The sequence below is a fragment of the Eschscholzia californica genome, unplaced genomic scaffold (assembly GCF_041429995.1).
Source record: "Eschscholzia californica isolate CP2 unplaced genomic scaffold, dmEscCali1.0.p SCAF_1, whole genome shotgun sequence".
Taxonomy (NCBI): domain Eukaryota; kingdom Viridiplantae; phylum Streptophyta; class Magnoliopsida; order Ranunculales; family Papaveraceae; genus Eschscholzia; species Eschscholzia californica.
The window spans coordinates 75521047-75662684 of NW_028238198.1; the positions used below are offsets into that span (position 1 = coordinate 75521047).

General features: G+C 35.5%; 12 protein-coding genes, 2 long non-coding RNA genes and 1 other non-coding gene across 19 annotated transcripts; 7 read left to right on the forward strand and 8 right to left on the reverse strand.

Annotated features, from left to right (window-relative positions):
* Positions 1-8286: 8286 nt before the first annotated feature.
* On the forward strand, positions 8287-24252 carry LOC147569178 (uncharacterized). Its single transcript, XM_086662157.1, has 25 exons — positions 8287-8768; positions 8888-8951; positions 9717-9769; positions 12578-12653; positions 12750-12821; positions 14970-15057; positions 15200-15452; positions 15585-15700; positions 15999-16219; positions 16316-16534; positions 16610-16700; positions 16795-17043; positions 17630-17654; positions 18509-18706; positions 18829-18892; positions 19306-19358; positions 19987-20062; positions 20157-20228; positions 20611-20698; positions 20885-21143; positions 21373-21488; positions 23105-23325; positions 23428-23562; positions 23710-23800; positions 23897-24252. Exons 1-25 carry the CDS (start codon positions 8613-8615, stop codon positions 24141-24143), a joined length of 3303 nt encoding a protein of 1100 aa, XP_086518283.1. The 5' UTR covers positions 8287-8612; the 3' UTR covers positions 24144-24252.
* Positions 24253-25913: 1661 nt separating this feature from the next.
* LOC147569179 (cyanidin 3-O-glucoside 7-O-glucosyltransferase (acyl-glucose)-like) lies at positions 25914-31686 on the forward strand. Of its 3 annotated transcripts, XM_086655624.1 has the most exons (12): positions 25914-26477; positions 26546-26609; positions 26767-26825; positions 27423-27498; positions 27967-28038; positions 28130-28217; positions 29789-30053; positions 30297-30412; positions 30502-30722; positions 30826-30960; positions 31059-31149; positions 31234-31686. In XM_086655624.1, the coding sequence occupies exons 1-12, from the start codon at positions 26340-26342 to the stop codon at positions 31475-31477; spliced, it is 1569 nt and encodes a 522-aa protein (XP_086511750.1). In that variant the 5' UTR covers positions 25914-26339; the 3' UTR covers positions 31478-31686. The 3 variants fall into 3 exon arrangements, with proteins under 3 accessions (XP_086511750.1, XP_086511751.1, XP_086511752.1); XM_086655626.1 differs by lacking the exon at positions 26767-26825 and having other exon boundaries at positions 26279-26477; XM_086655625.1 differs by lacking the exons at positions 26767-26825; positions 27423-27498 and having other exon boundaries at positions 26264-26477.
* A 381-nt stretch (positions 31687-32067) lies between these two features.
* LOC147569180 (E3 ubiquitin-protein ligase IPI1-like) lies at positions 32068-38074 on the reverse strand. The gene is made up of 6 exons (XM_086655628.1): positions 37511-38074; positions 36557-36726; positions 35137-35195; positions 33821-33846; positions 33334-33727; positions 32068-32906 (listed from the first exon to the last, which is right to left on the reverse strand). Exons 1-6 carry the CDS (start codon positions 37665-37667, stop codon positions 32363-32365), a joined length of 1350 nt encoding a protein of 449 aa, XP_086511754.1. The 5' UTR covers positions 37668-38074; the 3' UTR covers positions 32068-32362.
* An 8370-nt stretch (positions 38075-46444) lies between these two features.
* On the reverse strand, positions 46445-49202 carry LOC147569181 (Adenine nucleotide alpha hydrolases-like superfamily protein). Its single transcript, XM_086655629.1, has 4 exons — positions 48630-49202; positions 48333-48427; positions 47649-47770; positions 46445-46800 (listed from the first exon to the last, which is right to left on the reverse strand). The coding sequence occupies exons 1-4, from the start codon at positions 48808-48810 to the stop codon at positions 46713-46715; spliced, it is 486 nt and encodes a 161-aa protein (XP_086511755.1). The 5' UTR covers positions 48811-49202; the 3' UTR covers positions 46445-46712.
* Positions 49203-51198: 1996 nt separating this feature from the next.
* Positions 51199-53665, forward strand: LOC147569182 (uncharacterized). Its single transcript, XM_086662169.1, has 5 exons — positions 51199-51207; positions 51682-52515; positions 52585-52722; positions 53419-53567; positions 53644-53665. The coding sequence occupies exons 1-5, from the start codon at positions 51199-51201 to the stop codon at positions 53663-53665; spliced, it is 1152 nt and encodes a 383-aa protein (XP_086518295.1).
* LOC147569183 (uncharacterized) lies at positions 53347-54456 on the forward strand. The gene is made up of 2 exons (XM_086662183.1): positions 53347-54133; positions 54239-54456. Exons 1-2 carry the CDS (start codon positions 53725-53727, stop codon positions 54454-54456), a joined length of 627 nt encoding a protein of 208 aa, XP_086518309.1. The 5' UTR covers positions 53347-53724.
* A 2613-nt stretch (positions 54457-57069) lies between these two features.
* On the reverse strand, positions 57070-58545 carry LOC147569184 (uncharacterized). Its single transcript, XM_086662193.1, has 3 exons — positions 58446-58545; positions 58246-58332; positions 57070-58109 (listed from the first exon to the last, which is right to left on the reverse strand). The coding sequence occupies exons 1-3, from the start codon at positions 58543-58545 to the stop codon at positions 57070-57072; spliced, it is 1227 nt and encodes a 408-aa protein (XP_086518319.1).
* A 5150-nt stretch (positions 58546-63695) lies between these two features.
* NLA (SPX (SYG1/Pho81/XPR1) domain-containing protein) lies at positions 63696-66338 on the forward strand. Its single transcript, XM_086655623.1, has 6 exons — positions 63696-64166; positions 64775-65019; positions 65108-65362; positions 65462-65599; positions 65736-65794; positions 65934-66338. The coding sequence occupies exons 1-6, from the start codon at positions 63950-63952 to the stop codon at positions 66037-66039; spliced, it is 1020 nt and encodes a 339-aa protein (XP_086511749.1). The 5' UTR covers positions 63696-63949; the 3' UTR covers positions 66040-66338.
* Positions 66339-67052: 714 nt separating this feature from the next.
* On the reverse strand, positions 67053-74392 carry LOC147569186 (GPI transamidase component PIG-S-like protein). Of its 2 annotated transcripts, none has more exons than XM_086655621.1 (14): positions 74131-74392; positions 72956-73323; positions 72198-72879; positions 71745-71829; positions 71573-71662; positions 71393-71466; positions 70682-70766; positions 70493-70582; positions 70009-70139; positions 69378-69459; positions 69237-69284; positions 68421-68493; positions 68199-68302; positions 67053-67536 (listed from the first exon to the last, which is right to left on the reverse strand). In XM_086655621.1, the coding sequence occupies exons 2-14, from the start codon at positions 73113-73115 to the stop codon at positions 67414-67416; spliced, it is 1827 nt and encodes a 608-aa protein (XP_086511747.1). In that variant the 5' UTR covers positions 73116-73323; positions 74131-74392; the 3' UTR covers positions 67053-67413. The 2 variants fall into 2 exon arrangements, with proteins under 2 accessions (XP_086511747.1, XP_086511748.1); XM_086655622.1 differs by lacking the exon at positions 74131-74392 and adding an exon at positions 73649-73829 and having other exon boundaries at positions 72956-73435.
* Positions 74393-75558: 1166 nt separating this feature from the next.
* On the reverse strand, positions 75559-85846 carry LOC147569187 (ABC transporter C family member 14-like). Its single transcript, XM_086655630.1, has 13 exons — positions 85713-85846; positions 83451-84920; positions 80442-81139; positions 79349-79669; positions 79147-79233; positions 78422-79057; positions 78180-78344; positions 77497-77791; positions 77171-77385; positions 76605-76910; positions 76361-76424; positions 76030-76269; positions 75559-75863 (listed from the first exon to the last, which is right to left on the reverse strand). The coding sequence occupies exons 2-13, from the start codon at positions 84862-84864 to the stop codon at positions 75763-75765; spliced, it is 4542 nt and encodes a 1513-aa protein (XP_086511756.1). The 5' UTR covers positions 84865-84920; positions 85713-85846; the 3' UTR covers positions 75559-75762.
* LOC147569188 (uncharacterized) lies at positions 81196-82985 on the reverse strand. Its single transcript, XR_015231210.1, has 2 exons — positions 82062-82985; positions 81196-81995 (listed from the first exon to the last, which is right to left on the reverse strand). It is a non-coding gene; the product is annotated as an uncharacterized LOC147569188 (long non-coding RNA).
* Positions 85847-102584: 16738 nt separating the features above from the next.
* Positions 102585-113858, reverse strand: LOC147569189 (uncharacterized). Its single transcript, XM_086662204.1, has 6 exons — positions 113688-113858; positions 104275-104403; positions 104110-104191; positions 103939-104030; positions 103023-103166; positions 102585-102867 (listed from the first exon to the last, which is right to left on the reverse strand). The coding sequence occupies exons 1-6, from the start codon at positions 113856-113858 to the stop codon at positions 102724-102726; spliced, it is 762 nt and encodes a 253-aa protein (XP_086518330.1). The 3' UTR covers positions 102585-102723.
* A 277-nt stretch (positions 113859-114135) lies between these two features.
* TRNAS-GCU (transfer RNA serine (anticodon GCU)) lies at positions 114136-114218 on the forward strand. Its single transcript has one exon. It is a non-coding gene; the product is annotated as a tRNA-Ser (tRNA).
* A 6685-nt stretch (positions 114219-120903) lies between these two features.
* Positions 120904-124860, forward strand: LOC147569191 (uncharacterized protein OsI_027940-like). Of its 2 annotated transcripts, none has more exons than XM_086655632.1 (6): positions 120904-121071; positions 123199-123385; positions 123694-123853; positions 123969-124000; positions 124087-124285; positions 124537-124860. In XM_086655632.1, exons 1-6 carry the CDS (start codon positions 121067-121069, stop codon positions 124614-124616), a joined length of 663 nt encoding a protein of 220 aa, XP_086511758.1. In that variant the 5' UTR covers positions 120904-121066; the 3' UTR covers positions 124617-124860. The 2 variants fall into 2 exon arrangements, with proteins under 2 accessions (XP_086511758.1, XP_086511757.1); XM_086655631.1 differs by having other exon boundaries at positions 120922-121258; positions 121397-123385.
* A 6293-nt stretch (positions 124861-131153) lies between these two features.
* On the reverse strand, positions 131154-131841 carry LOC147569192 (uncharacterized). The gene is made up of 3 exons (XR_015238595.1): positions 131747-131841; positions 131361-131541; positions 131154-131196 (listed from the first exon to the last, which is right to left on the reverse strand). It is a non-coding gene; the product is annotated as an uncharacterized LOC147569192 (long non-coding RNA).
* Between the last annotated feature and the right edge of the window lie 9797 nt (positions 131842-141638).

Consider the following 141638-nt stretch of genomic DNA (forward strand, 5'->3'; position numbering starts at 1 on the left):
AAAACAAATGATAAACTTATCCCTTTACTAGTCTTAGTAAGTTTGATCCCCAAGATTACTTATGCTTTTCCTAAATCTTTCATATCGAAATTCTTAGAAAGCATTTTCTTAGTAGTGTTGATGACATCTAAGTTATTTCCCATAATTAGCATGTCATCTACATATAGACACAGAATAACACACCCTTTATTTGTGTTCTTAATATAGACACATTTGTCACATTCATTTATTTGGAATCCATTTGATAATAATGTATTATCAAATTTAACATGCCATTGTTTTGGGGCCTGCTTCAACCCATGTAGTGATTTCACTAATCTACAAACTTTATTTTCTTGGCCAGGAACCACAAACCCTTCAGGCTGGTTCATATAGATTTCTTCTTTTAATTGCCCATTTAAAAAAGCTGTTTTCACATCCATCTGGTGAATTTCCAAATTATATAAGGATACTAACATTCTTATAGAGGTTATTCGACTCACCGGAGAGTAGGTATCGAAATAGTCCAATCCTTCTCGTTGTCGAAAACCTTTTGCCACAAGTCTTGCCTTGTATTTGTCAATGGATCCATCTGTTTTTAATTTCTTTTTAAAAATCCATTTGGAACCTAAAGGCTTACATCCAGGTGGAAGATCTACAATTTCCCATGTATGATTTTGCATAATGAAATCTATTTCACTATTTACAGCTTCTTTCCAGAATGGAGCTTCTGGGGTAGCCATTGCTTCCGTGAATGTCTGAGGCTCATTCTCAACCATATAGGTGAGAAAATCAGGACCAAAAGTCTTAGCTACCTTTATCCTTTTACTTTTTCGAGGTTCAACCTGATTTTCTTTTTCATCCATTCTATCTCTTTGAGATGTTTCTGGAATTTGGGTATCTTGTTCCCTATCACGTTTTCTGGTTTCAGAATATTTATCCAAATTTTGTTTATAAGGAAAGATGTGTTCAAAGAACCCAGCATCCCTTGATTCTAAAACAGTATTTGGATGAATGTCTGATATTTCTGATTTGTGTACTAAAACCTATAAGCACCACTATTCATAGCAGGTCCTATATATACACAATCTATTGTCTTTGGTCCTATCTTGACTCTTTTAGGAAGAGGGACTAATACCTTTGCAAGGCACCCCCACACTTTTGTGAATTTAAAAGAAGGTTTCCTTTCTTTCCATATTTCATATGGAATTTTTCCTGTTTTTCTATGGGGCAATCTATTTAATAGATGATTTGCTGTGAGTAAAGCCTCCTCCCACAAATTCTGTGGTAAACCAGAACTTAGTAATAAAGCATTCATCATCTCTTTTAAGGTTCTATTTTTACGCTCGGCTACACCATTTTGTTGAGGTGTGTATGGAGCTGTCGTTTGATGAATAATGCCATTTTTGGCACATAATTCCTTAAAGGGAGATTCATATTCTCCTCCTCTATCACTTCTTAGTGCTTTTATCTTTTTGTTAAGTTGATTTTCTACTTCATTTTTATAAAGTTCAAACTTCTCTACTGCTTCATCTTTACTTCTAAGTAAGTAAACATAACAGTAACGAGTAGAATCGTCAATGAAGGTAATAAAGTATTTCTTTCCACCTCTTGTTTGAACCAATTTTAAATCACATATGTCACTATGTATTAAATCTAGTGGTTCTGTATTTCTTTCTATGGAATGAAATGAGGTCTTTGTTGATTTAGACTCGACACATGTTTGACACTTTTCTTTAGTGTCGACTTCGAATCTTGGGATTAAATCCATATTCATTAACTTCTTTAATGAATGGTTATTTACATGGCCAAGTCTTTTATGCCATATACTACAAGAAACAACAACAACATAAGCAACATTATCTTTATTAATAAATTTTGGAGATACATTTATTACATTCATCTTGAATAACCCCCCACATAGATAACCCTTACCCACATACATACCACTCTTGCTTGATACAAAATTATTAGACTCAAATACTAGCTTGAACCCATTTTTTGAAAGCAAGGAACCAGATACCAAATTCTTACGAATATCTGGTGCATGAAATACATCGTTGAGGGTAACTTCTTTTCCTGATGTAAATTTCAGGACTACCTTCCCTTTTCCAACAACTTGAGTAGTAGAAGCATTTCCCATAAAGAGGCTTTCTCCTTCTGGAATTTTGGTATATGTAGAAAACAAGTTTTTGTCTCCACAAATATGTTTAGTGGCTTCTGTATCAACCCACCAATCACTTGGATTTCCACCAACCACGTTGACTTCAGAAACTACATTACATATATTAAGGTTCTGAAGGTCTTCTGTTACTTCTTCTATTTCTTCCTCCATTCCAGTAACCAAAGCACATAAGTTCTGGAGTTCTTCATCTTCCACAAGAGAGGCCTGATTTTTAGCCTTCTTGTTCTTATTGAATTTGTCGTTTTTAGTACGACAATCCCTAGCAAAATGACCCTTTTTGCCACAATTGTGACAAGTACCATCAAAGCGGTCATTATTTTTCTTTGATGGCTTACCTGGTTTCATCCTTTTTCTTTTCTGTTTGGGGTTTGGTTCACCCTCAACCATGTTGACTTTTGCAGAAGAAGACCCATTCTTTTCTATCTTCTTTTCTGCATTACGACTATCCTCTTCAATTCTTAACTTGAGGATAATTTCTTCAAGAGACATTTCTTTGTTCTTATGTCTCAAGTAGTTCTTAAAATCCTTCCAAGATGGAGGTAATTTTTCAATCATAGCCCTCACTTGGAATGATTCGTTTGCAACCATATTCTCAGACTTCAATTCTTGTAAGAGAAGTTGGAATTCCTGGACTTGAACCATTACTGGTTTAATATCAGTCATTTTAAAATCCAGAAATCTACCCACTATAAATTTCTTAACTCCTGCTGTTTCAGTTTTATATTTATTAGCCAAGGTCTCCCAGAGTTCCTTAGCCGTGTCTATACCATAATAGACATTGTATAAACCATTTTCCAGTGAGTTAAGAATGTAATTCTTACATAGAAAGTCTGAGTGCTTCCATGCTTCAATGGCAGATACATGCTGAACATCTCCATCCCTTTCAAGAGTCGGCTTCGGTTCAGATATGTACTTGACTAACCCTAAAGTAGTCAAATAGAACAACATCTTTTGTTGCCAACGCTTAAAGTCAACTCCAGAAAACTTCTCTGGTTTCTCAGTGTGAGTTGGACCAACTTGCTTAACAACGGATTCTGTGGTTGTTGCCATTTTCTGATAATCAAAATAACAGAACAAATTAATTTTTTGCTTCAACCATAAAAACAAAAAGATATTGTATCACTGTCTTAAGATTGTTGTTCTTCTGGTATTATGAAAAACCAAGAATCTGATCTTCCTGTCTTTTTTCAGTATTAAAACAGGGATACACTTTAGAGTGTCTTTCTGAAATAGATTCAGAGATAATTTTATTTCTAAAAAAAAAAAAATTGATATTGTATCTTAAACAGATTAAAAGGAAAACAATAATTTTTTAAAAACAAGGATTAAATAAAAGATTAGAGAGAGAAAGCCGAGTCGAGTTGTCTCTTTCCTTAAGACAGTGAACACCCTGGTATTAGTACTAAAACCAGTAAGATGTTTGTCTCCCAGGATACAACGGCTGTACCTTTCAGTATGACTGACGAGAGTACTTCGTTTTTCTGAAAGCGTGCGAACTTAGAACAAGCAGTAAGAACGACAGATGAATTGACTTCTTAAACTCTAAATGCTCTTAACTTTGAATGCTGAAAATATTAGTATATTGTTTGCTGGATTCTGTTTGGTATTTATAGAAATATTGGTGACACTTCAGACAGGTGCCTATAGACGAACGGATGCTTCCCAACAGTCATATTTGTCTGTTGGTTTTCGGGTGCCATGTTGACCGTCAGAAGTGCAAAGTGCGTGCGGGTGCCTCAAAAGCGCCCAATGCGCCCTAAACGCCCATTCGCCCACGCCGCGCGTGCGCGTGCGTGGTTTGCGTGGTGCAAACCACGTGAGTCACCTTTCTATTCTAAAGAACATACCATAAGTATATGGAAGGTTCTATAAAAGGAAATAAACCATTTCCTCTTTCATAAATGTGGTACTAACTCAAAATCCCGGTTTTGAGTTAATGGTACCCATACCAAATGAATTTTGTAATAACTCACTCATACGCAACCGGATTTGGAAAAAAATTGAGTCTAAATTCAAGAGCTCGACGAGACGAATCCAACGAGACGTCTTGCTCGAGATTCTAACGAATATAGGTACATCAAATTAACCAAAAACCGGTCCAGCTACTTTTGAACTAGGTACCGATTCCAACAAAAGTTTGGAGGAAGGTCTAATCTCCTTATGCCATTAAACTTTTTATCCAAAATTTTTCTTGTTTCCTCGAAACAAGGGAATCCTACGTAATCAAGATAGGTTCAGAACAGAATTATGAAATTGAAATGTTGACGTATTTTACCAGGGGGGATAAAGAAAAAAACTTATTTAATATTTAAATAATAAGTTCTATCTTTTCTTTTTTCGAAGACAACCCTTTCCCTATTTATTTTATTCAACGGTTAGATTTTAGGAATTCGGGCCAATCAATTAGATTTACAGCTCATAAAAGAAACTCGGTCTAGTTCTCACTCAAACCAGTTTCTAATATAAATCCAAGTCAAAACTCTCATCACGGGTTACAAATCAAGATCAAGCCCAGCAGAAAATCAAATATATTTTAACCCTTTTGAAAATATGTTCGGAAAACGTGTAACCCAAAATAGTTTTCATAAAGATAAAAACAAGTTGAATGCATGTAAATGAACAATTCACAGAAGAGACTGAATTTGGACAGAGTCTCCTCTACAGATTGAACATATCAAACCTGAAAAACCTGTCAAATATTCATACATGTTTTCATAAACTTCAACATATTAATAACATCAACTTAAAAGAGACAAGATGCATACTATTTACATGTGTACAATCACAAACAAGTGAGAGAATTATCCTAACTATTCTAGATGATACATATATAATATTAACGTTGTGATAAAATCATAAGTTGAAAATATAATAAAAATTATATTGAGCATACATAATGTGACCCATTGAAGTAAACAGTGTCACTCCGGGTCACCAATACCTGCAACTGAATAAAAACAAATAGGAATGAGATAACCCGAAGGTCAGGTCAGTAGGATACCTAGACATCCTACCCGCACCACACACATGAAAAGTTTGATATATCAATAGTTATAAGTGTTACATATATACAGAGATATTAATATGCACACCAAACAAGGCAATATAATAAGATAAGTCTTCTAGCTTACCAAGATCACGACTGAATACGTCCTCAGTCATGGTCACCTACTATTCGGGGAAGAACCCGTCGGCCTTTGTTAGTATGTAGGCAGGCGGCGCCTTATCGAACGTTTGACTACTGCAGTGTAAACATGGATCCACGTAATACGCCGGTAAGAGCTTCTGTAACTCTTTCTTCGTCACCATCGCCCATCGGGCTAGCTTGTAATCTCAATACACATCGAATAGTAAATCTCACCCAAGCAGTGATACGCTTAGAATATGTCATGACTTACCCAGACGACTATAAGAGCATCGCCGTATAGTAGAGCCATATACCCACGACAATACAACTATCCCGTCTTGAGATGCGTGTTATCTCCGACCAGATCTGAAGCTTCCTCGCAAGGTAAATCATTAACCATTCGAGGAATACCCAAACATATGCATGAACAGTGAACCTACAATAATATTAAATAATCTGAGTGACTCCAAAGCTATAAGAACAGAGCCCTCCTAACAGGTCCCATCAACCAAAGGAGAAGAACGTTTTTGTGTCCCAAAGTAGGGTAATTTTGTTTAAAGCCAAACTTTTATAAGTCTCCACTTTCAGGGATTAAGTATTTTCTTATTAAGAAAACTCGGGTAAACACCATCTTTCATTTCGGTGAAACCATTGTAAGTATCAATCATAACAGAATTCAAACCACACAAACTAGTGGCTTGGCAGAATAAATAACAAGCATGACATTGGGTCGATCCACTAATCACTCCAAGGGTCGGAATGCCCCAACTCCCATCCTCTCCCGACCCCATTTTGGGTAAACTGGAATGGTCGTTACCAAACGGCTGACCACGCACCGAATGTAATCCTTGACATAATTCATGACTAATCCATAACATAAAAATAAACAAGGGGGACCAACCAATACCTGTCGGAAAACAACCATTACACGTAACACATCTCAAGCGATTCCACCACCATGTTGTACTCGCAGCTCAAGCGATTCCGCCACTACATGTTACAATTCACACAAAATGACCACGCAGCTCAAGCGATTCCGCTACCACGTGATTATTTTTCAAAAAAAAAACAATTTGTTTTGTTAAGAGATACATCCATAACATAGAGCGCGCCACTTACATTCATATCATAATTTGAACTAGAGAACGATAAAAAGAAGATAATAACTAAATATATATAATGGTGAAACAGAGAATACCCGTGCTCCAAGTGAGATTCACAGGATCTTACCTCTTCTTGCGCCTCTAATGGTGCTCCTGACTAAGCTCCACCTCTACTCGAGCTCCCTATAGCAGTACAACAGTCCTACTGAAATATAAAAGGGCAAAACAATCATTTGACAGTTACATAACTATCAAGAGTTCTCTTGCAAAGCAAAAATGCATAAAATGAATGAAACTATACTAGGAATGTCCTATCGGCACTATATAGTTCACTAAGATGTTCCACCGAATACCTGAAATGTATACAAACCAACCAACCAACTTTCCACAAACTCTATTTCACATTTCAGAGTCTTTGCAAGTTGACAAATCATATAATAAACCCAATAATATGAATCTATAACTCAAACTGCCAATTCATGTGAAATATGACAACGTTCGGGTAACCATCTCTATTCCAATTCATTTCAAAACTAGTCCAGAGACAGAAATAGACCACACAAATAATTCGACAGCATCTCGTCTATATATGGATACCCCGAATTAGTCCACAATATCTGAAACATGATCCTGAACATAAATCATTTGAAGAAACTAAGGAATAACGACTTCAAATTATAAACCCAAAAGAAGTTAGACCCAACTATACAGTTATCAAAGTAACTATCACAAAACCATCAAATTTGGACGTAATAGAAAATTCCAAACTACTGGATATGTAGAAGGAGTCGGATAGAATTACCTGGAAGAAATTTCATAGAATTCTAAGCATCGAACACGAAGAAATCCGACCATCAAACCTCCCAAATACCTCACAGCCAAAACCCTTCTTATCATTTTCTTTTCCTTGTCAGGCCCGTGGATGGGCCAGTGCGGGTCAGGGCGCCCGCACTGGGCCCACCACCACTAGGGGCTCATTAGTGCTTTCTCTTTGTCTAATTAAGCGTATATAATAAGAGAAGACTGACTACAAAACACTAGACAAATCCCAGCTCAGTTGGTAAAGTTGATTGGTTTATGCAGACTAGGTCGTGGGTTTAACTCCCACAAGAAGCAATTTTTTAATTTTTTTCTTCAATCTATCTTTCTAAACCTTAATTTCAGATTCCGCGAAAAAGAAAAATCAAAATTCTGATCTTTAAAAATTTTATACAAATTAGAAGACTTTTATTTAGTTAGGACAATCACAGAGCACACCATTAATTTGGGTTCATCAATGATTTATTATAACGTGTTCAGGGCAAATTATTTATAATTTGTATTTATTACTTCGCGTGTAAACAAATTTTTTTACCTCGAATTTGTGTGAAATGACTTCGATTAAGTTTGGCACTGACCCCCAAGATTGTCAGCCACGGCCCTGTTCCTTGCTGGTCGTAGGAGGAAAATGAGGTTAGCACCTCGGTTCATTTTAAGCAAACCAAAGTGGGTTAGGATGCCACCACTAACCATGAAGAAAATATACCGTTCTTATTATCTCTCAAGATCTATTAATGGGTCGTCTGAAACATCTGAAATAAATATTCAAAACCAAATCCCAAACCATAATTCGACGCTCTAACTTGTCTGATTCTCCGACTCGAAGGTCTGGACGCTACAATTTGCATTCTACTTATTTTCTTGTTGAAATTGAAAGATGATATGAAGATTTCTTTTGTGTTTGTGGTTGTCATATTCAATTGTGCGAAAATATAGTGCAAATCTCGTATATTTGACAATTTTGATACAATAAAAAAGAATAATAAATCTAGACGTCTAACTCAAATGGAATCTGGTTGAAGAGTTCAAAATTGCTCGTAATTTATATATATATATCATGTTATTTGAAACCTAAATAATAAGGTTATACACTTCTACTGTATATAAACCTAAATAATTTATAAATATGCCCATTTTGCATTCCCGCAAAATACACCGACAGGGTATTTTTAAGTCATGGGCGGAGGGGATTAATTCTTTGCCTTCCTATCCTTCATTTCACCTTGTGTGGTCTCTCTCTCTCTCTCTCTCTCTCTCTCTCTCTCTCTCTCTCTCTCTCATTTTTGTAGATCTCTCTCTTACTAATCAACTTATAAATGAACAGGAGAGACATGAAGGAAATGTAAACAAGTAAGAATAGTTAGAGAGAGAGAAAAGGAGCATAAGATATACTACTACAATGTCTCTCTCATCCCACTTCTTGATTTTATTAGTAGTTATCTTCTTCTATTCAATACCATCAACAACAATTGGGTTGGGCAATTCACCACCAAAATATAGCAGAGATGATTTCCCATCTGATTTTGTTTTTGGTGCAGGCACCTCAGCTTATCAGGTTCACCATTTCTTGGTTCTTACAAATATTCAATTGTTTATCATTACTTCATACCTAATTAAACCATATTAATCATTTTCTCTCTCTTAAAATGAGATGGATAAATTTTCATGTTTTAGTATGAAGGAGCAGTGGCTGAGGATGGAAGGAAACCTTGTGGATGGGATATCTTAACTCATCAAGGTCATAACTGTCATTTGCTTTTTCAATTTTAGTTTTGGTCTGGAATTTCCAAATATGCATATGGTATTTACCCTGTCCTCAAAGCTTCACCAATGCAAAATTCGAAAAAAACTTAAATTGTAATATGTGTCAAGTCCCAACGGAAAATCTATTTCTTAGATGTCACATCGAGATTTCTGGTTCAAATGACATCTCCAATATAACACTCTAAAAACTTAAGAATTACGACAATGCGATTTGTTAGATGGGTAGTTTTGCTTTTAGAGCATGTCCAATGAAACACTCTAGGCAAACACTAAAGTCTAGTTGTTAAGTGTCAATGAAGATTCTCTTTCCTAAATGGGGATCTCTAGAATATCTCTAGTTAACTCCATTCCACTCTTCAATTCAATAGATAAAATTATTAAAAAGCAAGGGTTTTCATTGGTTAGAATTTTAAAGTGACACTTAGAGAGTCTCAAGGAGGCACTCTAATTTCAGAGTGTCTCTATTAATAAATGTTCAACATCATCGTAGAGTGTCCTATTAGAGAAGGTATTTTGACAAAACCTCTAAAAATCTTAAGTAGGCACTCAAAGTTTTAAAGTTTGAGTGCCACATTGGAGATGCTTTTCATATTGAGATTCTTCTTGACACATCTTAGAATTAAATGATGCTACATGATCTCAATTTTTTTTTGTTGAGATACATCACCTCTATTGAGAATCTATCTTTGTAGTTGAAATTTGTTTGGGTTATTGTTTGCATGGCTGGTTTCGTCGTCAGGTAAACTATTTGACACAGCAGATGTCGCCTCAGATGGATATCATAAATATAAGGTAAGTTTTTTTTCGTTGAAACAAAGTAAGTGTTTTTTGTTTGTTGAGAAACAAAGTAAGTGGTTGATTACTAGAAATTTGTAACTTTTTTGTGCAAGAAAATACATAATTTATAATTTTAACGTAGAAACTTCTCTTATGTGATTAGAAGCCCTAAACTGATTTCTGCGATAATGATCTTCATTATTATGTGTCACACAAATCTCAGACAATTTTTTTTCGAATTCGAAGATTTAAAGGAGTCTCTCAAAAGTGTTATTGGAAACGCTTTTCCTCACTCTCCTAGATAGTTTATCTTGACGGAGCACCAATAACACCTTCAGACGACGCCTTAAAATTTATTCATAGACTCAACAAGAAAGTGAAAATATAAAATTTACAAATAGAATTAGTTCATTAGACTATATAGTTTTGTAGTATTCATTTTTTATCTCACTTTCACCATATCTACGTGATATCATTTCATTGCAACAAAAAAATGAGTTATTTCCTATTTGACCCCCTACTTTGTGACCAGTTTCCTCTATGACTCCCTGTTTTTCGCAAATTTAAATATGATTTCCTTTTTAATGAAAATGTCATAACTACCCTTCCTATAAATATTTTTTCAAAATAAAATTAAATCGAAAATATAAAATAGGGGGCTACCTCATCTCTCTCTCTTTCTCCACCTCACCTTTCTCTCTCTTCACCTCTCCCTCTCCGTCTTTTCCGACAAGGTCGCCGGTCGGAAAAATTTCCGGACGACGACCTTGAAAGAAAAAAAAAAAATCTCTCCTCTCTCTCTAAAATTCCGGCGAAAGGAAATCCCTTCTCCGGAGTGTTTAAAGAGAGAGAGAGAGAGACGAGAGATGTTTTTTTTAATGGTTGAAGGTCGTCGACCGAAAAATTTATATTTTCCGCAAAGAAGAGAGAGGTTAGTTGCAGAGAAAGAGGTTGGTTGGAGAGAGAGAGGTTAGTTGGAGGGAGAGAGAGAGGTTAGTTGGAGAGAGAGAGAGAGGTGAGTTGGAGAGAGAGAGAGCGGTGAGTTGGAGAGAGAGGTGAGGTGGAGAGAGGTGAGGTAGAAGTGAGGTGGAAATTTATATTTTTTATTTAATTTTATTTTGAAAAAATATTTATAGGAATGGTAATTATGATATTTATATTAAAAAAGGGGGCATATTTGAATTTACGAAAAACATAAAGTCATATAAGGAAATAACTCAAAAACAATGACTCAAATAGGAGGCCAAATAGGAAATAACTCAAAAACAATACCCCATATCATTTTAAAGAATCATATATTTCTTTGCTCCACCAAAATGGGTAATCAGTAGGACCCATAAAGGAGTGAGAGAAGATGATGAATGAGACTTTTTTTCTTTTTAGTGGATCAATGAGATTCATGGTTGTCTTAAAGCTAAGACATCGCAAAATGTAAAAAAAGAAAGATATTTTTGTACTTGGCTCACAGAAATGTTGTGAAAAAGTAAAAAGTAGTATTAGTAGGTGGGTATGTTTCTAAAATTACACAATTATCATAATCTTATTAGTAATCTCTCCAAGAAAAATGTTTGTAATTAAAGAATTATTTATTTAATCAAATTACTTAGAGCATTTCCAATGTCACACTCAAATTTTAAATCTTAGAGTGTCATATAGGATTTTTCAGAATTTTTCTTCAAAATTCATCTCCAATGCAACACCTAATTTGGATCTCTAAAATGAGGTGACGGTAGTTATTTTAGAGATCCTTAAGAGCATCTCTAATGCAAGACGCAAGAAAACTCTAAAAATCTTATGTGTCAGGTGTGAAAAATGGATTTCTAAATACTCTCTTTCCTATTTAGCTATTTAGAAATACTCTATTGGAAAACGTTCTTCAATGCAACACTCAAGAAAAACTCTAAAAACAATAATTTTAGTGTAAAATTAATTGATTTGCTTATGTATCACTTAGAGATCCTCAAGAAGACACTCTAAATTTAAAGTGTCCTCTTAAGGATCTCTAAAAGAACTACCACCACCTCACTTTAGAGACCCAAATTAAGTTTGCAGTGGAGATGGATTTTGGAGAGAAACTCTAAAAAACCTATATGACACTCTAAGATTTAGAGTTTGAGTGTTGCATTGGAGATGCTCTAAGTCCTCTTGAGGATCTCTAAGTGCCACATAAGCAAATCAATTAGTTTTACACTAAACTATAAGTTTTTAAAGTTTCTCTTGAGTGTTGCATTGCAGATCTATTTTTCACACTTGACACTTAGGATTTTTAGAGTTTTTCTTGAGTCTCGCATTGGAGATGCTCTTAATATCTCGTTGAAAATATAACGAGATACTTGAGTAATGTGACGGATCGAGAAGACGAAGATTCGATTATCACCAAGAGTTGAAGGTATGTCAAGATAATATCTTTAATTCTTCTTGATTACCGGATCTTCGTCTTCTCGATCCGTTACGTTTTTCACGTATCTCAATAAAATAGAAAAGAGAAAAAAGAGAAGTGCATAAATTTGAAAATGAAAAATATACTCCACTTAACAACCTCTTAACATAATAAAAAAAGGGGCCAAACTAGACCACTAAACAATGTTAAAGACTAAACAGGTGAATTGGTCAGGGAGATGAACGGAAATTAACCTGTAAAATAGTCTTTATTTGTTATAACGGCAAAATGCCAAAAGGCCGTAGATCTTAATAATAGTTTTAATTTATAACAATTATTGATGAGCTTCCTGAATCGTAAATAAAAATCTGAAATCACTTTTTTTTTTTGTTAAGGAAAAAATCTGAAATCACTAATAATAGAATCTATTTGAGTATTGATAGGAAGATGTGAAGTTGATGAGTGAAATAGGACTCGAAGCTTATAGGTTCTCAATCTCTTGGTCAAGACTTATCCCAGGTAGTATATAATGTTATATATATAAGGCGCGTTTACGTGTGTTCGCATAAATGATTCTTTGAAAATTAATATATTTTGGTTGCTGTTAACTTTTAGATGGGAGAAGAGCCATTAATCAGAAAGGGCTCGAATATTACAATAATGTGATTAACGAATTAATCGACCATGGTATGATACTTTTCCTTCTTGTTTACAATTGGTTTACTCAGATGCGATTAGTTTACTCAGATGCAGGGACGGATACAAAATTTTCACTTAGGGGGTGCAGATTTATATACTTAAATATTTTTTTACAAGCACATTAATTAACAAAATATTTATATTCATTAATTATATTAATACATCAACAATTACAAACACAATTGTCCTCTATGGGAGTTCATATTTTGAAATGTTCGTATAATCGACTCATAATTTCATTAAAAACTTCTTTTTCAATAAAGACTACTAAACTAACATTCAACCACAGAACACTCATCTTGTTTCTTAAGGCAACTCCAATGTGGGGCTCGGGCTCCCAATTTTGGGAGCCCTTGAATTTTGGGAGCCCCGGGGCTTTGTCTCAATTCCAATGTCGGGCTCCCAACCGGGACTACCAAATCAAAATAATATACGTGTGCGAAGTACGTGTGCGAAATTTTGATTTTAAATTTCGACTATAGATTATTAGATTTCGATTATGAATTAAAATGTGATATTCTTCCGTCGAGATAAAAACAAAAAGATAAACACAAAAAATTAAAAAATTAAAAAAAATACTTAAAAAAAGAAGTACTTAAAATAATAACAAATAAAAAAAATCAATTTAAAAAAAAAATTAAAAAGAATTAAAAAAAATAAAACAAAGTGGGGTGGATTCCCTTTTAGGGAATCCACCCCAAATGTGACCGTTGGGAACACCCCAACGGTCACATTAGGGGCTCCCAGCCCCGGGGCTCCCGGGTTGGAGTGATGGGGCTTAGGGGATGGGGCTCCCAAATTTGAATTTGGGAGCCCCAGTCCCTATACATTGGAGTTGCTCTTAAGCGTGTTTTAACTATCTTCATAGCTGAAAAAATTCTTTCCAAGGAAGCAGTTGCAACCGGCAAAGTTAGTGCTAAAGTGAAGCAAATAAACTAAATGGAAATAGAGAAGGGAGCACCACCAAGATCACTAATTATCAACCTAATAGTTTCATATGCACATGTGTGAACAATATCTTTTTAAATATTAGGAGCAACCAACAACATTATCGAATGTAACTGCATCAGTTTCTGGACAATTTGGAGCAAGAAGCTTTAGTAGTTTAATGAAATTGTTTGTATTTTATGAAGTTTCATATTCATCATTTTCGCGAAACGTCAATCCTTGTTCCAATAGATACAGAGCAACCTCTATGGTAGCACTTAAATGGGTTGCTCGGAATGTCTATCTAATGTCGTTTATGACACATGAGTTGAAGTTTATAGGGTTTAGGGTAGATAAATTGAATTTTATAGTAAAGTAGTTGAATTGAATTTATAGGAACTAGGTGTCCACCGCGTCTATTTAAACTATATTAATTGAACAATTTCAATATATAAAAGTTAAAATACTTCAAATTGCTTATAGCGGGACTCAAACCAAAAATCTCATACTCCAACTCACGCACAACACAATGTCTTAACAACAAAGCCAAGCTTTTATTAATGTCATCTATACGCACGATCAGATATATATATGTATAGACACATAAATATCAAAAAATACTTAAAATGCTTGTAGTGGGAACTCATGTCCTCGTGGTCATACCCGCACTTCAACCCGCACTTTTATCACTAAACCAAGGACTTCTTTGTGTTAAATCAATACATCACAATATATATATATATATTATATACACCAATATATAAAAATTTTTACTATTACTGGTTCTTTTTTTCGGGAAGATCCAAGGGGTGCGACCGCACCCCCTCGCACCCCCATAGATCCGTCCGTGAGATGTCTAATATAATTTCATTTATTGAAACTTCAAGACCTCCAACAATTGTAACATCACTAATGTCTTGTAATCGTCTCAAGGCGTTTATACGTGTATTATGCATCTTCTTTTTTCTTGCTTTCTAAAAGAACAAGAACTATATTATTGTAAGGTGGTGATTTTTTTTCGTTGTCGGAATCAAAAGTACCCGAATCAGATAATTAGAAGAGACAAATATCATGACTTAGATGAAAACAAATATTTTGAAATCTTACTCAAGTCAATATAAACCTTGAATACATTTTTTTTATCATAACTTAGAGAAAAAATAAAAACAAACACTACCTAACATTTTATTATCTTGTGAGATGATGTAGGAATTGAACCACATGTTACTCTCTACCATTTGGATCTTCCTCAAATACTTGAAGATGAATATGGTGGATGGCTAAGCCCAAAAATTGTGTAAGTAATTTCACTACTTTATATATATATATATATATATATATATATATATATATATATATATATATATATATATATTGTGTATGAGTGTATGACATTTCATATAAAGTACATAACATTATTGATCTTGTTTTTGATACAGAGAGGATTTCACAGCTTATGCAGATGTATGCTTTAGAGAGTTTGGTGATAGAGTATCCCATTGGACTACCCTCAATGAGCCTAATATAGGAGCTATAGGATCATATGATTCTGGCTTATTTCCGCCTCAACGATGTTCATACCCTGTTGGTTCTTGTACGGTTGGTAACTCGTCTGTTGAACCGTACACCGCAGTTCACTATATGTTAATGTCTCATGCATCAGCTGCAGCATTGTACAAAGAAAAATATAAGGTTCGTGTTTAATTGTTGCTTAAAACTTCGTCCGATTCCAATATCAAACTCATCTGAAAATGCAATATATAATAGCCCCAACTTACACATATCTGACGCGGGCTAGAAAAATAAACTTTATATGTTTTATAGGTCAAGCAGAAGGGTTTTATAGGCTTGAATGTTTACTCTTTTTGGTGTACCCCTATGACAAACTCTATAGGGGATGTTAAGGCAGCTCAAAGAGCAATGGACTTCTTTGTTGGTTGGTAAGTGACAAGATACATATATTCATACATATAATCGTATACGATATGAAGGAGTTAAAGTGTTTAAGACTAATGTGCTAGTCCCATATTACTTGAAGGAGCATCCAGAGAACGGTCTATATATACAAGATCATTATTTACATGGGCTGGGGTTGAGTCATTAGGACTAAAAGCTTTTGAAGAGAACACTGAATCTTCGGTCAATTTCAATTCTGTATTTGTTGGGATTTCTACATATAATGTAGCTTTTGTCCATGATCATATAGTTTGATACATATGATGTGTTTGTACTCTGAAGGGTTCTTCATCCTCTGACTTTTGGAGATTACCCTGAAAGTATGAAGAGGAGAGCTGGCTCCAGGATCCCATCCTTCACCAAACATGAATCCAAACTCGTTAAAGGTTCAACAGACTTCATTGGGCTAAACCACTACTCAACAATATATGCACAAGACAACCCAAATAGTTCGAAAAACAGCCCTCGAGACTTCAATACGGATTTGGGTGTTAGTCTTAAAGGTCTAACTTACTTCCATGAAATTATATAACGTTTTTCCAGAGCGGACAAGCGAAATTTATAACTAATTAAGTTCTAATTGATGTAATTTATTGTAGTTTCGAAAGACAGTACATCCCACAGTCAGTTTGTTCCGGGTGGTTATCTGCCTGCAAATCCTTCTGGTTTACAGGGTGCTCTTGAGTACTTCAAAGATCACTATGGAAATCTTCCCGTCTATGTTCAAGAAAATGGTATTGTATCCTGTCTACATATATGTGTGTGTGTGCGCGCGCGTGTAGGAACCCTAGTGGCTAGTGCCCATGTTCAAGAAAATGGTTCATATCCTAGTAATTTGCTCTAAGAGCTTTGAGTAGTATTACTTCAGTGATCATATTATTTGACTATGTCAGGTTTTGGAGGGCCGAAAAACGAGTCACTTAATGACACAGCAAGGATTGATTACTTGAAAGAGTATATCGGGAGCATGCTTAAGGCGATCAGGTACGACTTAATTATTAATTAATTCTTGTAAATAGTAACCTTATAGATGACATTTAGAAATTTTCTGAAATTATGTTATGCTGGGTTTGTTCAGAAACGGAGCAAATACAAGAGGATACTTTGTTTGGGCACTCTTAGATGTTTTTGAAATACTAAATGGATATCAGAGTCGATATGGGCTCGTTCATGTCGATTTTGAAGATAAGGAGTTGAAGAGACAACCAAAATTATCAGCTAAGTGGTACTCAAATTTCTTAAAGAAGAAGAAGAAGGAGAATCAAGGCCTAGAAATGAAGAACATTTTGAAGTCTGGATCTCAAACTAAAAATACCCAATTTTTGCAGTAGTCTTCACTTTTTTTTTTTTCAATTTCCTCAATATATGGGAATTAGGAACGCACTCTTCCTTATTGGTGTTTTCGCCCACGCGTATTTATAAAATAAATCAACGTACGTTTCTGTTTGACAACACCAAGATTGTGGTTGACAAAATCATGAACTTCATTTTTCTTAAGTTAAGTCAATTAACTCTGACCACTTTGTAATGTGTTCGACGATATTTTCTGCTCTAACTTGGGTTAAAAAAATGTTTCAGCAAAACTTCAAACCTGTAACATGTCTAAGTAGAGATGAAAATTGATTCTGCCTGAGCCTCCAAACCTGCCTAAGCATGGTTTGGACTGGCCTGCCCTGCCTTGCTTCAATTGAGTGAGCCACGGGTCTTGCTGAACTGGACAACCTAAAAATAGCGTAGGTCACCCCAACACAAGACTGGCTTTTCATGAGTGATATAACAAAGAAATAAGCTAGCAATTGATGTGCATTATCTTATCCAATATCGATGGGCATCAGAGTTTGCGAAGTAGATAAGTCTTGTGCAATATGTACTTTGTGAATTACTTTTTTAAGTAACTCAATAGGTTCTAACAGATATAACGGAAAACTCTCAAATTTGGTTTCTCAATCTATGAGCTGACCTCTAACTCAATTATGTCTGATCAACCAAAAAAGGCGTCCAACTTTGATCACTGATTAAAACCTCTAAGATTGATGATGGTTGATGGTGGTGGCAATAGGTGAAGGGGAATGGTTGTCTGTGGTTGATGAAGTTGATTAATGAAAGAAAGAAGAAGGTACTGAGATGAAAATTAAAATGTAAATAAGGGCATTTTCCTCCTTATTCACATGTTTGATTCGCACAATTGATATTAAATTACTAGAAGTTAAAGCTTTCCGTCCACGAGGGGGTGTAAATCAACAATTTTAAAAACGAGGGTGTAGTCTTAATATCGATATAAAAATGAGGGTCAATGACCAAATCTTAAAAAGAAACATTTTTGTCTTGATTCACATTTGTGATTCGCACAACTAACGTTTAACTAGAAATTAACGTTTTCCTTCTACATGAGAATGTAAATCAAAAGTAAAAAAAAAAATAAGAACAGAAGTGTCGTCTAATATCCATATAAAAATGGTCAAAACTAACAACCATACTACTTAGACCTGATATTTTTGTCGAATCTATATCCATTTTTTTTTTATACTCGGACGGATGCTAATTATTAGTCAGATAGCGTTTTCCTAAAGATAGCATTGACTATTGATTTTTAAGTTAACGGCCAAACTTTGTTGGATACTACTAATTCATTGCCTTCCTATCCTTTACTAGACTTCATGTGGTCCATTCTCTCTCTAACTTGTAAGTAAAGAGGGATTTGCTTTCTCTCTCTCTCTCTCTCTTACTATTCCAACTTATAAATGAGGCACAGGAGAGACATGAAGGAAATGTAAACAAGTAAGAATAGTTAGAGAGAGAGAGAGAGAAAAAGGAGCATAAGATATACTACTACCATGTCTCTCTCAACCCACTTCTTGATTTTATTAGTAGTCATCTTCTTTTATTCAATACCATCAATAACAATTGGGTTGGGCAATTCACTACCAAAATATAGCAGAGATGATTTTCCATCTGATTTTGTTTTTGGTGCAGGCACCTCAGCTTATCAGGTTCACCATTTCTTGGTTCTTTTTTCTTCTTACAAATATTCAATTATTTATCCTACCTTAATTATACCTTATTCATCACTTTCTCTCTCTCAAAAATGAAATTGATAAATTTTTCTGTTTAGTATGAAGGAGCAGTGGCTGAGGATGGAAGGAAACCTTGTGGATGGGATATCTTAACTCATCAAGGTCATAACTCGCAGTAGCTTTTTTTTTTAATGACGGGGGACTTCCCTGTATACTCCCCCGCCACATACCTCATTGCGGAGGTGGCAAATAAGTCAAGAATATTCTAGTATTTTCACCGTGTGAAAAAGTCTAAAATACCACTTGTTCTATTAGGAGTACACCAGGGAGGGTACGAGGGAATCCCCCTATCAGCTCCGGGTTTTTTGAATGTATGGTATTTACTTATGCGGATTCTTAAGCGGGTAGAATCCAAACTAGTGTAGATAGACTAACACATGCATACATATGAGATTCATTTCACTCTTTAAATTTAGGCCGTTCACTTAAATCAGTTGAGATTCGGTTGGCATAAGATAGCTAGAATATTACTTTTGTTGTTAAAATTTATTTTTTGTAATTGGTTGAATCATCAGGAAAATTAGTTGACTCGGCAGATGTCGCTTCAGATGGATATCATAAATATAAGGTGTGTCTTTAATAACTAAAGGTCTATAACTCTTCTGTCACCTTCCATTAAAGACATAACCTTTCGAACGACCATAAATAATGTATATTTTAATATAGAAACTATTTGATCTAAGTGCTAATATCCCATTGGGAAATGCTTTCGACAAATTTTATTAAAAATCTCTCATTGAAAGCAAGAGCCTATGCTGTGACACTTACTTTCATATACGTATAGTATCTTATCTAACGAATCAATTATATAACTGTAATAATATGGATTAATCTCTAACTCTTAAAATGGGACCAACTCACTCCTTTAGCCTCTCTTCCTCCTTTTCCCTCTAATAAACTATTACAAGAATATCTGAAATCACCATTTAGGCCCCATTTAGGATTTCAAATCTTTGAAAGTAAGATATAGAAAAAAAAAGGATAAATTTGAAAATTGATTTTTTTTAGTTAACAACCTCTTAACAGAATCAAAAGGGGGCCAAACGAAAACACTAAAAATTGTTAGGGACTAAAGAGGTGAGTTAGTCACAGTTCTGGAGCTGAACGAAATATAACCCTTAAAATTAGTCGTTATTTGTTACAAGGGCAAAATCCGAAACCACCGATAATAGAATCATCTGTTTGGGCATTGATAGGAAGATGTGAAGCTGATGAGTGAAATAGGACTTGAAGCTTATAGGTTCTCAATATCTTGGTCAAGACTTATCCCAGGTATTGTATATAGTATTATATAATGCGTATTTACGTGTGTTCGCATAAATGATTCGATGAAAATTAATATATTTTGGTTGCTGTTAACTTTTAGATGGGAGAGGAGCCATCAATCCGAAAGGGCTCGAATATTACAATAATGTGATTAACGAATTAATCTACCATGGTATGATACCCATCCTTATTGTTTAGACTTTACTCCGATGTCTAGTATAATCTCATCTTCTGAAACTTAACTACCTCCAAATATTCTAACATCATAGTTGTCTTGTAATCGTCTTTAGGCTTTTCTAAGTTTATTCTTTATCTTTTCTATATGTTTTCTGCCTTCTAAAAGAACTATATATAGTGTAAGGTGGTGATTTTTCGCTGTCTGAATGTGATTCTGTCTGAATCAAATGTACCTGAATCAGACAATTAATCAAGTCAAATAAAAAAATATATTTTGAAATCTAACTCGAGTCTAGATAGACCTTAAATGAAATTTTTATCTGACTTGGGGAAAAAACATTCAAAGACTAACACTATTTTCTTGTGAGATGATGTAGGAATTGAACCACATGTTACTCTCTACCATTTGGATCTTCCCCAAATACTTGAAGATGAATATGGTGGATGGCTAAGCCCAAAAATTGTGTAAGTAATTTCACTACTTTCACACACACACACACACACACACACACACACACACACACACACACACACACACACACACACACACACATATATATATATATATATATATATATATATATATTGTGTATGAGTGTATGACATTTCATATGAAGTACACAACATTATTGATCTTGTTTTTGGATACAGAGAGGATTTCACAGCTTATGCAGATGTATGTTTTAGAGAGTTTGGTGATAGAGTATCCCATTGGACTACCCTGAATGAGCCTAATATAGTAGCTATAGCATCATATGATAGTGGCATATTTCCGCCTCAACGATGTTCATACCCGGGTGGTTTTATAAACTGTACGGTTGGTAACTCGTCTATTGAACCGTACATCTCAACTCACTATATGTTGCTGTCTCATGCATCAGCTGCAGCGTTGTACAGAGAAAAATATAAGGTTAGTGTTCATTGCTTAAAACTTCGTTATGTTAGTTCTTTCCGATATGAATATCCTAAGAAAAGACAAAATATAATACCCCCAACTTACCCATCTAACCCGGGCTAGAAAAATAAAATTTATGTTAGTAAGTTTCGTGAATGCTCGATTCCTTCATCTATGTAGACAAAAGATAGCTTCGATGGATGATTTCTAACACGACGGAACAAAATGGGATTGTGTTTTATAGGCCAAGCAGAAGGGATATGTAGGCTTAAATGTTTATTCTTTTTGGTGTGCCCCTATGACAAACTCTACAGCAGATGTTGAGGCAGCTCAAAGAACAATGGACTTCTATGTTGGTTGGTAAGTGCCTAAATATTTATATTCATACGTATAATCGTATAGTATATAAAGGAGTTAAAGTGTTTAAGGCTATAATGGTGGTAGTCCCATAGTACTTGGAGGAGCATTCAGAGACTGATCTATTATACAAGCTTGTTCTTGGTGTATATTCGAGGCCCTTTAGATGGGCTCAAATGAGCTCAGACCACAAATAAGAGTATGAGCCGATATCCCTGTTGGCTTGGACCTGTGTGGAAAAATCAGGGACAGTAGTCCAACATGAATATGGTTGGGGTTGAGCAGGGACGAAACCAGGACCATAAACAAAGGGGGGCCGATACTAAACCATATTTCTTAATACTCATGGAGTTATATGATAAACTGATGATCTAATTTTAAAGTACAAGTAATTCAGAAAGTGTTGGTCCAAGAAAGTGTAATCGCTGTAATGAACTATAATATATAATTTTTTTTTATTATATTTCAATTGTCTTTCCGAAAAACTTAAATAAAGCAAAATTTTGGGTCTAAGTTTTTACTTGAATCAAGAAAACATAATCGAAATGCGTCTTTATAAGAATTTTCATTTATCTTAGAATAGATTCATTAGATAAACTTAGTTAATTCCATCGATTAATAGAGAACTACATTAACGAAAAAAAAAAAAAGTTAACAAGAATTGTTTTTGTTGGGTGTTGAACCAAAAACTCTATGAAAGATTAGCAAAAAACTAAGCCTAACAAGACTCGAACTCGAGTCCCTCACGCTCACAGCTCCATTCACCACCATCTCATCCACCCAACACATCTGTATAATTTTGAATTGAAGATTATATATTTAGCTGACCAGGTGAGCAATCAGACATTCCTAAGAGCATCCCCAATGGCTCAGGAGATCACCAAATTCTGGTGATCTCCTGAGAAATCCTCACCCAACGGCACAGCAGATTGCCAATAATCTGCTGTGCCGTGAACAGTAACTGCCCAAATGTTCCCTCTCACCAAAATGGTGAGAGGTGGGCCAGGGGTATTTTCATCACTCTTTGGTCCCTTTTTGTTCTTTCATTTACTTTTTGAACCCATTTTATATTTTATTTTAATCCTGTAAGTGTTTTTTATTTTGTGTTTGGTCCGATAAAAATTTTAATTACTTAATTAAATTATAATAAAACCGAAGTCGCAGTTTTAATAAAATGTTGTATTAGTTTCCGTTTATAGTTTTAGTAAAATATCATATTCGTTTAGTTTGTAGGTTTAGTCTTATAATTTCAACTAGTTAAATTTATTTTATAAGAAATTAGTGTTAAAAATGGTATAAAAGAAATTAAGTGTGATGAATAGTGATTTGGTGGGACTTTTAGTGTTTTGTCTTTGGGTTCAACAATTTGAAAACACCAAAAAATTTGGTGAAGATTCCATTTTGGTGATATTTTTGGTGTCAACCATTGGGGATGCTCTAACGGATTTGCAGCCAGGCGAGGGGGGCCATGGCCCCTCTTGGCCTGGCTGTAGATCCGTCCCTGGGGTTGAGAATCTTTGGTCATTTCCAATTCTGTTTTTGTTTTTATTTATACGAATTATGTAGCTTTTGACGATGATCATACCGTTTAATACTTATAATGTGTTCGTACTCTGAAGGATTGTTCATCCGCTGGTGTTTGGAGATTACCCTGAAATTATGAAAAAGAGAGCTGGTTCCAGGATCCCATCCTTAACAAAACATGAATCCAAACTCGTTAAAGGTTCAACGGACTTCATTGGGCTAAACCACTACATAACATTATATGTACAAGACGACCCAAATAGTTCGAAAATCAGCCCTCGGGACTTTAATTTGGATCTGGGTGTTAGTATTGCAGGTCTCATTTACTTCCTTGAAATTACATAAAGTTTTTTTCAGATTGAACAAGAGAAATTTATAACTAAGTTCTAATCGATGTAATTTATGTGCTTCATTGTAGTTTCCAAAGACAATAAATCCGGCAGTCACTTTGTTCCAGGTGGTTCTATGCCTGCAAATCCTTCTGGTTTACAGAGTGCTCTTGAGTACTTCAAAGATCACTATGGAAATCTTCCTATCTATGTTCAAGAAAATGGTAATGTATCTTGTCTATGTATGTGTGCCTGTGTATTCGTTCGCGTTCACACGTCTGTAGGAACCCTAGTGCCCATGTGGCCATGTTCAAGAAAATGGTCCATATCCTAGTAATTTGATCAAATTATGTTGAATTGTGGTATGTCAGGTTTTGGAGGGCCGAAAAACGAGTCACTTAATGACACAGCAAGGGTCGAGTACTTGAAAGGGTACATCGGAAGCATGCTTAAGGCAATCAGGTGTGACTTATCGATTAATTCTTGTACATATATAGTAACCTTGTAGATGCCATTTAGAGTTTCATACAAAAAATTTCTTATATTGGGTTTGTTCAGAAATGGAGCAAATACAAGAGGATACTTTGTTTGGGCATTCTTAGATGTTTTTGAAGTACTAAATGGATATCAGAGTCGATATGGGCTCGTTCATGTCGATTTTGAAGATAAGGAGTTGAAGAGACAACCGAAGTTATCAGCTAACTGGTATTCAAATTTCCTAAAGAAGAAGGAGAATCAAGGGTTAGAAATGAAGAATATTTTGAAGTCTGGGTTTCTAACTGAAAAAACTCATTTTTCGCAGTAGTCTTCACTTTTTTTTTCCTCAACATATAGATATAAGGAAAAAACACTCCCCCTTACGGATGTTTTCACCCACGCGTATATATGAAATAAATCAGTAGTTGTGATGGAAAGCCTCTGTTTGACAACGCCAAGTTTGTGGTTGATAAAATCATGTACTTCATTAGTAAGAGCTCCGTTTTTGCCAAGTGAATGTCAATTAACTCTGACCAGTTTGGTTAAAAAAAGGGGTTTCAGCAAAACTTCGAAATTATAAACATGTCCAAGAAGAGATGAAAATTGATTCCGCCGCAACCTTCCAAACCTGCCTAAGCATCGCTTGGACTGGGCTTCCCTGCTTATGTTGAGTGAGCCACCGGTAATGCTAGACTGAACAGCCTAAAAATAGCATAGGTCACCCAACATGAGTCTGGCTTGGCATGAGTGATATAACAAAGAGATGAGCTAGCAATAATGTGCATTATCCAACATCGATGGGCATTAGAGTTTGTGAAATAGACAAGTCTTGTGCAAACTTTTCTTGGCGGATTACTTTTAAAGAGAAATTGTCCCAACCGGGGAAAACTGGTCACTTAAATAATGAATGACACAAATAATTGATCGAGAAGTTACGGAGGGTTGAGAGAGAGAGAGAGAGAGAGAGATTTTAGATGTGGGATCTTTAGACATAACTTCCGTAAAGAAATATATTTTTTTCAGTTGGAGGTCCCAATGTGCAACAATTTAGAAGAAGTAAAATCGAATATTATGAATAGGAAAGGTTTTGTCTCAAGGGGAGTTGTCATAAATTGTCATACTGAAAAATGAAGTAACTTAAAACATCAGGACCACATTGAAAAGTTCCAAAAACAACAAGGCCAATGAAAATGACAAAACCTAATTAAAGTAAAATTGGTGGTAATTGATGGAGGAGAAATCTCTCGGACTTCATGCACTTGTCGATGTTGCTTCCCGTTAGAAACCAGTAATCTTTGAATGCCATTATTGAGCGTCAATTCAACTAAAAAATAACATCTTATTTTCGGCAAAAGATTTTTTTTCATTTTAATCTAACTATATATTTTAAAATTTTGTACAGAAAGAGCATCTCAATAGAAAAATGTCATGTGATGAATTTATTTTCCTTTGTATTTAAAAAAAATTATCTAATTAAATACATTTAAGAAAGATATTAAAGATTTTGGTGGCAAATTTATTTAAAATTATCAAAGTATTTTAATTTGTCTATAAATTGTTTATGCACAGATAGGGAGTGATTCACAGCAGAGAATATTAGAACACTCTTAAAATCTGGGAGTTCTATTTCTTCCACCATCAAGGGAGGGGAGTCAAATTATCTAAGTCCAGAAAAATCTAGTTATACGACAAATCTATTATATTAAAACAGCTCAGTCGGTTATCCAGGGGATAAGTCTGACCGTCTATTTTTATTGGGATTTTCATAAAGATCACATCTAATGGCTGTTATAAAATCCCTTTTCGTGTAAATCCCTTCAAAATAGAAGGGTAATAATATAAAACGACCAAAAGTGGTTAGGATATCCCTACATAACTACCCACGTATTTCTCTCCCTCACCATTTAACTTCACACGTATTTCTCTCCCATTTAACTTCCCACCTATTTCTCTCTCTCACCAATTTCAGTCAGATTTACAACTGTTAGTTAATATCTCTCCCTATTTATTCTCCATTATCTTCTTTATTCTCTTTCCAAGAATGTTGTAATCTAAATTTATTTATTTTCTCAGGCATTAGCCAAGAGGGATCTTCCCCGTCCGTAGGACGGGGAGGAAACCTAGTTATATAAAAGAGAAAATTTCTTTTTTCTTTCAGAGACCGAAATCATATACATGTTCTCTACGGTAAAGACATCTACGTATTACTAATTAAACAAGGGAGAATTACTAATAAAAGTGGGGGTTTTCAGTAAAGGCATTATCAAAAATTTGTCACGAAATTTTGTGAACCCAGGATAATAAGTTCCACCACATGTCCACAAGAGACTATTGTAGATGTTTAAAAAAAAAAACTAACCCAATTCAACATGTCACTTTAATGGTACAAAGATGGGTGCATGCCACCTTAATTCAATAACTTGAAGATATTAAAGACTAGAGGAGTAGAGGGAGATAGAGAGAGGGGTGTGGATTGTAGTGTGTCATAAACTTAGACAGAGAGAGAGAGGGGGGAGAGAGAGAGATGTTCAATTGTCTTTCATTTCTCTTGCTTCTTCTTGTGTCATCATCAGCAGATGGATTTGAACAAGAGACTCCAAAACTCAGTAGAGATGACTTCCCATCTGACTTTGTATTTGGTGCTGGAACCTCAGCTTATCAGGTTCTCTCTCTAGTCCTCTCATCTTTTTCTCTCATTAGGAAAAATCTAAACATATATATTATATGCAGTATGAAGGAGCAGTGGCAGAAGATGGAAGGAAACCATGTGTATGGGACAACTTCACTCATGCTGGTAAGTTTCTTTCTTGGATTATATTGACATGCAGATTTGGATTTAGGGACAGAAAAGAAAGAAAAATGGAGATAAAAATAACTATGATTTCAGAAAGGGAGAGAGAGAAAGAATGAGGATAAAAAAATATCTTAGATTTTGGTCTGAATGTGTTTAGGTAAAGTACTTGATAAAAGCACAGGAGATATAGCCGCGGATGGATATCACAAGTACAAGGTAATACAGATTAAATGTGACTTGCTTTCTCAGAAAATGTCTCTATGCGCTATCTGTAAGAATAGTCCCACATGGGAGAATGGGTAACTAGCAACCAAGAATATAAAGTATAGGTCATCTCAACTCAAAACCAATTTGTGGTCATCTGACCAGCCACATACCCCAACTGAGGTTCGGCCGGGCAGAGCATCATGATTGTTCTTTCTCTAAGTTGTACTATAATAAATGACGTATATGTACTATAATTTGCCATTTCATTATGTTCAACATTTTGAGGTGGTATAATAGACAAAAGGCGGTCTTAATAGTGCAATTTGAGTATTTGAATGCTACAATCACTTAAAGTCCTACCTGAAATCTTACTCGGTGTAGTAGTGACACAATATGTATTTTACTGTACAATGTAAAACAAAAAATTAATAGTAGATAGAGAAGAGGATGACACGTAAGCTTTTGAGTCAAACTACGATTAAAAATATAGAATGCCTCTTTGGATGTGTGTCAAATATGGCATTGTGAAAGAAAAAGAAGTGAGGCACCCCTACTCATAAGTTTTTCACAGGCCAACTAAATGTTTGGAAATCATTTGGTTGATAGGAAGATGTGAAGCTGATGAGTGAAATAGGACTTGAAGCTTACAGATTCTCAATCTCTTGGCCAAGGATTCTCCCAGGTATTATGTTATAACCCAAATTGCTCGAATAGCTCTTGACTCTTGAGTATTGGGTCGAGTTGCAAACCTAACTCAGGCCAAGGTCTTTGAGTGGGCTCCTGTAAGAACAAAGTTGTGTACCCTTGACGTTGAGGTTTACGCGGAAAAAAAAATTAGGGACAACGTTGGTGTTCCGAATGCCAATGAACTTGGGTCATGACACATGGTATCAGAGCAGAAGAAATTGTCTTTTAAAAGTGATGGGATGTGAAAGTTCGACCTGATATAGGAAGTGCCCGAGTCCTGGAGAGACCCGACGAGTTCAATCTCAACTCGTGCCAAAACCTTTATGAGAACTTACACAAAAAACAAAACTCTGTACCTGTTAAACGTAGGCATGAGAGAATAATATATTTACTTACTTTGATAGGTAAAGAGATAACTTGGAATAATTAACACAAATTATCCATTTTGTTTACTAATGTGTAGATGGGAGAGGAGCCCTTAATGCCAAAGGAGTTGAGTATTACAACAAACTCATAGATGAACTGATTAGTCATGGTACATAAAATGCAGTTTACATGTAAATCTTTTGAGTATTTCAGATTTTGGTACGATTGTCTTACTTTTCTTTCATTATGAGATGATATAGGAATCGAACCACATGTTACTCTCTACCACTTGGATCTCCCTCAAACACTTGAAGATGAATATGGTGGATGGCTAAGTCCTAATATTATGCAAGTATTTCTGTCCTTATTTGTGTCCTAAAATTTGATTGATATTACCCCGCTTTTGACACCCATGCTCAAGCCCAATTGCTACGAGATTTCTTCCTGGCTTAAGGCTTCACGAGCCCTGCACATGATAGGTCTAATAATCACATGTGCTATACATTAGACACGCAAAGAATACCACATGTTAGGAAGCTTGTGAGGATAGCCCCACATGGGCAAGAAATTCTCACGACCAACTAAATAATATCTAAGCTCGATTGCTCGATTACTCGCTGCTGATTGGTTTTGTATTGAACTTAATACTTGTTATGGTCTTGTGTTATGAAAATGGTCTTAAGATACTCACAAAAAAACATTTTCTAGGATGCATAAAGCCCCTAAAACGAGCTCGGTTAGCAGTTCTAACATAGTAACATTTAAGCTTATCCCTAATTTTAGAAGATAGATCAATCTTTACCTCATCCTGGTAAGAAGCAATTAGGCTGCGTGGACGTGACGAACGTCTCAATGCTTCAGGACTTGTTGGGATCGTCCTTGATCTGGATTTGACTTGATTTTTCTACAAAATTAAATTTTTCAATACAAATAAAAAGGACAAGAATCAAATCAAACTCAACCAAATAGATACTCTAATGTTAAAGACAAGTAATAATTTAAATCGAATTAAGTATATGTCCTTAATTCCAACTTATAGTGGACCATAATATATATAACTCCGAGTACGGCGTTTTCAAGAGTTAGAATTGTTAGGAAAAATAACCTAATTAACTTGTTCAGGAATATGAAGATAAACGATGTGAAAGTAAAAGCAGAGACACCAAGATTATTTAACGTGGCAAAAAACCCCTCCACACTAGAAAGTAAAAAACCACGGGACCTAGTCCAGAAATCTTCCACTATAATTAAATAATGGGTTACACAACTCTTCACCAAAACTATGGTGGATAAACTGAACAAAGAAACAAAGAAATAGATATTTCCTACTCCTTAGGATTTGAACAAATCCTAGATTACCAAAGGTTGAAGAAGATAACCACAAACTAAATTGCTTCACAAGATTAATAATCTTCTTTTCTTCAAACCAATATTCTGCTCTTTCAATCTCTCTTGAAAGAACCACTTCAGAAATCTCTCTTTCTCTGGCTTCTCTTTGTTCTGGAAGTTGTTTCATCTCTCTTATCTCTCTCTAACCTGAGAAGATATATCTGAGAGGATTCTCTACTAACTCTCCCAACTGGGAGCTCCCAACCGGGAGGATACTCTCTATCGTGAAAGTATGATACTCTCTAACCTGAAAGTATGAATAATTTCTTCCCTCTCATTCCCTATTTATAATGATAAATAAGGAGGTATTCTACTAGAAATAAGATTCCTTTTTAGGCTAGAAATAGAAACTTCTATTTCTCCCTAAATAAGGAATAAGGGAAATCCTATTCTAACTAGGAATCCTTTTTATATAAGGAGGGACCCCAACAAGAATTTGTAAAACAAAATCTCAAATTTTATTCGGGTTAGTATGAACTTGAGTTAGATTTCAGACCTAAGCTCAAATTGGTTGTCTTTTGTTGTTATAGTGAGGACTTCACAAACTTTTCAGATGTTTGCTTTAGAGAGTTTGGTGATAGAGTCTCATACTGGACCACCCTCAATGAACCAAATATACTGGCTCCAGCATCTTACGATATCGGATTTTTTCCACCTCAACGATGTTCTTATTCCATCTTTCCGGGCTTCATCGACTGCACGGGTGGCAACTCTTCAGTAGAACCGTACATCGTAATGCACCATTTCTTGCTAGCCCATGCTTCAGTTGCTGCCTTATACAAACAAAAATACAAAGTGAGTCTTTACCCCACATAGTTTCTAATTTGAAGACTATTTCATCCGAGTCCGGCCCCTAAAGAAGAAAAAAATCTGCACGGTGAATCGAGTTAGCCCTTCTCGACCTTCTAAACCTGATGGACTGCCTCGGACTCGATCTTATAGGTCTGGTATCGAGCTATAGGATCATTTCTGCCACGCCTATTCTATGCATTATGTAGAAATCTGACTCGTATGATATGAATACGGGACCTGTTTCAGGCCAGGCAAAATGGCTTCATAGGCTTGAATGTCAATGGCTTCTGGTTTCTTCCTTTCACAAACTCTACTGCAGACGTTCTTGCAACCCAAAGAGCTGCTGATTTCTATATTGGATGGTAAGTGTATATATATAGAGGCATATGAATAGGTTTTTGCATATTATACGTACCTATAGTGATTGATGATCTTATTGTTTGATATAAAGGGCTATAGATCCACTGGTATTTGGAGACTATCCTGAAATAATGAAAAATAGAGTTGGCTCAAGGCTTCCGTCTTTCACGAAACAAGAATCAGAACTCATTAAAGGGTCAACCGATTTCATCGGTTTGAACCATTACTATACAGTTTACGTTCGAGACAACTTGGGTAGCCTGAAAGCTAGCTACCATGACTACTATATTGATATGAATGTCATGATTTCAGGTCTCATTTCATTCCTTTAACTTCGTAGTCCATTCTCCAAGTATAAAATACATACTTATACATATATATGCGTAAGTTAACGTAGTATGGCGTTGAATTATAGTTACCCGAGATGATACACCGACTGGTCAATTTGTACCAACTGCTTCTCTACCCGGGAATCCTGCTGGTTTACAGGGTTTGCTTGAATACTTCAAGAACCATTACGGAAACCCTCCTCTCTTTATTCATGAAAATGGTAAGTTTTTCTTACAAACTTCAAATCAATCACTAAATTCTGCTTCGGTTTTCTTGGGATGAAGTCCATGATCGAAATGATTTTTAATTTTTTATCAGGATATGGGGGGCCAAGCAACGAAACACTTAATGATACAAAAAGAATTGATTACATAAAAGGGTATATCGAGAGCACACTCAAAGCAATCAGGTATTGTAATTAAAGACACCAAAGCTTAAATCTGCTGAAAATTCTGCTATTTTTCGAGTAATGAATTATTTTTGTTGTGTTCAGAAATGGAGCAAATACAAGAGCATATTTTGTGTGGTCATTCTTAGATGTTTTTGAGGTTCTTTTTGGATATCAAACAAGATATGGACTTGTTCATGTGGATTTTAAACATCTTTCACTCAAGAGAGAACTCAAATCATCAGCTCAATGGTATTCAAATTTTCTCAAGAAGAAAAGAACGGAAACTTTGAACATAAATGGTGGTGGTTTGAATATCCGTAACGAGACGTCCCACTTTTCACAGTAGTTACTGTAGCCTTACAAAAGACTAAGATTATATTCCATCGCATCTTGTAGATTTAGGTGAATTCGTAGTTCCATTTTATAAAAATATTTTCGTAATAACTTACTTTTAAATCTGTAAGCAACACAACCAAGATTTGTGTATGGTGTATGGTCCTGGTAGAATACTTTTTTATTATTGCCTTAAGTGGTATTGTATGAATCTAGCTCATCAGCCAAAATGGCGAAGAATTATGATCAAACAAAAACAAACATTCTAATATCGAATTTGAATCAGTCACACCCTTAGAAAAAAGAAGACACATACCAAGCAAGCTAGCATTGTCTCCCAAGGTTAGACCAATAAAAAGTTAACAGGAATCTTAGATTTCAATCGGGCAATTGTTAAATAAAAATTAAGACTCCCAACTACTATAAAACTTATTTTGATGAATTTATGGCAAAGATCACATGAATGGAAAATCAAACTTCCTGAGGAAAACTGCCAAGAATTTAGTAATAGATTGTCCTACTATTATCATCTTCATGAAGATCTCACATGATACAATAGCAGTTTACGTCAAAGATCACATGAAAGTAAATATCAAGTTCAACAAAGAAGAAACTAGTTCATTTCGCCATTAAAGAGAGAACAGATGATGTTTTTATATATATCCTCAAAGGCCAAGAAAATCACAGGAAGCCAAATTCATCACACAGATGGTCATGTGACATGACAGGAGATTGTTTTTAGGTTTAGGTTTTCAAGCCACAAAGACCACAACCATAAAGAGAGAGAGAGTCTGAGAAAAAATCTACAGACTCAGTTTAGCACCATTAGAGCACTTTCTCATACATAATAACTTCTGTTTTAGGTTCATTCGAAGAGTATTTCTTTTATTTATTTTCTTCAAATGAAAGGATGCATCCTCCCAGAGGGGTGGTGAAGTGGATGATAATGGGAGCTCTCTGGCCGACTTTGTGACGACATCCTCTCAGATCCATACCTGTGCCAATAGTTTGCGGCTGCGTCGCTGGTATCTGACCCACTTGAAGCTTGGTGCACTGGACCCCACCAGTTATTTTCTCTCTCTACTGAGATCAAAGGGAATGGTGCAAATCGATCTCGTTCCCATGCATAGAAGCGATTTCTAAGAGGGTTTTCTCTCTCTTGGAGATTCCGACTAGAAGAACCTGTTTGGGGAACAACAAAGTACCCGTTGGGATGATCAGAAGACGAGGCCACTGGGACTGCAGGAGCAGCTAAACCCCTCGGCCCATTGGATCTTCGCATGTTGGGGGGCATGGGTGCTCGTACACCAGCTGAATTGGATTGTTGTTGTTGATGATATGCATAGATCCCCTGGATCATCCGTTCATGGGCCCGAGAATTGCTGCTTGGATAAGGTGGAACCATCGACGAGATAACAGAGGTTCCTGCTCTAGAACCAGACCTGTGTAACAATGTCAGATGAGTTCACTTGCAAAGTTAACAGATTTGGCAAGCACCAACAGCAAATTATTGTTCACTTTCTCATACAAAATTCAATTAGTTGTATTCAGTTACTGACCCATAGGCTCCTTATTAAGAGAGACCTCGAGAGTTGTAAAATTCAGTTCAGAGCACTGAGGGGTTTGATATTCTAAAATACGTATTTTGGAACTTAGATTAGAAACAAAAGATGTAGCACGGTGATATATAACTTTAAAGTTGGGACTTCCAATTTTGAAATGCATGCCCAGTATTTTGTTCTGTATCTGGAAGGGTAATATACTTTTGGGAAATGAAATGATGTCCTAAACCAATCAATCGGTATCTAGATACTCTAAATTTGAAGGCAAATAATCAAAATATTATATCAAAGTATTCACAAAACTTACCCATTACCAAGAAGAACTGGGCGCATAAGGGAACCAGATCTTACTAGACCATCCGAATCTGCCCTTGCAGGTCTTAATGGTGCCGGTGGAATTGGAGCTTGGTCGGCGCTGCTGACATGGCTGCTAGTTGTAGAGAAAGGGGGAGGAGGAGAATGATGGTCCCAGCCAGGATAATGTAGATCACTAGCTGAAAAGGCATGGGAAGTCGAGATGTCGTTGAGGCCTGACATGCCATTCCAATGATGATTGAAGTTAAGACCATCAGCAACACTCTCGTTGGAGTTTGAAGATGAGTGAAATGGGTTGAAGTAGGGAAAATAGGGGCATGAATGAGCAACTGGTGATGCAGCTGTATGATCAGCAAAGACGGCATGGTGCCCCAGTAACTCATGATCTGCAGTTAAAAATATCAATACCATTATTGCTGATCATTTGTCCTCGGAATAAGATCTAAGCAAATAAATATAAGTCCCGGGCAAAAACTCACATGCATTTGGTGGTGAATCCCCTTCCCTACAAAAATTGCAACGATTAGGCGTAGGAAATTTGAAATACACGACTTGTAAGAGCATATTTTTTTAATATTGAACTAGAGGCTTTCTTATGCACTAAAAGGTTCAGAACATTTCCAGTAGAAATTTAGAATTCATCTCAAGGACATCTTTCCATCACCACTTCATGGTAACCATGTGATTCTCTAAAGTAGTTGCCTGAGGGGAATAAAAAGTGAGTAGGAACAAAATCTTCAAGTTTCCCCTTACTCATTAGTGACATACTAAGTCACTTCTACAAGCTAATAAAGTAAAATCATACCTCTTCTTTAAAGTCTCCAAGAATTTAAAGAACATCCTCTAATTGTAGGCGGAAGTACGACCCCGCGATCAAAGTATAAAAAAAGAGAAAGTTGAGATACGGGTAAGACCTTGAAGCTTCCGTGTCTTCACTGAACACACAAGGTTGGTAGAAAGATACAGAAATATGATATGCATTAAGCAATCAGTACTCCAATTCCATCAGCTGGTTCAAAGTAGATATGAATGGGACCCTTCCACATAGGGAAGCTTAGGGAGTACAGACTACAGACCAGCCATGTTCAGGGAACCCATGGATCTTGTTAATGGTCAGCTCAAGTTTCCAAGCATGGCCCAAGTAATTCTTCTGGTTGTTTAGCTCTCTTTAGATTAAGTGCATTTTCATACTCAGTATTTGAATCAACTCAAGTACTTTCACACTATTGCAAAACCTCAGTTAAGCAAAATAACCTTGTTTTGTTACTTCACTAAAGAAGACTATAGTTTTAGACTTTTAGTTTTCTCCATCAGAGCTTTGTTTAACGAGAACTTTTGAATCGCAAATTTTGTTCAAGTAGTAAGAATTTTCTAATCAAATTAAGAAGTAAATGGAGTATAAGTAATAGCTAAATAAATTTAATAAGATTACGAAAATGCAGATCTATGTTCCTTGTTTGGACAAGCTGGACCCGGTGCTTGCCCTGAGTTCAAATTTGGGTTTGCAGAACCTTGGTTACACATGCCAACACCCTGTGCTTGACCAAGTCAGGTTGGGTTAACCACACCTGACTCCCACCACTGTCCCATGATGATAATGTAAAGGTTATCAATAACCAAGCAAGATCTAGTAAAAATTATGAGACTACAGGGAATAAGAGATACTTGCCCATCCAACTAAAATAAAGGAACAAACTATTAGGACATGCAAATGTGAAGTTTGCGAAACTTCCAACTAAGAAATTAAAGCACAAGAACTCTAGCGTATAGGTCGTGATTAGATGATCATGCTTACTCAAATGACGAAGGAACCCTGGTCATTCCACTGAACGGGCACCACTGAACACCAAATGACTGATAAAGAAAAGATACAAATATAATTAGAGATATTGCCATGCACATGTTAAGGAAAATAGAAAGGCTGCAACTCAAAGAAAATACATATGCAAGAAGGAAACTAGCATATAACATCTAGATGATCTAGTATAAAAATATCAAGTGTTCAAACTTCAAACAATAATTCAATCCAACAACCATACGCCGACAGAAACCCAAGAATTAGAAGACATGGTTATGGTTAACTTGTAATAACTAACAAATAGCGGTATATATTCCTTAACAACAAGTAGTGATTTAAGAGATGATAATATTTCTAAGAAAATGTTTCCTTTGAGTTATATTTTAACAATTCAATGTGGGCACTGATAATTAAGTTTTGTTTCAGTATGTACTTAAAATTTGATGATCGGAAACAAATACTACACGAACAGCCATGTTTATTTGTACAACAATAAATTTTGGTGGTTCTTTTATCAAAATGTGTAACTGATTACAGCAGCAATTTCCAGTCACCTGCTTTGTATAGATGATAGAAGTACATCCGGTGTTTTAAAATACATTTGTACGCCTCACGGCGGTTTGCTTCCACAAGGCCAGGCGGCCCCTCGAGGCGTACGTCTCGATGCGTAAAATGTGCAAACTGTTTTTTGTGAAGAAAATGAGGTGAATTATGCAAAAAAGCTAACATAGTTTTCAACGTTACAGCGTTACTACCATAATATATAGTCTTAAGTGTTTAATGAACAAAACACTAATGTTTTTATGGCCTTCATCAACTCAAAAATAACAGGTGACTTAATATACACACGTTTAATTCTCAGGTTCAAATACATATGGCTTGAAACTTTCTAAAACACTGGGTACATTTACCACTATTGTGCCTCCTACTTGCATCAAAATCATTTTAGAATATTACCCCTTTTAAACAACTGAACCTTCATTTTTATAATTCATATCAATCCGTTATTTTGTAATACGTTCAAATTTTACTTTACTATTAAGTTTTGAATTATGGTCATTGACAATTGTTTCAAAGTTGAAAACTATATAAAATATAATAGTGTTTCACTACTTATTGCACAACTCTCTAATGCCTTAGACCACCATGAAGCTTGAATCACACAGTATAATCTATTATTGGGGTGTTATAGGATTATATAAAGAATAGTTTCCACATTTGAAGAAGCAGTGGGAACTAACTATAGCTACACAAGAATCATGAACTACTTTCAGTGACAAATGACTCACCAAAAAATAACAAAAAGAAAAAAAGAAGTTGAAATAGTGCACAATGAACTTTGCAACAGAACTATTCAAGAAACTACAACTGGAAATAGTGGAACTGGAACTATTAAAAATAATAATTATCTTTTTACCATCTCAGTATAACTTAGATCATAAAGATCCTCATCATGAGTCAAGTCCTCCATGCTGAATTCGGGACATGAACGATAACCATTTGAAAAAAGCCATTGACCTTTTTCAATTTTTCTGCAATTTGGGCACTGCATTATCCCCTTTGAATTGAATGCTGATCCAATACAATCTGAAAAGGAAAATCACGATGCAAATCAATAGTTTAGAGCAATAACCACAAGTCTAAAGTCGGAATATGTTCAAGTTCTCGAAAGATAGTAGTTTATCGGTTCTTATACAGCAAAAGGAATCAGTACATAACGAAGTGAATGCAGATCGAAGTCGAACAGGTTCAGGGGAATACAAAACTACGACGTTAAGAGTATAAGAAAGAAGAATTAATCCAAATACATAAAATCAAACGGAATCATATTATACATAAAATCTATATCTGAACTCTTAAAACATCATTCCACATGGAAGGAGCTTCAAATGAGGGTTACAAGTCCACGAAATAGTAACGGCTATTATGAGATTCTCGTGGAGGAAACTACTGTCAGATGATAATATCACAACCCCATCACTTCCTAATTTTGCTGAATTGAAACGGAGTCTAGTCCCTAGTCCCTACATGGGCTCTTAATTATGGAATTTCAGAAAGTTATGATTCACTAATATGAGGTTTCAATCAAGGCCCTCGAACATCTATACTTTTCGACAATGAATAATTTGTGTCAACCCCTTAAAAGGCATCAAGCTGCAAAGAGAACTCCAAATTATAAAACACAGAAAACTACACAACCCACACTTCAATTTTGACTATATAGTATACAACCCAAAACCTAAATTAGAAATCAAATTCCAAATAAGACTTAAAAGGTAGACAAAATTATAACCATAGATCGTAATAACTCAAAATTTGCAAACAAAACTCATCAATTAAACAAAGGATAAATCTTAATTTGTAAGCTCACCGAGGTGAAATTCATGCCCACAGTACAGTTTTGCCCTAGATCTCTCCCCATTATCAGTGACGACCTCAAAACAAATTGAGCACTGAATCAACGACCCATCAGGCGCACTTCCTCCACCACCTTCATCTTCCAGAAGATTGGGATTTCCTGATCCCATAACTGAAACCCTAAATGATCGATTATTTCCAGATCGTTGTCAAAATTCACTCCATCGCCTTTCCAAATTCCTTAATTTTGATAATTGATGTAATAACTTAGAAGATAATACTAGAAAATTTTTACAAAATCCTGATTATTGATCGAAGGATTCGCGTTATCACATAAATCCACTTTCTCTCTCTAAAATCAGGAAGACGATATCTCGGGTTTGTCCGAAAATCCCTAGTCTTGAAAAAGAAGTCTTCTCGGGGTCAATAAGATATACTAGTACTAAACGTTATTTTGTAAATTTGATTCTTTTTTTGTTGAACTATTGTAAATTTGATTCGGCGGAGAAATGAAACGAAACGTTATGTTTACCTGAATTTGGGGTTAGGAATATTCCTGTATTCCATAACGTGAAATACCTGTCATTTAATTGAACGTAATAAACTTGATTCAATGGATCTAGACAAAAAAAAAAAAAAGAGAAAAACGAAAAAAGAAAAAAATTATGTAATACACATGAATTTTTTATTGAAAAACCCAAAAAATGAGGTCAAATACTAAATGAGGCCCACCATAGATTAATAATGCCCTACAAAACCCATTTTTTAAAAAATAAACCAATATCAAACCCAATTTCGGATCCCTAGGTACATTTTCCCATCTCTAGGAACCCATTACTTTAGGTAATCCCTATTCTACCCTTTATATATAACTCCCAGATTAGAGATTTTCTTCCCCTCATTATTTCCATTATAAACTCAGTTTTTCTTTCCTTCTCCAAAACTTTCCTTCATCTGCTCTCTCCTCTTTAACAACAAAAAAACTTTCCTCCATTATTCCCTCTCTCCTCTCTCTGCCCTCTCTCTCTCCTTAACAGCAACGAAATATTAGTCGAAAATGTTGTTTGATTTGGGAAAGATTTTGGTCATCTTCAAGCTTCATCTTCTTCAACAAAATCATCATCTTCTTCAACAAAATCGTCATCATCTTCTTCAACTCATTTGCAATAACAGTCAAGGTATGTCCATCTCCATCTTTAATCTTTTATTGCAACTTAATGAATGATTACTTGTTGTTTCATCTTCCTCATTTCTTCAAACTAAAACATATTTTCTCAATTTCATCTTCACTTCTTGTTTTCTTTAAACTTTCTCTCTCTATTCATCTTCATTGCATCTTCATTTCATATTAAGAATCTCCCTCTCTCTCTGTTCATCTTCATTTAATGAGGTTTTTCTTGATGTTTTAGAGAAAAAAATCCAGATCTAAAGATTTTAAACACCATTAATGAGGTTTTTCTTGATGTTTCTAGAAATTTCATATCTGAGTATTACTTCCTCATTAATTAATTTCTTAACATGGTGAACAGCTTTTACAGATTTTTTTGTTTAAGAACTGAAAAAGTACAAACTTAGATCTATTTTTCGGTTTCTCTCTCTAGAAATTACGTTTTAGTAGATATTGATGTTTAACAGACAAATTGACAAGTATTGTAAGCATTTTAGAATATGTTGTTAGCACGATGTTAATACAACGAGCAAACTGAAAAATGTTTTCTGTATTTTTATAGTTGTTACCATCAAAATCCAGATTTTGTGTCTTACAAAAATTGATTGGTGTTTTAAGCATTTTAAATATGTTGTAGAAACAATGTTGATTCAGGGACCAAACTCGAAAATGCTTGCTCCAAAAAAACTCGTTCACATTTTGATCTTCCGTACATGTTTCTCTCTCCTATGTTTTTTTTCTACATATTCACTTAGTGATTGTGTTTTTTAACTTGTATAAATATTTTCGGCAATGATGATTTTTTGGTTGCAGTTCCTTGGTTGATGTTTGCAATTCCTAACTTGCTATCAACATCTTCTTAGATGTTTATGTTTTTGCAATTATGCTTTGAGCACGAAACTATTATTAGCAATAAAGATTTAATTACTTCATTTGTCATCCTTCTCTCTGCAAGTACATTAATGTTCCAAACAATTTCAAATATGTTTTAGTTATACCAAGGGTTTGGTTTCTTTTATTAAGTTGCTCTCTGATAGCTTTTATTTGTTTGGGACATATTTTAAAATGTTACTGCGCGTTTTCAGAATAATAATCAAATTGTGAAATGTTGACAACATTTATGTTTGTGTCCAAGTTAGCATGCTATATGTTTTCGGAAAATTTCTGAAGCTGATAACAATGTTATAATTGTCCTATGCAAGGAACCATTTGCTGCCATAAAGCGGAAAGAAAAGGGAAAAATGAAAGGAAACAAAGGTGGTTGAAGGAGTGGGGAAAAACATCCTTGGGATAAAAAAGTTGTCCAGATTAAATGTACCTTAAAGTCGGGCTAGAAGAAACTTGCACAAAGAAAACGGGCAGAATTGACAACTTTAACGAAGATTGGAAAATTAATGAAAATAATTGTTTTCGTGTCAACAAAACTCAAAATGTTTTGGATTCTTAGAGTGGGATTTCTGCTGTAACTACATGTTTATATAGGTTGGATTTTGTTGTGAGGAAATTTGCAGATGCTTTTGCAATAAGCTTCTTTTGTTTATTGCAAAACCGAAAAAACAAGAGCAAATTTGTTTTCGCTTTGAACAAACTGAGATGTGTCAGAAGTATTTTGATGTGTTGTATTTGTCAATATGATTTGTTCGATAATAGTGTTCTGTTTTATTTTATTTTTTTTGTTTGCAAAAAAATGGATGTTATCTTCGAACAAAATCGGAAATGTCGATAAAACTGACTAAATAAATCAAACATTTTCGAGTTTGCTCGTTGCATGAACATTGTTTCTAAAACAAATTTAAAATGTTTAAAACATCAATCAATTTTTTTTGAGGCACAAAATCTGGATTTTGGTGGTAACATCTATAAATATAAATAAAATATTTTTAAGTTTGCTCGTTGTATAAATCGTACTAACGACATATTTTAAAATGTTTTAGTATTTCTTGGTGGCTTTTAATGTTTATAAATTTTCATAACATTGATGGATATTCGAGTGCATATTTTGCTCGTTGTATAAATTTTCAGATGTTGTGAACATAATTAAAAATGTTCAGTATTTCATGGTGGCTCTTAATGTTGTTAACTTTTGACAACATTGAGGCTTATTTGGTTGCATATTTTGAGTTGTTTTCATCACTTGTTATTATTTGTTCGCATATTTGTGATTGCTCTAAGTTATTTGGTATTTGTTGTAAACATTTAGTTAAAAATACTAGTAGTATGCTCAATGTAATAAGAGATTTGATTATGCTTAAGCAAATGCAAAATTGTTCTAAGATAGGATTTTTATGTTACTTACAAACTAGAAAACAAAAGAGCAATTTATATGTTGCTTAGAGCAATGTGATATTTGTCGGAATTAATCCGGTATGTGTTGTATATAATCATTATTTACAACTTTTGGAAGAATTTGAATATATGAATACAAAAACGATGTTTCTCATAGCATTTTATTTAATGTTTTGTGGAACTTCGATAATGTTGAAACCATTATGAGATGAGTAAACAACAAAATTTCAAGTATTAATAACAAAAAATTTGTAACAAAAATGTTTACAAAGTTCTCCAATCTCCTTTAAATCCTATTATCTTCAAGGATCAAGAATGACATTTCTGTCTTTTTTTTCTGGGTCACTTCTTTCTTTTATGATTTCAACTCCCCACCTTCTTTCTTTTATAATTTCTTTCTCAGACTTCAATCTCCTTATCATCTGACTTTCCTTTTCCATTGTTCACAGTATACACACCTTTGCATAGGACATTTAAAATTATGTTAGTATCACAATCAGAAAGGACATCGACATTCTAATATCTATTCCAAACATATATTAATTTGTGAAAGCAATGAAATCATTTTCAACCAATTTTTGACATGCAAACACAATTATATTAAAAGTCTAAACATTTACTAAAATGTTCACATCATATATAGAATGACACAGAGCACTCATAAATGTTGTGAAAAGTTATTAACATTAAAAGCCATTATGAAATACTTAAACATTTTTAAATATGTTGACAACAAAATGTAAAAAGACTAATACCAACAAAAAAAAAAAAAAAACCAGGTTAGTCTAAAACATATGAAAAAATGTTTACTACTAAACACCAAATTAGAGCAATCACAAATATGTAAACAAATAATGCTAAATGTTGAAAACACATCTCACATAAAATGCAAAAGTTTTTTCGAAACATTTTCATAAATGTTCACAAGCACTCAAATTTCGAAAGAACCATAATTATCCATGTTGTAAACACCCACGTCAAAAATCCACCCTTTGTACTAAAATATTTATGAATAATGTTCATTAAACCAATGTCTTTGCAACTAACAGATAGAAAAGTGTCACCATGTTTCTGAATCGTCTGCAGACGAAGAAATGTTAAAGACATATCTTTAAGAATCAAAACAAATTTTGACATGTAAACAAATCGAACCGAAAAGTTGAAAAAGGAGACAAACTTTCATGGTGAATTCTTCAAAAAAAAAATTTGTGAAAACACTTATATTTTTCGGAAGATCTCTTCAATATTTCTCAAACGCCAAATTTTTTTAACAATAAAGAAGAACATGAACAACTATTTTTTTCCAAAATATCTCATGATTCAACAACAAACCTATTGTTAAGATCAAAACCCAACTCTTAAGAACAAAAATTCTATATATTAGAAAACCTAGCTTCTTGAAGACTATGAATGAAACAATGCTAATTAATCTCTTTATGAAGAGGGTTACTCAAGAAATGTAGAAAGAGAAGAAGAAGATGCAAGAGTCTAGTATTAAAATGTAGAAAGATAAGAAGAAGATGTAGGTTTATTTTGGAAAAGAATGAAGAGAGAGAAAGTAAAAAAACTTGGGTTATATGGGGACGATTTTGGTCTTTTAATTTTTGGGAAAGTAAAGAGAATGAAGAAAGAGAAAGTAAAAAAGAAATCTTGGTTTTTGTAAAAAGAAGACTGACCAAATTAAATTGGATGAGAAAGTGGGTGGGATTTTATGGGGACGATTTTGTGTAACAAAAGGTAATGTGGTACTTTTACAGAGTGGGTTTTTTTCTCATTAATATTTAAGATCGGGCCTCTTTTCTATTATCCCTCATATTTTGGGCCTTAGAATAACGGGCCCGATGTTAGATTGGAAGGACAAGGTTGGGTTTTTTTTTTAAATTTTATCGGGATATTTAAGATTTTTTTTCAAACATTGAGCAATAAATTCTTTGTTGTCACATGTGTAGTCGCTTTTTTATTCACACAACCAAAAGTTCAGCAATCTGTTTTGTATGAAAATTTGCCAACGGTATAAGATTTGAAGTATGTTAGAAGAAAATACATATTAAAATTTCTCTGGATCTATATAAAGTCAATGGGTTCTACTTTTTTTTATCGATTTTATTCTTGATGAACTTTCTCACTCTTCATTAACGCTAACTCCTATTACATATATGGTAGGTCTATTTTTATAGCGTTTTCTATCATTTTTTTTAAATTTTGTTTGTGATTTTCTGTCTCAAACTCAGTAGACAAACGAAACTTTCTAAATGTCGAAATTGAAAACTTCCAAAACATGCTTTACCATGTCTCATAAGTAATGTACAGCAGGGTCGGCCCTGAGCCCAAAGCGAACAAAGCGTCGCTTTGGGCCCCAAAATCTGAGGGCCACATTTAGGAGGAGTTTAACTGGAGGTGCTTATATATTTTCACTAGGCCACAACCTGTTAAAGAGAAAAAGGGCCACAATAATCGTGAGTTCGGCATATTTGGGCCCAAAACAAGGTGAGTTGAACTTACACGGGGCCCACAACAAAGTAAACAAAGTCATTAATACCCTGTGGGTCTCTCATCCTCTCCTATGTTTCTTCTTTTGACTTTTTATCCTTGATTTCTTCTGTATATACAGTATACTTAGTTTTATTATTGTTCTCACTATCATCCTAGTAACATATCACTATTGATACTATTGTAAACATAAAATTTTATGTTACAATTTTAATACTAACAAATTCAAAGTAGTTATATACTATTAAATTAATATGACAGGGCTATTGATACAAATACAATAGTTTCATTAAGAGTCACAATTTTTTTTTTTTTCAATTTGACACCATTGATTCATTGGGTTAAACGACAACCCATCTTAAAGATTATTTATTTATTGATAGTATCTTTTGTATCTGTGGTGTTCATCTAATTCACTACCATCATTATCTCACTCTTACATTCATCAAGTTTTTTCTTTCTTAATTGCTCAACTTTTGTGTTCGACTACCTCCCTCTCTTCCTCACACACACAGGGGCAGACAGAAAATAGTGTTAGAGAGGGCAAAGGTGAAGTCTAATAGATAGGATCATACGTAAAAAATTTGTGGGAGTCAAGTGCCCTTACCATTAATTCTTTATTAACCCAATTCTAGAGAGGGCCGTTGCCCTCTCCAACCACCCCCTAGTTCCGCCCCTGCACACACATCTAGTTGCTAGAAAAATCAGAGACCGAGATAAACAGATAGAGAGACGTTATATTCAATTTATCAGTGATGGTCGGTGATCATGTTGATGGTAGTCAAGGCCGGCCCTGGCCCAAAGCGAGCAAAGCCTCGCTTTGGGCCACCAAATATTGGGGGCCACATTCGGATTGGGTGCCTGTAAAATTTCTTACAAGTTAAATCTTCCGAGATCCACTTAACAAATCAACTTGCTGGGCCTTTTTACGTTCTCATTGTTTGGAACATGTGGCCCCCACCTTCTTCTAACTAATTGAGTAATTAATTCCACTACAGTACAGCATCACCAAAACTTCTTGTACCTTTTACGTTTCTTTCTCTGTTATCTCTCTCAGCAATCAAGTCTACCGCATTGTTGAACATTTGTTTTATATGTCCATTACATTTGTTAGTTATTATATATTTTTTTTTTTGTTGAAAGTTATTATATTTTAGGTTTATATAAAAATAAGTTATTTAACATATATCTTTACATTTTTTTTGACTTCATCATTTAATTCATTTCGTTTGTTTATTATTACAATTATTGTTATGGTTATAGTTAGCATAAGTTTGATTTTCAACTTCCATCTCAACTTTAAATTATAATTAAATCAAGTCTCATTGATTTTTTGGTTTTTGTCAATATTGTTTTGCGAAATTATGTATTAGAGAAGAAAAAAAGAAAAGAGGAATAAAACCATATAATTTGGTTGTTGTACATGTAATTGAAATTTGTATATCTGTATATAAGTAGAGGCGACCCAAAAATTTAGGTAAAGACTCGTTGAAACTTTACATACAAAAATATTTCTTTGTGTTAAAAGCCGAAGAAAAAAGTCTCGTAAATAATATCTTAATTAATTTTAGGGTTTTTTGGGCTTACCCCCTCAAAACTAATCATTAATTGAGTTTACCCCCTTCAGTAATTAGTAATTGAGGTTACCTCCTTGAATTTAGTGTTTTTAGCAAAACTGCTAAGGACATGTTTGGTATGGGACGATAAAATCGCAAATTACAACCAAAATCAATCTTTACAAATCTTATTACCGACCAAATCAAACAATAAAAGTAAGGTGGAATAACTACAAGGAATCATATTGAAGGATAATTGTTCTTGGTAGTCATATTTATTTCACGTACGCCAAACACAACCTTTGTGTTTTTGTCAAAAATAGTAAACCTAAGGGGGTAAACTCAATTTCCCATTATTGAAGGGGGTAAACTCAATTACCAATTACTGATGAGGGGGTAAGTTAAAAAAACCCTTAATTTTAACTCATTATAGTTAATTTATGCACTTAAGTCGTATCATGCATATCAGAAGAGATTTATATAGAAAACCTAAAATTTTTGTTTAGCTAAAATTACAAGGTGTTAATTTACATCCGAATTTCCAGCGTATTTTGTAATTGTAATATAAGTAGGCGTATATCTATTTTTGTTCTAAAATATAATTTAGCACATTTTTCGCATTATTGGTAATAGTTATGGTGAGGAAAAAAAAATTGAAGCCGTCATTTGAAGGAAAAAAATTGTCGAAAGAGGAAATAAAAAAATGTGAGAGGAATTAAGACTCTTGAAATAGTCATAAAACTTCTGTTAGAATATTATTTAAAATGAGTATATTTACAAAATCACAGGTGGGTGGAATCATGTTACAGCATGAGCCAGCTCACCGGTGGGGTCCCTTTGAAATATACTTATAAGTAAGAGTTAGGGCCACATTTGTCGTGTCCGCTTCGGGCCACCGAAAAATCAGGGCCGGCCCTGATGGTAGTGAAGAAGATACAGACGAAGATAAGAAGGGATGCTTCTAACAAAAATAATTATTTTACAAGATAAGATGAAGATGAATATAAAATGAGTGGGTCTTCTTTAAAATTTTGAAATATTTCAAACAGAGAACACATAATATATTGTCACAAATTATTTTAGAAGACATCATATGTGAAATTAAGGGCCACATTCAAAAATTTCGCTTCGGGCCACAAAAATGTCAGGACCGGCCCTGATGTACAGACCTCCCAGGCAAGGTGTATGAACTATTTTTTAGGTGTTGGTCAACAACTCTTGGCTGGAGTACGCATGCTCTTCAAATTTTGGATTGGGCCATTAGTTGTTGAACATGTCCATTTGACAAATTTCGGATTGGGCCATTAGGTGTTGAACCTGGCCATTTGGACCCAATAATAAATTGAAGAAACGGTAACATCTGAGAGTTGAACGCACGACCTTTATGTATAATGGGATAACCTAATACCTCTCAACCAGTTAAAGGTCCTATAAGGAATCAACATTCTACACTTAAAATTTATCTTTTAATTATTCACAACTCACTAATAGCGTACATCACATAGCAAACACATATAACAGTCTTAAATCACAAGTAATACGAAAGTAGAATCAACAACAATGATTAAAATGGCTTATTTTGATCGATTCAGAAACTTTATTTGGGTAGATATAATGCTAGAGATATCGAACATTTAAGCATTCGAAAATTCATAGCAAGAATATCGGGAACGCTTTCTAATGGAAACATTATCGATGTAAATTTGAGGAAATACTCAGTGTTTGATCTTGGGCTTCTTCACTATCATCACAGTGCAGTGAGCATGGTGAGCACAGTAATCACTTACACTACCAAGTACAGCCCTGTAACAAAGATCAAACAATGTGTTAAATTCGTCATTTTTGTCGATAACCTAATGGAAAGTAGTACAAATATCTTCACAAAATTCATTTCAAAGAATCGAGTAGAATATATCTAAAAGATTACAAAGTTAAGACAAGTCAGTAACTAGAGCTAGATGTTGTAACTCATCGTTAGCTTTTCTCAGAATAGGAGGCTTCAAGGACCTCAACTCTTGTGTATGTGTGTGTATGTGTTCGCCTGTGTTTGCGGGTATTTGTGTGTGTGTGTAGCGCGTGTGAAAGTGATCAAAGGAGATACCTAAAAGCATCTCATATTCGAAATGTAAGCAAAGGCAATGCAATGTCGCGTTCCCCTATTTGCGGGTTTGACTAAAAAAATCACATAGCATGCAACTACTCCACTTCCTCAGGAGGTGTTTTCTTCTCATTGTCCAAATCTAACTCATCTGACGTGTCTAAATTTGAATAGTCTAACTCAAATGTACCGATAATCAACACAAATCAGCCAATTAAACGAGTCAGCCAAAAACAAACATTCTGAAATCTAACTTGAGTCAATTTAGACATTGAACCAGATTCAATCCGATGAATTGGCATCCTAAAGGGAGCTACCAATAACAAGACTACTGAAACTTGTGGCAACCACATAAAGATCGATAACTAGGTTGGTGGTGGATCTAAGGGTCACAAATTGCCCTTCGCCTAAACTGAGTGTCTGAGCATTCCTTTTGCTTTGAAGGAAAGAAGAACCAAAAAAGATATAAACAAGAAAAACCAAAAAGATATAAACAAGAAAAGAAGAAGCGAAATATTGAGATATCGTAAATTCGTAATAGCAAGACCTTTACCTTTTAATAGCACCATAACCATGACTACCGACAACCAACATGGTTGCCTGGTGTTTCTCTACAGCTTCGCACATAACACTCCTAGCATCGCCTTCCACCACTTCAAATAGTACATCGCTCACCTATTTAACAAAATCACTCATGTAAACACATTACCTCATTGAATCCAAAAATATAGGTGATATATCAGCTATGCGATAACATTTGCACATCTCATCAAACGTGATCCCTAACGAATCAAAGTACATTGCTATAACAACCACATATTAAACTTAAAGTGAGTTTGAATAAATAATTCAACATTCACTTTCTTATCTCAAACTCTTATATTACAATTTCAGTACGAGCTAATCTATCATAAATGCTCACAAAATATAGTAAAATAATTCTCCATCCAATTGTATCATGTGAAAAATTACGGTAATTACTTAGGATTTAAGTCATAGTTGTAAAAGAAGTTGCAAGTCAAAGTCTACTCCAGACCTATAAGAAATCAACTGTCACTATTTTTGAGGCGGCTCTCTTCTCTCGATGGTCTTTTTCACTCTCGATGGACGATTAATTTCTACTCCAGGTTTGGAGTACCTCTACTTTTGTGACCTCTTCTATCTATAAAATTGCTTTTCGTAATATACTAGTAGTAATAACATTAACAATTCATCTAAAAAATTTGTGTTGACTTACAGATTTACTAATACAGATCTCTTTGGCTTTCTCCAAAATTCTAATTGCTATCTTCTTCAGATCTACCTCAACAATCGGCAACACATCCGCAGCACCTAATAAAAACCCAAATTAATTTAAGATAAAACCTAGACCAACAATTTCCCCCAAATTAATCTCAAAAAATGAAGTCTAAATGAAAACAGTTTTAGTAACAGAAGTTCAATTAAAAGAAAACCCCATTTTTTCATGAATCAAGAAAAACAAAATTAAACAGAAGAAAGAAAACCCTAGAAATTGATAAAGGAGTTAACTTACCAGGTCCAGCCATGCCAATAACATGAGAAGGAGAGGGTTTTGCATGAACAATTACAAGTTTAAAAGTAGGATTTGAAGCAAAAGGAACAAAGAAATGATTTAATGTCCATTCAAGAGCGTAATAACTGTGTTCACTATCGTCAATTCCGACCACCATAACTGATTTTTCTGATGTCGCCATTAAAATTCTCTGTTTTCAGTTCTCAAAACTTCTTGACCTAATTGTCAGAGTCGAATTTTCTTCTCCTTCTTTTTCTTCTGTTTAAATCAGTGGAATTGGGAATAAGAATAATAACTGAAAACGTCATGGCTAACGTTAAGAAAATACGATTGTGCCCGACATTGAGACCGATCGATTTTTGGTCAAAGTTTGATCTGACGGCGTGTAGTTCGAAGTTTTTTCGAGATATGACAGATGGGAGAACTATACGGCTACAAATAAGTTTTCGGGATCTTTGTTCTGGTCGAGTAGGAATAGCTCACGTGGAAAACACAAAGAGTTGGGGTTCCAATAATAACCACAACTTTAAGGGGGTGAGATGTGATGATCACAATCTTTAGACAAAATAATGTGTTAGGAGGAGAGAGGTCCAAAGAGGACCAATAATTCTCTAGCCCATGGTTTGGATTAATGATTGAATCAACAATTTGGTACAAAACCTTCTAAAATTCAAGAAATCATGACTAATATTCTCCGTATAAATGAGATTCCTAGATATCTAATACCCCCTTCGTCCCAAATTGAATGATCAAATATCAATTTTGAGTTGTCTTGTTTTAGTGTCTTATTTCTGAAATAAAGAAAATAAGTTTTTTACTCTTTTCAATAATATCCATTTTCATACATTTAATGACAACTTTTCTTAAATATAGGTTAAACTTTTTCATTATAAATTAAAAAAAGTTAGAGTTAATTCCTATTTGGCCCCCTATTTTGTGATCAGCTTCAAATATGACTCCTAAAATTCTGTAAATTCAAATATGGCCCCCTAATTTCATACAAATGTCATAACTACCCCTCCTATTAATGTATTTTCAAAATAAAATAAAATAAAAAACCTAAATTCCACCTCACTTCCCTCTCCACCACTCATCTCTCTCCACGTCACCTCTCTCACCAACTCACCTCTTTCTCTCTCTCTCTCTCTCCAACTCATCACTCTCTTCTCCGATGAAGATCGCCAGCCGGAAAATTTTCCGGGCGGCGACCTTCAAACTAAAAAAAAAAAAAAAGTTTTTTTCACTCATCTGTTGAAGAACATACCAGATTCCGGCGAAGGGAAACCCCCTTCGCCGGAATTTTGAGAGAGAGAGAGAAATGAGTGAAGAAAAAAACTTTTTTTTTTTAAAGTTTGAAGGTCGCAAATTAAAAAATACTCAAAAAGCTGAAAACTAAAAAAATCGACTGATTTTTTCGGGTTAATTCCATTTTGGCCCCCTAAAGATGATCAACTCATTACTAGTTAGACATTAATCTTTTTTTCCAAATCAAAATATTTATTAGGGAATTTTGACCAAATAGAATTAACCCATTTTGGTCAGTCGGTCATCTTTAGGGGGGCAAAATAGAATTAACCTATTTTTCTTTTATAAAATCAAAATATATAGAGGGAGCTTGACCAAATTTTCTAACCACTTCAATATATTTAGCATGCATTATTTTAAAGTCATATTATAAAGAGGGATTGGGCTGGACGTCCAAAAGGAGGCCCAAAATGGGCTGGGCGTCCACGGTTGCCCATAAATAAACGAGAGGTCCAAAATGTCAGGTCGGGACTTAAAATGACGGAAACAGCCCCCAAGTTCATCGAATTTATGCCCCGTGCCATTGAAAATTAACCGGGATTTGGCGAATTTTTTGGCGCGATTTTTGACTGATTCTAGGGACGGAAGTGACGTTTCCTGCAAACGGTCACTTCCACATTAACTTCTTCCCACGCCGAGTCCCTATTCCCAGGTAACTTTGCTCCTTCTCAAGAAATTTCTTTCTCCAACTTTTACTTCATCCTTCATCTTCCTCCTTCAACTTTTACTTCTGAAGTGATTCAAGTTTTTTTGAAGAAAAGGAAGGGATTCAAGTCTGTTTGGAGAAAGAATCTACAAGTTTGTGAAGGGATTCAAGTAGGTTTTACTTCTATCTCATCCCCCTAAACTTGTTTGATAAAAGATTCTTTGATAAAAGTTTTTTGAAACCCTAAAATTTGTGAAAACCTTATCTTTCTGACGCAGATATGGTGATTGATCTGTCTTTTTGGACGCAAGATTTTAGAAACCATAAAAGTTTATTGAAATGATCTCTTATTGTTTGTTTGAAACCCTAGAAGATTTTAGAAACCCTAGAAGTTTTTAGAAACCATAAAATTTGTGTATAATCTTTCATTTCTTTGACGCAGATATGGTGAAAAGTAAAGATACAAACAAGAAATCAAAGGGTGTGACTATCATAGAACCAACTTCTAGTAGAGATATATCAGTAAAGGAAAGACCTATAGCAGAAATTCTGGCTAGAAGAACTAGTCCAAGAAAGAAGAAGGTATGAAACTGAAAAAAAAATCATTTGTTCTTGAAAATGTTTCTGGTAAATGTTTTTTATTCTGGTAAATGTTCCATATTCTGGTAATAAATTTTTTGTTGTTGAAAATATTCCTGGTAAATAAATGAAATTCTGGTAAATGTTTTTTATTCTTGAAAATATTTTGTTTTACTGTGATTTGGATTTGTCTAGTGTTCATGGGAATAATATTTTGCACTGTAAATTGTTTTATTCCTGGTAAATAATTTTGTTTACTGTAAAATGTTTTGTTCCTTGAAAATATTTTATTGTACTGGAATTATTTTGTTCCAAGTGATATGGATTTCTTCGTGGGAATAATGTTTTGTTCAGTAAATTGTTTTATTCTTGGTAAATCATTTTGTATACGGTCAATATCCATTGTAAATGTTTTGTTCCTTGAAAATTTTTTTTGGTTCCTGGTAAAGATGACCATGCATTTCAAGTGTTTGTTGTAATGTGTGACACAACAGTCTTTCCTGGTTGTTAAATTTTTTACAGGTAGAAAGTACTGGGAGCATTGAAGTAAAAGACAATGCAAAAGGCAAGAGAAAAGCTGCACCAGAGAGAGAAGAAAGCAGCAAAAAAAAGAAAGGAAAAAAAACAAAAACAGAAGTTGGAAACTCAACGGGTGAACGGAAAAATAGACCACCCAACCTTGCAGCACTGGTGCCGAAGGCTTACAAGTATGCCCTTCGAAATACGTGGAGACAAATGAATAACACATATCCAAAGATGTCGACTAGACAGAAAGAGTTGTTAGCCGCTACTCCATTTAAAAATTTGGTGATGGCTTTTGTTGAGGACAAAATAGATTGGGATAACATAAACAAACCCAACAAGGCTATCTTTGAAATTCTCTGCCTCTATTCTAGTTCGACAGAAAGGTTTACGTTGGCGGGGAAAGAAATGCAACTGAAACCTGAAGATGTGGCCCTAATTCTAGGTATGCCATTGTCGAGAGAGGTGAGAGAAGTCTTCCCTAAAAATAGACCAGTAAAGCAGCTTGAAATAGATTTTTGTATGAAGTACTTCGGTGAAATCCCTGGAATGGTATCATGCATACAAATATCCAATGCACTGAGAATTGCTGTCAACGGAGAGGTAGATGACATGGATGTGATCAGGCTGATCATCATGTATATTTCTGCAAGTGTTTTATTTGCTCCGCTAACAGGTTACAAGGTTCCAATGCGTATTCTCTTCAACTTGCATACAATGGAATCAATTCAAACTCTGTGTTGGCCAACAGCAGTGCACTCATTCCTAATTGATCATATCAATAAGTACCCCAACGACCCACTGAAAGCTTCAGGGTGCCTTGTATTACTTCCTGTGAGTATGTTTTTTATCATTTAAATTCAAACTTAACTTCATGTGTCTCATACTCTATGTTTTTTATAGCTGTGGTTTTGCGAGCATACTACATGTTTTGATCGAGAAGAGAGGTTTAGGGATGAGGTGCCTAGGATCGTGAGGTGGTCTTTGACCAATATAGATGATACATTTGACCAGAAACTTGCAAATCTTACTGCAGAACAGGTATACATTTGATCAGTGTTAATTAGGGGTGTACTCGAGTCGAGCCGAGCCGAGTAGTAAGATGTTCAAGCTCGTTTCGTGTATTTGACTGTCGAGCTCGAGCTCGTTCGAGTAATTGTCCACTTGTTCAAGCTCGGTTCGTATAAGTTTGAAAGGGTTCGAGCTCGAACTCGAGCTCGCATTGTTTTAAGCTCGTTTATCAAAATACTTCAAATTAAGACTTTCTAAATCATCAAAATACTTCAATGATCATTTGTCACATACAATAATAATGATCAATGATTCATATTTCGATAATTTTTTAATGGTTGATATTTCATGTACAAGTTTCAATACTAATACGTAATTATGTACTATACTATTATAAGAGTATGTTAAACGAGCTGTTCACGAGTAGCTCGTGATACACTAAAGAATGTTCAAGCTCGGCTCGTTTATGTAAACGAGCTTGATTTTGAGCTCGTGTTAAGCTCGTGCTCGTTAATATTCGAGTCGAGCAAGAGCAATAGTCGAGCCGAGCTCGAGCAGCTCGTTAAGAGCTCGGCTCTTGTACACCCCTAGTGTTAATGGGAAACTGTTTTGTTCTGGTAAATAGAAAATGAACCATTAAATTGTTTTGTTCTTGGTAAATAAAATTATTTCCTAGTAAATGTTTAGTTCCTGGTAAATAATTTGGTTTATTGTACATTAAATCAGGTCAGTGAATCATTTGTGTACCCACCAAATGATCAAGAAAAAGAGTTGCTGTCAGCCCCAAAGAACACAGAAGTGGTAGATGAATTGCTTCTAAGGATTAAACAGCTACAAAAGGAAAATGCTGAACTTAAAGAAAAACTGCGAGAAGCGTGCGTGGATAGGGATGATTCTTACAAAACATATGAGGCACTCCTTCAAACCTTTTTAGTTCCTGTAGAAGAACAGGTTAGAGGAGAAGATGGCCTGATCAAGGTTGCGGATAATGTGGAGGAGCTACACGCACAGAGGCGTAAGGGAAAAAGTAAGATGGAAGATCCAAAAGATGGGGAGAAAGAGAAAGAAGAGAAACAGAAGATAGAGGAGAAAGGGAAGACAGAGGAGAAAGAGAAAGACAAGAAAGATGAGGGGGAAAAGGGTGTAGAAAAAGATGATGAAGAGGGTGAAGAAGATGATGAAGGAGAAGAAAGTGATGATGAGGGTAGAGAAAAAGATGATGAGGAAGATGATGAGAAAGATGATGAGAAAGATGATAATGAGGAACAAGATGATGACAGTGACGAAGATGAAAAGGAGAAAGATGGAAGCGAGGATGGAAGTGGCAAAGAGGAAAATGAGAAAGAGGAGAAAGATGAAAGGAAGGACAAGAAAAATGATCGGAGTAATAAGTATCAACTTAAAGACAGTGACGAAGATGATAGCGATGGCAATGAAGATGGTTATGAAATAGTTTCTATTTTATTTTATATTCTCAGTAAATATTATTCTTTTTCAGTTTTTTTTTTTTTCTGAGAAAGTATAATAAGCATGCTAAATGATGAAGGCGATGAGGGAGAGGAAGAAAAGAAAGGCAAGCTGAATGATGAAGGCGATGCTGAGATGGATGATGAGGATGAGGTTCGAATCAATTTGTCAAGTGGGGAGCCAGGGTGGGTGGATGATACTTATGAAAAAGAGAAGCCTTACAAGAGAGGTAATGTTGGCAAATTATGTGGTGAAATAATTAAAGTTTTCGAGTTTGTTAAAAATTTATTTTTCTGAATATACATTATTTGACAGAGAGTATGAAGGATGATACCAATTAATTCCCAAGTTTTGATCTTAACTTTGGGACGCAAATTGTTGTATGGACTCCACCACCACAGCCGGACATGGAGAAAAAGGGAGATGAGGTTTGTAAAACAGCTGAAGAGAATTTCTCCGATATTGCAGAAATGGGGAGAGCATCGGTGGAAGAAGTATCCAAAAACTTGGATCATGTTGGAACAAGTAGAAAAATTACATCACCACACGTCAGCCCCCCAAAACGAGTAGTATCGAAGACACAAAAAGGGTCAATTACTAAACCAACATCTCTTATCAAAAGGGTAAAGGATAATCCCAGAACATGAAAACAAACATCCAAAGGAGCAGCTGCAATTAAATTCCCTGTAATTGATATAGAGTCGATAACAATGAAGAAACAAGTGAAAAAACCAATAAGTAACTGGAGAAAGGGAGGGTTATGGCCCTACGTCCAAGAGAAAGAGAAATCACTAATGCTAGAATTCATGACATACTGGTGGACAAGGTAAATAACTCAGTAACTGGTAAATAATTAAATGTCTGGTAAACAAAAAAATGTATTGTAAACAAATTGTGTAGAAAATTTATATCTTTCTGGAAAGTAATTGTGTGGCTGGATTGAATTCTATGTACAACCTCAAAGTGTGGAACAAGGACAAAGAACATTGCCTGAAAGCGAAAGATTTGGATGAACTTATGATGAATCGGGGATGTGACTCGCAAATCATAGACTGGTTTGAGGACCACCTGGCACAGGACGCCAGAGACGTGAACAAAGAAGTTATTTTCCTATCTTCATTGCTTTTTGTAAGTTTCCTTGTCAAACATATAATTCATTTTTAAATGGTGTTGAGTAAATAGTAGTCTAAAATATATAACAATTTGCAGACCTTGATCAAACAAGAGCGGAGTCAGGCAAGTATAGAGGCCAATTTAAATCAGCGGCTGGAAGCACAATACATCAAAGATCATACTACAACGTTGTGTGCGCCACTGAATACGCTGTACACAGATGACTCATTCGAGGGTCATCATTGGACTCTGCTTGTCTATGAATTCGAAGAAAATGAATGGAAGCACTACAACTCTTTGCAGCATGACACTAACCTGGCTAACCAATGCAACAATAATGCAAAGAAATTTGCATCGCAGCTGGCAGAAACATTGATAAAGATGAAGTGCACACGCAAACGAAGTGGGCAATACGCTAAAGAAAGGATGACGAAAAAGATATCCTATGTAAAGGAGGTTGACTGCCCTCAGCAAGGGGATAGGTGAGTCTAAAATTAGATTCCTTACTTTAGTAGTTATTAAGTTTCTTTAAACTCACATTTTATTTTTCAATCAAACAGTCCAGACTGTGGACTCTACGTAATGCTCCAGTTGGAGGATATCTTCAACATAAGCAACCAGTCCAATTTCCCGGGGTCCTGCTCGCAGCTGGAAACTTATGCAGACAAAGCAAGAAGAAAGAGGGTAGAAGTAACTTTCAAAATTTTGGAGGAATCAAAGGAGGTATGGAGAAGGATGATAAATGAAGGGTCATAAATAGTTGTTTATGTGAAAATTATGTTTGTGTTTTTTAACTGTTACTAAGTACTGGAAAAAAACTTGGAAAGTTTTGTTATTGTGAAAATTTTTAAGTTTTACCAAGTACTGGAAAAAAATATGTTTTCACTGGAAAAAACTTGTTAATTTTCCATAAAATATGCCGGGAAAACAAAGAATTTCCGGTAAACAAAAATATGTACTTGACATAACTTAGGAAAAAATATTCTAAAATCCGGGAAATATTTAACTTTCCGGTAAATAAAAATATGTACTCAACCAAACTTAGAAATTTTTCCGAAAAAATCCAGGGGAAACAAATTATTTCTGGTAAATAAAAAAATTTACTAGACACAACTTAAAACAAATTGTACTGAATATATTTATGAGTAAAAATATATTCAGTACATATTTTTACTCAAAACATAACATGTTGAAGCTTGGGCAGAAGATTGTTTTTCCCAAAAACTTAGAATTTTTTCCCAAAAAAACTTAGAAATTTTACGGAAAATCCACATGTACTGGACAAAACTTAGAAATTTTGTCCCAAAAAAACTCGGGAACCAAAATAATTTCCGGTAAATAAAAAAATGTTCTAAACAAAACTTAGAAAAAATCCCTTCGAGAAAATATATTCTCAAAACATAAAATAATTTTCGGTAAATAAAAATATGTACTCGACTTGACTTAGAAAAAATATATTCTGAACACTGGAAAAACTTAAACTTTCCGGTAAATAAAAAAAATTACTGGACAAAACTTAAACTTTCTGGTAAATAGAAAAATGTACTGGACAAAACTAAAAGTTTCATATAATGCATTATGTTCAGGCACAATACACACTAACAAAATATAAGATAATACATTGACTTTAAACACAAATACATTAAGTTCGACAAAAGATACAAAAAAAATCAAAGCAGCACAAGGCTAAAATATGACTCTCTTCAAAAATTTGAAAAGCTCCCAACACTGTAAATGCTTTTCAAAGTTGTAGAGTGCCCCTAGTTTTTGCTGCTGATATAAAAACGATTTCAATCACTAAATCGCTTCGTTGCACGAAGCACGGTTGTGATAAGAGAGCTTTTTACACCTACCGCATATCCGCTGTCTCTTTCTAAAGTTTCCAGAACATTCAATTCTTACAGAACGTGGTCTGCCCGGACGTTTCTTGGTTAAAGGAGGAAGTATCTTGTTGGCTTCCTCAAACGTTGTTGGTTGATCGAAAGATGGGACAGGGTTTATGGAATGACTATAAGTCTTACAGTATGCATCCGTTGTAACAGCGGGATCAAAAAAGGATGATGAATCACCTCCATGCACTTTAATACATAATATGGCATGCTCACAAGGGATACCTTGGACTTGCCACTTACGACATGTGCATGTAAGAGCCCCAAGGTCCACAGAGTGACTCGGCATGGACATTACTTCATACACAAATTTACCTGATTGTATGCACTTCCAGCTACAGGCAACGTTGAATCTAGACTGCATTTTTTCGTTGACCTTAGGGCACAAGAAAGACTCCCAAGTTGCTGACTCAGTTCTTCTGGCATTCATCATGTTCATAATTTTGATCCTCAACATATCTAGCATTACGGTTATTGGAAGAACTCTCTCATCCCTTATCCACGAATTGAAGGATTCCGAGAGCGAAGAACATATTAAACCGTACCTTTTTCCTGGATAGAAAACATCAGCCCAATGTTCCGGATTTACAGAGTGAAGAAATGCATCCACGGCATTGCCACCCATGACTACGAGTTCAGAAGTGTACTTCAGAAAATCCGATATAGTAAGGGCTCTAGCCGCCTTAAACATGAGGGATTGGAAATAGTCCGACTTCTTCGCACCATTCTTTACACGTACATTCAAATTGTTTCTTAGATGCCAAACGCAGAATGAATGGTGCGCGGTTGGGAAAATGTTCGAAACTGCATTTATAATACCATTATGCCTGTCCGACATAAAAGTCAAAGACTCACTAATATCAACCATTTTCGCCAAGTTACAAAAAAACCAGGTCCAGTTTTGATCATTTTCTACATCAACGACAACATAGGCGAGAACAAAAAAACCTGCAAAGTATATATTGCAGTAGGAAGAACAGGAAATTAATTAATATTTTAGCCTAAATCTTTAGGTTAGGAAATAAAAAAAAAAGCCAGTAAATAAAATTGTGTATCGGACGGAAAATATTGGTAAAATACTTACCATCATTGCCATTCTTCGCTACAGCTGCAAGAATGCACCCATTGTATTTCGTTTTCGCAAATATCAATGGGCGACAGTGCTTGAAACCTTAGACGCATGCTCCAAGAGCAATAAATATTCGAACAAAACGGTGGGAATCTTTATCAACTTGAAGATCAATTACACTATTAGGGTTAGAACGTGATAGGGCATCAACATACCAGTTGAGTTTGGCATAAGAATCAGCTTCCTCCCCATAGGCCAAAGAAATACTCCTATTTCGAGCCTTATATGAATAGTAGTAGCTGAGTTGAATTCCATAGTCTTTCTTGAAAGATCTGACAATGTCTTTAGTATTTTTGGTCGGATTCTCCCTAATGTCATCGACTATTAATAAGCTAACAGTTTCGGTTGATAATCTTGGCTTATTCTCTGACATTATAAAGTCTTGACATGTGTGCACAGGGTTGTAAGCTTTTAGAACAAACATTGACCTTGACTTCAGAGGAGCCACAACGTGAATGGTCCAAGAACATTTTGGGGATTTGCATACGCAAGTAATACGATCAAGATCATTCTTCAAATAATTAAAATTGTACCCGTGCTTTATTAAATATCGTCCAAGTGCATTTCGAAAGGCGTTGGCGCCTCCAGGGAATTCCTGCCCCAAATGTGTAAACACCTCAGGCCAGCTAGCAGACCTTAGAGGTTCAGCCCTGACAATAGCAGTACATGCATCCTCAACCAAGAGAGAGGAATTTCTTGAAAAATCCCGTGGGAGACTGCACAAAACAAAACTCTTTACTCAGAAAAAAATTATTTTCGGATAAATCAGAACAGGAAAAACATATCATTGGCAGGAGAAAATTTAATTTAGGTAAGGAAACAGTTTTGTTTTCGGTAAACATAAATATTTACTAACCATATTCTTGTTCACGGTAAACATAAATATGTACTCACCAAAATTTTAAGTATTCATGTATAATGAACCAGAAAACTTTTTTATTTACCGTAAAGTAAGAGATGGTTATAAGTACACAACAAACAACAATATGTAATGACTTCCACACATACTTATTAGACATTTGTTACCGATTCATATAAATGGCACAGGTAAATTATTATTAGGTAAGGAAACAGTTTTGTTCCTGGTAAATGAAAATATGTACTCACCAGAGTTTGGATTCCGGTAAATTAAAATGTGTACTCACCAAATTATAATTTTAAGTAAAACAATAACGAAACAGTAAAGTTCAAATTAGTTCCAAACTTACTTATTAGATACGTGATTGTGGTTCATCATTTCAGATGATGTTGCAGCAGAAGTAGATGAAGTATAGCCGAAAAAATCACGCTCCAACCTGGATAGAGAGAGAAAATAAAGAAGGTATGAAACGATAATTTAAAGAAAAGAAAAAAAAATTCAATATCCATTGTATACTGTTACAACTAAGTTGAAGTTTGTTTCACCAGAGAGGACGTCGTGCAACAATGTCCCCAGAAAGCATTCCTTCAATATCCATTGTATACTGTAGGGAAAAGAAAAATAAAGAAGGTATGAAAAGATAATGTACAGAAACGAAAAAAAAACTTTCACTTTGTCTGTCATTTTGGAATGTCAAAGTTTCAACATAGATTTAGATGAGTACTTGTTCATTTACAAAAGGCATTATCATCTTCCTTAAAAGAACAAATGGAATATTCAGCTTCCTTAAAGTCTATCATTGAAGACAAATAGGATTTGCTCATTTAAGAGGCATTACCTGAAAAGGTTGGAAGACAAGAGCAGATTCTGGTTGGAAGATATTAAGACAGTGGGTGGTATAAATAGGTTGGAAGATATTAAGACAGTGGGTGGTATAAATAGGTTGGAAGATGAAATTTGAAAACTTTTCAAAGATTTTGAAAGTGATCAATAAAGAAAAAGCGGGATCCCAAAAATTTCGCCAAAAAATTTGGCAAAATGGGGGGAAAACTCAGGATTAATGGAGGATAATTTAGAGAGAGAAAGAAAAGGAAAGAAGGAAGAAGCAGTTGGCGCGAAATGGAAGGGAGGAAGGATGTGATTGCCTGTGAGATAGGGACGGGTATTTAATGATCCTTCAAAAAACATGGGAGAGAGAAGGGCTGGGTCAAGTCGAGGGGCAAGAAAGGAAGAAAAAAAAATGGTAAACAAATATTCTCCCTGACATTAGGACCTGCACCTCATTTTTAGGCAACTTAGGATTTTTTTTCATTTTACCCCCCACTTTTTGGACCCCTGGCTCAAAAATCCTATTATAAAGTGTTCTGCATCACTTTTTTTTTTTTTTGTTAAGGATAAATATATTAAGAACTAAGCATTCAGAGTGGCATTACAATACATATGTAAAAGAAAATAGGGAATACAACTCCACATTTTTTATCTCTCCTTCCTTCGAGCCCATTTAGCGAGTTTGTCCGCATGAGAATTTGCATTTCTATTTGTGTGACTAAATTTAACCTGTTGGATATCACGCTTGATGTTTCTTATACTGCGAATATGCGCCAAAGATTGCCATTGCACTTGATGCCTGGGGTTGTTAAGGTGTTTGATCAAGTTGATGTTGGCGCTTTCAATTATGACCTGCATGTGGTTATTTTCTTTTATCCAAATAAGTACTGTTGAGAATGGCTAATGCCTCACTTTCTTCACTGTTCCTGGCTCTAGCCGTATGCACGCTAGCAAATACAAATTTCGATTGAGAGTCATGTACTATGAAACTGGTACCGATGAGTTGTTCAACATTCACAAAAGATGCATCAACGTTTATTTTAATGAAAGGATGGGGAGGGGGTTGCCATCTGGCTACAGTCGCAGGTCGAGCCTTTAACTGAGCAGGATTAATCCTGGGAAAAGTTTTAATAAGATCTAAAATATTGTTAACATTGTATAAGGTTTGCTGAAAGCAGTGATCACACCTAGTTTTCCATATGTGCCATAAAATTGTAACAAAATGTATATTATCCGCGGTACAACTAAGTTGATTCGGATTCTGCCACGAAAGTATCCATTCAGATAGAGAGGGGATATTAGTCGAGATAATGTTAAAATGAAACCAAATATTTTTCGCAAGGGGGCAGTACAAGAGAGCATGTTCAATAGTTTCTATTTCTAAACAGTTTGGACAATTAAACATATCACCAATATACTTACCTATCCGCTGACGAACTGGAAGCGCTTTAGTGCAAATTTTCCAAATAAAGAGCTGAATGCGAGGGATGGTGGGAATAGACAAATAAAATTCCAGTTCACTTCCTCAGGAGGAGTAGACTGGTTAATCGAACTCAGGTGCTGATACATTGATCGGACAGAGTGATTTCCTGATTTAGTTAGATTCCATTTCATTTTATCAGTTCCTTCAGGCTGAATAGGAATAGCTTTGATGAGGTTGCTGATGGTTGCATTGAAATTTTGTCTAAGAATGCTATCATCCCACATGTTATTACTTATAAGTTGAGACACAGTAGTTAGGGTAGAATTGTTTATATTTTGAATTTGCTCGTTAACTCCTGGGATCCAATTGTCTTTCCAAATGTTAATGTTTTCCCCCGTCTGCACCTCCCAAGTGATATGACTATTAATAAGATGATAGTGTTCTGCATCACTTCCTGAATAAAATTTAAATCAGCTTGTATGTGTGATGGAGAGACTTTTGTCGAGCTCTGTGAAAGAATAAGAGACACTCTGCCCCCACACATGAGACAAGAGTCACAAGATGCTTTGTTGAGCATCACTATTGCCTCAAAAAAACCTAGCTATCATATACTATATATCTTTTTTGTTGAAAAGTTGTCATATACTATATCTTTCAACAAAAAAAATCATATACTATATGTTAGTAATAAGAAAACAAAGTTAAAATATTAAGCACTTGCTACATTATACTAATTTTTTGCAAAGTCAATTCTAACCTTTATTTCTAGTTTTATGATTTTTATCAGTGACCCCAACTTTAGCTTCATTAGACCAATTAAGATGTATTTACATATGTATACTATTTGCCTTGGGCAAGTGTCACAACTCACAACCGACTATTTAAACTTTTATCAGGAGAAGGAAATGGTGAGGGATGGATGTGTTTTCCTAATCTTTCTCTCAACTTAATTATTCAAATGAATTTTCACAAGTAACCTTATTTAGTGTTAATGATTTGCTTCATTTGTACTTTATTTGCAAACCGCTAATAGGTGTGTTTAGGATCATTATAATATTATATACATCTTTTTTTATCATATCTCTACTTGGTATATTTATAACAAGCATATTCGAAGATAACAATAGTCATTTTTTCTAATTAGAAAGGTTTTAATACCCTCACTTCAACATATTTATCACTCATTCTCAATCAAACAACAATTTAATTAGTTTTTTTATTGAGTTTCAAAGAACATTATTGCAGTTAACGCCTTAATGATATTGTTAAGGTCGCTAGAATTCCCAACATCATACTTGCAAATATACAGAGGCTCATTGTACAAATGACAGACACTAAGGTGTTAAACTCTTAACGCCATAGTACCCATTATCAAATTCACTATCCTAATAAATACTTTAAAAAAGTTTAAAAAACTAACTTTGAACGACAAGTAATAAATGTGTTGGGCGAGGATCCTGTGACACATAATTACTCCATGACACCTATAAATGCTCTTTAAAGTCTTTTTTATTTTACCGTCGTCTCAACATTAACTGGTAATTGAGTTTATTATCTTCAATAATTGATGATTTAATTTACTGTCTAAAATTTGTTATTATTTGCCGAAAATACCAATGTCATGGTTGATATGTAAAGAAAAAGTGATTGTGAGAAACAACAATGCTTTAATCTTCTAACAACTTTTATACTCTATGGAATTATTTGGTTTGGTCATAACTTGAATTAATAAAGATCTGTATTGTTTGTGAGCGACTTAATTTGTGATATTATTCTCACATGCTAATTATGACTATAGTAGTTTTTTAAAGTGGTAAATTTAATTTCCAATTACAGAAAGAGGTATACTACACCAAATAGTGTTAAAATGCTAAGGTCAAAAAAGTGGTAAATTTACCAATTCAGCGTAAAAATGTTATTTTCCGTTCTTTGAAACGAATATTTTGCGCAACAGCAAAGTAAACCTTATCTGTTTCAACAAAAAAAAAAAAAGCAAAGTAAACCTTTTAATAAGAAGGATAAAATAAGGAGAATGTCAAAATCGTCTTCGAAGGGTGCTTCTAAAGACACCTCCTGTTCTTTTGATAGTAATCTATGTCCTTGTTGTTCGAACATAGCACGCATTACCTAAGTTTATTCAAACTGTCCTCGTACTACATACCCATGATTAAAGAGGAAGGGAGGCCCAAGAGTGTAAAGAAGGGGCGCCTATAGACGTATCCGTCATAGATACCATCGATTCTGCTGTACTATTGAATTTAGTATAAAATCTTAATGATAGTATCTACTGAAGGAAACACTCTTTGCATCTGAGATGTACAAAACATTTTCGTCTACATTAAGTAAAAACCACTGACTTTCCTCGAGATGGTAACAACTTACTAGTTCAACGGTAGATATAGATGAAGAACTGGTCATCCAGGTATGTATGCTATCACTCCATCTGAAACTACTACTACAAAACAAAACCCCAAGATCTGTTTTAATTAGAGAAAAACAGAGAGAGAGAGAGAGAGAGAGAGAGTAGAAAAAAAAAAAGGGGGATTAAGATGAAATTCTGCAAGAAATATGAAAAGTATATGAAAGAACAGAAGAAAGAATTACCAGGGGTTCAATTCAAGAAGCTTAAAAAGATATTAAAAAAGTGTAGAAAAAAACAATTTCAATCTCAAAATTTAGATAGCAGAGAAGAAGAAACTAATCTTAATCTTAATACTACTATTACCTCTTCTTCTTCCTCTTCCACTTGCCCTCACCACTGTTCAGGTGAATTTTTCTTTTCATCTTTCTTATATTTTAATCTGGGTTTTTTTTTCTCTTTTAATTATTCATGATTCTAACTTTGTGGGGTTGTTTTAATTATTTTGAAATTGAATCTCTTCATTTCTTCTAATAATAGTGTTTGTTGATTATATCTCATTAATGATTAGATGAAATCTCATAATTTTTCACTTGATTTCTAACTGAAATTGTGATTTGAAATTGATTAATTTTTAAGGATCATTTGATGATTTATCAGGTAATAGATTAATTTACCTAATCTCTCTCTCTCTCTATTTCTCTCATTTTGTTTCTTTCTATGAAACTATCTTGTCACTTCCAATTGATTTGACAACAAAGAATATGTTAATTTTAGATAATCATGGTAATCTTAGTCTGTCTTTATGCAATTCATGATTTCTTCATCCAAACACACCATTAATCAAAAACTACTGAAGTATAAACGTACTTGGGTTCAAGAGTTAGACCGTCCCGGAAGAAATCAAACTCACAACCAAACAATCATAAATGCAAATACTTATCGAAAATGTTTTTTTTCTCAAATAAATAGTATATGACTTCTAAGTGATTTTTATTATTGATTTGAATTGTAGTTTGTGATGGGACCTTCTTTCCGTCTCTTCTTGATGAGATGTCTGCAATTGTGGGTTCCTTTAATAATCGCGCACAAAAGTTGCTTGAGCTACATTTGGCTTCGGGGTTTAAAAAGTGTTTCATATGGTTTAAAAGCAAGTTACAAAGGAATCATGTTGCTTTGATTCAAGAAGGCAAGGATTTAGTTACTTATGCTATGATCAATGCCCTCGCCATTCGAAAAATTCTAAAGAAATATGACAAGGTATGTGAAATTTAATAGAAAACGTACACGAAAGTGGCTTATTAACAAAGAAGTTTTAACATTTTTTTGCTTTTCGGTTTGCATTTAGATTCATTACTCGAAGCAAGGGCAAGTGTTCAAGTCACAAGCTCAAAGTATGCATATCGAAATCCTTCAATCTCCATGGCTATGTGAGCTAATAGCATTTCATATTAACTTGAGAGAATCTAAGGAAGAAACAAGAATGGTCCATGGACTATTTCAAGATTGTTCAGTCACGTTCGATGATGGAAAACCATCACTCTCATTTGCGTTGTTTGATTCTGTCAAGCTTGATATTAACTTGACATGTTCAATATGCTTGGTAAGTTCATATACAATAGTATATAGTTATCAATACTTGTGATTACTTTTTCATAAATTTGTGTCTTATTGACTTCATCAAAATGGTTAATCGCATTAGGAAACGGTATTCGACACGGTTTCTCTCACTTGTAGTCATATCTTTTGCTACATGTGTGCTTGTTCAGCTGCGTCAGTTAGTATTGTGGATGGACTAAAGGCAGCAGACTCTAACGCCAAATGCCCTCTATGTCGAGAGGTAAGCTATCTTAGCCGTCTAACACCGACAGGCCCAGTCACTCACCTGGCTCAGTCACGCCCGAGTCTTGAACCCAACTACTTAATTTATGATTATGAGAAACAATATATGATACAAATTTTGAATCTGATTTCAGAGAGGAGTGTATGAAGGTGCTGTTCATTTGGATGAGCTTAATATGTTATTAAGCCGAAGGTAATTTTCGTATAAAGACTAAAACTAATGAGTATAATATTACTCAACAACACCGAAACTCTGCATATTTCGCTTAAAGTCTAGTAGTATAGTTATTTCTAACTTACTGTCTTTATATGTTTTATTTCTTTTCTTGAAGTTGTCCTGATTACTGGAAGGAGCGACTTCAGACGGAAAGAGTAGAAAGAGTTCGATTAGCGAAGGAGCACTGGGAGTCTCATTGTCGAGCACTGATGGGTATTTGATATATTCTTTCGTTCTACCCTATGAACATACATTTCTCTCCTAGAATAAACTTCAAGTGAGAACCATATAGACATTTCCTAGATAATTCTTTGCTTTTCTAGGGTTTTCATTTGCTTGGTCTATCAATTTGATGTTGTTTTTGTGGTGTTGGTGAGGTTATTTAACGAAAAAAAAAATCCTTTTACATGTTGATGAGGTATGATTGTTTCTTAATGGAATTGAAAGGTTTAAGAAATTTGAACAAGTTTTGTATGAACCTAAACAATGTTTTAGAAATAGTAATTGTGGTGGTTTGTGACGATCACGCAAGTATCTTTTTTTATCTTTTCCTTTTCTTTATGACGACATCTTAACCTTGTAATCTACATCCAACGTAGTAAAAAAGGATAGTAATCCAATGAGTTGACTATTTATCCATCGTGTGAGACGTGTCAGAGTCGATATGAGAATGACTGAATGCGTCCATTAAGAGTTGTTAAAGGACAAAAAAAGAGAAACAGAAAATCATCCTCACAAGTTTTTGGTTGGATCAAAATTGAAGGAAAAAAATCAATAATTTAAAATCTAACTCGACCCAAGTTGATCTTCTTTTATTTGAAATTGCACAAGATAACTAAATGAAAAGTTTATCTTAAACTTGGTGGTAGCTAATTGAATAGTCAATATTTTAAAGAAGTTTTTGGGAAGAAGATACCATCTTGGATAAATTAAACATAAACAGTATTTTACACTTATCAATTCAACCTTCTTTGATGATTACTGTGTAAAAAATCCTATGTTGATCCTGTTATATTCCATAAAATTATTTTTGTTATTTTCACTTGAAGGCGGCCAATCCCTAGTTCTATTGAGTAAAATCGTTGTTTGACAGTTGAGCTCGAACCTACTAATTTAACCAAGAAAATGCAACTAAACGGTAGTTCTAACTTCTAAACGAGCAAACCGTGGTTATGTCCCTTTTTTTTCTGAGTGGCGAAAAAAAATAAGAGTAAGAGCAAGGAAAAGAACGGGATAACTATGACAGACGGGTTTAAATGTTTAATGAATGAACAAAAGAATTAGAGGGTTGGAGTTTAGATTGAAAACACATCAGAATTTAGAGAGAACCAAGAAAAGAAAAGAGATCAAATGACATTAGGAAACACAGAATTGCAGGGACAAAACTACAAGACAGTGAGACACATGACAATACTCCAAGAACAAATTTGATTCATTTTGTTAAATCATGGCAAACCATTAGAAAGGGCATGTTGGACCATAAACAGCAGCAATGACCGAGTACGTACAATTTCCCCCAAGAAGCTTTTTGAAATCTTATCAATCTACAGACCTTTTTTTCCCACCATGGAACCTGGGTAATCAGCAAGTCGCGGCTAAGGTAGTTTCACCTTTGTTCTGGAGGTCCACGCCAAATACTTAGCACGCTCTTGTTTATATCGTCTCCATTCTTTTGAAGCTGCAAGTAGGATGTGGAGAGTAACAGGTAGAAAGAATGGCTGCCAAATTCAACCACAGAAAATAAATATATTAGAGTACTGGAATTCTCTGCCCAACCATGAATAAAATTAGTAAAACAACGCTGGCAGCAGAGGAAGGGATTTTCGTTCGAGGCTGTTTGCATTTAGCGGCTAATTGATGTTCTAAACCTCGTCATATTGTTTCAACAGTGGGAAATGAATTAAACAGCATAATGGGGAGTGTATATAAATAAGCATTGAAACAAAGATTCATTAAAGTTTTTCTACAAACAGTTCATAGTTAGTGGCATGATTTGGGTGACTGATGAGATATGTCAGAGCTCACTCAGCCAAAATAATCGTGGGCGACTGGAAAAAACTGAAGTACTTTAAGCAAGATGACACTTTTTACTCTCTGCACAATTCTTCTATAAGTATGAGTGTGTCAAGGAGTGGTGTGATACTGTTGGGAATTTTTTGTGAGCTACTTCCGACATTGTTTTCTTTTTAAAAGAAAATAACACAGCTATTTTGAAGTATCCTTCGAATTGCTTTTATTATCTGCTTTAAAAAACAACTGCTTATGAAAGAGTAAGTTTCTCATTTACCAAACAATTTCCAAAACCTTTTTTGACGAAAGAAGATACTTTTATTCATAATAAAAAGATTTGGAATTTTGGTTTAATAAAGTTTGTGACTACCGTGTAAATGGCAAAGCAGTGCTCAAATGTGTAGTAGCTGATTGACATGATGGATGGATGAAAAAATGCATCCTCTGCTAGAGCCCTCGCTTGCCTCGAGGACGCTGAAAAAGTAAACCAGCAAAATTAGCTGCTTATTACTTCGCCGTTAGAGGAAGAAAAATTGGTGCCACAGAAGCAGAGAATCCAACTTCAAGATTTAGAGTAACAGAAAGGAAGTACCAGCTGAAGCTTCAAAATTTCCAAGAGAAGCATTTGTTTGAGCCAAACTAGCAGCTTCAAGTGACAGCTTAACCTGCGAAATTTGAGAGAATTAAAAAATGAGATAATGGACCCAAGTGAACAAAATAGAAATCAAGCTAAACTGAAAACTAATTTGTTTCTCGAAAAGACTGCAATTAAGTAGGCTCTAAACTGAAAACTAATTTGTTACTATCATACTCAGTAGCTATCAACACGTATCTCTTTGTTGGGTTACGTGAACACATGTGGCCGTTGAGCCTTTCATGTGTACCCTAGCTCCAATACCATGTTAAGTTCGTGGTCATCCAACTCAAAACCAATTGGTCATGAGCGTATAGGACCTAAAGATTGTATTCTTAGTTACCATAGTATCATCTTCCTATGTGGACCTCAAGATTGTATAACTAAAGTTTTCCAAATAGATCCCTAAATTCTTTTGTTTGTCATTTGTGCCCATCTCTCTTCACTATTATCATGTAAATGTAATAGGGATATCCGTAAGCAGGTCCGCCCGAGTATGGATGACAAGCCCATGTCTCACCCATCAAATGTTGAGCACTCGTGCTGACAGGTGGTGATATCTGATATAACTTTTTAGTTATTCCTGATAGTTGAAGAAAAAGAACAAGAAAGAGTTCACATCATTTTATTTATAAAGAAGCACAGATGTGCTAATTAATTCTCGAACACAACACTGCAACTGGGTAGTCGTATTTATATAACCACTACAATTGTTGGTTTTTTGCTCTACCATATACACAGATAAAACAATCTGATAACTTTTTTAAGACTAACCTCTTTCCCAATTTCATCCTTAATTATCATCCGTGGAAGTGATTGAACCTGCAAGTTAAGTTTTGTCAGAAATGGACTATAAAATGTGAAATAACGTGATGGACGCCTTGTCTAGATTCAAATTTTGGATTAAGAACCTACCAACTTGGAAAGAGATCCAAGAGTTGCAGCACTTGAAAGAAGATTAAAACATGTATGCTGCCGAGATAACGCATCCAGTTCCCTATATAAAAAGAACGCATTAAGAACAAATTGATAGGAAACTCGAAAGCATCTTCACATAAATAGAATGTCAAGAACAACGACATTGTAGTTTAGCTAACTTCAACTACTGTTGCTGCTCAAAGTTCAGAAAAACTAACAACCTGAAAATTTCTGAAGTAACCAAATATACTATTTCAAAATATTAGGACTACCAGAACTGTTTAACTTTTTCTTAGCGAAGAGATCATTCACGACAAATAGGAACTCAAGATGCTCTATGGAATGGAATCTCTAAATATTGTTAGAAAGGTATGTATGTATAATATGCGAAACAGGAGTAATTCAGTGCTCTAAGACACAGAATTATCGAATCCTTATCTAAATAAAACCACTTTCTTACTAAAAACTAACATCGACAATATGCAGCAATTTGCAATACGTACATTCTAATATAACATTTTAGTAGGTAACGTGGTAAAGATAAGAATACAATCTTCAATGTGGCACTTCCCATTATCAAGCATAAAAGTTTGTTAGGTTATAAAATAAATGGATGCATTTCTCTCACCATTCTGTAAATCCTCTTTCACTAGACACGAAGTTAAAGATTTCTGATTCAGCGACGTAAGCGTTGTCAGAGTTCAGCCCAAAGAGTTGTCGAAGCTGCCCCATGAAAACCTCGAAAAGTTTCTCAACATCCTGCTTCAGATTACGCCAAAGTAAGTCCTAAGAAAATGAATCTTATGCGTACCAATATATTGTATTGTGAGGATGAATTTATGAACTACTTTAGTATCTCATTTTAAGTCAAGAAATTATAGGTACACTTTGGAACTTCAAATGTAGAGGTACCGGGAAGAATAAATGGTACTGCAAGGAAGCTTGCATTCAAAAAGTAAGAAGTGAACACAGATATACTATAAGAGAACACCATATAAAGGAACACTGGTAAACAGATATAATGGTGGACTATTTTAGAATGGAGTAAATAAATATTGAAATATACTCAAAAGTGATAGTCAAATTGACCAACGAATGGTTAGATAACTGACCGCGGGAGACAATGTATGCTTTACGGGATGACTACTTTCTGAACTCCTTAAGCAACTTGGAGGATTCCAAACAATAACACCTCCCCACATCTGCAGAGGCACATGATAGATTTCAAGTCATAAATGCAACTTCACAATACATTAAGTTAGAATCGTTCTAGTCTGAGAAGCTGAAAGCATGAAACTCACTGGCGATATAAATCCATTAGTCGTGGAAATTTCTCCAGACGGGAGTTGTAAAAGAAGAGGGCACTCTTTTGCCGAAGGTACATATCTGGTGAAAATGGAAAATTTGTGCTTAGCAGAATCATCCATTCGACCAGTTCATTAGCAATATGTTTGAAGATTCAACTAGAAGATAATAACTTTAAATTAATCCTTGAGAAAATGAACACGACCATGAAAGACTGATTTAACATCCACTGAAGGACATGCGGTAGAATAGACCGTTCTCAAGATGTGAATCCCTGGTGGATTGGAATAACATTATTCACTGATGTTTTGCACTTTTGGATAGGTGAAATACCTTATGTGCTATAGGTTTTCCGAGCAAACAAGCAAGCAATTACACCCCATCCTTAATCATTCCCTTTCCGAACCAATGTGATATGATTTCCTAGTTTTACATGACAAACTCTACAACCTCGCTAGTCAAATAATGACCGGATTTCAAACCCTAAAAAATCCCAAGCTCACCTCTAGAAATGAATGGTTGAAGTGTTGTAATATAAGAGAGTTTTTCAATCAATGTCAATATTGGAGCTTGAGGAGTCTAGAATAATTCTCGTTTTAACTTCACAAACTAGATGTTAATCAAACACAACCATCGTAGCAATATTAACTGTGCAAAGATAATTAAATGGAGAAAGATAAAGTTGAAGAACGAGTGAAAGAATATACACCACAAATTGCAAAACTTTTGACCGTCCACCAGCTGCAATAGAAGTATCTAAGTGCCATTCGTTTGAGTTTACCTGTTAATTTTATTTGAACAGAATTAATATACTAAGATGTTGTTATGAAGAGATAATATCACTTGACTTTCATACCCAAGAGAAAATATAGGTTATAGAAGCATACAAAAAAAGGAAGGTCCTTCGTACTAAAGATATAACTGGATAATTTCGCATCCCAGTGAGAAAATGATGACTTGGGGGTATGATATAAAACCTGAACAATAATAATAACCAACGTAAGATACACTCCATTATACGATGAAATTAAGCACTAGTAAGCAAAGACAGTCTTTTACCTGACTTTCCACACTTAGGTTTGCAATAGGTGCCAATGCCTCAACTACAGGAGCCAACAACTCCTCATCTATGTTTTGGAAATCCCTAAAATATAAAGCAAGTTTGAATTGGTAGAAACATTCACTAGAGCACTTGCACAACCCAATAGATGAAACATTAACTTAAAGTTTGTCAAGCCAACATTTCCACAACCAAGTTAGGATGAGACAGCTCCCCCCAGTTCACATTTAAAGCTTAACCTTTTCAATGCATAAGCAATCTGGTACTAAAGTTGTTTCTTATGATTTACACGGTAAAGGGGTTCCATAGGATATATTGCTCGACATCACAAAATGAGGTTTAGATAAACCGACAAGGAAAGACAACAAACTTATAGTAGATCCTTTAATCGTGAATACAACGATAACAATAAAATCAATAATTTCAGAAAAGAATAAGAGATTACTTCATACCAGTCATAAATCCAATCTTGTGGATTAGCATTGAGAAGACTGAACGAAAGAACAATCCTTCCATCTGCACCAACGGGCATGAATTCCGGTTTGGATAACCCTTCTTCCTTCCCACCATTTATAAAGAACTTCACAAAAGTATTGGCAATTGTCGAAACTGCATTCACCTCTGAAACTTTTCCCAGCAACCAAGCATGTCGATATTTCCCAACCACAACCCTACTCCCATCAGCCTCTTCCTTATTCATCACCACAAAAGTGTAAATCTTTCCGCCAGAATCCGAACAACCCCCATCACTCTTCAAAACAGAGTTTAACTTATCATCAATAACCTCATCATCACCATCACTAAAACTACCCATCAATCCAGATAAATCCGAAATTCCACAATAAGAAATTTCAGAGCTCGTACTGAATTCATTAATCACAGAGACCGTGTGATTTTTTCCACAACCACCACAAATTGGATCCTTTCCAATTAATTTCAACATCTCCTCTAAAATCATAGACTCTAGTTGCTTTACATCTAAACTTCCTCTCTTCTCAAAACCTAAAAATACTGCCTGGAATCGACAAGGAAGGTACAGTGAATTCGATTGAACACTGTTGGATAAAGCATCAATTTCACGAAATGGGAGAGGGGAACGATAAATCTCGATAGATTTTAGCAGAAATGGGAGTCCTACATAGAAGATGAACACGAATTACTCATAAAAAAGACACATTTAGAGAGAGATGGAGAGAAGATAAAAACTTACCTAATATGAAAGACACAAGAACTGTTAGAATCATGATCAAACGTTTGAGTCCTGGCTTCGTTTTCCGCATAGTTTTTGGATCGAATTCAGCAATTTCATTTCCTGGTTTAGAAATTGATGGCGTTTCAGATTGTTCAGTAGTTTCTGAGATTTCTGCCATATTGTTTGAAGTCTCGTCAAGTGAACAAATGAATCAACAAAAGGGTTAGAGAAACCCTAGCTATTTTGTGAGCTTCAGTGGAAAGTGGGAAAATATGATCTGATGAGAAGATTAATGAACCACAGTCCTGTTTCTTACTAAAAAACTGTGACAGAAAGTGTGGTTTTTAAATACGACCGTATAATACACTTTCGCCATAAAATCACTTCTATGTTGTAGGATGGTGCGGACCAGCCTTCCGGGCTGCTAGTGATACTGACCGCTTATGCACACCAGGGCTTCACAGTTTTAAAAGGCCTCACGAGGGAAAGGTGCTTAACCTCTTAAGAGGAACACCACACTCCTGTCTCCCACCAATGTGAGATTGCTTTACAACACACCCTCCCAAGACCACATCATAGTAAAGCGAATCGTGCTGATAACGTGTTATAGGATGGTGAGGACCAGCCTTCCGGGCTGCTAGTGATATTGTCCGCTTTGGCACACTTGGGCCTCACGGTTTTAAAAGGCCTCGCTAGGGAAGGGTGCTTAACCTCTTAAGAGGAGCACCACACTCCTGTCTCCCACCAATGTGAGATTGCTTTACAACACACCCTCCCAAGACCACATCATAGTAGAGCGAATCGTGCTGATAACGTGTTATAGGATGGTGAGGACCAGCCTTCCGGGCTGCTAGTGATATTGTCCGCTTTGGCACACTTGGGCCTCACGGTTTTAAAAGGCCTCGCTAGGGAAGGGTGCTTAACCTCTTAAGAGGAGCACCACACTCCTGTCTCCCACCAATGTGAGATTGCTTTACAACACACCCTCCCAAGACCACATCATAGTAGAGCGAATCGTGCTGATAACGTGTTATAGGATGGTGAGGACCAGCCTTCCGGGCTGCTAGTGATATTGTCCGCTTTGGCACACTTGGGCCTCACGGTTTTAAAAGGCCTCGCTAGGGAAGGGTGCTTAACCTCTTAAGAGGAGCACCACACTCCTGTCTCCCACCAATGCGGGATTGTTTTACAACATTCTACAAAAGAGTGGAAATAAATCAATTTTCCAGGAGACAGCTTAACATAAACACAAGGCTCTCCATAACCGTCTATACCAGAGAGAGAAAGAGAGATCGTGTTCGTGTTTTCCGGAGATCTCCCTTCGCCGGATCTTCCTCTTATGCTTTCATTTTTTCGTTTTCTTTCCCTTTTTCTCTCTTTAATTGCTGATTGACCGGGCTATGGTGGTGGCTTGAGAGGGGGTTTAGGCCTCAGATGTGGTGGTGCTTTAGAGGCAGGGGTGATGGGGTTTGGATGGTGGTCAGGGGCAGTTCCTGTTTGTAGGTGGAGATGGTTGTGTGGAGAAGTGAAGGAGATATCAGTATTTTAATGGGGATGGTGGTAGAGTCGTATTTCTGTGGTGGTGGTGGTTGTAGTGTGGGGTATTGGAACAAAGAGGGTTTTAATGGTGGTGGCGGTGGGTTATTTGATCTTTGTGGGGGTTATGGTGGTTTAGTCATGGTGGTGTGTTATTATGGAGGGCTCGGGGCAGTGGTGGTGGTGGTGGTGGTCCGGCAAGAGGAAGATTATTTAGTTTTTCAGTATACTTTGGTAATTGGACGACGACGGTTTTTCCGGTGATGGTGGCGGTTTTCCGGTGGCGAAGGCGGTTCTCCGATGACGGAGGCGGTTCTCCGGTGACGACGACGATTTTCCGATGATAGCGGCGGTGGTTCTTTTATTATTATTATAGTATTTGTCAGACCTTTAGGGTCTCTTTTCAGGATCTTTTTGTCGACCTTTAGGGTCTTTTTTTCGATCTTTAGGATCAATGTGTCTGTGTCTAGTCCAATTTCTTTCCCTTCATGAGATACTTTGCATTTAAAGGTATGTAACTCACATGAAGTTTTCAGAGGAGAGAAATAAGAATTATCGTCCATGTAAAATCGTGATTTTATCACTTATGAATGGAAATGTTTCCCTTGACTTCAAAAAGAAAAAAAAAATCAATTTTCCCACTATGCATTTAGTTGCTATCAAACGAAACCTAACTAAAGTTCGATAGTGAAAGAGATAGGTTGTAAATAAGAAAATTGAGTATCACCATGAGCGTTAATGTGTTATATTATGTTTTTCTCGTTTATATACTTGTTAGTTTTGAGGTCACTTACGAGTTACAGGTGTAGAATATGTAATGATGTTTAATCATTGACTAATCAAACGACCGTTAGACCGGTGCTTTTAAATTTTGCTACTGAAAAACTGATACGTCAATCGCTATATGTACAAGTTAAATAGTTGATTTCAACTTAGTTACGATGCTGTAACTAATTTATGCGGCCTTTTCAATAGCACTCTCACTCGTAGCATTTTATGGTTGTACATGGTAACTTTTAAATTCGAAAGTAGGTCGAACTCTTGCAAAATCAACTACTACAAAACTTCATGACAGTATTACAAAGTGTTCTCAGAGTGCACTTCATTTGATAAGCGTAGCTACATTCATCTACTATATTTGACCAAAACAAATTATGTGGTCCAGGAAACAAAAATTAGTACAAGTGCTTTTTGACAACAGCGTATTCGATTCGATTTTTCAGCTCTCAAAAGGTTAACATGTCTCATTTGCTTCAAGTTTTATCAGGAGAAACCTATAACTATATTTCCTATAAACCAGAAGAGCGATTAGCGTACTCTTGAACTAATGCCCCAAAAAGAGAATGTCGTCCGAGTAAGCGGGCGGGTGAGTCAAATTCTTTTGCATAACCTGGCAAAGAAAATAATCAAATGTTAGAAAAACAAACATCTGCTTGGTTCAGTAGACACTACTAGGCAAAGTCAATTCAGATTTCGACTCAGATTTCGTACATGACTTTGACAAACTTAAATACCACCTAAAAGCAGAATAAATGAACGATAAATTGAGTACATACCTGCATCGATTACTAGTACTCTGTCGCAGTCCATGACAGTGGGTATTCTATGAGCAATGCTTATAATAGTACAAGCCTCAAAGTCTTCTCTAATGATCCTTTGAATTACACCATCAGTTTGTGAATCAACAGAGGCAGTTGCTTCATCCATGAACAAAATTCTGCTTTTCTTTAACATAACCCTTCCAAGACAGAGTAACTGTCTCTGTCCCACACTCCAATTATCTCCACTATCAGCCACTAAGAAGTCGAAAACACCGAAAAAATAAGTAACATTTTGATATCGAGGCGAGTAAACAAGACAATGTATTTTAATGACAAAAGAAAATACCTAAAGAATCGAGTTTATCAGGTTTGCCTGCCACTACATCTTTCAGTTGGCACCGTTCGAGGCTCTGGTGGAAGGTGAAAAACAAGGGTTAGCCTTAACCAAGTGAAAAAAGGCCTCTCTCGCCCCAAGAGCTAGCTCGTTGGTGAGAGATTCCCAAAACCACCGAACACTGGTCCATTGAAGTACGAACAAATGTGCAAGGGGAAGCTTATATGAATTACAAAACATTAAACAATGCAGTTACCTTCCATATTTCGTCATCTGAATATAATCCAATTGGGTCGATGTTACTTCTTACTGTTCCTTCAAACAAGACAGGTTCTTGAGGAATGATTCCATATCGCGATCTAAGATCATGAAGGCCCAACTTCGAAATATTGATTCCATCAATAATGATTGCCCCTCCTGAAGGTTCCATCACTCTAAAGAAAGCTTGGATCAAAGTTGATTTTCCACTTCCTGTTCGGCCAACTACACCAATCTTCTCTCCTCCTTGAATGTTAAGACTAATGCCTTTGAGAATCAAAGGAGTGTTTGGCCGGTATCTTACCTGCTCGACAAACAACACAAAATGTCATGTAAATACGTAATATCAGAATGTGCTCTAAGCTAGTAACCCGTTGTACAGGCCTCTCTGTGGGAGGCCCGGTATGTCAAAATTGAGAGAAACTCTATTCCTCTCATTCATTTTCCACCCCCATGTCACTATTACACGAGAGGGAAATGAGGACGTAAAAAGACAGGATTCAATTGACTCGTTCGGACCAAAGATATTGAGCTCTATATTGCATTTTTAAGAAATTGAGTTACCTGTAAGCTCTTCAGCTCTATATTGCCACGGTTAGGCCAACCTACAGGAGGAAGTGAATCTTCGATAACCCATGGTGCTTCAGATGGTATGTTTATGAACTGTCTCATCCTCTCTACCGAAACCATTTTATTTTCCACGAAGCAACTCATAAATACAGCCCAGAATAAAACAGCATTGAGAGACAATCCGTACGAGAGAGACAACCCCACATACTCTACATTATACAAGATCGTAAAGGACTAAAAGTTAGATCCCAAGTACAAATGAATCAACTTGATCCATATATATATATATATATATATTAGGCAGAAAGATTCACACATACCGGGCTTGATAACATTGCTAGGCAGTAAGACCATGAACAAGGCAGAAAGGCACAAGACTAAACTTCCAATCAATTCTAGACGAAAACCCAACCATTCATTTGAGCCGTTATTGTGAAAATCCATACGTAAATTAGCATTCACTCTATCAATATTTTCTTGACAAAACCTTGTTTGCTTATTGAAACATCGAATCGTCATGACACCAGAGACACTTTCCGAGAAATGCTGAATAACAGGAGCTTTTGTAATGGAGTCAAGTCGAGTTAACTCACGAGACGAAGCAAGATAGTATCCCTAGATAACCGAATCATCTGTCAGATCAGATATATAACAAAACCAAATAGGCTATTCTAAGGTAGTCTATGTGTTCTTCTCTCATTGTTTGAGTCTGACTTATCTGGGTCTAATTCGCCTAACTCTGAATTGTTTGAATCTGACTTGTCTTAGTCAGAGGCACAAGTCATTTTCACTTATTTCAGACAATGGCCTCTTAATTCAGACATATTTTATCTTCAAGTGACATGGACCCATAATCAGCGCTAGACAACCACTCAAACGAGTCCACGTCGAGTCGGAAACACACATTTTGAATTCGACTCAAGTTAATTCAGATCTAGTGTCAGAAGTCAAATCTGACTTAAAGGAAAAAAAAACACAAGATAGAAAAAGAATTTAAGCGTACCCGATACCAATAGTTGAACCAGCCAAGAGGAATTATAAGGAAGATAGTTGGCCAAGCAACTTGACATATTATAACTATGATGCTTAGAACTGTAATGTACATTGAAACAGTTAAGCTCACAAAGAAGGGAAGGAAGAGATCAATGTTGGTTTGATCAGTAGATGCCTGCAAAACATAACAAAACAAGAATCAAGAAATGCTTTAAGGAGAAAGGGAGAGAGAGAGAGAGAGAGAGATCTTACCCGACTCAAGATTCGTCCAGACGGAGTAGTATCGAAGAAAGACATTGGAGCATGTAAAATACTATGAAGAATTTGTGAGAAGAAACTTTGAGCAGTCTTAAGACCAATGAAAGTAACATAAAGAGACCTAATCAAAACCAACACACATGAAACAGCAGCAATGATTGCATAAACACGAATAAACAACGAAGGATCGAAAGAAGCTGCCCGATCTGAACCCGTCTCATAAGCAAGCCAATAATCACTAGCCATTAAAGAAGATTGCCATAACAATGAAATAAGCAACACTAACAAAGCACCCCACCATCCATAAGCTTTTGTGCAGTAAATCTTATAAACCTCTAAACCAACTTGCCCTGTTTCTCTTTCTTCATCTTCTATAAGTTTAGATGATTTCTTCTGTGATTTTGTTTGATCATTAATCGACCCGTTTTCACCATTGGTTTCCCTTGGAGAAGGAATAGTTGGTTGACTAGATACTTCTAATTGAGGGTCATTGTTTGAATTAGCATTGTTGCTTTTCTCTACTAACTCCATTGATGTTTCATGAGCAGCAACCAAAGCACCAAAATCTAAACCAGACCTTAGAAGCTCATCATATTTCCCTGATTGTACTACCATCCCATCTCTCATTACCTGTTGTTTCATTTCATTAATTCTACTATAAGATAAAGTATAATTCATGTATATAAGGTAAATTGATTCGACGAAAATAAAATACTTACAAATATGTGATCGGCATTGTGCAAGAAATCGACTTGGTGAGTTACTAGCAAAATAGTTTTGTTTTTCAGAGCTCCCCTTACACATTCCTGCACAATTACATATCTCAAGCTCGACGATATAATCTTACAAAGTATAGTACCTAAAAATAATGTTTCAAAAAGGTTTAAACGTTATTTTTAGTGAAGATTATAGATTGGGTACCCTGAAAATATCGGATCCTGTATGAGCATCGACAGCACTAAAGATATCGTCAAGAAGGTAAATATCGGAGTCTTGATAAACGGCTCGAGCAAGTTGAATTCTTTGTTTTTGACCACCACTTAGATTTATACCACGCTCACCAATTTCGGTCTGATCACCAAACTCCATCATCTCTAAATCTTTCTCCAAGCAACAAACTTTTATAACTTCTTTGTATTTGTGGTTGTTCATTGGCAATCCAAATAAAATGTTTTCTTTGATTGTTCCATTCTGAATCCATGATGTTTGTGCCACGTATGCAGTGGACCCACATACTCTCACCTGTAAAGGACCCACAAGATTATCAAATTATATTGGGTTAGCCAGTTGGGGTTGGATTTGGGCCGCAATGGCCCAGCACGGGGTGGAAAGAGAGCTCGAAAGCTCAATGCTAGTCAGGTTCGTCCGAGTCCAAATGGGCACGTAGAAGCCCAAAACCTAAATACAGGACCAACCTATCTGGCCTCTAAGTTGTTGGCATGGTACCGGTCTACCCAAAAAAATATAGCTTAGTTAGGCGCTTTTTCTTCTTTTTTCGTTAAAAAAATTGAACTTTGTTTTTTTCTTGGGGGGCAAGAAAGTTTCAAATAGTAATAAAAGATGTCTTCTCTATCAAATATTTAAAAAGAAAATTATTAAAATTGATATAGAATCTGTTGGATAAATGAATCTATATAATAAGACCAAGATAGGTGGTCTCTTTCAAACTTTTGAATAGTTCAACAATAATTAAACTGAAATCTATGAACCTATGATATTAGCCATTTAAATATAGACATTATAATAATTTTTATAAAATAACTTTAAAAATTATAGTATAATGTCACATATAATAATAACTAGGACGCAATCATATTGTTTACTCTATAAAAAGACATTGATGCTACAAAGATCTTAAATATTTGTGTTTTGTCTAGTTGATCCTTGATACGTTATTTCAATTTGTAATTCGACGAAAGGTAATAGAGATGTATGAGACATATTTAGGCACTTTAAGTGTTAAATTTCCAAGTTTGCTTAGGTTTTTGAATAAGCTAAAGATTAGTAAAAGTACCTTTCCGGAAATCTTATGCATTTCGCCAAGAACAGAACCCAGTAACGAAGATTTTCCCGAACCAACAGTTCCAACAATAGCAGCAAGTTCTCCTTTCTTGACCTTCAAATTCAAATCTTTCAAAACAACTTGATCATCTTCATCATCCCACCCAAATTTTCCATCTTCAACCTCAACTGCAATACTACCATTACAACCTTCTTCCCTCTCTACAACTCCATTACCCAATTCTCTACTCATCATAAACCCATCTAATCTCCCTAATGAAACCATAGCTTGTGAAATTGAAATCAAAGCTTGAGGAAAATTCCTTAATGGTTCTTGTAAAATCTTGAATATTGAAGTTGCTGTGAAAACAGTTCCAGCATTAAATTCAAACCCTAACCAAATTGCTGACCCAAATGTTAGTCCTGCAACAATCACTGGTGCACTCCATAACACTATTATATTACCAGAGATGGAATACATAAACTTTGTCAACCATGAAAACTCTGAATCTCTAAATTCTTGAATCCTTTTCTTGAAATGTTCTTCCCAAGCTTGAAACTTTATTACTCTCATATAATTCAACATTTCATTAGTTGCTTTCATTCTTGAATCTCTTTTAGTCATCAAACTGAATTGATATCGATTGTTTCGTTTAGTACCCAAAACTACGAAGATCAAAACACCAACAATTCCGATTAATGCAGAAAGGGAAGAAAGTGTTAAGACAAAAAACAATAATCATAGAGAAGAAGGAAGAGGAGAAACATTGTGGAGGCTATGAATCTCATTCTTATTAAACTAGGGTTACAACTTAACAAATATATACTAATGATAAAAGACTAAAAGGCCCTTACAGGGCAAATTACTAAACAACCCCTAACTATTACATATATTATTCTAACACCCTCCCTCAAACTCACGATGCGATTTTGAAAAGTATCGAGAGTTTGCTAACTAAGCAACGAAAGAGTGGAACCGAGTGTGACTTGGTGAACAAGTCACTGCTAAACCAAATACTGCAAATACTACAAAACCGTTAAACCAAAATCCAATACTTGCAACCAAAATCGAAAATCCAATATTGCCCACCAAAATCCAATATCCGATACTACCAACCAAAATCCAAAATCCAATGTTGCCAACCAAAATCCAAAATCCGATGTTGCCAACCAAAATTCAATATCCAATACTGCAAACCAAAATCCAGTACTGCTAAACTGCAAAAGGAGAAGAGGAGGAAGAAGATGCAAATGCAATATTACCCAAAAGAGGAGGAATAAGATCCAAGTGCAATATTTCTCAAAGAGGAGGAGAAGATGCAAATGCAATATTGCCCAAACGAGGAGGAAGAAGATTCAAATGCAATATTGCCCAAAGAGGAGAAGAAGATGCAAATGCAATATTGCCCAAAAGAGGAGGAAGAAGATTCAAATGCAATATTGTCCAAAGGAGGAGGAAGAAGATGCAAATGCAATATTGCCAACATTCAAATGCAATATTGCCCACAATCCAAATGCAATATTGCCAACATTCAAATGCAGTACTGCTCAAAATTCAAATGTCATACTACCCAGAATCCAAATGCAATACTGCCAATATTCAAATGCAAATCAAAACCGCCAACAAATTCACTACCAACAAGATCAATGACAAATCCAAAAACCACTTTCAAATTTTTCACTAACACCACCTCCTCCAAGTTCCAAAACCACCTTATCGAAAAACCACTCAAATCAAATCTCAGCCAAAACTACCATTCAATACCTTCTAAACCATTCAATTTTAATACCGCCAACAATTTTAAACCGCCGAAGCCACTAATATTACCGTTCCACTTTACATTCAAAAATCCCATGAAGACACGAAACTAATACCCAAACAAAAACATTTTTTTACCCCCAAAAACCAAGACAACACCAAACAAACTAGCTAAAGAAATACGAAAAAGAAGTGCAAAATAAATAACAATACCAGATAGCCAAACTGTCCCTTAAAGAAAATCTTTTTTTTCCGCGTCCGCCAAACAGCCCCTTGAGTAGAAGAGTTTTCCAGCCAAGAAACCACCAAACAGCACCCTTCTTCTCCAACAACCCACAAGCCACAACAACCCTCTTTAATTCACACCAAAACAGCCTTTCAATTCCAACCAAAACCAGCCTTTAAACTAACTAAAACCACCCTTAAATTCCCACAAATAAAACCTCCCAACTCCAAAACTTTAAATTCCCACAAATAAAACCTCCCAACTCCAAAACTTTAAATTCCCACAAATAAAACCTCCCAACTCCAAAACTTCCCAAATCATAAACCACTCAAATCATAGACCACTTAAATCTTTTGCTAAACTACCCCCCACTCAAACAACCTTTCATAAAGCGCCAATGAAAATCCAACAAAACTGCTTATTTAAATCCCATAAAAAAAACGCCTATTTAACTATTTGCTCTTCACGCCAAGAAACTCGCCAAGCACTAAACCACCCTCCAGCCAAACCGCCCTCTAAAATCTATTCCAAATTCAAAAAACTCTCAACAAATCAAATCCAAAACCACCAACAAACCTTCAAATCCAAACCAAAATAAATCAAAACTACTCTTCAGTAAATCACTATACCACCCAAATACTACCCCTTTCTTTCCATAAAATCTCATTAAGTAACCACTATACCACCCAAATATACAAACCATTATACCAAAACAAAACTAAACCACCTTTCCAACTCGTGAAAAACACCAACAAATCCGAAACCAGAACCTCTTTTCTTTAATTCCAAAAACCAACTCACAAATTCTCTAAACCAAAAAAAGAAACAATCAAGTCCTAATGCTCTGATACCATGTTAAGACAAAAAACAATAATCATAGAGAAGAAGGAAGAGGAGAAACATTGTGGAGGCTATGAATCTCATTCTTATTAAACTAGGGTTACAACTTAACAAATATATACTAATGATAAAAGACTAAAAGGCCCTTACAGGGCAAATTACTAAACAACCCCTAACTATTACATATATTATTCTAACAGAAAGACCGAACGAGTTATAGAGAAGTAAGAGTGCAGCTCCAACTTGTAAGGGCATTAGCCAAATATAATGTAATTGAAGGATCATATCGGAAAGTTGTTGAGCATCGACTGCCATGTAATTTACGATTTGACCTACACCATGAGCTTGTCGACTCGAACAAGTTAATCTTAATCCTTTCTTGTATAAAGAAGTGATTAAAGTTGATCTAATTAACATTCCAATCTTTTGAGATTGAAAATTGTATTGATGAGAACAAAGTACTTCAATGAATTTTGCAGTTAATAAGATCAAAACTAGATAATAACCTTCATATGGTGAAGATTGAATTCCAGAAGTGAAATCTACAAATTTTTGAAGAAGAATTGGACCTAAATACATTACACAGAGTTTAGCGATTGCGAGAAATGCAGTGAAAGCTAATTCTCTCCAAAAACATCGGAACAATGCGGTTCGAACAGGATGCTTTGATTTCTCTTCTGGGTTTGGAAGATTTGTTGTAAAAATTTCAGACATTTTTTCTGCTTGATGTTCTGGTGCTAATGAAGGAATTTCATCAAGCTTTAATGGTGATTTATACCCTTTCGATAGTAAAGGGTTCATCCAATACCATGTTGCTCTTGACAATATTGAAGCTGATGCATAACCAGTTGGAATTGATTTACTCAAAAGTGGTTCTTTTAAGTTCGATTCGGATTCTGATACAGAGTTCTCTGTTCTTGTTAGTTTGATCCCAGTCGATCCATTAATGGCTACAACTAGAAGAAGTAGAGAAAATGGTAGACTAATCAAGGAGAAAATATCATCAGTTTTTAAATCAGAATTATGAATTTGATTAGCATATGTGAATCTGATGATAGAAGAAATTGAAAACAGAGAAATGATAATGAAGTTTAAGATCCAGTAAACTCGAATCGATTTCGGATGAGTAATTGCTTGAAATTTCTTTTCGTGCGCAATTAAAATCGCTATCAATAAATGGGTTATCGCTTGAACTAATCGAAACAAAGGTTCGAGTAAATTCCATGGAGATTTAGATTGGGGATTTGAAATGAACCCTAATATGAAAAGAACAGTATAAGAGATTGAGAACAGAAATGAGAGAATCAAAGTGAACTTGAACCAGAAATTTGTAGATATTTGAGGTTTTATACTGTTTCTAGTTATGGGTTTTGATTGGTTTTTCAATCTAGAAAAGATTTTCTGGATTGCAAAAACAAGTAAGATGAACAAGAAAATAAGATCTATTGATGAAAACAGAGCTCTTTGAGGACATGGAGATAAGAATATAAATCTTACCCATTGAAAGATTGTAGAGAGAGAAAATCCATTATCAAATGAAGATTGAATAACAGAACTTGAACAAGAAAGGGAAGTTAACCATAAACCAGAAGAATCAGAAGAAGAAGACATATTTCACCACTTTTCTTCTCTCTCTTTGCTTTCTCTCTCTAGCTCTCTCTGTACTTCTGCAAAAAGAACAAGAAAATAAGTTAGAGTGATGAATAAATGAAGGATCTGAGAGATTATCTATAATGGGTTGAAATCATTAAACTCTTATCAATACTGAAACTGAATTGAAGAACAAAACAAAACATAATTAAATCAAAATGAAGAAAAAATCAAACATTAGTCAGAAGAATTTCATGAACAATAAATGTTAAAATGATAAATACAAAAAAGAAATTAAGAATCAATGAATCAATACCCAAGTATAAAATATTAAGAATAATCAAAGTAAAAACTCACAATAGTGATTTTCTGAAAAAAAAAAAACATTTATCTTTTGAGTGGTTGAAAACAGAGAAATTAAAAGGTAAAATTTGCTGCCATTAGAACAGATAAGGAGAAAAGGTAGAGAGAGGAAGACATTAGAAGAGCTAAAGAAGGAAGAAACCAAGTAATAGGAAGATAAATGGGAATAATTAATAAGGCAAGTAAAACCTGGCTAATTAGTTGACAAAAAATACTTCTAGAGAGGGAAACAAAGAAAGAATGACTTGTTATTAGAAGGTTAATTTTGGTGTAAGTATTACCCATTGATTTCAATTAATTTGAATTAATCTGGCTTAGAAGTTCACATGATTTTAGAGAAAAAACATGGAGTATATTTTAGATCTCCATTTTTCTTGGATTTTACACTTGTAAGAAACTTTGAAGTTTGAACCAATCAAAGATTTGATATGAAGAAGAATAGTATAATATTAGTGTAAGAAACAAGAACTAGTATCTAGTAAGAGAGATGGGTTTTTAGTTTTTACCTCTTGGTAAGAGAAGAACAGATATGAGCTTGTGTGAATGAAACTTGAACCAGAGAGAGATGGGCCAAATTTTAATCAATATAGAGAGAAAATCGGTCAAATGAAGGAGAGAGAAAGAAATGAAACGTTTGAGTGATGGGTGCTTCTAAAAGCACCGGGCCAAAAAGCTGTTAGCATCCAAAAATTTTGTTGACTCGGGTCAATGACCATTGACCCGAAGTCTCTATAAGCACCGATTTTTAATGTGGGTGACGTTCACCTTCATTTGCTTCTTCCATCTTCTTCTTTCAAAACAAAAGGAATCCCAATCAAAATTCATACATGTCAATAATTGAAACAAATTTCAAAATTAATTTTTACAGATGATCAGTGAGGTATAACTAAGATTAATTAAGAAAGAGCATTAGTCTGTACCAAAGAGTTGTCCTTGCAAGTTTTCTTGCATGGTATCATTGTTGCAGACAAAGATATAACCACCCACACTTTCATTTTTAGAAGTGATTCTGATGGTGGAAGAGTTTTAAATCTCTAATCAACAACAATATTATTGTTATTATTACTACTAATGGTGGAAGTTGGTTTTTTTTCCAGCTGATGAAACCTTTCCTTCATGATGATGAACTACAACTTCATTTTTTTTTTTTTTTATTGTTGTTGTCGGTGATGGTGGTATTGATCATGTTGATGTTGTTGTTTTCAAGATTGGAATAAAATCTTCCTTTGCTAAAACCACCTCCTCCATTAATGTTAACATTATTAGTGAGATTCTTCTGATTGGCAGTGTTGTTACCAATCTCCAAAAGTGGTTCCAATCTTCCACCCATCATTGAATCCATTAAGATAATCAGGCCCGCCACCAGTATGTTTGCCGTTGATGTTGTTGTTGTTCCAGCTGGTTAGGTCACGGATTACCTGATCCGTGACCAGGAAGACTCGGACGGACTGGTCCAATCCGTCCGAGTCGTTCCAGCAACCATTATGCTAATTTAGGGCAATCTCATAGTGCATCAAACACTCAGATGGCTTTAAATTTGTTCGAAATTATATAATACAAAATTCTAAACATGTTACAACACACTATTAGCATCCCAATCAATCTAACAACAAATTTATTCAAAAGAATTATAAAAGTTAGGGTTTTTGAGCCAACCTTGAATGAGAAATTGTAACTTGATTTCAACTTCGTCTCCACCAAATGATGCTTGATTCTAACACTTAGAGAGTGAAAAGACTTATTCCTAGCAAAATTTGAGATAGATTCGTGAGATTAGGTGCGATTTGGTGAATAAAGTTCGGTTTGCTTAGAGAAAAAAAGTTTGAAATTGGGATTTCTGGTTGGTTTTGTGAAAGATGGATGGAGGGGTTAAGGTTAACTGAGGAGGGACTGGTGCCTACATAGTTGGTTGGTGCTAATAGAGAAAGGAGCGGTTAGGAGTGGTGCTAACAGAGATGGATGCTAACAGCCTTTTGGCCTGGTGCCTTTAGAAGCACCCTTGAGTGATATATATAGATGAGAGACTGTGCAGTTTAAGCAGACTAGACACTTACGGAAGTCAAAAAACGTGGAGCAGGGGTAGCCACCCTTACCCTTGTTCAGTGCAAAACTAGAGAGAGAAAATACCAAGAAATGAGGAAAAGTTTGACTTGTATACTACCTACAATTTTTGTAAGAAAGAAACCTCATTATTAGGAAAAAAACAATTGATATTAGGAAGAAAACAATTAATTATTTCAACAAAAGAAATAAAAAGTTAATTCCTATTTGGCCCCTACTTTGTGACCAGCTTCCTTTATGGCCCCCTATTTTTCATAAATTCAAATATGACCCCCTATTTTAGTATAAATGTCATAAGTACCCTTTCTATATATACTTTTTCAAAATAAAATTAGTTATAATACAAGAAATTCCACCGCACATCCACCTCACCTCTCTGTCTCTCTCCACCTCACCTCTCTCTCTCTCCACCTCACCTCTCTCTCTCTCTCCACCTCACCCCTCTCTCTCTCTCTCCACCTCACCCCTCACTCTCTCTCCACCTCACCTCTCTCTCACTCTCTCTCCACCTCACCTCTCTCTCTCTCTCTCTCCAACTCACTTCCTCTTATCCGACAAGGTCGTCGGTCGGAAAATTTTCCGGTCGACGACCTTGTCGAAGAAGAGGAAGTGAGTTGGAGAGAGAGAGGTGAGTTGAAGAGTGATGTGAGGTGGAGAGAAAGAGGTGAGTTGAAGAGAGAGGTGAAGTTGGTCACAAAGTAAGGGGCCAAGTAGGAATTAACTCAAAATATTTTTTTTTTCAAAAACTATTTTTCCATACAAAATGATTTTCGAAAACTTTTTTTCCCCGAAACTATTCTTTTTCCCAAAAATTGTTTTTTCTCCGAAAACCAATTTTTTCCCCAAAATAGTTTTTCACGAAAACTATTATTTTCCCTGAAAACCTGTTTTTTATACCGAAAATTCTTTTTCCCCAAAACTGTTTCTCGCAAATTTCTTATCCCCAAAATTATTTTTTTCCCTTTAATCGAAATCTCTTGAAAGTTGTTTTTTAATGAAAACTGTTTTTCGATAAAAGAAATTTCTTGATTTTTTTTTCATGAATACCGTTTTCCCCAAAGATTTTTTTTAAGGAAAACACGGTTTCAGGAAAAAGCAGTTTTCGAGAAAAAGAAAATCAACAATTTTCGTGAAAAACAGTTTTCAGGAAATTTCGGTTATCGCAATAAGCGGTTTTCGGAAAGAAAATGTTTTATGAGGAAAAGTTTTTTTTTCAGAAAAAAATTGTTTACCAAAAAAAGAACAATTCCCAAAAAAAAAAATAGAAAAACGGTTTTCGAGAAAAGAAAATTATGAAGGATTAACTTTCGAAGAAAACGAGATTTCAAAAAAAATTAAACAGTTTTGAGAAAATGATTTCGTCAAAAAAAAATTAAATAAGCGTTTTAAAACAGAACTTTTGGGCTTACAGTCCAAAAAACTTAGTTCTCTCTAATCCTATAAAGAGTTTCTAAACTAAAATATTAATGTTTATGGATATCTAGTCCATTTGTATACATCTAGAGAGAAAATATAAATCCCAAGAATACATATGAAATCATAATACCTCAACTAACCTTCCTTATATATAAAAATTGATTACCTTCAAAATCCCCAAATATCTTTTACCATTTTTATCTCTCACCTTCTCTCTCCAATCTTGTTTTCATTCAAAGTAACCATTATCTTCATTATCTTCTATAATGGAAATCTGTTTCTTTTCTCTCTCTAAAACCGAACCATCTAATCAACCTCCATTTTTTAGTCTCAAAAATCTTCTTCATTTTCATTAGAGCACCTGAAACCTCCATCGTTTATTTCGATTTCCATCATCAAAGATTCAGGTTCGAACCATTGTTAAGATCAACAGTTGTTTTTGAGGTTAAAGTAACAAGTTTAATCTTTCTTTTTAATGTTTTTCATCATTATCTTTAAAGATATTAATGATTTTCATTATAATCGATTTCATCTCTGTATCATCTTCTCAAATATTCATCATTATTCATGATTTTCTCTCTCTAAGATCTTCATAACCGATTTACAATGTTAATGTTAAATCCTTGTTTAGTAATTCATTATCTTCGATTATGTTATGTTTGTATCCACGTGTTATTTTATTTTTCATTAGATTTAGGTTACAGATCTTGATGTTTAAAACATCTCTTGATATCAGATCCAGTAACGATACCATTTTTTATCCAGAGAAGATTACATACGTTTTTTGTAATAGAATGTAAACGATGTGTAATTTATACGAAATTATGTGTACTTTACTGAACATCACAACTTTGTACCAGAGAAGATTTCGTACGTTTTTTTGTAACAGAATGTAAACGATGTGTAAAATTTACATGAAAGTATGTGCATTTATTGAACATCACACGTTTGTACCATAGAAGATTCCGTACGATGTTATTGTAACAAAATGTAAACAATGTGTATTGTGCAAAAAATTATATGTACTTTATTGCGCTTTACACATTTGAACCGCTGAAGATTTCGTACAATTATACTGTAACAGAATGTAAACATTGTGTAATTTTCTATAAATTATATGTAATTTATTGCACATTATACATATTTTTTCACATAACAGTGACCTTGTGATTCAAACTAAAGTTCTGTTTGTCTCCCAACTCATTATGATGTTTAACAAATTGTATACATAATTTACTCCATTATACATGTCGTTTCTAGTAAATTATATGTTTTGTTGACAAATGTATATGTTTTTTTTTTTGTAGTTTTGTTGTTACCTATGGAATTTCCTACAGAATCATCCAATTAAGTAAGACCACAAAACTAAAATCTGATGGCTGGGATAAAATATTTATTGAAATTGATCAGTTGTTTCCTGGTGGTGCAAAAGCATTTCGATATGCTCATCGACAATATAGTATAAACACAGGGCATGATTTCAAATTCATCAAAAATGATTTAAAACGTGTAACTGTTGTTTGTCCTGTTCAAGACTGCAAATGGAGAGTACATGGATGAGCACCATTTCTGAAGCAGATAAGATTTTGTACGTTTTTTTTGTAACAGAATGTAAACGATGTGTAATTTAATAAAAATCATTTGTAATTTATTGAACATGACGCATATACATTTAATAAATTACGTTGTATACATGACAAATGATGGTTGCCTCGTCATAAATAACACATAATTTACGAACATGTTTCATAATTTTGTGTTCGATGTGTGGTTATGTATGAGTGAAAACGAAAACAAATGCTGCTGTAATGTTCTCAGAAAAATATACTTTTTTCCAAATCTGAAAGTTAAGTGAGAGAAAGTGATATATACGTTTTGTATATTAACCCCCAAATCACGCTTAGTTGATCCCGAAAAATATTCTCTTTCCAAATCTGAAAGTTAAGTGAGAGAAAATTGATTTTAATCGAGAAAAAAAAAAAGAGAAAACTGATTTGGTTTCCAAATCTGTAAAGATAGAAAATTGATTTGGTTTCCAAATCTGTAAAAAGAGAGAAAATTGATTTAAAAATACCCGCTATTTCCTATTTAATTTCCCCCAATCATGCAAATTGATTTCGTTTCCTAAACAGATTCGATGAGAGAAAAAATCGATGATTTCGTTTCCTTTTCTAAACCAAAAATCACGGTACAAAATGTCGTTTAAAATTTCGTCTGACCCCACATTAAAAAAATCGCGAGAATTCAGTTTGGGACAAGGGCGGTATATTGTTTAATATACTAAGGGTTTTTGGTCCAAAGTGCAAAAGGACTAAAAACCTATTTTCTGAGAAGATTGAACCATAAACCTTTTTTGAATATTATTTTGGGCTATATACCCATGGACCCTTTAAAAAACTCAAATAGTAATAAATCTTAGGATTTTTATTAGTTACCAAACAAACCAAAAAAATTACTTGGACTCGTGAATCCGAATGACTCACAAATCCACGAATTAAATGATTCCGTCATCTTAACACACCATTAGTTCATATCTATGAAAAATACAATAAATTTAAATTAAGATATAATTATCTGAAGTCGGTCACAATTACACTCGAGTTAAGCTGGATTGTATTTATCAACAAAGGAAATAGAAATTGGTTAAGTTGGATTGTATGTTAGGGATATTTAACATTGACCCCCAGTTATTTAGAGATATTAGGACTACGACCCTAAAATGCAAATATATACGACGTTGACCCCCATTCTCGTTTTTTCCGTTAAATATTAGTTAAGTGGTGCATGTGGCAACCACGTGCGTGACTTATGACAAAGATACCCTTCAAGAAATGTTTAGGTTATTTAGATATTGACCCCTAACTATTTACTGATATTAGGACTACCCCCCCCCCCCCCCGAAACAAAAATATGCTTAAGGTTGACTCTCGAATTTTTTTTGTTAAATACCAATTAAGTTGTTCGTAGGCATTATCAGAAATAGTTTCCTGATAGAAAATTCATCCTAATATGACAACATATGAATCTAGGTCAGAATTATTAATGAAAATAGGTTACCTGGAGTCCGAGACAGGTGTGATCCACATCTGGCTAGAGATGTTAGATAGGCTACAGATAGGAAATATAAAAGAAGGCTTACCTTAGTATCTAGTTGTCCAACAAATCTGGTTGATTAGAGAGATTAGAAAAGGTCTAAGATATATAATTGTTAGATACGAAGTTAAGTACTTAGTTAGTTTTAGACTTGTTACTTACAATATAAAAAAACTTATGCATGTGATATGCAGGCAACCGACTTTACTGATGTTTGGCTGAAAAATTGAAAACGGGAGTCAACCCCAGACATACTTTGGTTCCGGAGGTGTAATCCTAAAGTAGTTAAACAACCGGCAACAAATGTCTAAATAAACTTAAATATTCTGTTAAGAGTATTTTTGTTATAAGTCACACATGTGGTCGACACGTGAACCACTTAACTGATATTTAACAGAATATTTAAGAATGAAAATCAACATCATATATATTTTCATTTTGAGAGTGTAATATTGTTAATTAATTGGGGGACAATATCTAAATAACCCTTATATTTATCAACAAAAGAAGTAGAAATTAGTGTTGGCAAATACTAGTGAAATAGGAGGTTTGATTTTGTTGTGAAAATGCCAAGCCAATTTCTATTTTTGTGTTTATTTTATTAATGTGTAAGGTTGTCTGTTGTCTACCTGTTAATGTTTTGATGTGCCAAATATGGGATGGATATGTGACATCATGGGTGACGTCCATAAGTCATTTTCTTTGGACGACAATATCTTCACTTGTTGCTCCAAGTCTTCTGGTTTGGACAACAATATCTTCACTTGTTGCTCCAAGTCTTCTGGTTCTCTTGTTTGATAATGAAGTTTTTTTTTTCTTTTGTTAAAAGGTTTGATAATGAAGTTATCACATGAATACATGAGTTACCAAAAAAACATGTTATAATAATAGTTATAGCATCCTATTAGAAATAGGGTTTTTTTAGGCCAAGACCCCAGTTTATTTAGTTCTATTTATTTAGTTATATTAGGGGACACCCTAAAAACATTTTTGTTTAGGCGTTAACTCCCAAAACTCATTTTCCGTTCAAATAGCTGTGAAGTAGTGGTCGTGCGAATCACATGCTCGCCTACTGACCAAAATACTCACGTTCTAATTTTTAGTATATGGCCCCCATTTATTTAGCTATATTAGGACTACGCCCCCAACCAAAATACCACTTAGAGCTTCACAACCACCTATTTCTCAAGTATCTTCTTCCTCTCAACCATCAATTTCACATCCTGTAGTATCTTCTTCTTCTTTTGGAATAAGTGATGCTTCCAATATTAAAATTTTCACCATAAAATCTGGATTTTTCTTCAGTTTGTGGATCTGTTGAATCTAAGTAAATGAGTTCTGGAGTTCACCAATTTCTTGTTTTTGCTCTTCTTCATTGTCAACTTGGATTCTGTTTTTTGCTCTGAATCTTGGTTAGTTGTTGAAGGGCAATCTGAAAACCGATTTAACATGGATGAATTTCTTCCTCGATTTCTTTTTCTTTGATTACTTCTCCTTCTTCTTCAATTTCTTCTACTTCTATTCTAGATTCCAATTCTTCTCTAGCAAAATCTTCTAAGCTTTCATATTTTCTTTGAAACTCATGTATAAGAAATGGATACCAACTCCTTAAAACATGACTAGAAGATTCAAGATCAGATTTTTGTGAGAAACAATTATAAAATAGAGACTTTTGAAACCAATTACACCATTTTTGGGTACAACTACTACTAGTTGTTCTTCCATTCTTTTTGTTTTGTGGATATTATAACTTGAACTTGACCCATACAAGTAACTTTTGGGTACAACTACCTCGGACTGGTAAAGACACGATCCACCCTATCATCAGAGTACAAGTGACACCTCAGCCAGAGTCACTCGCTGATTGGCTCTAGCTCGGGGAGAGTATGCCCCAATCTATAGCCGAACCTCAGACTTATGAGACAGAGAACGTAACAAGGGTGAACCAACCGGAGTCACCCGTGGATTGGATCTAGCTCTAGCCTCTGGCTAGGGGTGAGCATGACCCAGTCTATGGGCGCACCTCGGAGTTAGTGGTTCGACATGTAACTAGGGTGATTCAACCGATCGTAAGATGGGAAGGTATTGGCTCGGGATAAACTATTCGAATGGACAACGTATTTTGGTTGGGGGTGTAGTCCTAATATAGCTCAATAAATGAGGGTCACTTAAAATTAGGACGGGGGTATTTTGGTCAGTAGGCGAGCATGTGATTCGCACGACCGCTACTTCACGGCTATTTGAACGAAAAACGAGCTTTGGGGGTTAACGCCTAAACGAAAATGTTTTTAGGGGTGCCCCCTAATATAGCTAAACAAATGGGGGTCATTCTCTAAAAAACCCTTAGAAATACTTCACATTTAATTGTTGTGGTACATCGAAGATTTCAGAAATGTTACCTAGCAAAATTTAGACAAATTGGGTATTGATTTCGAAGCCCGTTCGAAAGATTTTTTTTTATTGTGCTATTTGTACTTATAAATTAGATCGGGTGTGTTTTTGAGGATTTAGTTAACCCATTCTCACTATTTTCCATGAGAAAGGACTTCTTTTGGGAAAATCCGATATATGTGGATTCGCATGTGTGAACTTCTGTGTATGACTTCCTTAAAATACGGTAAAGTCTTTTAAAATAAGGGGGGGGGGGGGGGGGGTTGTGGATTGAGACTTTCATAGACAAAATGTCCCGTAGACATTTCAGATGACTTATTATAGACAACATGTCTTCATAGACATTTTCAAGACATTGAGTTTGTAGACAAAATGTCTTTATAGGCATTTCAAGACTTTTGATCCATAGACAAAATGTCCTGGGGACATTTCAAGATCTTGAGTCCATTGACAAAATGTGTAATGCATATTATATTTGTACTAATCAAAAATATATTTTTCGACTTTCATAGACATCTGTGAATATTTGTGGACATTGGTGGACATTTGGTAGACATTTATTATTTTAATATTATTATTATTGTTTAATCACATGAAATAATATATTTATACTAACATTTCAAAAATATATTTTTCGACTTTCGTAGACATCTATGAATATTTGTGGACATTTGGTAGACATTTATTATTTTAATAATATTATTGTTGTTTAATCACATGAAATAATATATTTATAATAACATTTCAAATATATATTTTTCGACTTTCGTAGACATCTGTGAATATTTGTGGACATTGATGGACATTTGGTAGATATTTATTATTTTAATATTATTATTGTTTAATCACATTAAATAATATATTTGTATGAACATTTCAAATATATATTTTTCGACTTTCGTAGACATGTGTGAATATTTGTGGACATTGATGGACATTTGGTGGATATTTATTATTATCATTATTGTTTAATCACATGGAATAATATATTTGTATGAACATTTCAAAATATATTTTTCGACTTTCATAGACATCTTGTGAATATTTGTGGACATTGATGGACATTTGGTGGTCATTTATTATTTTAATATTATTATTGTTGTCTAATCACATGATGGACTCCAAATGTCTCTTGTTTTTGTAAAGACATTTTGGGCTCCAAATTTGTCCTAAATTCTTCACAAAATCCATCAAACTATGAAGTCTACCAAAGTCTGGGACATTTTGTCTATAATCGAATGCCTCAGACTTTCATAGACTCTCAAATGTTGAAATTTGAATGCCTCGGACTTTCGAGGACTTTCAAATGTCTGGATTTTAATGTCTCGGACTTTCTTAGCTCTCAAATATCCGGATTTGAATGCCTCGAACTTTCGCGGACACTCAAATGTCCACGAAAGACCCAATCCACTAAGGTAAAGTCATATGATTATCTAATACGATTTAGTATGATTTTAGGTAAATGAATGTTTTGGAGTACATGGGTGTAGATTATCATGTGGTTTTTAATTTGACGAGGAACTAAATTAAAAATAAAAGAGATAGGTAAATTATTTATGGAGGTCGTGGTCCTTATTTAGGTTTTTTTCTCAATCTCTCCAACTTCCGAATTGGGTGTGACTCTCTTAACTACAGGAGAGATTCTTTTTTTTTTTGTTGAACTCACAGGAGAGATTCTAAGGAGAAGAAGAAATACAAGATCACACCGTTCCAATCAGGTCAATTACATGACGGTATCAATCAATAGATACCCTCCCACTTTTTTCGTTTAATCTATTGAAGTTTTATTCCTATATGCAATCTTATTCGGATTTTCATAATCATCTCACTATATTGATTAATTGTAATTGTAGAGTTAAATTTACTTACAACAGCTACTTCCTTCTAGTTTTAGGGTTCGCAGTTAGCTCAAAAAAAGAGTTTTGATAAGTTTCCATGTAATAGGTGGATCATAACCGGACTAATAATACAATTGTGATGACCACAATAAAATGTTTTTTTTGTTGAAGGACCACAACAAAAAATGTTGATATATAAACTTCGATTAATAACAAAAATATACAATAAGAAGCAACCTACACGTTCTTGATGTCGTGCCAATAGGTAAGTTACTTCCATTTATTCACGAAATTGATAAAATTATTGGTTGCCGAAACTGAACCCATCACCTCTTGGATTTTATCGGAGATGCATTACCATTAAATATAGAATTTTGTACTTTCGTCTTTTATATATATATATATATATATATATATATATATATATATATATATATATATATTGGATGATATCGTATTTTAATGAGTTCTTAGTACTGCTATATAACTAAAATCTATTTCATCAAAAAAAAAAAAAAAAAAACTAAAATCTAGGGTTATATGTTTTTAAATGCATAAGAATTTCTATGTGCATAATTTGCCTTTTTAAAACCCAAATAATATGGCTGAAAATATATTGGATTGACAAAAACTGCAATTTAGTTTTGACCTACTTTAGGTTTTTTTTTTTGTTGAACTACTTTAGGTTGTTAGGGTATCAACACACTAAAATCAATGTCCTTTATCCGTTCATAACTTTAAATTTCATGTTCCTTGTGGATTTAGGTGACATGAATAAATGTATTTGCATATTTGATGAGTTATACACTTTTTTTTAATCATAAAACATACACCTTCCTACCTATTTTTTATAAATAGAATTCGAGCAGGGCCGGCCCTGACTTTTGTGAGGCCCGAAGCGGATTATCTAAATGTGGTCCTATATTTATATATACTGCAAAATTACTTTGGCCAAAAAAAATTTTCATTAAAGATTGATTAATCATTTAGCATGAATTTTGTATATAAATTTGGATGAATTTGCAGAAGTCATGTTTATGCAAGATTTACACGCACATTTGCACACGTTAACACATAGTTGTATAGCTTGACAAATAGTTGAAGTTTGAAAAGTGTTCACAAGATTTTTAACCAGTACCAATAGAAAAATCGACTCAATTTAATGTATGTATATATATATACAAAAAATTATTGATCAAACATGCATTATAAATCCTATTGAAAAAATCTTAAGAGCCTCGCCAAGGAATTAATCCATAAATTTTCGAGAATGAAAGAAAAAGTGGGAGGAGAGAGACATAAAGTGGAGATGGATAAGTCATAAGAGAGAAAAAAGAAAGAAAAAGAGAGGTGAGAGCAATGTGTGTTCGTGAGACACACCTACAAATGACCGACTTACACTTCTCTACAACACGAGTCATGTTTTAAACATTAATATAGTTTTGAACATAGAAATATTAATGAGGAAAATACTTTGAAAAGAAAGAGTAAAAAACGAAAAGAAAAAGACCTAATCAGTGAAATTATAATTTTGGGGTAAATTTGAGTATTAGATTACATATGGGGGAAATTCTATAGTTGGCTACATTTTTGGCCCAAAGTGTAAGTAACATTCCTAAAAGGAATGGAACACGCCCCGTGAAACTCAAATGCGGAAGAAAAGTGGGCCTGTGTGGGATTTAAGAATGGGTTTTAGTTGGTTAATTCGTTTTACAGGCACCCCTCATTTCTTAAGGTTGAAAATAAAAATGTGGCCCCCAAAATTTTGTGGCCCAAAGCGAGGCTTTGCTCGCTTTGGGCCAGGGCCGGCCATGAATTCGAGCCAATGAGAGTGTTTTTTCTAATTTTTGGGTTTTCATATCCATGCTTGGTACAGTAGTTGAACACTTACTCTGTATATCGAAGGCCAAAGTAAAAAATGACAATCAATTGGTTTTTTGCATTCGAGTATAAATAAGATAGATGTATAAATAAATGGACTTTCATACATTGTAGGGTTGTCTCGAGGGTCTTTAAAACAAAAAATATCTTTAAAATGATAGTTATTAAATTTATAATTAAATATATCAGGAAATTGGACCGAAGATCCAATTTTTACTTTTTGTAGTTGAAAAGACAAGTTATTTTTTTATTGTTAAAAACCAAAAATTTGTATTTTTTTTGTTAAAAACATAAATTTTTTGTATTTTGTTTGGTTCAAAACTTAATATTTTTTTTCAAAACTGTCGCAAGACGGTTGCAAAACTATAGCAAAGCTTTAGATATTAAAAATGTAATGAGGGAGTTGAAGACTAAGAAAAATTAATTGGTCATTTTCACTAAATAAAAAAATTTATAAGTCATTTCGACTAAATTTTTCTTAATATATTCATTGAAAAGTTTATAGATCCCTCCCATAATTGTTGCAGGCGCCTCATTTCCTTACAAACTCCTCAAAATTGCCTTCAGATAGGCGCCTTTGTTTCTTAGAGGAAATGCCTTTAAAATTTTCATATATACATTAAGTAATCATTTACCAATGTAATATCTTTCCCAAAAATAAAATAAATAAAATAACTTCTCAGACAATATCAAAAGAAAAAAGAAAACCTATGAAGGTCTGACTTGGGTGGTTTTGATTGGACATAAACAAAGACAAACCCTACCTGCTATTGCTATAGCCTATAGGTATAGATTTTGCAAGTAAAAGTGCTCAAAGCAAATTTATTTGAAGTTGACCCCAATGAAAATTACAGCCTTATTTTGTATACACGATGAGGTCATTAATGACGATTCACTGCTCACTATCACTATATATATTGTTTGAGTTAATTCCTATATGGCCCCCTACTTTGTGACCAGCTTCTTTTATGGCCCCATTTTTTTCGTAAATTCAAATATGGCCCCCTATTTTTAGATAAATCTCATTACTACCCTTCTTAATTCTAAATTTAAAACAATACAAAAAATTATTTCCACCTCACCCCTCTCTCTCTCCACCTCATCTCTCCCTACACCTCATCTCTCCCTACACCTCACCCCTCTCTCTCTCTCCAATTCACCTCTCTCTCTCTCCAACTCTCCTCTCTCTCTCTCCTACTCACCCCTTTATTCTCCGGCAAGGTGGCCGGCCGGAAAATTTTCCGGCCGGCCACCTTCAAACTTAAAAAAAAAAAAAAAAATTCTCTCTCCTCTCTCTCTCTAAATTTTTTTTAAAAAAAAAAAATCTCTCCACTCTCTCTCTCTCTAAAACTCCGGCGGCGAAGGGAACCCTTCGCCGGAGATCTGTTCACGAACAGATTTTCGTGAACAGAAGCTTCAATATAGACAAGACTAAACCTGTATGTTCACTGGTAAAACTGTATTATGTTTGAGGTGTTCTTTCTCAACTGAGTTCTTTGATCTCCAATAAGCTTCAATTTCTTCTTTCATCAATGACTTGCTTCTCTGATATTTCACTGCGAAAACTCCCTCACTTGTCAGATACTAACTATCATTAAGAAGACACAAAAAGAACAAAAACAGGAAAAGATGAAGCAAATTTAGATGGAATTACCAGATTTAGGATCATGAACAGGTGAATCCCAACCTGCCATAAGAGAACCCATTTCTAATCCAATATCAACTTTCAACTTTGAATCACAATCTTCAGAGTTTTACTAAAATCTGGTGCCTTCTTTAGTCTTTAAATAGGATAAAGTAAGTTGGTGGATCTTTAGCTAGCTTTATTCTTATCTCCAAACAAAACCCATAAACAAAAATAGTATTAAAGAAATCAAGAAAAGACAGAAGTTGTTAGTGCCACTTACTATTTATCTGCACATAAAGGATCTTGAGAGTGTCTGTTATGATACAAACATGGGAGCATGACAAACCAAAATAGTATTAAGATAAATCCATTGATTCCTTGTATTTATCATCTATGAATAGCCATGCTGTCTCTTCTACACATGACATGTGTTCGTGAACAGATCTCCGGCGAAGGGAAACCCCCTTCGCCGGAGTTTTAGAGAGAGAGAGAGTGGAAAGATTTTTTTTTTTAAAAAAAAATTTAGAGAGAGAGAGGAGAGAGAAATTTTTTTTTTTTTTAAAAGTTTGAAGGTGGCCGGCCGGAAAATTTTCCGGCCGGTCACCTTGCCGGAGAAGAAAGGAGTGAGTAGGAGAGAGAGAGAGGAGAGTTGGAGAGAGAGAGAGAGGTGAATTGGAGAGAGAGAGAGGGGTGAGGTGTAGGGAGAGATGAGGTGGAGAGAGAGAGGGGTGAGGTGGAAATAATTTTTTTTATTGTTTTAAATTTAGAATTAAGAAGGGTAGTAATGACATTTATCTAAAAATAGGGGGCCATATTTGAATTTACGAAAAAAAAGGGGGTCATAAAGGAAGCTGGTCACAAAGTAGGGGGCCATATAGGAATTAACTCATATTGTTTTTGTTGAAAGTACTCTATCACTATATAATCAGTACAAAATTTTAGCTTACATGTGACTTTAAAATACATTTATTTAGATCTGTCAATATCTATGCATGTGTAAATAGAATGGAAGAAACAATAGGTTTTATGATCTAATTAAAGTTAAATAGATTCCATACTCATAAAATGAAAGGTAAGAACCATTGTCATTATAGCTATCAATTGGAAAAAAACGAAAAACAAAACATCAAAAGAAATAATGAAGAGTTTTTTTTTTTCTTGTAAAATGAAAATTACTCCATAATTTCAAATCAACTAATTCAACCACATGTACGCCAAAATGAGCATATTTAGAATAGAATTCAACCACATGTATGTCAAGATGATTATTTTCAACTTCATCAAAAAAAAAAAATGATTATTTTCAAACCAACCAATTCAACCGCATGTATACAAGATGATCATATTTTTATATGAAGTCTACGGACGTATCTTATTCACCTATCTTATTCAAGGATGTTAAGTAATCTCGTTCCTTGAAGTTTGGGATTCTTAGCATTGTCATAATCTTTTTTTATAATGAAATTGAATTTTAATTATAAAACATGGTTACTAACTATAAAAAGGTCCCTTTTTTTTGCAATCTGGTTTGATTATAGTATTTCGAATCATTAGATCTTAGTTTTCTTTTTTTGCTCGGTTTAAACAACACATATATCTTCAATTATATAGTCCACTATTAAAGGATGGTGCGGACCAATCTTCTGGACAGCTAGTGATATTGTCCGCTACATATATTCTAAAGTCTGCCCATATAGATTTGTTGGTATGGACCTAAAAGGCAGGACAACACACATCCTAATAAAATATAACACTAGATTAGATGTGAGGTTAGATTCCAAGAAGACTATAATTTGGTACAATTTAATAGAAAAACAGAACAAACAAAATTCTTCTGAGGGACCATTGAAAAGTTGGGATTATTTAGACTTTAGGTCCCAAATTATTGTAGTAAAGAAAACAACATTTACCATTATTAACAACTCTTCTTCTTTGTCTTGATTCTCTTCTTATTTTCAATGATACAAAGAATTTGGGGTTGAAGAGGACGACCAAATTTATGAATCAATAAATTCATGACCACTTCTTTATACCAATTTCCCTTTTAAAACAGACGTATAATACATTTTTCATTTGACATGTCAAAATAACCTAAAAAAACAGATTAATCAATGACACTTGTCAAGCAATAAATAGAAGTGAATTTTCACCCACACATGTCACACCACATAATTCAACTAACCTATTAAAGGATCGCGTAATTGCAATTTTTGGACCATATAGTTTACTACTACTTGTTAGAGGCAGTAGCTAGAGTTTGATAGTTCAGTTGGACATTAAATTTTGATTTGAACATCATTCTAGGCAGCATAAATGACCCACTTGTGTATATATCTAGACCGTATAAATGTTTTTTTTTGTTGAAATGACCATATAAATGTTGGACGAAAATGTGCATTCAATTTGGCTACGGTTTTAAAATGGTTGAATCGCCAAACATTGGTAGCCCAGTTGGTCAGTGCATCTACTTCGCAAAACGGAGATCCTAAATTCGATCACATGGAAGTACAAATCAGGAAATATTGAACTTCGGTATAAACGAAGTAGTTTAAGTAGTTTTTTTTTTGGAAAATAATTTGATAGTTATTATCACATTGTATCGATGTATCAATGCATTTGTAATGACCATGTCAGTCAATATTAAAAAAAAAAAAGGTTAAATCTTCCTCCTGACCGGGCAACGAGAGATTACAACTTAACAAGATACTAAGAAAATAGTTATGCAATGGTTCCAATGTTCTATATATCTTCTTTGTTATGAGATAAAACGATTATCTCACACAAAAGTTGATTATGATTTAAAGAAGAGCAAGAAACCGCACATCGAAGATTTTTTAGGGTAATTATTTAGATTAATCGTTCGCATAGGTTGCACCTAAAAGTTACACGAAAATTCCTTATGAATCGCGAATATTTAAATAGTTAATGGTACAGTATTTTTTTCAATGAACAACAAACAAACTTAGATACCCAAGCTTGTTCTTTCTTCTTCTTCTATACAGAATAAAAATCAATGGAAACCATGAAAATCAGCTTCAATGGTGGAAAGAACCACTAATTTCTACAAGAAGTTGAACCACATAAACTGTCTTTTTTTACTGCAGGAATGAAGAATGCATACAAGGTTGTATCTGAAAATTTATTTTACAATGACTATGAAGTGAAATCAAGGCCATTCTGCTCTGAGAAGAACCTGACATGCATGAACAGCTAAAGCTTCCAATAAATACCCAATCGATGTAAAATGCCTGAAACAAGGCCCCAAAATAATATTTCGGCGAAAATAACGTAAAGAACGCCTACCCGTTTTGAATGCCATACTCCAATGAATATGTGTTTTTGTATCCAATATATCTGCCAGGAAAAAGAAAACGATTCACATTATTAATGAGCAAGGTAGCAATTTGTTCTCCTATTGATTGGTTTGATTAGGATTTAGACTTGTAATTATTTCATTAGTATATGATGTTTTGGTCATTGAGGCCTTGAGAGAAGGTATGAATGTGTACCATTGTATTATGAGGATCTTCATAGTACCATCCATTAATGAATCCTGCAAATATTCCCTCGGCTGCTAGAACAAACACGAGCATAGCGTTCATGCCAATCCATTCCAATGGCAAAAACAGATAACGAAAACCCAAGATGTCAACCTAGTAAAAAGATGTGCAAAGTTCAGGCAAGTAATTGCTCAAGGTTGACTAAGAAAAATCAGTATATGGTTCATGTATCGATGTTATGAGGAACATTATGTGGGAAAGATAGCGTATTATCATATTGTCTAATCTGTGGCTTTTGGAGAGGCCGCAAGAAAAGAGAATTCTGATCAATCCTGGTTGAGATTCAATCTAATGGCTTGATGGGCTTCTGTATATCTCGGTCACTAAAACCAAGTACTAAGAGCCGCCAAACTAGACATCCCGAGTCGAAGCATGGGTTCATTTGGTCCCACTATATTTATTGTTTCTATTCAAACAAAAAGTAGAAGAGGTAGAAGGGCAGCGAAAAGAAACGTATGTTAGAAAATTAAATTCTAATTAAATGCGGAAGTTACATACCTTCAGCCATTGTTGATTAAGTGATAATCTGGAATCCAAAGATAATCACAGAATACTGAAGTTCTTCTAACCCCAATCCTCTCCGTAAGTTTGTTGTTGTATTGTGATGGAGAGACACAAGCATTAATATAGGAGGGGTTAGGGACCTTCAGTTATGAAACTACTCCCACTTCTTTTCCATCGAAGAAGGGGGTAGTGGGTTGGTTATTGTAACCAACTTTATCTCCCAAATATTCCTAATACCCACGTAGGCAAGCATTTACTGAATTCAAATCAGTAAATTGGTCAAAGCCAAGATAGAGGGAAATTAGGAATGTGGGCCACCCTTAGTCTCTAACAAGAGACGTGTCCAACAACGTAATCATACCAGAACGTAGAAGGCCGAGAATATCAAGGCTGCTGCACCTGCTGTAAGACAAACATAGCTGAAGCTGTATAGTTGTTTGTTCAATGGAACAACTGCAACAAAGAGAGAGTTACATAATTTAATAATAGTAATAAGAATATTAATATCGATTCTAGGCTTATCAACACCCACCATTTGTGAAATGAAGAACGACTCCAACTACGAGAAGAAAAAGGCCCATTACAACCCAATGTTTTAGTCTATCATAGTGGCCCTGCATTTTGAACGGGAACAGATGGATGTGGAAATGGATTTCTTCCTGAATGAAGAAAATGGACAGAGTAATACAAAACCAACCTTCAAGTGTACAAGAATATGCCCACAATGAATGCCGATAATTGTTGTGGAATAGCTGAAATTGAGCTGTATGATCACAGATCGATTTATAGTAGAACAAAAATCGAGTTCCAAAGTTAAATGTTGTTTCTATATCAGAAGGTGTTCCTGATTGCTATAGTAATTGGAGCCGATTTAGGACAGATATTGATATCCTCTATGGAAACTAAGCATACAAAGTTACAAGCATTGTCCCTCTTATCTGAAGTACTCTAGCATGTTCACTTTTGATAGTTCCAAATAACTTTGGGCTAACATTTGGTGTCCGGGATGGCCCACCATCTCTATGACCCATCACGCGCTCAATACATATAGCCACGCCAAACCCACCATTTGTATAAAAAATACCACACGTCCCATGTGAGTCTACGACCAAAAGTCTCATATGACTAAACGTCCATACCCCTTCAGTTTCTATAAACCACCCTTCCCACTCCATTTCTACTCTCATTCCCATCATTTTCTTTGTTCTACTTATCCTCTATCCCTATAATACTTTGACTACATGTCTAGAAGTTGGGTGGGTGTAACCAAGTATTCTTTTTCTTTTTGGGTGTAACCTAGTTGGATTGTATTCAAAGTTAAAACCCACAAACTGTAGTTGTACAAAGCAATTGCATACTATGTCAAACACTTGGTTGGCCAAGTGGTTGATAATGTTGACATAAACTCCAAAATCGTTGCGATCCAAGGTTCGATTCTCAAAGGACGTGGATGAAGGAGTTGAAGGAGATGTCCTTCGACCAAGGTGACAATGCGAACAATTTGTCGGATAGGACAATTGATGTGGAAGATCATCAAGTCCGATTGATTTAGGGATCGTAGAGTTGTAGCTAGAGACCAACTACGATCGTCGAATTACGAAGTAATTCGCGGCTAACTTCGATCGGATCCTACAACGGGTTACACATAAGAGTGACAAATTGATCTAGGATATGACTAGTGGGAGTGAGATATAATCATGGGAGTGTCCCATAAACATATCTCATAGGCCTAAAAAGGAATTAGGCAAAGATAGTACAAAAAGGCCAAAAACAGGGTTTTTGGGCCTAGACCGGTTCGGGTACTTCTAGGACTCGGATTGGGCTGAATTTTGGAGGGTTAGTTGCTGATATAATAAACATTATATCTGCCAATTTTCGTGGTGTTTGGACACCTCCTCCTTAGGGAATTGAGAAAATACCAATAGTTGCTATTTTCGACTATTTCCCTAAATCTTATTCTAAATGGTGTTTTAGGAAACCTAAAAGGAGGTGGATTCTTATTAGGGTTCTATATAAATACTCTTAGGGCAGAGAATAAGGTGTGGAATCTCTCTCTAAGCTTTCTTACTCTACCACATCAAGTAGAGAGGAGAAAGTGAGCTAATTCCCATTAACTATCAATCTCGTCAAAGAAGAAGGTGTTCTTCTTTTCCAACCACCATTGGTGTGCTAGCTATACAACAAGGTGGGAGATCAAATTGATTGCTCGTGTCCCAAGTAGAGGAGCTACACTTGAAGCTCTTGGTCTTCTTCAATCAATTCAACTAGTTCGAGGGAAAAGCGATTAAGGTAATCTACTATCTCCATTAGATTAATTACTAGTTTTGCATGTGATCCTGGGAATACTAGTGTAGACATTAGATGTCATATTTCCGCTATAAACACTAGTAGAAGGGTGTAAATCCCAACAGTGGCGTCAGAGCCTCTTGCTATTAACTAGTTTTTGCTAAGAATCGAACTAATTCATATGCTTGATAGTTTGAAAATTGAGTTTATAAAAGTATTTAAAAGGTGTTTTAAAAGGTATTTTTAACTCATAATTTGATAGGATTCAATAAATTTTCAAATTGAGAATCACATTGATGATTAAAAGTGTTTTAAAAGTCTCAATTTGATTGAATTTCAAACTAATCCATGCTTGATTAAATTGATAGTTATGTTTAAAAAGATTTTAAAACATAAAATTTGATTAATTTTGAATTGGATTCAAAGATTTTTCAAAATTGATTTCAAAATTGTTCTTTGAAAAATTTCAAAAACCTAGATTTTGATCCAAAATTGGTTTGATTAAGAGTTGTTTTTAAGTTTTGGAAACTTTTGAAAAACAAAATTTTGGAATTTTAGAATTTTAGAAGTGTTCTAAAAGGAGTAGTTTTGACTTTAGGAAGCTCTCAAAACAAATTTGGAAAAATTTAAAAGTTTCTAAAAGTTTTAAAATTTTTTTTAGAAGTGTTCTAAAAGGAATTTCAAAAAAAAAAAATTTAAGAAAAGTGTTAAAATTGGAAAATAGCAACTTAGAGTTGCATAAGAAAATTTTTTTTTTTTTTTTTTTTCTTTTTGGAAACTAGGGTTTTGAAAAACCCTAATGTCCGGCCAGGAAGCTTCCTGGCCGGACCAGAAGCTCCTGGATGCGTCCTCTGGACGCGTCTTGAAGACGCGACCAGCAGCTGCGACAGAAGCTTCTGGACGCGTCTTTGAGACGCGTCCAGAGCAGCTACTAAGGACGCGTCTTGAAGACGCGTCCAGGTCGCGTCTAAGACGCGTCCAGGTCGCGTCTAAGACGCGACCAGCAGCTGCGAAGGAGCTTCCTGGACGCGTCTAGGACGCGTCCAGAGCACTCGACCAGACGCGTCTGGGAGGTTCTGGGTGTCTCGGACTAGTCCGAGACACCTAGTGCTGGTCCGGTCCAGTACCAGACACGTCTAGAACGCGTCTGGTACATGGACTAGCGTCCTGGCTCCGGCCAGGACGAGACCAGGCCTTGATAGGCCTCGACCAGGACATGCCGGCCCTATGGGCCGTGCTATGTCCGGACCTTGTCCGAGCCCTTTTTGGGCTTGGGCCGGGACTTGTCTAGGACTTGTCCCGGGCTTTTTCGAGGCTTTACGGACCACGAAAAGGGACCATCATTCGAGTGGGAGTTTTTGCCAAAATTTTTTCCGATTCCAACCAAATAATTCCAAAATCAATCCGGGCCATCCAATAGCCCAAAACGGATTTCTCTTTAAATTGATTTATGAAATCATTAAGAATCGAACCAATATTTTTTCCGAAATTGACCCGGGCTTTCTCGAGCCCAAAACGGAGTTTTTCTTAAAGATGATTTTAGAAATCATAAAAGATAAAACCGGAAAGCACCACTAGTAGAATTCTTCGAATTTAGACTTAAGGTCCGTAATGTGACATGTGATGTCAACAAAAGTATCTCCCAAGATAATCATGCATATATAATTCTTAGCCTTGATATATTATATGATTGCATGTGATGTGATGCGGGAAACTAGTATGGCCATAGATTTATTTCTTTATTCTTGTTTTAAGCACGGATGGGTGCATGCTTTGTAATTAATTTTAATTTCAAGTTTATACGATCTGCGAATCGTTAGAGTCTTGTAATTAGAGTTTAGGGTCTATGAGTCCATTGAAGAAACTCGAGGATGAAATCCAAAGGCGAGTGGGAGAAATCAATGGAGGTTCAAAGATGGTGATCTAAGACGAACCAAAAGGCGAAACAAGAAGAAAACCAAGTGTGATTAGATCTTCTAGGTTAGGGGCCATACTAGGATCCATGTCTGCTTGATTTACTTTCTCGCGCACATTTACTTACTTATTTACGCTTTATGTCGTGGATGTTAGTTAGGCTAAATAGTTCACTATAACAAACGCCAGACTAGCGTAAAAGTCCCCAAAAGTAATCTTCAGTAATCGCCTATCCAGATTAAGACACTCGTTGCGCCCTTGTTCGAGGAAGGTGGGTCGGCCTTCGCAGAGTACCTCCTCTACCTTGGGACAATGCGGGTAGGTCTATAGAAGAGGCCTACACGTCTAAATGGTTCTACTCAACGAGATCAGCAAGAGAGTCTTGGATACTCGAGGCAAAAGGATAGATTAGTCATTCATTAATGAAATCTATCAACCAAGAGTCATAAGGTATGATCAGTGAAGTAGTTCGCTCACCCGGAACGACGGAGTCAAAGGGTAGGGCCTTCGTCCGCTTTACTTCGAAGAACTGGGGTCTTGGAATCACTTATTCAATCGGGGACGATTTTATATTGGATAATGTGGGAAAACTAATGTTTTTCAAAAACGATAACGAGTTTTAAAACTTTGCCATTACTTTATGTAGTTTTAAAGATGACACAAGGAAACAAGTTCGACCTTGGAACATACCTAAGGAAGGTGTTAAACGAAAACATCCATGAAGGAAGGAATCGGGAGATACTTCAAATATTGGATGGAGAGTTTAAAAACAAGCTAAATGTCTCAGACTATCCATTTTTGGATTTTTTGACTGCTAAGGAAATAGAGCATCAAGAGGATGATCAAAAGAGGGCAGAACCAGAATCAATGACTTCTCGATTGTTATCAGCCATGGAGGCTACTCTTAACGAGAAACCTCTGAACATGGAAGTCCCCTCCATCACTCCGAAAACTGAGGATTCAATCCGAAGCAAAGCGAGAGTGGAGAGGTTTGATACAACCAGTAAATTATTGCGTCTGCGCCTCGAGAAAGGAAAACCAGTAGGTCCTCATGTTCGGCAAATGATAGAACTCTTTGCTAAACTAGAAGAGCTGGGTTCTCCTGTTAGCCAATCGGCGGCTAATGACATGATCCTCTATTCACTTCATGAAGGGTTCAATCTATTTAAGATGGAATATGCGATGAATGGATGGAACAAGCCTTTAGAGGAACTTGATGCAATGCTTCAGGCAGCAGAACGACTAACAATGGACTTGGAGCCAAAGAATAAGATTCTTGTGGCTCAAGAGAACAAGAGGCAGAAGAAGAAACCCGCGTTAAAAGGAAAAGGCAAACGTATTGCTAAACCTCAAAACAAAGGTATTCAATCTACGCCAAGATGTTTCTACTGCAGTGGCATAGGCCACTGGAAAAGAAACTGCCCCAAGTTCTTGGAGGACAAAAAGAATGGAACAGTGGCTTCCAATTCAGGTATAAACAGTTAACTTATCAAATACTGAAAATTCCCAAACCTTGGTATATGATACCTAAAATTGCCCTTTCATTGTGAATGTACAGGCGCAGCTGGGAACTGAGTATTTGGCTAAGGAAGACAAAATCCAAGAGGGAGCAGAAGCCTCGACTGCTAAGGATGCTGAAAGGGATCGAAGTCTACTTTAGGCACTATTCTAGATTAATCGTTTTCTAGTTTTTTAACATCATCTCTGTACTAAGTATTATGGAGAATCAATAAAGAACTTTATTTCTAAATTGAGATGTTAATAAGTGCTAAATTTAACAAACTATACCAAAAGATTCTAAAATTGGTCAAAAACCTATAAGATAGGTTCATCCCAATCGGAAAGGGATGAGGACAACAAGTCCACTATAACCAAAACATGAATCAAACTGACAAGAAAGAAAGCCTTGAGTCAAAAACAGAGATTGATCTTCAAACGTACTTCTAACCTATCCATATTTGGAGTGTCCAAAAGGATTAAGATGAAGAACACGAATCAAACTCTATCCTCCAAAATCCATTTAGTCTAGACATAGCTTCTCACAAAACTACCAAAATTCCGTCTAACAGCTAAGCTTGTAAAATCATTACAAAAACTAGCTAATATCTGACGCAATTTCTTTTGAAAGAAATTTGGGCTTCTTCCACAACCAATCAAGAGAACAAAGTGTTTGTTGCTCATGATAGTATTCTTCTAATAATTAGCACACCTGGTCGTCTGGGAGAAAAACACTAATTATTACAAGAATAAGTGGGAGAAAAGTACAAGTCAATTTAATTCGATCATGAGAGGGTCATGAAGAACAATCATGAAACTTGTACAAGACGATTAAAGTCGACCAAGAGCAACAAACTGCGGCTCCTCGGAAAAGGAAAGGTTAAAGACATGATCTTATAAACCCACCGCACAAAAGCGAATGTCATTCGCCGGAGAACTCTCAAAACAAGTGAAAGTGTCTCTAAAGGAATATCTTAAAGTAATTGAGAAAATTCCAAATTGTTGTTCAAAAGCCCTAAAAGGTCAAATCTCAAAGACACAGAAAATAAAGGTTATTTCTGAAGAGATAAAAGACCTGCGCAGAAACGGAAACTGACTCTAGATTTTGGCTAGAACCCAAAATCATCGTGGAATCCATATCTCGTCAAGACATGAAGCTTGATAATTTAAGTCAACAAAAGACCTAAATTGGTTTTCCAAAATAGAATACTGAGAAGGATGGAAACATTCGTGTTTCCCGAAACGAGACAAGAAGAATAAAGATTCTTCCAATCAAGTTATGTCCACAAGCATGCTTCAGAAATCTATCGACGGATTAAAAGCACGCAAGAGTTAGAATCTTCGATTCAAAAGGCAATCAGAGAAATTTGATTTCTGGAGAATGAAGAAAATCTTGAATCACGAGTTTCAAGAAGGTAAGTGGGAGTAAACAAACCTTCCGGGTCCGTATGCAGAGTACATACAAAAGATTGAGTACGACATAAGGTGTTGTATAACAGTAACGAACTGACTCAATAAAGGACCACACACAAAAGGATAAAATGCCATTTTGGGCATCTGAAGATCTATAAGCATAGATCAAAAGGATGATAGGATTAGAGAGACTCAGTACGCTGAGATGCTTGAGATCCGAAACAGAAAATCTAAGACTCGGAAAGTCTAAAAGAATTTCGACCCAAAAACTCATGACAGAGGGCGTTGCAAAACTCGGAGTCTAAAAGACACCGATGAGCTAGCACGCATGAGAGAGACATTTATGTTCGAAAACATAAAGTCAATCATGTTGGACATGATTAGCATTTAAACATCCGAATTCGGATTGGAAAACCGAAACACTACTTAGTACATCCTAGAAGGGTAAAGGATGAAGTAGTACAAAGTTGAACATGTCATCGTAGCAAACTTCCAGACATGGAAGGAAAGTAGGCTAAAAGTGTTTTAAGCCGGGAACTGTTGCAAATACTACACAAAGAATTAAAGGCCTTAACTCTAGTAAAGATTACTAGATATTATCAAGGTTGAAGATAGTAATCTTCAAATTAATTGATAATAAGCAAAGTTTAAAACCGACTACCACGGTAGTCAAACTAAACTGTCACCTAAGACATAGTATGAGATTCATACACAGTCTAAGGCATGAGGTATAAATTTTAAACCTCGACAAGTAAAACTGAGTGGGTAAAAGGAGTTTTACGGAAGAGGCTCAGATTTACAACTCTCGTTATCAGAAATAATAAGAATTATTTCACCAGTCGTCTAAACTTGGTTTAGTGTTTAAACGACAGTCCATCGATAATAAAACGTTCCGAATAGGTTTGTCAGATACGTGATCTGATGAATGAAACCCTATTAAGTGAACTTGGAATATTTATTATCAAAAATCCCTGGTCCAGGTCATTGCATGGACAACAATGACTCACGAAGACTAGCACGGGAGTCGATGGGTTAGCGCAGTTTTATGGGCTATAGGAATAGTATATTCTATTCGACTACGTGGGTGTATAAAAGGTTTATACACTGGATAACCCTCAAATGAGAAGTACATCATTCGTGATGAACGTCAATACTTCTCATGAAGACAATTGGAGAGATTCCTCAAAACATGAGTGCTCCACTCATCTTATGTAAGGAATGCCCGACTTTGGTTCCGTTAAACGCCGCGCCGTAAAAGGAGGTTATAAAGACAGATACTGGGAAGGACAGGATAGACATGAAGTTAAGTGGGAGCGCAAGAATGGATTGTGTCACCCTAATCACATTAGGTACAAAGTGTCTCAAGGCCACTTGATGAGTAGCAACTGAAAATGCGTGGCCGCGCTCAAACGGATTAAAAGTTAATCGTTTGTCTTTTACAGTTGTACTCGGATATCAAGAAAGTCTGAATGATGTGACGTATCAGATGGGATACTAAATTGACACGGGAATCGAGGCATTGCACTTGTTCTAAGTCCAAGTGGGAGTCTGAAGGAGTTGAAGGAGATGTCCTTCGACCAAGGTGACAATGCGAACAATTTGTCGGATAGGACAATTGATGTGGAAGATCATCAAGTCCGATTGATTTAGGGATCGTAGAGTTGTAGCTAGAGACCAACTACGATCGTCGAATTACGAAGTAATTCGCGGCTAACTTCGATCGGATCCTACAACGGGTTACACATAAGAGTGACAAATTGATCTAGGATATAACTAGTGGGAGTGAGATATAATCATGGGAGTGTCCCATAAACATATCTCATAGGCCTAAAAAGGAATTAGGCAAAGATAGTACAAAAAGGCCAAAAACAGGGTTTTTGGGCCTAGACCGGTTCGGGTACTTCTAGGACTCGGATTGGGCTGAATTTTGGAGGGTTAGTTGCTGATATAATAAAAATTATATCTGCCAATTTTCGTGGTGTTTGGACACCTCCTCCTTAGGGAATTGAGAAAATACCAATAGTTGCTATTTTTGACTATTTCCCTAAATCTTATTCTAAAGGGTGTTTTAGGAAACCTAAAAGGAGGTGGATTCTTATTAGGGTTCTATATAAACACTCTTAGGGCAGAGAATAAGGTGTGGAATTTCTCTCTAAGCTTTCTTACTCTACCACATCAAGTAGAGAGGAGAAAGTGAGCTAATTCCCATTAACTATCAATCTAGTCAAAGAAGAAGGTGTTCTTCTTTTCCAACCACCATTGGTGTGCTAGCTATACAACAAGGTGGGAGATCAAATTGATTGCTCGTGTCCCAAGTAGAGGAGCTACACTTGAAGCTCTTGGTCTTCTTCAATCAATTCAACTAGTTCGAGGGAAAAGCGATTAAGGTAATCTACTATCTCCATTAGATTAATTACTAGTTTTGCATGTGATCCTGGGAATACTAGTGTAGACATTAGATGTCATATTTCCGCTATAAACACTAGTAGAAGGGTGTAAATCCCTACAGTGGAATCTATGGTTATTGAATTTGAGTTATTAAAGGTATAAATAATAAATATGTTGGGCTTTAGGCCCATTTAGTTAGTAGTTTAACTTAGGTTATCGTGTTTATCACATCTTGATGACGTATCAATGCCATGTAATTTTATTGATGTTTTTGTTCGAACTCACACTCGTTTGAATGGTTGATTTAAGTTGAATTTAAGTTGACTTGATTTAGATGACTAATAAGATTAAGACAACGAGAAAAAGAAAACACCACCTAACTTTGTTATGTTCTTGGCCCTCATTGGTTGGGACATATCTGGATAACATTAGCTTCTGGCTATGGTCAGCCCCTTTTTCTCAAGCAACTTAGTATTTTTCAACTAATCAATTTAGCAAGAAAATAGAATGGGAGAATGTTTATGAAAACCTTAATTTATTTTCCTGATGGGGATGAATGAATGGAGAACAAGGAGAAAATTGAAAAGAGAATGAAAAAATGTTAGTAATTACCGCAACAGTAAGGCCTCTGAAGATATCAAGAGATGCAACTCGTTGCGTCCTTTGATGATGAGCTGCTGCTACTTTATTTTCATTCTTATCTTCTTCCTCCTCTATAATCAGCCTCATATCATACTGATCATTACTAGTACTACTAGTATTAGTAACTTCACCTTCTTTCATGATCCACTCAAAAGAAAGGAATATGATCAAATTACTTCAATAATTAATCGGACTTTTTTCTCTACACAGAGCAAGTTTGCTGCTCACAACTCATGTTTGAAGTTTGAACCTCTCTCTCTCTCTCTCTCTCTCTCTTTATCATCAGTTTCTCACTCTAATCTATAACACTTTTGGTTAAGTTTGTTAGTTCAATCGTCAGTTTCAGCAATCGTCACCTCGTTGTCCGATTCTGACTAAACTCAATTAATATCAAGATCAATAATTTGTATCAACAAGTGACACTTTGGCCGAGTGGTTAAGGCGTGTGCCTGCTAAGTACATGGGGTTTCCCCGCTGAGAGTTCGAATCTCTCAGGCGTCGCTTTATTTTTCATTATTTTTTTTTTTGGAAGACGACTACGATCTACGTCTTTCGTGATATTTGGCATTTGATACATCATAGATGTGATAAGTTCGATAACTGCCCACTCAAACATTAACAACACCGGGCCCATAGCCCAACAAAGACAATGGCCTGAAGCCCAACAACTTTATTAATACCTACATAATCCCAATTCAAATAACCAAAGATTCCACCTTCTCTGGGATTCGAACCTGGGACCTCCAGGGATTTCTTGAGTTTATGTCAACACCTTGGAACCACTTGGGCTACCAACCGTTGACTTTTATTTTTCATTATTGTGCAAGTGTTTTCTGTTTTTCTTTATTTTCTCTGTTTTCTATTGGTCGATTCTACCATTTCAATTAGGGTGAGTAAAAACCGAACCAAATCAGATCGAACCGGATCGATCAATTTTTAGGCCGAACCGATCACTGTTCGGTTTGATTCGGCCGAAAAACCGATCAACCCAAACCGGTTTGGTTTGGCTTCGACTTGTGTTTCTAGAAACCGCCCAAGCCGAACCGACCGAACAGTGAAGTTTTTTCTTTATCGCAATACAATATGCTAAACAGGGATAGAGATTAAAAAGTACTAAACTTTAGTACTAATTCTAAACCCCCCATTGTTTTTCTTTTAGAAACTTACATTAATAATTTTAATTCTATTCCCTCTTTTAATTATCTAGGAATGTCTAAAAAGTTCTTTGTCCCTTCTAGAGGTCGTAGTTGAGGCATTTTGTCGTATTGGTTTGATATGATTAATATCAATGTAAATTACTCTTCCCAAAATGTTATCCATATTACTAATAATTATAATCCTTCAGATACTCAATGGGACCTATTATGTATATATGGTCCCCCCATATTCAAGACTGAGATTTGTTCTAGTCTAATTTGCTCACTAGAATTCAAAATATTTCCAATCCTGTGTGTGTCATAGGCGATCTTAATGCCATAGGATCCCTAAATGATAAATGGGGTGGTTCTTCCCATAATCCTTATATACATCATTTTCAGTCTTTTGTGACCAATGCCGGCCTTATCGACTTGGGTTTCCACGGCCCAGGTTATACTTGGACTAATAATAGATCTCTTAATCATCTCACTGGAGAGAGACTAGACAAGGCCTATTGCAACCCTGACTGGTTAGTTAACTTCCCCGAGGCTGATTTATTCCATTTGCTTCGCTACAATAGTGATCATGCCCCGAACTTACTTCGTATGAAATCGTATGAAGGTAGAAAACAGGGTTGTAGAAACCATAGAGAGATACGAGAAATTCTGGACGACCCATACCAATTATCCAGAAACTTTTAAAACTGAATGGAATTCGGTAACCGACAATTTTCATGAAAAAGTTATTAAAGTTAGATCCTCTTTGAAATCTTGGAGTAACAGAGCCTTTGGTATGATAAAAAACAGACTAGCGGGTCTTAAACATCGTTTGCTTAACATTCAAGCGCTCTGTCCTAATCTAACTACTTTACAAATTGAATCTGATTTGCAGGAAAAAATCATTTTTCTAGAAGAAACTCAACGAATAAAAGCATAACAAATATCATGTCTGAGATGGGCCAAAATTGGTGATAGAAACTCCAAAGCTTTTCACGTTTCAATGTCGCAAAGAAAGCAAAAGAATAAAATCAGCCAACTCAAAACAAACTCAGGGGTGGAAGTTACTACGGAAAACGAAATCAAAACAGAGTTGGTGGCTCACTTTCAGAATTTATTTGAAGAGGAACCAGTCATCCCTCCACCAATAGAGATACTCGGAGCATATAAATCTATCACAGCAGAAAATCTTTACTACATCTCAAGGATCCCTGATCTAGAGGAGATAAAGCAAGTTGTGATGATGATGGAATCTTGTAAAAGTCCAGGACCAGACGGTCTCTCATGTCATTTTTTCCAACACAATTGGGACGTTATCGGGACAGAACTCGTCAGCTATATTCAAAAGATTTTCGAGACAGGAACGTTTGATCCCGCCATAAATCACACCACAATTGCTTTGATTCCCAAAATCAGATCTCCGAGTATGGCCTCAGATTTTCGTCCTATTGCTCTATGCAACTTCGTTTATAAATTCATCTCAAAGGCATAGCCAATCGAATACAACCATTTCTCGAGGATTGTATCACTTGGACTCAGAGCGCTTTTGTCCCAGAACGACAAATTTTGGATAATATCATTATCACTCAAGAGTTGATTCATTCTATGAACAACTCTCGTGCAAGAAAAGGTGGTTTTTTCCTCAAGATGGACATGGAGAAAGCATACGATCGTGTCAACTGGACTTTTCTCAAAAAACTCCTTTCGCCAACAGGTATAACAGGTCATCTACTTCAACTTATTATGCAGTGTGTAACCACACCAAAGTATAATGTCCTTATCAATGTGGGTCTTTCTGGGGACTTTTCTGCTTCCCGTGGTCTCGGGCAAGGGTGCCCTTTGTCACCCTACCTGTTTATTCTCATTGCTCAGTTTTTATCCTTCTTGATCACGAGTTTCGAGTTACAAGGCAAATACAAAGGTTATAAAGCAAATAAAAACTGTCCTCCTGTATCACACTTGCTCTTCACGGATGATCTGGTTCTCTTTGGCTACTCAACATCAGAAGCTCTAAATTCAATCAAGGAAATTCTGTCAATGTACTCCTCCTTTTCAGGTCAGGCCATCAACTTTAATAAGTCAGCTCTTTACTTTGGTCCTTTTGTATCTCAAAACATGAAGGATTCCTTCACCATCGACCTCCGAACTCCTATCATGTCAGATCAATCAAAATACTTAGGAGCACTCATATTGAAACCAGGTAATAGAATCAAAACTTATGATCGGCTTATTGAAAAATTTAACAAAACTCTTGCAGGTTGGAAACAAAAGTTGGCTTCCCAATCAGGACGTACTGTCCTCATCAAATCGGTCTTAAATTCATATTGTTCATACCCCTTTTATACTCAGAAGATCCCTAAACATGTCCTTAATCAATTAGAACAACTAGAAAGAAATTTCTGGTGGGGTCAAATTTCTAATGAACACAAAGTACATTTTATTAATTGGCAAATCATCAGCAGTTCTAAAGACCTTGGTGGTCTGGGAATAAGAAGCCTAGAACATGTCAACGACTCCCTCCTAGCCAAAACGGTATGGAGGTTATTGAACCATCCTGAGGCCATCTGGGCCCAAATTATTAAAGGTAATATTATTACTATAGTGACTTCTGGTCTTCTAATGATCTTAAATCTCATAATCCTTTTTGGAAGTCTATCTTAAATGTTAAACAAATTATGCATCAAAACAGCTTATGGTTAGTACGAAATGGTTCGGACATCAACATTTTATCTGACCCATGGATTCCCAATACAACCAGTCAGACTCGAAGAACAATTATGGATCTTCCTAACAACATACAAAAAGTTGCTGATATGATAAATCAAGAGTCCAAGACATGGAAGGAGGACATCCTCAACCAGTTCTTTGATCAAAACTCGGTCCAAGACATTATCAATATCAACATTCCACACTCAAGAGACCAAGATAAGCTCATTTGGAAACCAACACCAACTGGAAAGTTTACCATTAAGTCCTACCATGAAACAGTGAGACCTTCTGTTTCTATAAGTGAAAGTTTAAACTCTTTTCGTTGGACTAAACTATGGAAGAAGACAAAATGGAACCAAAAATCCAATTATTTGTTTGGAGACTTGTACATAACAGTTTGGCAGTACTTAACAACATAGTTAAGAGGATACATTCAATAGATCAGACATGCAAAATATGTTTCAGAAAAATAGAAACTACGAATCATTTGTTTGGGGAATGTGAAAGTTTTAAAGATTTAATCCAACAAGCGAACTCAGAGGTTCAGAGACATGCAACTGATAATCCGATCATAACTCTGACTAACATACTAAATTTAGGGGAAAGCAAAAATGAACTTTGGTTGTAATGCACTTATCTGATCTGGTATTGGTGGAAGGCAAGAAACGAAAAACACTTCAAGAACAAATCTGTTGATATTCGATCTATCTTTCATCATACTTCCATCGCAGTAAGGTACGTAAACCCTAACCCTTTGATTCATAATATTTCAACTGATCTTATACAGGCACAAATATGGATTCCCCCACCTATTGGAACAATGAAAGTAAATGTCGATGGTTCTTATAATCAAACACGAGCATCAGCAGGATTGGTGGTCAGAAACTCTAATGGAGTTGAGCTAGAACGAAGAACGGTCTGGTTTTCTCCCCTCTCTCTTATCCACAATGAAATAGAAGCCTTCAAACTAGGGATGGAGACGGCCGAGTCTTTAGGGTTAACGAATTATATATTAGAAGGGGATTCGCTCCTTACCGTAAGATATCTTACCGACGGTCTGGACCACGTCCCATGGAGGTTGTTGGATGAGATTTTCAATCTACGTGACAAGATCTCGCGAAGACACGTGCATGTAACTTTTTGTCAAAGAGCGTGCAACACGCGTGCACATGAGCTGGCGACAACTTCCAGTGTTTATAACTAGCAATGAGCTTGTTATAGCCTTTAGTCAATGTTTTTATTTTTCGGTCCTACCTTAACGATTTTTGGGTTGTTCTTGTAATATACTTATTTGAATGAAAGGTTTTACTTCAAAAAAAAACTAAAAAGAAAAAATAAAAAGACCCTACTCTTCACAGAGTCCCCCGTCGTCCCAGCTGTCTTCATCATCAAACACAATCAATTGAACAGGTAATCAAAGTAATTGACTAATTCCTCTGTTAATATATGTTGGCACTTTCAATCCATTATTACTATCATCTTCACCATCGAGTTCACAATTCTATTTTTTAGTTTTTTGGTTTGTAATGGTGGAAACCATATGATGGATTTTAACTAGAATTTTCGTATATGTAATGGTGGAAAAGTACGATGGATTATTAATTTCTATTTTTGGTATATGCAATGAAAGGAATAGAACTAGTTTACTATTTTCTTTAAATTATGTTCGGTTTAACCGATCAATCGAATTCAATCGAGCCGAACCAAATTGATCGAACCTTGTCGGTCGGTTGAATGATCGACTCGACTTCGGTCGATGATTTAGTCAAACCGCCACGGTTCGACTACGGCTCGAGCCAAAACGAAAAAAACTGACCGTTGCTCACCCCTAGTTTCAAAAACATCTTGACCCCTAAGCCCTTATAAACACCCTCATCACACGGGGCATGACGCCCATTTATTCCTTGATCTACCTTATTTCCACCCAGGATCAATATGTCTTGGATATTATTATAAACATACCATGTATTTTCATAAATAGAAACATAATAATTTAAATATAGGATAAATTATCAATTTAGACATTGTTTTATCTGAAACGATAATGATTGTGTCGGTCAACATTACTCAATCTGATATATATAAAACTTTGAGATAATTTTATACCAGTTGAACATGAATTATCATTGACTCTTACAAACTTGTTTTACCTTGATCAGACTAGGGTACGATATCTTGATTTTGTTATTATAGCTTCGAGATCTTTTGTTACGTGAGTTTAGTGATTGATTTGTTCAACTAAAAAAAAAGTTTAGTGATTGATTCTGTAATATGAGATGTTTTTTTGTACAAATTTCCTAATAGTTTGGATGTAATGACGTAGTATCAGAACTAACTACATGTTACAGAATACAAGACAAAAAGTAGCTAGAAACGAATTTCCGACTTCAGATTACGTGTGCCCGAGATGTATTAAGTTCAGCGCATTGTTAAATACAATGACATTATGAATCAATAGAGCGAACACCTACTAGTATAGACAAAAATGGGAATGTGGTCCTATTTCGCAACTATAATTAAAAATAAAATAAATGAATGCTTCATTTTTTGAATCACATGCACACCATAGTTCGAGTAAACACCGATAAACTTCTTGTTCTTAGCATTACCAACTACAATCTACTTCCAAAATCCCCAAACCTAATAAAAAAGAATACCCAACAAAAAAATAATTTATTTTAGTGTTGCCAAACGACACCTTAATATGAATTTAAGCAAGAGAAGAAAACACAAGCCAAATAATATTGATTGTTAAGATTACAAGTACCTGAAGGTAAATCTAAGGAGTGTTAGTTCACCAAGTTTTTTCTTGCCACCTCTGGTTGTTAGTAAACACTTGAATGGGAAAGACAATTAAGGACTCTACAAACAATTCTGAGCAGAAACCAAAGTACAATGAATTTATGTTAAAACACTCACAAATGGGATATCAAATCCTACTAATAAACACCTAAGATATTAGGTCGTTCTTGAATAATCCAATGTGACGAAGATTCGCACTAATAAACACTTTTGACAATCACAAACAACTTCCCCTTTCCTAACCTTATTTATCTCCCATATTGAAGTCTGTTAATTTCATCATGACCTATGTGTTGCTCAAATGTTGATTTTAAGAACGCATGTTTCGTGGAAGGTGAGTAAGAAATCAGTTTTCCCATATAAAACACGGTAAAAGTTTTGAGTCCATTTCCGCACTTTCTTTTCCTATAAGAAATCGGTTTTCACATCAATACATCCGGCGTATAAAATCTATTTACTTCAGAAAATCGATTTTCTCGGCACTATTTTCACGCGTAACAAACGAACCCTTAATAAAATGAAGTTTAGGGTTTTCTCGAAGTGGCAGTTCTGTGATTGTTATATGTACCTCATTTATAAAGAACAATCAACGTTTCTTCAGAACCAAGTAAGTATCCCGCTATTCTCTTCTCACTTTCACTTTCTCTCTACAAGTACAACACACAGAACTTTCTAGGGTTTCTCATTCATTTCCTCAAGAAGAAAATGAGGTCAGCTCTACTTGATTTCTCTTTGTTTTCTTGTTCCCTTTTTAAAGTTTTTGTTTCTTGATTGTTTTCACCAATGAGATCTTCCCCGTTTTGTAGTATATAAAGTTTCAGACTTTCAGTAGATGTTTTTTTTTCTATGATGAAGTTTGTTTGTGATGTCATCTGATTTAGTTTTGCTTCTTTTAGGGTAAAGATTTTTAATTTTGGGTTGTTTATCTATGATTTGTAAGTTGGGGTTTAGGGTTTATTTGCTCAAGTTAGATATTTGAGAACGTTAAGCTAGCATTGAGGATGTAGTTGGTTGAGAACGTTTTGCTTCTTTTAGGGTAAAGATTTTTAATTTTGGGTTGTTTATCTATGATTTGTAAGTTGGGGTTTAGGGTTTATTTGCTCGAGTTAGATATTTGAGAACGTTAAGCTAGCATTGAGGATGTAGTTGGTTGGGGTTTAGGGCAAATTACTTTAAATTCTCCATGAATATGCTTTAATTTGTTTCTTTATCCAAAGTTAGGAAGTCTCTTGTTAGAACTGTCCAAAAGGGGAAAAAGGCGAACTTGTAAGCAAGATTATAATATCTAGATCCTCTCAACTCATTACCAATTTGACCACAAATTTAACATCTTCATTAGATGAAGAGTCTCTAGTAATTATCTAAATTTTTGTCTTCTTCGTGAAGAAATATACATGATTTCGGGAGTAAATGAGAATGATATGGCAAAAAGTTTATCGACGCGGAAGGCTCAGAATCATGCAACAACTTTTTCGTCTGAAAAATGTATATCACGAGCAAGACATATTTCCGCAATTGATAACACCACGTTTCATTTATAAATTGTTTCCAAGTGATAAGTCTTCCCCTTAGGCTGTCTATTGGTGGATGTAGTTGGTCACTCCTTACCTGCCATGTCGTGGCTAGGCCATACCATGTGTTTGCTAGGCACCCATGTTTTGCATTGGGCGTCCTTTGAGGATTCATTAAATTTTTGGGTCGTGGCCTCGTGGGACATTTCCAAATCTACCCAAGCCATTTGAGGTTTCTTTGTGCTATGTAGTCTGTCTCAGTCGAGATGTTCGAGAATCTCGTGCCTCGGCTCGGTCTCGGACCTCTCCCGACTCCCGAGATGAAACTCGACCGAAGCACCAAGTTAGGGTTTGGCCGAGATTCTTGTCTATCTCGACCGATACAGACCGAGACAAACCTACTTGTCTCGGCTGAATAGCAGCTTTAAATTTTTTGGGCTTTCTGTTAGAAACTTTAAATCCTAATTGCATACTAAATATTTATTACCTTCTTAACTACTTATTATATTCCCAATCAGTCTAAGATAATTAACACTAATATAATATAAATATTCCAGGTCTTTTCCCTTAGGAACATTGAAAGTTTTGGTAGATTAGGAATACAAAAGGTAAATAAAGTTAGAGAGAGTAGTACAAACTAAAATTAAGAACTAAGGAGAAGTGAATAACACAAGAAGATTCAAAGTTTAAAGAAGAAGGTGATTCCACACATCGGACTAAAGAAGAATGGAGGTTATATTTTAGGTCTTGGTGCAGGGTAATACCCTGCTGCCTCGGCCGGGCTCGGTCTTGGATCGATGTCGGCCTTTGGCCGGACCGAGACCTACTACATAGTCTCTGTGTCTCTTGGCTTGGGGCATTTATTAGGAGTATTGGAGAAAAGAAGCGGGAAAAAACCTACCCCTCTCTCTCTCTCTCTCCTTCCTAGTCACTGTTTATACTTTATAATTAATGTATTGGAAGTCCTACATCATGAAAGAGACTACTGCAAAATCAGTGCATGACTGTTTGTACTTTATATTACCTTCTTTTTTGGAATGAGGATCTTAGTTAGATATCTTACACTAATATGTTAAGTGGCAGCTAGATGCTACTAGGAAATAAGTGCATGAGTATTTCTGCCGTAGGTTAAACTGTTAATGTAGTCATTTCCTATTCTACCTGCTTATCCTGATAGGCCCAATAAAGGGACTTGCCTTGCATCCTCTTACCAGCTTCATAAATTGAATTTTTGTGGAATAGATAGTAATTTAGTTCCGTCATGCTCTTTCCATATTTCCGAGTTCACTGTGATGTTCTAAAAAGCATTTGTTGGGAACTCTGTAGTCTTCATCCCCAAGTGAAGTGGGCACAAAGGGAAGATAAAGTATACCTTACAGTGCTATTAGCTGATTCAAAAGATGCAAAGGTGGATCTTGACAAGGATGGAGTGTTTACATTCTCTGCTACAGCTGGAGCAGGAAACAGTCAGTATGAATTGAAATTGGAGCTCTTTGATAAGGTCAATGTAGAGGTAAGAAGAGATACTTTGTAACGATGGTTAATGCTGGTTCTCCGCTGATTTGCATGGGCTGACATATATGTTTATACATATATATATTCTTAGATATATTGCAAAAAAACATATTATTAGTGAGAAATTTATATGTGCTGGTGGTGGCAACTGTTGATTGTTAAGCCCTTCTGCTTGTCCTGAATCGCCTACCATTTATGCCTCTTTGAGATATTTAAGCTTTCCACCATTAACTTTCAGGCATTATCTCTGTTGTCAGATTCCCAATTCCCACTGATACTGATTCTTTTTGTTTCAAATATTACCAGGAAAGCAAAATTAACACTGGTGTGAGGAGTATTTTCTGTGTTATTGAAAAAGCCGAGAAAGGCTGGTGGAAGAGTCTGTTGCGTGGCAATGAAAAAACACCCCACTATGTTAAAGTAGATTGGGACAAATGGGTAGATGAAGATGAAGTCGACGAAACTGGTCCGCTCTTCCACTCAATTTTCAAACATTCCCTTCCTAATCTCCTACATAACTTTATTGTATTGTGTAGTTTCGATACATATCTCTGGTTTAATCTTATTGAATTTTACTTCAGGTCCACCTGGTGCCGAAGGCATGGATTTCTCGGTATGAATGTGATATTCTATGTTTGTTGTATTCTCAAAAAATTGCTTCGCTACTTTTCTAATGTTTCTTCCTACTATATTTCGCAGCAATTTGGCGGTATGGGTGGTATGGGTGGTATGGGCGGTATGGGCGGTATGGGCGGTATGGGCGGTATGGGTGGTATGGGCGGTATGGGCGGCATGGATTTGAGCAGCATGATGGGTGGTATGGGAGGTATGGGTGGTATGGGAGGTATGGGTGGAATGGGTGACATGGGCGGTTTTGACGAGAGTGACGATGATGAAGGTAATGAAATCCTAACCTTCAATGACATCCATTCTGTACAATGATATCTAATTGAACTTCCCTTGCTCAATTTTACTACTTACTTCAGAGTCTTTCTACCCCCAACAATGTTGAAAACTGCAGGATGAGAATCTGACTTTAAAAAAATGTTTCATCTGACAGATTATCTGTCCCAAGTTCTCCTTTGACCTTTATGAGTTGGAGCACTTCGCCACAGATTTTGAGCCTGACTTGGTTGTTTTATATTGTAGATGTAGAAGTGGAGAAACCTGGAGAAATCGAAGCTGAAAAGAAAGATGGAGCTTCAGACTCGAAAACAGGGTCTGCTTGAACCACGTTGTTGAGCTGTCCATCTTCATGACTTAAAACTCTAGTTTCCATACTAATTTCCAGATAAAGTTGTCTGAAAATATGGTTGCAATCAATTAACTGGAAAGTGTTCATCCTAAATTATAATTAGAGTGAGACTATGCACCAGAGTGTCTTCATTTTACCTTATTGTAGCAGAACTGTTAGTTTTTACTCACCTGTTCTTGAATCTTTTGAAACTAGTTTTTTCTCTATTCTGATTCAAATTCTTCCTAGTTTCCATTTCACCATAATCTTAACAGGACAATTGTTTATGAATATCATGATCAGGTGAAGAAATCATTAGATCGATTAAAGAGGGGCTGCATTTTGTTGTCTTGATTACTTTTTAGAATCCTTACTCTTTACCATGCTTTTGTGGCTTTTTCTTGCTTGTAAATATGATTTTAGAACCTTCTTACGTTGATTTTTGTGTCACTCGCGGCGATGTTTTTCTGCTTCATAATAATCATGAAAATGTTGGGACAAAATCGTACTTGTGCGTGCTTGTATTGCTAGTACACGTAAAATCAAAGTTTGTTGGAAGTGTAAATTTTCTCAAAATGATACCGTGGAAACTTGTATACGGAGTATTATCTTACTATATAAGAGTTCTTTGTAGATTATTAGTTTTTATCCGTTTATAATGAGTAGCTAAACACCTAATTTAGGGTTAGGATGAAGTCTTAGTTTTGTATGATAGGATGACATTTTTCTCACGATAAATATATTCGATATGCTTTGATTTTTTTTTTTTTTTTGTTGAAATCGATATGCTTTGGTTGATAAATTTAATTTCTTTTGCACTTGTTTTATGGTATTTCCTTCGTTAATTATGTTTACAATTTGATGTTACATGTTTAAACTTAGAGTCTTTAATGTATCATGCTTAGGTTTTGATAAGTAATAGTTGGAGCATCTCTTAAATATTTGTCTCGAAATTAATATATTAGAAGTTTATGTCGTTTTAAAAGATTATAATTTTTCGAGGTTTGGTATGAATAGTTACCTTCCCTTGAGTTATAAGAAAAAGATTTGATTGTGAAGGACTAGGTCACTTTACATACATGATAAGGTGGATTCTGAAACTCTAGATTTCTCCTTTATTGATCCTTTCACCATTATTGTCTATCCCCGTCGATTGTTTGAATAATCTTGTTATTTTTATTTTTCTCATCACGAAAACCAACTTTCGAAGGAAACTATATCAGTTATAGGATTTAGAATAAATTGATTTAGTCTCTGCGGATCGACCTGGTCTTACCGGAATTATCACTTGACACCCGTATACTTGCGGGTGGTGACCTATTTAGGATAACCTTATAGGCCCATCACTGAGTTCATAGTAGTTATGATATGAAGATGAATACGTATTGAAGTTATTAATAAAGTTTTCTTCCACCTAGAGGTATAATCTTCCACCTAGAGGTCAAGGGTTCGAGGCATACGCTGAACAATTCGTAAAAAAAAGTCCATTGCTACTCTCCGAGCAACACATGAATATACATTACTTTCTCACCTCTCATCGGTCAAATCAGTTATCAACAAATTTCACAAAAATGGCATGGGGATGGTTGTGCAATTTTCTCATGACATTTTGGGTTATATAACACAATACCTTATGGAGTGTTTATATTATATTTATATAATATTCCCTTGTTTTGTGGTGAGTTAATTTCAAAATGAGTGAAATTTGGAGATACAGAGATAAACTTATGCATAATAAGATGAAAACGTGAAATGTTGGAAGAAACTTGTATTTCTCGAAAACTTTAAGAAATAATTTAATTGCATAAGTTTTAGGTTTGCCAAGTCTTTCGCTCGCCAAACATGTTGAATTCACAAAAGGATGGGGTTCTTACTCTTTTTTACCCAAATTTAAAATTCAAGAAATATTCATCGTCATCTTAATTAGTTATTTTATTGAAAGAAAGAGATTTTTTTTTTTTTTTTAACTCTTGCAATATCTTTTGTTTCTTCTCTTCTTAAATTAGATATTATATTTCTAAAGGCGACACAGTTATCTTTTTTCTAAATATGTTACTTTATTTATAAGTGTTGGGGTCCCTCCTTATATAAAAAGGATTCCTAGTTGGAATAGGATTTCCCTTATTCCTTGTTTGGTGAAAAAATAGAAACTTCTATTTTTTTCAAGCCTAAAAAGGAATTCCTATTTCTATTGGTAAACCTTCTTATTTGTCATTATAAATAGGGAATGAAAGGGATGGAGTTATTCATACTTTCAGGTTAGAGAGTATCATACTTTCAAGTCAGAAAGTATCCTCCCAGTTGGGAGCTCCCAGCTGGGAGAGTTACAAGAGAATCCTCTCAGATATATCTTCTCAGGTTAGAGAGAGAGATAAGAGAGATGAAACAACAACTTCCAGAACAAAGAGAAGTCAGAGAAAGAGAGATTTCTGAAGTGGTTCTTTCAAGAGAGATTGAAAGAGAAGAATATTGGTTTGAAGAAAAGAAGATAATGAATCTTGCGAAGCAATTTAGTTTGTGGTTATCTTCTTCAACTTTTAGTAATCTAGGATTTGTTCAAACCCTAAGGAGTAAGAGATTTCTATTTCTTTGTTTCTTTCTTCAGTTTATCCACCATAGTTTTGGTGAAGAGTTGTTATTCAAGAGTGTTTCTACACATCTTGAAGAGTTGGTTAATCCTCTATTTGTTTAGGGAAGAATTGTTATCCAAGAGTGTTTCTACACATCTTGAACAATTGGTTTATCCACCACAGGTTTGGTGAAGAATTGTGTAACCCATTATTTTATAGTGGAAGATTTCTGGACTAGGTCCCGTGGTTTTTTACCTTCTATTTTTGAGGGGTTTTTTGTCACGTTAAATAATCTTGGTGTCTTTGCTTTTACATTCACATCGTTTATCTTCATATTCCTGAACAAGTTAATTAGGTTATTTTTCCTAACAAGTGGTATCAGAGCTAAGGTTAGATTTATTGTTCAAAAGTATGGAAGTGAATACTAATCGAATGATTAGTTTAGATGGAGAAAACTACTTGATGTGGAAAGCAAAAATGAAAGATTTGTTATACTGCAAAGACCTAGCTGCACCCATTGAAAATCACGGTACAAAATTGATGAAGATAAATGAAGAAGACTGAAAGGTATTAGATCGTAAGGTTGTTGGATTTATTCGACAATGGGTAGAACCCAGTGTTTTTCATCATATATCGACGGAGACTTCCGCTTTTAGTCTATGGAGGAAATTAGAAGAATTATATGATCAGAAGACAGCTGCCAAAAAGGCTTACTTGTTCAGAAAGCTAGGAAAATTACAATATAAAGAAGGAACCTCAATTGCTCAACACTTGAATGAGATGAAAAGTCTAGTAAATCAGCTTTCTACAATGAAGTTAGTTTTGGATGATGAGTTGCAGACCTTACTTCTTCTAAATTCTTTACCAGATAGTTGGGAGACATTGGTGGTGTCTCTTAACAATTCTGCTCCTGATGGCATAATGCGTATGAATCACGTAACATGTAGTTTGTTGAATGAAGAAACAAGAAGAAAATCATCGTCAGACGAGTCTCATTCAGAGGCACTTGTTACAGAAAGACGGGGGAGAGGTAAAAGTAGAAAACCTCATAACCGTGATAAGTCAAGGGGGAGATCAAAACCAAAGAAAGAAGTTAGATGTTTTAGTTGTGGAAAAATGGGTCATTACAAGAGTGATTGCAGGAAACCAAAGAGGAAAATAAAAAGGATGAAGAAAAACAAGATAATGTTGCGGTAGTTGCCTCAGGTGATGACATTATCTTACTCTCAGGTTGTGGAGACACTTGCTTAAGTATGACTGAGTCAGAACCAGAAACAACATAGTTGGTTGACTCAGGTGATTCGTATCATGCTATTCTATGTAAGGATTTCTTTAACTCTTACAGAACTGGTGACCTTGGCAAAGTCAGGATGGGAAACTTAGGTTTCTCAAAAATCGTAGGAATTGGAGAAGTGAAAATTGAGACGAGCACAGGGAGTACATTGATTCTGAAGAATGTGAGGCATATACCAGATCTTCGATATAACCTAATCTCTATCGGAGTATTAGATGATGAAGGGTACCACAATCACTTTGGTGATGGAAAGTGGAAGCTCACAAAAGGGCAATGGTGATAGCATGGGGGAAGAAGTGTTGTACTTTATACAGGACTGAAGTAAAACTGTGTAAAGGAGAATTGAATGCAGTTGAAAAAAATTCTTCCACTGATCTTTGGCATAGAAGACTCGGGCACATGAGCGAGAAGGGACTTCAAATCCTTGCTAAACGACAAGACTTACCGAACATGAAAGGTATAAATTTAAACACTTGCTCTCATTGTTTAGCAGGAAAGCAACACAGAGTTTCCTTTCAAAGGAATGCATCTGAATAAAAATTCATTGTTTTGGAGCTCGTTTATTCTGACGTTTGTGGACCTTTAAAGGTCAAAACACTTGGTGGTGCTTTGTATTTCGTTACTTTTATAGATGATGCTTCCAGGAAAGTTTGGGCATATGCCATAAAGAGCAAAGATCAGGTACTTGCAGTTTTCAAGAATTTCCACAACATGGTAGAACGGGAGATAGGAAAATCATTGAAGTGCATTCGCACTGACAATGGAGGAGAATACATCGGGTCGTTTGAAGAGTATTGCAAAACTCATGGTATTCGACATGAACAGACAGTTCCCAAAACTCCACAACAAAATGGTGTAGCAGAACGCATGAATCGCACTATTGTGGAGAGTATCACATGTATGCTCTCAGAAGCTAAGCTGCCTAAAAGCTTCTGGGGTGAGGCAATGCGTACTGCATGTTATCTGATCAATTTATCACCTTCAACACCATTAGATGGAGATGTAACTGAGAGAGTATGGGCTGAGAAAGAAGTCAGTTATGAACACCTAAGAGTGTTTGGTTGTAGGGCTTTTGTGCATATACCTAAAGATCAAAGAGCAAAGCTTGATGATAAAGCCAAACAATGCATCTTTTTAGGGTATGCAGATGAGAAATTCGGATAAAGGTTATGGGATCCAGTTGATAAGAAGATTATTAGAAGTAGAGATGTGGTCTTTCTTGAAAACCAAACTATTGAGGACTTCGGGAAAGTTGAGAAGCATGAGAATCATAGTAATGATCTCATTGATCTAGATCCACATATCTCTTCTAAGGTTATGCATGATAATCAGGTGAAGAACAAAATCATGAAGATGAAGCTCATGAAGATGTTCCTATGGGTGATGATGTTGAGCAAGGAATGGAAGTTCAACATGAACCACCAGCGGAATTGAGAAGATCGACTAGAGAGAAAGCACCATCTACCAAGTATCCTCCACACGAGTATGTGATGGTTACAGATAGTGGAGAACCACAGTGTTATGAAGAAGCCATAGATGATGAACACAAGAAGGAGTGGTTGAAAGCTATGCAAGATGAGATTGAATCATTGCATAAGAACAACACTTTTAAGTTGGTTGAAAAACCTAGGAATAAGAAAATTCTTAAAAATAAGTGGGTTTTCAAAATCAAAACCAAAGAAAGAAATTCACAACCACGGTATAAGGCACGCCTAGTGGTGAAAGGATTTGAGCAAAAGAAGGGTATTGATTTTGATGAGATTTTCTCCCCGGTGGTGAAGATGTCTTCTATACGGTTAGTATTGGGATTGGCTGCAACTATGAACCCAGAAATTGAACAACTAGATGTTAAGACCGCTTTCCTTCATGGTGACTTGGAGGAAGATGTGTATATGGAACAACCAACAGTGTTTGAAGTTAAAGGTAAGGAACACTTGGTTTGTAAGTTAGAAAAGAGTTTATACGAGCTAAAACAAGCACCAAGACAATGGTACAAAAAGTTTGAATCATTCATGAAGGATCAAGGGTATCACAGAACGGCTTCAGATCATTGTGTTTTCGTTCATAAATTTCCTGAGGGGTTTTTTGCCACGTTAAATAATCTTGGTGTCCCTGCTTTTACATTCGCATCGTTTATCTTCATATTCCTGAACAAGTTAATTAGGTTATTTTTCCTAACAATAAGAAAGACTATATCTTAAAAAAAATCCAAAGACACTGTTATTTTTTTTTCTAAGAATGACTATATTTTAAATTTGAGTTAATTCCTATATGGCCCCCTACTTTGTGACCAGCTTCCTTTATGGCCCCCAAATTTCTGTAAATTCAAATATGGCCCCCTATTTTCATAGAAATGTCATAACTACCCTTCCCATTAATATATTTTCAAAATAAAATTAAAAACAAAAACTTAAATTCCACCTCACTTCCCTCTCCACCACTCATCTCTCTCCACGTCACCTCTCTCTCTCTCTCTCTCTCCAAGTCAGCACTCTCATGAAGGTCGCCGGCCGGAAAATTTTCCGGCCGGCGACCTTCAAACTTAAAAAAAAAAAAAAATATTTTTTTTTTCACTCACCTCTCTCTCTCTCCAGTCAGCACTCTCATGAAGGTCGCCGGCCGGAAAATTTTCCGGCCGGCGACCTTCATACTTAAAAAAAAAAAAAAAAAAAGCATTAGAGACTTGAAGATCAGGAAGGGGAGGAAGAGGTCTGAAATCAAAATAGAAATAATGGGTTTAACCTAATTACCACTTCAATTAATACATCTACAAATAAAATTGAACATGGAGAATCACATTTTAATGAAGATGATAATGATGATTAAACAAGTAGTATTTAACAAATTACAGGTAAAGAAAGAAGGCAATAAATACCTATTGAGAAGAGAAGCTGATTTTGCCCAGATGAACAAAATTGTAACGAGAAGAAGTAGAACATTAGCAACAAATGATAAGAAACTATATCCACATCTTTCAAATAGTAACCACATTGTACTTGCAGTAATCAGCACAAACCCTCCGATTTTCCATCTTTTCCATAATAGCACATCAGCAACTATCAAAATCGACAAAAACTAACAATTTCAGATCAAATTCCTCACCAATTACCAAAGAAACCTAAGAGAAAAATCAAACTAGAAATGAAAAAAACTCCAATAGTTGAACAAATTCAATGGCTAGATATAGATTATATTCATCCAAAGAAAAGAAGTAATAACTTGCATAAATTTTAAAATTAGAGAGAGAAAGAAAGGGATGACCTGCGCCTCCGCCGAGAGATTGATGTACAGATCTGCGAGACGTTGATGGAGGAACAGTAGAAGAATCTAGATTTGACGAAGCCAAATCCATGGCGATTAGGGTTTTTCTGTTCTTTTTAGCAGGAAGCCGGCGACCGAACTGGTCTGTTGAAGAACAGGCCGATCTGGTCTGTTCTTCAACAGACCAGATTCCGGCGAAGGGAAACCCCCTTCGCCGGAATTCTTAGAGAGAGAGAGATGAGTGAAAAAAAAAATATATTTTTTTTTTTTAAGTATGAAGGTCGCCGGCCGGAAAATTTTCCGGCCGGCGACCTTCATGAGAGTGCTGATTGGAGAGAGAGAGAGGTGAGTGAATAAAAAAAATTTTTTTTTTTTTTTTTTTTAAGTTTGAAGGTCGCCGGCCGGAAAATTTTCCGGCCGGCGACCTTCATGAGAGTGCTGACTTGGAGAGAGAGAGAGAGGTGAGTTGGAGAGAGGTGACGTGGAGAGAGATGAGTGGTGGAGAGGGAAGTGAGGTGGAATTTAGGTTTTTGTTTTTAGTTTTATTTTGAAAATATATTAATGGGAAGGGTAGTTATGACATTTCCATGAAAATAGGGGGCCATATTTGAATTTACAGAAATTTGGGGGCCATAAAGGAAGCTGGTCACAAAGTAGGGGGCCATATAGGAATTAACTCTTTAAATTTTGAGAAGGGCTTCTATACAATATCCTTTATTAAAAAAAGATGTTTGTCCTAGTCATCGTTTTCCCTTCTGTTTTATTATATAGACTAAGGTATATCCCGTGCCTTAGGGCACAGAAACTTGTATCAATTAAATGTTACGAAATTTATTGTATATTTTATTGAGAGAGAATTTTATTTGTTAATGTTTTTTGTATTATTTTTTGTATTTCTTTTCTCTTAAATTAACTATTATTTTATTAAGAGAGAGAGAGAGATTTTAGTTTCTTTTTTTTACCCTTGAAATTTATTTTGTTTCTTTTTTTCTTAAGTTAGTTATTTTATTTCTAAGAAGGAAAGGATTATTGTTTTTTAAATAGGTAACTTTATTTCTACGAAAGACTATATTTTAAATTTTCAGAAGGGCTTCTAGACAGTATCCTTTATTAAAAAAAGATGTTTGTCCCAGTCATCGTTTTTCCTTCTGTTTTATTATATAGATATAAGAGCATCTCTAATGGGTCACCTAAACTCTAAATTTTAGAGTGCTATTTAAGCATCGTTTAAAAGAAAAAAAAATAGTGCTATTTAAGCTTTTTAGAGTTAGAAAACATTCTTCAATGAAAAGCAAAACTGAGATTTCTCTCTCTATCCTAGATGATATTATTAAGATTCAGTTCAAAAGACATCTCCAATGCAACATCCTAAAAACTTAAAAATTATTTAGGTGTCATTTTGTTGAGATACGTGTGTAAACACGTGATATAAGAGACGAATCGAGATGAGGAGATCCAACGATCAAGACTATTCCAAGATATTTGAAGATATGTGAAGATCAAGAATATTCAATTTCATATATTTAGAATATTTCTTGTAATATATATTTTATATTGTTGAGTTAATTCCATTTGGCCCTCTACTTTGTGACCAGCTTCCTTTATGGCCCCCTTTTTTTTCGTAAATTTAAATATGACTCCCTTTTCTTAACACCGTCAGTCAACTTTTATGGTCAATACCTTTTTTTCCATATTTACCCTTCTTACTAGAATGATTTCTAAATTCAAAATTAACCCCCTGTTGAAGTTGGGTCAATTTCAAAAAAATTATAACAACTTTAGAATAAACAAGGGGGCTAAAATCGAATACATATAAAAAAAACACCTCATCCCACCCTCGCTCTCCTCCATCTCACCTCCACATCATGTATCTCGCCACCTCATCATCTTCTCCGAATGAAGGTCGCCGGCCGGCCAAATTTTCCGGCGACCTTCCATTTTTTTTTTCATCTTTTCTCTTTATTTTTTCTCTTATCTCCTCTCTCTCTCTCTAATCTCTCTCTCTCTCTCTCTCATTTCTCTCTCTCTTTATTACATTTCTCTCTCATTCTAAAAAAAAACTCTCTCTCTCTCTCTCTCATCTCTCTATATTCCGGCGAAGGGGAGGAGCCCCTTCTCCGGAATATCCCCTTCGCCGGAATAACCAGACCTTAAAGGTCTGGTTTTAGAGGTAAACCAGACCGAGATCTGGCTTCAACCAGATCCTGATCTGGTTTGAGGGATCTGGTTTCAACCAGCCAGACCGAGATTTGGTTGGTTGAAACCAGATCCCGGTCTGGTATTAACCAGACCGAGTCTGGTATTAACCAGACCGAGTCTGGTATTAACCAGACCTTCAAGGTCTGGTTATTCCGGCGAAGGGGCTCCTCCCCTTCGCCGGAATATAGAGAGATGAGAGAGAGAGAGAGATCTTTTTTTTTTGAGAATGAGAGAGAAATGTGATAAAGAGAGAGAGAGAAATGTGAGAGAGAGAGATTTGAGAGAGAGAGGGGGATAAGAGAGAGATTTGAGAGAGAGAGGTGGGGATAAGAGAAAGAATATAGAGAGAAGATGAAAAAAAATGGAAGGTCGCCGGAAAATTTGGCCGGTCGGCGACCTTCATTCGGAGAAGATGATGAGGTGGCGAGATACATGATGTGGAGGTGAGATGGAGGAGAGAGAGGGTGGGATGAGATGTTTTTGTTTTTTTATATGTATTCTATTTTAGCCCCCTTGTTTCTTCTAAAGTTGTTATAACTTTTTGAGTTAATTCCTATTTGGCCCCCTACTTTGTGACCAGCTTCTTTTATGGCCCCCTGCTTTTCTGTAAATTCAAATTTGGCCCCCTATTTTCATGTAAATGTCATAACTACCCCTCCCATTAATATATTTTCAAAATAAATTTAAGTAGTAAATATCTCTCTCCACCTCACTTCCACCTCACATCCCTCTCCACCACACATGTCTCCCCACCTCACCTCTTTCTTCTCCGACAAGGTCGCCGACCGAAAAATTTTCCGGCCGGCGACCTTCAACATAAAAAAAAAAAAAAAAACTCTCTCTCCTTAATTGCAGTGTTCATCATCCACATTTAACAAGAAAACTAGTAGTACTTAATTGCAGCCCTTCTTTTCTACCCCCACAAAAGAACATAACTTTCTCTTCATAGTGGATCCGTGGTCCTTAACCTAGTACTACTACTATACCACCATCTCACTTCCTCCTCTATACACTTTCTCTCACTAGATTTTCTCTCTATAAAATCATTTGTGATTTCGGGTAGAACCGTAGAAGAGAGTTTGGGTGTTTTGATTAAAGAAAGAAATGGAAGAACCAGGAATGATAATGTTAGGTGGTGGTAGTGGAATGGGAAATGAAGATAGTTTTGTTGCCATTAGGATCTCAAAAAAAAGACGTGTGAAATTTTTTTTTTTTTTTGCTTATTAATTATTATAAAGCCGGTGTTAATGGCAAAAAAATGGGCAAATCGTTTTTTCATTGTTGATTTTCCACCCTATTTTGATAATTGCTTTTTTGACCCTAATAGCCATTAAAGATCTGATCTACTTGCTTCTACAGTTCTACTAAATTTTATACAGTAATTGAAGAAAAACCCTAGTTTTAATACCCAATCTCAAGAACTCTATGAAGATCAAATGCAAAATTTTCATTTATTAATGAAAGAATTACAGAACCCAAGATTCAAAATCGAGATTGAATTTAAATATTACTACTAGATGGAAGCCTAATTTGACCTAAAACCCTAAACCTGACTTAAATGAATTCAGACAGAACGGACACCCAGAATCCATGAATTACTTCGTATCTTCATGGAAGAACAAATTTGTCCAAACCCATAGACAGTAGGGATTAAAACTCGGCCGCCGGTCGGGATTTTTTTTTTTCGCCATGGAAGAAAGGAGAGAGAGATTTTTTTTTTTTTTTTTTTTTTTTTATGTTGAAGGTCGCCAGCCGGAGAATTTTCCGGCAGACGACCTTGTCGGAGAAGAGAGAGTTGAGGTGGAGAGACATGTGTGGTGGAGAGGGATATGAGGTGGAATTGAGGTGGAGAGAGATATTTACTAATTAAATTTATGAGTTAATTCCTATATGGCCCCCTACTTTGTGACCAGCTTCCTTTATGGCCCTTTTTTTTTTCGTAAATTCAAATATGACCCCCTTTTTTGATGTAATTGTCCTAACTACCCTTCCTTTAAATCTTTTTTCAAAATTAAAAATAAAAACAAAATTATAATTCCACCTCATTTCCTCTCCACCACACATCTCTCTCCACCTCATCTCTCTCTACAGCTCACCCCTCTCTCTTTCCAACTCACCTCTCTCTCTCTCCAACTCATCCCTCTCTCTCTCCAACTCACCCCTCTCTCTCTCTCCAACTCACCCCTCTCTCTCTCCAACTCACCTTCATCTTCTCCGATTGAAGTCGCCGGCCGGCGACTTCCCAAAAAAAAAAAAAAAAAATTTCTCTCATCTCTCTCTAAAAATCCGGCGAAGGGGGTTTCCCTTCGCCGGAAGCCGTGAACAGACCGATCTGGTCTGCTCGTGAACAGACCAGACCTTTGAAGGTCTGCCGTGAACAGACCAGATCGGTCTGTTCACGGCTTCCGGCGAAGGGAAACCCCCTTCGCCGGATTTTTAGAGAGAGAGAGAGAGAAAGATGAGAGAATTTTTTTTTTTTTTTAGGAAGTCGCCGGCCGGAAAAATCTCCGGCAGGCGACTTCAATCGGAGAAGATGAAGGTGAGTTGGAGAGAGAGAGAGGGGTGAGTTGGAGAGAGAGAGGTGAGTTGAAAAGAGAGAGAGGGGTGAGTTGTAGAGAGAGATGAGGTGGAGAGAGAGAGGGGTGAGGTGGAAATAAGTTTTTTTAAATGTTTTAAATTTAGAATTAAGAAGGGTAGTTAGGACAATTACATCAAAAAAGGGGGCCATATTTGAATTTACGAAAAAAAAGGGGCCATAAAGAAAGTTGGTCACAAAGTAGGGGGCCATATAGGAATTAACTCTAAATTTATTTTGAAAATATATTAATGGGAGGGGTAGTTATGCCATTTACATGAAAATAGGGGGCTAAATTTGAATTTACAGAAAATAGGGGGCCATAAAAGATGCTAGTCACAAAATAGGGGGCTAAATAGGAATTAACTCTAATTTTTTTGAAATTGACCCAAATTCAAAAGGGGGTCAATTTTGAATTTAGAAATCATTCTATTAAGAAGGGTAAATATGGAAAAAAAGGTATTGACCATAAAAGTTGACTGACGGTGTTAAGAAAACGGGGTCATATTTGAATTTACGAAAAAAAAGGGGGCCATAAAGGAAGCTGGTCACAAAGTAGGGGCCAAATAGAAATTAACTCTATATTGTTTCTTAGTTTAGTTAGGAAAAACTAGGAAACCCTGACCCTAATTTCTCTATAAATAAGAAATAGTTCTAAGGATTAAATCATTCGATTACTAATCAATCGTTGTAACAATCACCACAATTGTGGTTAATAAAGTATGTAGTCATTCTGGCTTTCTCCGAAGATGTAGGTCGTGAATGTCCGACTGAACCTCGTTAAATATGGTGTCCTTTATTTATGTGCATCTATCTCCAATTATCACATTATCATGAATTTCTACACATTTTTCACATGACCGGTATCACTTTATATTGAGTGTATAATTACCTTCAAGAAGAATGTGAAATATTGAATTTATTCTCGAGATATCTTCTAATTGGATATCTCGTGACTCGTTGAGTTTTGCATTGGATGGGTTTATTTTAAAGATATCAATAGGTAAGAGCAAAGCTTTTTCAATTCGAATCTAGCTTGGTGACGCTCTAAATTTAGAGCGCGTTCTTGAGTTCCTTAGGTTCCACCTCATCAAACTTTAAAATTTGAATCAATAAAATATTTTATTTTTTAACTATATCTTTCTTATTAAATTTATGACATTGGTATCAAATAGAGTTATTTAAATTTCTCTATTAAAAATACAAAAAAAAAAATTGGAGCATCTCTAGTGGAACACTAACTATGTGGAAAAATTACAAAGACTCTCAAGAGAAACACTCTAAAATCATAATGTCTTCTTGATTTTTTCTATAGATACTTGACAACCACGATTGATAGAGTTTTTCTCCCATTGGAATGCTTAGGGCTGGGAAAAAAGTTCGAAAAACCCGAAACCCTCCATGGGTACCTGAGTCCGTTAGAGTCCACGGGTACCCGAAACAAGAAGGCGGGTCCAACCCGACCGACTCCGTGAAATAAACGGGTCGACTCGGATTTTGAAGTGCTACCAGACGTCCCATCCGAGTCCGCCTGTTAATATTTACAAGACATAACTTGTTTGATGATGTCATCCATTTATACGATAATACCTATATACATTGTGTGTATGCTTGCTTGTATATATTGAAGGAGTTGAAGGAGATGTCCTTCGACCAAGGTGACAATGCGAACAATTTGTCGGATAGGATAATTGATGTGGAAGATCATCAAGTCCGATTGATTTAGGGATCGTAGAGTTGTAGCTAGAGACCAACTACGATCGTCGAATTACGAAGTAATTCGCGGCTAACTTCGATCGGATCCTACAATGGGTTACACATAAGAGTGACAAATTGATCTAGGATATGACTAGTGGGAGTGAGATATAATCATGGGAGTGTCCCATAAACATATCTCATAGGCCTAAAAAGGAATTAGGCAAAGATAGTACAAAAAGGCCAAAAACAGGGTTTTTGGGCCTAGGCCGATTCGGGCACTTTTAGGCCTCGGATTGGGCTGATTTTTGGAGGGAAGTTTCCTTATGTTATGAAAATTAAATCTGCCAATTTTGGCTGGGTTTGGACGTCATCTACTTAGGGAATTGAGAAAATACCAATAGTTGCTATTTTCGACTATTTCCCTAAATCTTATTCTAAAGGGTGTTTTAGGAAACCTAAAAGGAGGTGGATTCTTATTAGGGTTCTATATAAACACTCTTAGGGCAGAGAATAAGGTGTGGAATTTCTCTCTAAGCTTTCTTACTCTACCACATCAAGTAGAGAGGAGAAAGTGAGCTAATTCCCATTACTATCAATCTAGTCAAAGAAGAAGGTGTTCTTCTTTTCCAACCACCATTGGTGTGCTAGCTATACAACAAGGTGGGAGATCAAATTGATTGCTCGTGTCCCAAGTAGAGGAGCTACACTTGAAGCTCTTGGTCTTCTTCAATCAATTCAACTAGTTCGAGGGAAAAGCGATTAAGGTAATCTACTATCTCCATTAGATTAATTACTAGTTTTGCATGTGATCCTGGGGATACTAGTGTAGACATTAGATGTCTTATTTCCGCTATAAACACTAGTATAAGGGTGTAAATCCCTACAGTGGCGTTAGAGCCTCTTGCAATTAACTAGTTTTTGCTAAGAATCGAACTAGTTCACATTGGATATGATTGATAGTTTAATAAATTGAGTTTATAAAAGTATTTTAAAAGTGTTTTTAAAAATTATTTAAACTCACAATTTGATATTATTGAATGGGATTCAATGAATTTCAAATTGAGAATCAAATTGTTAAAAAAAAGTATTTTAAAAGTCTCAATTTGATTGAATTTCAAACTAATCCATGCTTGATTAAATTGATAGTTATGTTTAAAAAGATTTTAAACATAAAATTTGATTAATTTTGAATTGGATTCAAAGATTTTTCAAATTGATTTCAAAATTGTTCTTTGAAAAATTTCAAAAACCTAGATTTTGATCCAAAATTGGTTTGATTAAGAGTTGTTTTTAAGTTTTGGAAACTTTTGAAAAACAAAAAATTTGGAATTTTAGAAGTGTTCTAAAAGAAGTGTTTTGAGTTTTAGGAAACTCTCAAAACAAAATTTGGAAATTTTAAAAGTTTCTACAAGTTTTGTAAAAATTTTAGAAGTGTTCTAAAAGATTTCAAAATTTAGAAAAGTTTTAAAATTGGAAGTTAGCAAATAAGATTTGCACAACAAAAAAAAAATTTTTTTTGGAAACTAGGGTTTTGAAAAACCCTAGTGTCCGGCCAGGAAGCTTCCTGGCCGGATAGAAGCTGCTGGTCGCGTCCACTGGACGCGTCCAGAGCAGCTGCTGAGACACGTCCAGGAGACGCGTCCAGCAGCTGCAACCAGATTGCCACTGGTCGCGTCTAGGACGCGTCCAGAGCAGCTGGGACGCGTCTTGGAGACGCGTCTAGGTCGAGTCTAGGACTCGACCACCAGCTGTATTGGAAGCATCTGGACGCGTCTTGGAGACGCGTCCAGAGCAGCTCGGAAGCGTCTAGGACGCGACCAGAAGCTGCACTGGTAGCTTCCTGGACGCGTCTGAGACGCGTCCAGAGCTCTCGACCAGACGCGTCTTGGAGACGCGTCTGGGAGGTTCTGGGTGTCTCGGACTAGTCCGAGACACCTAGTGCTGGTCCGGTCTAGCACCAGACACGTCTAGGACGCGTCTGGTACATGGACTAGCGTCCTGGCTCCGGCCAGGACGAGACCAGGCCTTGATAGGCCTCGGCCAGGACATGCCGGCTTATGGGCCGTGCTATGTCCGGACCTTGTCCGAGCCCTTTCGTGGGCTTGGGCCGGGACTTGTCTAGGACTTGACCCGGGCTTTTTCGAGGCTTTTCGGACCACGAAAAGGGACCATCATTCGAGTGGGAGTTTTTGCCAAAATTTCTTCCGATTCCAACCAAATAATTCCAAAATCAATCCGGGCCATCCAGAAGGCCAAGACGGATTCTCTTTAAATTGATTTATGAAATCATTAAGAATCGAACCAATATTTTTCCCGAAATTGACCCGGGCTTTCTCGAGCCCAAAACGGAGTTTTTTTTTTTTCTTAAAGATGATTTTAGAAATCATAAAAGATAAAATCGAAACGCACCATTAGTTGAATTCTTCGAATTTAGACTTAAGGTCCGTAATGTGACATGTGATGTCAACAAAAGTATCTCCCAAGATAATCATGCATATATAATTCTTAGCCTTGATATATTATATGATTGCATGTGATGTGAATGCGGGAAACTAGTATGGCCATAGATTTATTTCTTTATTCTTGTTTTAAGCACAGATGGGTGCATGCTTTGTAATTAATTTTAATTTCAAGTTTATACGATCTGCGAATCGTTAAAGTCTTGTAATTAGAGTATAGGGTCTATGAGTCCATTGAAGAAACTCGAAGATGAAATCCAAAGGCGAGTGGGAGAAATCAATGGAGGTTCAAAGATGGCGATCTAAGATGAACCAAAAGGCGAAACAAGAAGAAAACCAAAGGAGATTAGATCTTCTAGGTTAGGGGCCATACTAGGATCCATGTCTGCTTGATTTACTTTCTCGCGCGCATTTACTTACTTATTTACGCTTTATGTCGTGGATATTAGTTAGGCTAAATAGTTCACTATAACAAACGCCAGACTAGCGTAAAAGTCCCCAAAAGTAATCTTGAGTAATCGCCTATCCAGATTAAGACACTCGTTGCGCCCTTGTTCGAGGAAGGTGGGTCGGCCTTCGCAGAGTACCTCCTCTACCTTGGGACAATGCGGGTAGGTCTATAGAAGAGGCCTACACGTCTAAATGGTTTTACTCAACGAGATCAGCAAGAGAGTCTTGGATACTCGAGGCAAAAGGATAGATTAGTCATTCATTAATGAAATCTATCAACCAAGAGTCATAAGGTATGATCAGTGAAGTAGTTCACTCACCCGGAACGACGGAGTCAAAGGGTAGGGCCTTCGTCTGCTTTACTCCGAAGAACTGGGGTCTTGGAATCACTTATTCAATCGGGGACGATTTTTATTGAATAATGTGGGAAAACTAAGTTTTTCAAAAACGATAACGAGTTTTAAAACTTTGCCATTTCTTTATGTAGTTTTAAGTGAGACAAACAAACTGA

Coding starts and splice junctions, on each gene's coding strand:
- LOC147569178 (XM_086662157.1), top strand. CDS start 8,613: ATGTCTCTCTCATCCCACTTCTTGATTTTATTAGTAGTTATCTTCTTC. Junction 20,063..20,156: donor TTGGTCAAGACTTATCCCAG/GTATTGTATATA, acceptor GTTAACTTTTAG/ATGGGAGAGGAGCCATCAAT. Junction 20,229..20,610: donor TAACGAATTAATCTACCATG/GTATGATACCCA, acceptor GAGATGATGTAG/GAATTGAACCACATGTTACT.
- LOC147569179 (XM_086655624.1), top strand. CDS start 26,340: ATGTTCAATTGTCTTTCATTTCTCTTGCTTCTTCTTGTGTCATCATCA. Junction 30,413..30,501: donor GCTGATTTCTATATTGGATG/GTAAGTGTATAT, acceptor TTTGATATAAAG/GGCTATAGATCCACTGGTAT. Junction 31,150..31,233: donor AGCACACTCAAAGCAATCAG/GTATTGTAATTA, acceptor TGTTGTGTTCAG/AAATGGAGCAAATACAAGAG.
- LOC147569180 (XM_086655628.1), bottom strand. CDS start 37,667: ATGGGATCAGGAAATCCCAATCTTCTGGAAGATGAAGGTGGTGGAGGA. Junction 35,196..36,556: donor ATCTAAGTTATACTGAGATG/GTAAAAAGATAA, acceptor TTTCTTTATCAG/TCATTTGGTGTTCAGTGGTG. Junction 33,728..33,820: donor GGATTCACCACCAAATGCAT/GTGAGTTTTTGC, acceptor TTTTAACTGCAG/ATCATGAGTTACTGGGGCAC.
- LOC147569181 (XM_086655629.1), bottom strand. CDS start 48,810: ATGGCGACATCAGAAAAATCAGTTATGGTGGTCGGAATTGACGATAGT. Junction 48,428..48,629: donor TATTGGCATGGCTGGACCTG/GTAAGTTAACTC, acceptor GGTTTTTATTAG/GTGCTGCGGATGTGTTGCCG. Junction 46,801..47,648: donor GGTTATGGTGCTATTAAAAG/GTAAAGGTCTTG, acceptor TCTTTGTTACAG/GGCTGTACTTGGTAGTGTAA.
- LOC147569182 (XM_086662169.1), top strand. Junction 52,723..53,418: donor CAAATCTTACTGCAGAACAG/GTATACATTTGA, acceptor ACATTAAATCAG/GTCAGTGAATCATTTGTGTA. Junction 53,568..53,643: donor AAAGAAAAACTGCGAGAAGC/GTGCGTGGATAG, acceptor GTAGAAGAACAG/GTTAGAGGAGAAGATGGCCT.
- LOC147569183 (XM_086662183.1), top strand. CDS start 53,725: ATGGAAGATCCAAAAGATGGGGAGAAAGAGAAAGAAGAGAAACAGAAG. Junction 54,134..54,238: donor TAGCGATGGCAATGAAGATG/GTTATGAAATAG, acceptor TAAATGATGAAG/GCGATGAGGGAGAGGAAGAA.
- LOC147569184 (XM_086662193.1), bottom strand. CDS start 58,545: ATGGAATTCAACTCAGCTACTACTATTCATATAAGGCTCGAAATAGGA. Junction 58,333..58,445: donor TCTTATGCCAAACTCAACTG/GTATGTTGATGC, acceptor CATGCGTCTAAG/GTTTCAAGCACTGTCGCCCA. Junction 58,110..58,245: donor AGCGAAGAATGGCAATGATG/GTAAGTATTTTA, acceptor TATACTTTGCAG/GTTTTTTTGTTCTCGCCTAT.
- NLA (XM_086655623.1), top strand. CDS start 63,950: ATGAAATTCTGCAAGAAATATGAAAAGTATATGAAAGAACAGAAGAAA. Junction 65,600..65,735: donor AATGCCCTCTATGTCGAGAG/GTAAGCTATCTT, acceptor ATCTGATTTCAG/AGAGGAGTGTATGAAGGTGC. Junction 65,795..65,933: donor AATATGTTATTAAGCCGAAG/GTAATTTTCGTA, acceptor CTTTTCTTGAAG/TTGTCCTGATTACTGGAAGG.
- LOC147569186 (XM_086655621.1), bottom strand. CDS start 73,115: ATGGCAGAAATCTCAGAAACTACTGAACAATCTGAAACGCCATCAATT. Junction 71,663..71,744: donor ACCTAAGTGTGGAAAGTCAG/GTAAAAGACTGT, acceptor ATTATTGTTCAG/GTTTTATATCATACCCCCAA. Junction 67,537..68,198: donor ACTGCTTTGCCATTTACACG/GTAGTCACAAAC, acceptor TGAATTTGGCAG/CCATTCTTTCTACCTGTTAC.
- LOC147569187 (XM_086655630.1), bottom strand. CDS start 84,864: ATGTCTTCTTCTTCTGATTCTTCTGGTTTATGGTTAACTTCCCTTTCT. Junction 78,345..78,421: donor CTGGACGAATCTTGAGTCGG/GTAAGATCTCTC, acceptor TATGTTTTGCAG/GCATCTACTGATCAAACCAA. Junction 76,911..77,170: donor TAGAGCTGAAGAGCTTACAG/GTAACTCAATTT, acceptor TTTGTCGAGCAG/GTAAGATACCGGCCAAACAC.
- LOC147569189 (XM_086662204.1), bottom strand. CDS start 113,858: ATGAAAGAAGGTGAAGTTACTAATACTAGTAGTACTAGTAATGATCAG. Junction 104,031..104,109: donor CGTTCTTCATTTCACAAATG/GTGGGTGTTGAT, acceptor TCTTTGTTGCAG/TTGTTCCATTGAACAAACAA. Junction 103,167..103,938: donor TCTCGGCCTTCTACGTTCTG/GTATGATTACGT, acceptor TCTTTTTACTAG/GTTGACATCTTGGGTTTTCG.
- LOC147569191 (XM_086655631.1), top strand. CDS start 123,134: ATGCTCTTTCCATATTTCCGAGTTCACTGTGATGTTCTAAAAAGCATT. Junction 123,854..123,968: donor AGATGAAGTCGACGAAACTG/GTCCGCTCTTCC, acceptor ATTTTACTTCAG/GTCCACCTGGTGCCGAAGGC. Junction 124,001..124,086: donor CCGAAGGCATGGATTTCTCG/GTATGAATGTGA, acceptor TATATTTCGCAG/CAATTTGGCGGTATGGGTGG.